At 48.1% G+C, this 104,198-nt stretch overlaps 4 protein-coding genes and 1 long non-coding RNA gene across 19 annotated transcripts; 3 read left to right on the top strand and 2 right to left on the bottom strand.

Moving 5' to 3' along the window:
- The first annotated feature begins 8,967 nt into the window (after positions 1-8,967).
- On the top strand, positions 8,968-38,273 carry rfx2 (regulatory factor X, 2 (influences HLA class II expression)). Of its 5 annotated transcripts, XM_048977017.1 has the most exons (19): positions 9,048-9,178; positions 9,904-11,269; positions 25,529-25,641; positions 26,466-26,555; positions 27,141-27,223; positions 27,886-28,177; positions 29,378-29,452; positions 30,749-30,930; positions 31,036-31,155; positions 31,242-31,363; positions 31,627-31,745; positions 33,133-33,245; positions 33,608-33,759; positions 33,871-33,968; positions 34,934-35,083; positions 35,195-35,403; positions 35,800-35,953; positions 36,054-36,096; positions 36,180-38,273. In XM_048977017.1, the coding sequence occupies exons 3-19, from the start codon at positions 25,537-25,539 to the stop codon at positions 36,299-36,301; spliced, it is 2,229 nt and encodes a 742-aa protein (XP_048832974.1). In that variant the 5' UTR covers positions 9,048-9,178; positions 9,904-11,269; positions 25,529-25,536; the 3' UTR covers positions 36,302-38,273. The 5 variants fall into 5 exon arrangements, with proteins under 5 accessions (XP_048832970.1, XP_048832971.1, XP_048832974.1 ...); XM_048977013.1 differs by lacking the exon at positions 9,904-11,269 and having other exon boundaries at positions 8,968-9,178; XM_048977015.1 differs by having other exon boundaries at positions 9,115-11,269.
- fcho1 (FCH and mu domain containing endocytic adaptor 1) lies at positions 38,271-71,706 on the bottom strand. Of its 4 annotated transcripts, XM_048977004.1 has the most exons (28): positions 71,578-71,706; positions 66,904-66,981; positions 66,197-66,256; positions 60,966-61,057; positions 55,947-56,021; positions 55,471-55,612; positions 54,672-54,824; positions 54,122-54,226; positions 52,305-52,403; positions 51,477-51,573; positions 50,250-50,367; positions 49,844-49,868; positions 48,828-48,882; positions 47,593-47,774; positions 47,433-47,457; positions 47,100-47,156; positions 46,744-46,795; positions 46,525-46,586; positions 45,229-46,173; positions 44,507-44,613; positions 44,046-44,172; positions 43,695-43,830; positions 43,434-43,589; positions 43,215-43,347; positions 42,706-42,905; positions 42,546-42,610; positions 41,973-42,140; positions 38,271-38,717 (listed from the first exon to the last, which is right to left on the bottom strand). In XM_048977004.1, the coding sequence occupies exons 3-28, from the start codon at positions 66,221-66,223 to the stop codon at positions 38,689-38,691; spliced, it is 3,432 nt and encodes a 1,143-aa protein (XP_048832961.1). In that variant the 5' UTR covers positions 66,224-66,256; positions 66,904-66,981; positions 71,578-71,706; the 3' UTR covers positions 38,271-38,688. The 4 variants fall into 4 exon arrangements, with proteins under 4 accessions (XP_048832961.1, XP_048832960.1, XP_048832963.1 ...); XM_048977003.1 differs by lacking the exon at positions 38,271-38,717 and having other exon boundaries at positions 41,869-42,140; XM_048977006.1 differs by lacking the exons at positions 38,271-38,717; positions 60,966-61,057; positions 66,197-66,256; positions 66,904-66,981; positions 71,578-71,706 and adding an exon at positions 56,239-56,366 and having other exon boundaries at positions 41,869-42,140.
- On the top strand, positions 39,159-57,680 carry LOC125709030 (uncharacterized). Of its 6 annotated transcripts, none has more exons than XR_007382580.1 (5): positions 39,159-39,367; positions 39,822-39,898; positions 52,211-53,603; positions 53,838-54,088; positions 54,664-57,680. It is a non-coding gene; the product is annotated as an uncharacterized LOC125709030 (long non-coding RNA). The 6 variants fall into 6 exon arrangements; XR_007382581.1 differs by having other exon boundaries at positions 52,211-52,791; positions 52,902-54,088; XR_007382579.1 differs by having other exon boundaries at positions 52,211-52,319; positions 52,643-54,088.
- Positions 71,707-73,163: 1,457 nt separating the features above from the next.
- znf692 (zinc finger protein 692) lies at positions 73,164-79,866 on the bottom strand. Of its 3 annotated transcripts, none has more exons than XM_048977406.1 (12): positions 79,606-79,866; positions 78,501-78,684; positions 77,996-78,027; positions 77,180-77,797; positions 76,728-76,803; positions 76,553-76,624; positions 76,370-76,474; positions 76,161-76,220; positions 75,456-75,534; positions 75,158-75,272; positions 74,713-74,812; positions 73,164-74,475 (listed from the first exon to the last, which is right to left on the bottom strand). In XM_048977406.1, the coding sequence occupies exons 2-12, from the start codon at positions 78,662-78,664 to the stop codon at positions 74,175-74,177; spliced, it is 1,722 nt and encodes a 573-aa protein (XP_048833363.1). In that variant the 5' UTR covers positions 78,665-78,684; positions 79,606-79,866; the 3' UTR covers positions 73,164-74,174. The 3 variants fall into 3 exon arrangements, with proteins under 3 accessions (XP_048833363.1, XP_048833360.1, XP_048833361.1); XM_048977403.1 differs by having other exon boundaries at positions 76,710-76,803; XM_048977404.1 differs by lacking the exon at positions 79,606-79,866 and adding an exon at positions 79,489-79,561 and having other exon boundaries at positions 76,710-76,803.
- Positions 79,867-82,029: 2,163 nt separating this feature from the next.
- On the top strand, positions 82,030-90,195 carry lpxn (leupaxin). The gene is made up of 9 exons (XM_048977431.1): positions 82,030-82,414; positions 84,042-84,151; positions 84,264-84,325; positions 84,768-84,867; positions 85,425-85,712; positions 86,121-86,294; positions 88,575-88,656; positions 88,770-88,918; positions 89,662-90,195. Exons 1-9 carry the CDS (start codon positions 82,402-82,404, stop codon positions 89,926-89,928), a joined length of 1,245 nt encoding a protein of 414 aa, XP_048833388.1. The 5' UTR covers positions 82,030-82,401; the 3' UTR covers positions 89,929-90,195.
- Positions 90,196-104,198: the final 14,003 nt, after the last annotated feature.

Genomic DNA, 104,198 nt, shown 5'->3' on the forward strand with positions numbered 1-104,198 from the left:
CGTCTCCCATGAGGATGTCGCGCAGCCCTAGCATCAGCACATCCTGACCAATGCGGATGCTGAGAGGTTACTACAGGACAAAACCGAGCTGCTCATTCCCGTGTCGGATCATCGACTACAATGCTGTCTTAATTGAATAAAACAAAGGCTAGCAGTTATCTACCCATCACATGACCTAATACATAACCCTGATACTTCATGTTATATTTTATTTTATAATCAGTTCCAGCAAGATGTACATAATCAGTACTATTGCATGAACTACATTATTTTAGGCAGAGTTGTCTGGATAAGTGACTGGGAATGGGATTGCGCTGTGGCATACTAGTTGAGTCCTTATGTTTAATTTTTCATTAAGGGATTGAACCTGAATTTCAGGTGAATAACCAGCTATACGAACAAGTGAATACTAGTTGCTTGCAATACTAGTGTCTGCTAAATAGGAATTTTTAAATTGCAGATGTCTGCAGTAATCAGTAGCACTGATGCCTCACACCTCCAGGGTTGGGGGTTGAATGCTCTAGCCACTGTATGAGTTTGCATATTCTCTCCCTGTTGAGTGGGTCTCCACTGGGTGGCAAGGCTTCTTCCAGTAGTCCAGAGACATGCAGTCAGATTGGCTGGTTTCCCTAAACTGCATGCATTGCGTACGGCCTGGAATTTTTGGCTGTCCGGCTGTGGTTGTATCTGCCTGTCGGACAAGTGTGTGCAGCACAGAAAGGTACAGTAAGTATCCATTTACGCCGTTTTGCCCGACTGAGTATGTTGAATTGCTGTCGCCGCTAATTTGTGAAGTTTTTCTCTCTGAGGGATGTACGTCATCCGTTACCTCTAGTCATGCCAGTGTCTTCCAGCGCAAGTCTCCACAATTGATGGGCACTCATTATTTGCCGGCCTTGACCGACGCTAGCCTTTTGCAATTGGCTTGGTGTTTTCTAAGCTTATGTGTGTGTGGAGTCTCTTCCTTGTGCTCTTTGATGCCTGGGATGGGATCCAGGCCCCTCCCAGGCAAAATGATGTATGCATGGATAGATAAAGCTTAGTTGATGATCTATAAGGATTCCTTTTAGATTTACATCCGTTACTCCTTAAACTCCTCCATGCGCAATTGTCTAGTCAAATCAAGTCTTTACTCAGTGTCCTTTACTCAGTGTTCTTTACTCAGTGTTTGTAATCTGCTTTGTACATTTTTTGAGCAACAGTCACAGATGTAAATGAATGAAAGTTATGTTTATATTGCGTTTTTTTTCTCACACCCAAAATGCTTTGCAGAACCAATGGGGAACCACTTCTACCACCATAAAGGTCACAAGGACCACCACTGTGAACCACCCACCTGGATGCACCAGGATGCTCACCGCACAGTAGCTGAGATGGTGAAGGGGCAGGAGAGAGTTCACCAGTTAGATATTGGGGATGATTAGGATGGTTTTTGTTTATGGGAAATCTTTCATACCAAACATCTGTAGTGGTCCAAAGTGAGTCTCCACAGTGGTTTGAAATAACAGAAACATTTTCAATGAAATAATAATATACATTCTTTCTGTTTCTTCTCAAATTACTGAACTACAACCAAATTAACGGAAGGATTTGAAAAATCATGCATGCAAAAATAAAGTAAAAAAAGCACCATTAAATATAAATATTTATAAACGACTGATATTTTTGCGATATTCGTTGTTTATTTTGGCCAATGTCGTCAGTGTTCTCAAGCACAGCATAATCTACAGTGATATTTTTGCATTTCATGACGAACAAGGCTATTTCAAAATATACGATCTGCAAAAAAGGATTACGACAGGACACGCCTAGATGAATGTACTACCGTGATTCGTCTAAAATAATAATAATAATAATTAAAAAAAACAAAAACGAAAAATCCTCTTAAATCCTCTGTCATCAGTTAGCCCTATGTGATGGTGCATGTAATATGACTAACATTATTATTCGTAACACCCATAGGGATTACTAGAAACAGTGCATTGCGTAAATGGCACGTTGTTTTCTCACAACAGAACCTCCGCAAGATATGGACACGTCAGTCCCCAGGGAAGCGTGGTGCTGCACCATGGCGTGATACGCCAGAGCATCTCCCCACCTCGGTCACACTACGCTGTACGAGGCGGGGCGCTTCTGCCTGACTGCATGGTCTAACTTCGGCATGATCAGTGTTTATTATTAAATCCATGTACTGGATACGCGTTTGGAAAGCGGATGGATGGTTGGCTGGCGTGAAACAATACGAGGTACTTTTCAAAGGAGGAAAAGCCAGCTCACGATACTTCTGAAGATATTACCTACTCGTTTTGAACCACTAGTAGTAACAATAGAGATGGCGCCTTATGAATTTGGCGTAAACAATTTTAATAACTCTATTAAAAGCGTCTCTTTTCTGTCTGTTTCATTTTATGTTTGCTATACGGTCGGGCGATTTTGTGATGCAGCTCAGGCTATGGGTCAAGCCAGCACCTGTCATCTTAAGAGTCAGAATTCTATCTACTGACCCTTGAGTTTTCATTGAGCAAAGAATAACCATCAGTATGTAAAAGGATTTAATTGTCCCGACTTTTCTAGTCTATTAGCAATACTGAATAACACTGTTTTAACATAAATGTAAAGGCCAAATGTAACTGCATGTATTATGTGGAGTAATGCTCCTTATATTTCTTCACTTCCGCACATTGACAAATAATGGCAGAAAATACAATCCTAGAAGAACTAGAATGTGTCAGATTCCTATAATTACTGATGACACAATGGTTTCACTTGATGTTACATTTTTATAAATAGCCAGATAACCTGTAAACAGAGAAAACAGTGAGTTTTCGCTTGATGCTGCAAATTAAACCAATTAACTCACATCTCCCTAGAAAACCAGCATTCTGTACATGAAGGGTTGTGGACCGTTTTATCAAAATGGATGAACGGTTCCTACCTGAAACACAAAAAAGCACTCCAGGAGAATTTCCAAAGCTTTACCGCAGACGGTCCACGCCAGTCAGTGTGTTTGGATAATTATGGTGGAGTCTGACTTTATCTTGATCGTCTCCTTTCTAGCTTGGGACAGAACAGTCGCCTTGTCATTCATCTTAAATACACAAGCAGGAGTGATAGGAGTAGGGCGCCATGACACCGACCTCAAAGGTCATTTCAACTCATTTTTATAACACTGATTAAACGAATTTAGGTGGATGCAGACTCACTGCTGACAGAAAGCAGGCTTAAGTACATCTATACTAAAGCCTAGAGAGCAAACAGGCATTTATTATATCCGTTTCAACATTACGTGGGTCTACACAACAACATAACAGGCGTCTTCTCACCGAAGTCCAGGAACCTACAGGCTCATTTATATATTAAAAGAAATGTTTGCATCTTCTTGCTGGAGAGGAAATGTTCGTACAAAGACTCGATGTTCGTACGAACAATAAAAGTCAGATTTATAAAACCTTGCGAAAACTGTGATACAGCTTGTACAGATTACAAATCCCACAAATCCTAGGCCTGTGCATCCAGGCTTAAGAGAACGCCCCATTCCCAGTCACTAATTACCCTAAACTGGCAATGCAAATTAGCCACGTATATAAATGCACATATACTACGTTTGTAACAATGGAGCCACAAACAAAATGAAAAAAGGAATTTCTCAGAATACGAAGTGCAAAATTTATCGTTTATAGTATACTGCGGTCAGCTCAACAATGACAGAGAAAAACTATTTGAGGGATTATGGGCTGGGATGTCCCTGATCTCTCAGCTAGTTCCCGTTGGTTTGTTCCTGTCGCCGAAAATCCAAGTGTTATCAGTACTTAAATATGGATGGGAGCAGCATGATTGTGTAATGCAGGTCGGGTGTAAGCCAATTCATCACACACTTCCCTCAGAATCGCTCTTGGCAGATTGGCCACAAATCATCATAGGAAGAACAATCATTGTGATCTCATAAGTAGTGGCTCCCGTAGTATGTGTCTGTGCTAACTTTTACTAACAAAGCTAAATGTGCCACGATGATGCTGCTTGTTACATGCTTAGACACGGGCTTTTTTGTACATTTTCATATGTTTTTAGACAGGTGTTGGTACCTATTTTGATTTTTCAGTATGCGCACCTCTAACTTAGATTCTACGCAATAAATATATCGGTATATATAAAGTCTTTCATTAAAAAGTAACACGACGCTAAGTGTTAGGCCTAGTTGGATATCAGATATAATAAAACACATTTCTGCATCTATTAGCACGTATTTCACCAAGCACTAATACTAACTGTACATGCAACTTAGAGCCACATTTCTATCTGAACTCTAGATGTCGCTTTGTCTGTTTCCGCCAAAACGTTCTGCTCTGGACCATTCGGAACGTCTTCAGGATATGTTCTATTTATGTTATTTCTTTAGAAATCCCAGAATCTCCTTATCAATGTTTGTACGAATGCCTTTATAAACGAGCCCCCTAGTTTCTGGTTCCGAGTTCCTGGGCGTTCTCGACCGGGAACTATTGTAGTTCCTGGTGAGTCTCGTGTGTCACTTTCCCACCACATAATGGGAACCTTTATGTCAAATAAACATGGGAAATGGAAAAATCACAAAAGTTTTTTATTTATTTTTTTATTTACCTTTATTTAACCAGGCAAGAAAGATTAAGAACATGTTTCTTATTTACAACTGTGGCCTGGAAAGTTGATCTTAACATGTAATTTCATTCGAAACTACACCACCGCCCCAAACCAATGCAGGATGAGCAAGTCTTGTTAGTTATTTCATAGTCAGGCCTGTTGGGGGATGGATCACAATCAAAACGGGACACATCCTTTTATTTGCATTTTATTAATATGACCTTTCCAAGCAGAAATATGGAGACGCACGCATATAAGGAATACATTCTGTTACTTTAATTTCACATTAAACATACAATTCAAGTACAATCACTGGCCACTTCATTGAGTATCCCTGGACAGCACCTGGTGGGATTCCATTTTGAGAAGCCTTTCTGCCCACCACTATCGTACTGAGCCGTTACTTTTGCACTTCCAACCTTCCTGTCACCTTCACAAGTCCTTTGTGAAATTCTCCTTTGACCTCGTTCATGTTTTTGTTTACTGCTCTGCAAACTCTTGTCGTTATAGCATGTGAAAATCCCACTTACACCACATTTATAACCACTTAGATTATGTGTCTCAGCCATTTTCAGCACATTTTGATGTTTAACCTTTTTAGACTAATTTGTAACAAAACTAGTATTGTTCTATGTGTGTAGAGAGTATAGTATATTTTTTGTATACCTTATATTTATTTACTTTGTTTACCACGTGCCTATTTGTTACATGTCTTTCTCTCGTCTGCACTGGAAAAAAACTGGAGCCACGTCATCTCGTCTCTCTATGTACCTGTACAGTATATAGCAGAGATGACAATAAAGTTTACTTTGACTTAGATAGATGTGTATGATAGAATAATTAGGCTACTATTGTTACCGTACTTAAGACTTTTATTGTCATTAAAATGTTTAATTGGTGGGTGTTATCTATAATACCATTTCATAAAATATTTATTATTCGGTATTACATTTACAACATTTGTAAAATCAATCTCTTGACCCAGCCCGCGTCATATGTATATTCAGTTGCAGGTACGTGATTGGCCGCTTCACGTCAACGAGCAGACCTACGTAATAAAATGGCCACTCTACAAAAGGAAACGTGTTTTATGTAGCTACGGTATTTGACATGTGACTAATTTATTCGGCAAAAGATTCAACATTGTCTTCAATGTTTGGCAGCGGATTTCTATTATTGTCCGTCCACGGTATGCTAAGCTTACTATTAATCGGCCCATATATTCACCACTCCCAGATTAGAACAGATGTTGGGTTTACTCAGTAACTTGACCGGATTTAACGTTTCTAAGTATATTACTACTTCTTGTACACGTGGACAAGAATGATGCAATCGTGAATTCTGCTTTTATGGTCTTACCATATAGATGTACTGCCACCCAGTGGTACATTTTTTAAGTACAATTATCATCAGGAATTTCATTTAAGCTCAAAATTCATTTCCATTATATTGCTATTAAGCAGTGTTTATTACTTAAGTGATTTCAGTGATTTGCACAGTTCAAAATGTGTCATAATTTATTTGATCGTCTTAATATGTTTTAATACGTTTTAAACTAGGCCTATGTTAATAGACACAACAAATTGACGTGTTTTTAAAGGATACGGTCCTTCGTTCTGTGTTTATTCCAGTCTGTGTGTTTACCATTGTAACGGAATATTCCTGATTCATTTCAGTATTCTGCTCCATTGAAACTGCCCATGCATTGGAGTAGAAGCAGCTTTTAAAGTTATATTTTTGCAGCAAATCCACTATGCCAGGGTTGCCCAACTCCAGTCCTGGATGGATAGTGTGCAACACAGTGTGTAGATTTCCCTGCTCAGACATAGCCACTAAACCTGGTAATTAACTGATTGAGATGTATTCCAGCAGGGAAATCTGTGTTGGATTCTAGTGCTCCTGGACCGGAATCGGGTAACCCTGTACTAGACTGATGCAGTGGTGGTAATTTGGGGCTATTTCAACCCCTCGTCATCTTAGACGTCATCTTGGGACTGTAACTTTCAGGTACAAGTTAATTAACTAAGGACTGTAATACCATGAGCCCACCTTTAATGTGGCATGTCTGGGCAGTCCCCATTCTCCACGGTTACTGGTGTCCGCTGTGAACTTTTTCAATTACAGATATTTTATTGTTGGCATTGTGGAGTGCAGTTATTGAGAGCCATAACTGCCCAGATATTGAAAAACGTTCTGATTGACATAGTATATATTCATCGTCTATGCAATCATTCAGAGCTGGATCTTCTCAAATCTGTAGCTGGTTGTTTTTGACGTGACATGAACTAACACTAGTCCTCCGCCACATCATGTAATTGCCCAGTCCGCAGCCTGACAAATCGGCAATGATGACACTTCCGCATAGCAACGCCTGTAAATATAGTAACAAACGTCGCTAACGCTCGCTGTTGCTCTCTGGCATGTACGGTGAACTTGTTATCTCCCATTCAGTTTATTACATACTTTGCTGCATAGCCCATTAATTGTAAGCGACCGGGTTATTTAAAAAGGATGTTTATACAATGTTCCGTATACATTGAAACGTATATTAGCGACAGTCTTATTTAGCTAACATGGTATTTCAAATGTCTAGAAGCCAAAATCAGAATCCGTATATCGTTGTTTGGAAGTGATCTTCTACTAAAGATAGTTTAGTTTGCTGCCTGCTTTTTTTAGTGGAAAATAAACTTATTTAATGTGGATAATGAAATTCGGTATTATGCAGATAGAGTGTACTGTTTCACCTTTCTTCAGCAAATCGAAACTGACAAACGTTACAGGATAAACATGTCAGACACAAAACAGTATTTGTTACATCTTTCACACGTGAAAAGAATTTTCGTTTCTTTTTTGCGTAAATCTGGGTTCGATCTTTCGGGGGAACTTTTCTGCCGCTTTCCCCCGTTGGTATCCAAGGAAATGGAACATGTTATCTTCAGGTGTGAAAAAGTAATTGCGTGCCCCAGTTAATCCAGCCTACATAAATTATTAATTGGGATGATCTTTTTTAGTAGACTAAATACAGTCATACCTGAATTGAGCCTGTCCTGCTTAAAATAAAATAAAAAAAAAATCAGGTTTCATATGAACACAAGTCAGTACATGGGAAATAGAGGCAAATCATCCCACAATGAATAAAAAGTTCCTGTAGGTTTGCTGAAATAAATTATTGACAGCTATCAGTCTGGGAAGGCTTACAATGCCATTTGTAAGGTTCGTGGCTCCACCGAATCACAGTAAGACCTGTATAGTCTGTATCTGGAGAAAGACGGGACAATAGGAAAACTGTTTGGTAATCACACTTCTGCCAAAATCTCTCCAAAAACAAGGCATACAATCATCCAGAGAGTCACAAAGAGCATCTGTAGGCCATTCTTGTTTTGGCTGAGGCTGTAATCCATGAATTCCGGTATTATTAAGATGCATGGTGATGATAGTGTCATGATCTGGAGAAACTTTTCCCGTATCAGAAGATTAATGAATCGCCATTATTGAAGGAGCTGTGAATACATACAAGAAAATCCTACAAGAGAATATCACACAGTTGGGTCCTCCAGCGAAAACATCTGACTCCTTAGCAAGAGTACATTGGAATATGTGGTTTTCGGCGGGCTTAGTGAAAGTCCAAATGTAAACTCCACTGATATATTTAAAAGGGCTAAAATACACTAATGTCACTGACAGTTTTGAACCATAGAGTGTAGAATTACACCTCAGAGCTGTGAGAAAATGATCAACAATTGTAGGAGTATTGCGTGTTGCATATCTTGCCATTTGATTCTTTACCAAATAAAATCATGTTTTTTTGGGATTCCCTTTCTGGTAATATCTATAAATATATACTGTTGACCATAAGCAGGCATACAGAAATTAACGTGGTTTTTCACAATGTTATGATTGTTAAGATAATTACCTTTATCCGAAGTTATGTACTTAACCTACAATCTTTGTAGTAGTCATGCCGTTGAATGTTTTCAGAAACAATGTGTATTGAAGATGTTAACGGTCCAATCGATGTCCTGGTAGCACTTTTCATTACAAATTTCTTTTTAAATAAAAACTTCACATAAATATCTGCAAAAACTGATAATCATGGAAGACATTACAATCAGACTTGGCACTGGTACACATCTTTAGGTAGGCTTGTTATTTATTAGATCAGCAGCTTTTGATATTTGCGCTGTAAACAAATGTATTGATAAATTGAGTTTTATACATGGGGGAGGACTTCCCACTCAATAATGAAAATCAAATGGTTACCACGCCAGACTACTTGTCGTTTGTGGAAGTTTGGAGACAGAGAAGAGGTAGGGCGGAGTCTAACTTAGCCTTCCCTCCTCCTATGTGTGTGTGTTTTTTTGATGACGTATGCAGAAGAGGATAGCAACAGTTGCTTCGAGACCCCCGCGCGCCATAGTGACTGTAGTCGTGGAGACAGTTACTTACCAACGGGAGCAACACGCAGCAACAGCAGCAGCAGCAGCAACGGGAAACGAGAAAGCGTGTGAGAGAGAAAGGGAGAAAGAGAGAGCTCAGCCAGATCAGAACTATACACAAGTCGAAGGTGAATATACTAATATATGTATTTACTGGCTAGCTAGTTAAAACGAATTTGTTTTCACTTATCAGTGATACCGAGAGGACGGACGTGTGTTTTTTCTTTCTTCTATATTCCCCAGTTCCCTCTTCATGCCCTCAGTAAACGTCGCTAGCTAGTTGGGTGGCCAGTGAGCGTACTAGTCAACACACGAAGAAACAAGCCAGGAGTCTGTTTATTAATTTAGCTTCCTACCTGGTAACCCGAACACTATCTTTGTCTAAACGGGCAGCAAGTTAATAGCCGAGTAACTTTAAAAAGAGCCGCCCGGCTGATGGTGTGAGGAGGGGAGAGCGGCCGCCTGTTAGTGCCGCGGCTGGCCGGGCAGTCGGGCGCCGCCAACGCGGCCCAATTCCGGGGCTTGGTTCGTCTCCGGGCTGTCGGTGAGCTCCGTGAACGGCGTGTTTCTCTACCAGTTGTATCGGGGCACAATTTGTGTTGATTATTTTGTACTTTGTTCATGGCGACACATAAGTGGAAACGTGTATCTCCGACTAAAAGTGTGTGGGGGGGGTCTCCGGTTAGCGGACACTTGTTGAATGTAGTCAGGCGGAAAATGGGCTGAACTGAAACTTTTTATAAACTTGTCATGTCTGACAGTTCATGCTCAGCTCGCCGATTTCTTCGGCAGTGCTTATTAATGTTGGTTTTTAGGGTCAGAAGTTAGCTAAAACCTTTTTAATCCTGTTTAGGTGATCGGCGTGACTCGAGGTAACATCCCGTCGTAAGTTTCTTCCCGTTGGCTCCGTCGATATTTCACGCAGCTCTCCCTGATTTCGGGACCCGTAGCTGATAATGTTACCCCAAAATTAAAAATGTTAAAGTTCGCCTTTCTGGTCGGCGGGGTGGCTGCCAGTGACGCATTTTGTTGACATGCGCCGACCGTGTCCGCCTGTCCGATCTTTACCAAGGTATTGCGGAGCTGCTTAAGATAGCTGTCAAAACTACAGCTAAAATCACGTCATTGTGTTTTAAAAACACGGTGCAATGGCAGAATATTTTTCCGTGTATGCGATCTACAAACGAGGCGTTTATTTGCCATATTTATGCTTAGCTATTTAAAACAATGATGGCAGTTGTGACTAGACACTTGTTGCTTGGTGCCAACTGAAACTTACCATCGTTTGATTAACGTTGCTCATTTCTTAGTCGATGTGTTACTCTGATTTTACTGCAGCTTGCTTTCACGATTGCTCATTTTCGAGTATTCAAATTGCCATGTATTGTGTGTTCAAAGATAGCATACACAGGGCTGGGAGATGTAATAAATTCAGAATTCCATTGTTAAGATATGTGTTTCTATTCGCCATCCCTTCCCCTTTGCCTTTGTAGCACGAAATGAATATTTACCGCTCCCCAATTAAGATGTCATTCAGCATGCGGACATTGTTCAATGAAAGCTTTTTTTGTCGTTGAAGATGCGTGTTTGATCTTTTAATCAAAGCTCGGTTTTAATAGAAGACGGACCAAGAAAGGCTGTAAGGACCATCCCTTGCTGCAGTAATCGAGACAAATATGACCATGAACACCTCTTTGGAATGTTTTCTCTTTTTTCTTGTTCTTAGTATACAGGCATAATATTTTAATCAGAGAGGAGAAAGTTTGTGGCCTTTTGGTGGTTTTTGCGTGTTATTTATTTATGTCCTTTATTTTTTATTGTAAACTTGCTAATATTTAAGGTGTTTAAGTTACCTTTTATTGTTCGTATATATGCCATAGTGTACGACTAATTTCATCAGTTATTTTCTGCATGATAACTGACGCACGGTGATGGTATTTAAGAAGAAAAGGAAGTTTTTTGGTTTAGTTCTTTGCATGGTGGAGAGAGTAACTGATTGCCCTTGGGGGATAAGTGCTCCGCTGGGTCTGATATGAAGTTGAATAGAAGACTACGATGCCTCCTGTTGCTTGCCTGAATTGCAGATGCCTGTTGGGCTTGTCCTTTGAGGTTGGCGTCTGTGCTTTGGCGATAAGGTAATACTCACAAGCAGAGCCAAAGACAGAATGAGCTTCAGAATATCAACATGGATCTACTCGGTGTTTGAAACTATGCTATAGGTGGGTTTTCATTTTTCTCGTATACTTCTTCTTCTCCATACTTTGTTTGAGCTCAGAAGATATTATAGCTAGCTGGTTTGGTGCCAATATTTAGTCTTTCGCTCGATTTTCCTCCTCTTTTTGATTGTTTTATATAACGAGGGGCTTATCAGTAAAGATGGCTTTATTTTAGTGTAAACTGAAGATTGTAGTGTGGCTAATTATGACGGGGCATTACAACTGCTCGCAAGATCTGTGACGCTGTATATTTGTCTAATTACTCATTGTGATTCCATGTGAGAATGGCTTGATTAGGGCTGGTCGTTGGCCGAGGGTGCACAGGGCAGGCTAGTCGCAGCTTCCTATGTCATGCCGTGCGACTCGCCTTCACATTCTGGTTCCACCAGTTCGGAGGAGGCACTGCGGTGCGCGTTCGTTAATGAGCGCTACGCACAGTGACGCCGCATATTGTGGGAGTCGACTGTAATCTTGCTTGCGGCTGCTGCCGATTTTCTCTCTCTGGCAGCTTTTCCAGGTTTCTAAAAGCTGTGGCATTAACAGGGATAATTGGCATGATCGTGGCGTGGGTGATGTACCAATGGCTCTTTCCCTTTTTGTTTCATAATACAGGGCTTTGGTTCTCATATTAGAACCAATGGTAGATGTCATACCGAGGCTTTAGTATATGCGTTTCAGTGCTTGTGGGAGACTGTGCCTGTATATAATTGACTCCTGAGTTCTCAAGCATACAGTTTTGTTCCTGTTACACTCCCCCATGCCTTTTGCTTCACCTAATGATCACACATCTGAGGATGCTGTCAGATGGTTCTTGGTGGAGCTAGAAACCCTCAACTCTACCTGAGTTTTAGTCCTGTGTTATTGACTTTTTTCCCTGTTGGCTTAACTAGATTATTTTATCTTCTTTTGGAAATTTAACACCAGTAAATAATCCATGAACCAAAGTACCAGTTTTACCTTGTACTTATCCTGGGTCTTTATGCTGAAATGACCTTCTGGGATTTAAGAGGGTTTTAATAGTCTCTTTTTTCATAAAATGTAACATTGTCCATCTACTTCAGCTCAGTGACATACTCTGCCTTTGTGTTCATCTTTTTATTCAAAGCAGCTGTCGCAAGTGTGATGGGGTCATTTTTCTGTTATAAGTGTAACTCTTATACATACTTTACAGAATGACAGGCTGAAGTGCGTTTTAATGATACGACCCAGGTGTTTATTGCCGTATTTCTATCTGAATTGCAAGTCCTAGCTTTGCCCCATGGCTGGATTTATTGTAACAGGCTCTTCAGTATTAATGGAGTCACTGCTTGCTTAAAAATGTACATTTGCTGACTGTGAACAGCTCCATTAAGTCACCCCTTGGTGGAGATGGCAGCGGACAGCTGGTCAGGCGGCATGGCTGTTTCGCTGGTGATGAACTCAGTCGCTACATGCCTGAAATGAGTGAATCAGTACTTCGGTGACATTATTTTGCCAGACCTGTGTACGACAAACTTAGTTTAAACATAGTTTAATTCCTTTTACCCTAAAAAGTCCCCATAAAGTGTTAACATATAACTCTTTCCCATGCATTTTTTATTTGACAGAGCATCTAGTTACATGCATGTGTGCAATTTCAGTTTCTAATTTGGTTGCACATGAACAACAAAGAAAATAAAGGAATGGTAATGAATCTCTAAGCACCAATCAGAGCACGCAGCTGTTTTGTGTACATGGCAACCCAGTACACAAATACACCCAAAGTAATGAAAAAAAGGGGGAGAGTCTTTTTCTTTTAAAGTTGCTGTTTTTTAAACAGGTCTCTTGCGGAATTGTGGTAGGTGCATATTTCTGAACTTGCATAGACAGGTCACTGGAATAGGTGCTTCAGTGAGGGGGAACAACTGGTACAGGCCGGTTTGACTCCTTATACTTGATCGCATGTCCCCACCTTTTGCACTCGGCGCTTGTTTGGGTGGGAGACAATGGCAGTATCCTCTTGTATACCTGAGTACAGGTAGTGGGCCCAGACGGGAGAAGTGGAGCTTGTGATTAATCATCCCAAGAAGGAATGGATACCTACTGTTAGTTAAGCCACCCCCCCAACCATACTTACAGTCCACATTGAGAAGCAGGGATATGACGACACAGCACTCTGCCGTCAGATACTGTGCTGAATTGTGGCTCACCTCTTCCCATTGGTTCTGTGGCAAACGTCAGCATGTCGTCACACCCTGTGACAGAGACCTCTTACTAACTTTTAGGGCAGTGTTTCCCAACCTGCTCCTCTGGAAGCCCAGTCGGTCCACACTTTTGCTCCCGCCCAGCTCCCTGCCAGATAGTCCACAATTTTGCTCTCTCCCTACTGACAGCTGGGAGGGAGCAAAAAAAGTGGACTGTCTCGGAGTCCCCGAGGACCGGGTTGGGAACTACGGCTTTACACATTTTTTTGGGACTTCAGCGAAAGAACGTCGACTACGGGGGGGGCGTATGCAGGCATTATAGTGTCTGATGCAGAGGACACAGGATTACAGTGGGTTAAAAAAAGATTCATGCCCTAAAGTCACCACTGCCCTTGGGGAATGGGTGGGAAAAACCCAACGTGCTTTGCTTTGGTGTGTTCACCGGCACCCCCCCCTTTCCCGTGCATGCTTGGTTCTGATGCACAGAGTAGTGTGAGGCTGGCGTCCAAGCCAGTCTGTACTGCAGAGATGTTTTTTACACTTTTTAAAAAAAATAATTCATAGGTCGGTGAATCCATTTTTAAAAATGAATCATTTGGCCCATTTTCTTCGATTAATCGTCATTCGTCACACAAAACATTAAAACTTATGATAATAAATATTTGCACATCCAATCCCCAAATGATGTACAGATTATTCATTTCCAATAAAAATACTACCTGCAAGCAAGTACAAGTTGAATTTCAATACTTTTTCAAAAAGGCTAAGTGAGCAGATGGCACTAAGACGACGGAGGGTATTGTATTATAAGTAGGGCTGTGAAATTATTATTTTTTTTATCATACACCTGCAGGTTAATTTCATGTTGTGATTTTGTAGTCTTTATTTTCAGTATAGAAATGCATTTATTCTAAACTGAACTCTCAATATAAAGGCAAAAATAAGTTATGCCTGTATTAGTGTTGCATGGGTCAAAAAAAGCAGCTTCGATATAAAGGAGTTTCACTTCCCTACGTCCACCAATGTTGCTCTCAAGACAAAAGGTGGATGTTCAGAAACAAAAAAAACCTAATTGTAAATTTAAAACCAAATGAACTAAGTAACCACATTTCCTCGTCTTTCCCCTTCATCAGCTTCCAGTGAGAGGCTACCTGCATGTTTTGATTTTTAGCTGTGAATTCTGGGATTCCAGGCAAAGTCACAACCAGTACCCTGGTGTTGTTTACAGCTGGGAAGGAATACTATACGTCTCTCTAAAATCTTTGATCATACTATTTTCCCATTTGAATGTCAAAATACTGCATGTGTTAACACAATCTAAGAAATAAAGCATTAACACGTTAACTTGTCAGTGATTGTCAGCGATTTATCGTCACACTGTAAGGTACACGAGTGAAGCATTTGTCAGTTTTAGCGTCTCCTCACCAGTTATAAGGACCTTCAACCTTCTCCCTACCTTTACAGTAGCAGAAAATGGAAACGGTGGTGTGCTTTTTAATACACATAAACTGTTCTGAATGGATGTGTGTTTGTAATCAGTGACCTTGTTAGATTATTTACCTTCTGGCCCAGATCCTATCTAAGAGCAGCTAACATATGCAACCCTGATAAGCCCTGATCCGCTGGGATGGAGTGTGCTTGAAACTGCAAGTGTACTTTGTGGCTACTGCCTCAGTAAAGGTCTTCATGGACACCTGCTTTCCCTGGGGATGTATAGAGGGCAGTTGGTCCTGAGTGGAAAATGCCCCACTGTGTTTCACCAACTAACATCCAGTGCCACAAACTTTGCGTTTCCGTGCAGAACAAAAGAACAGATGATGTCTTGGTAACACTGGCAGTCACTGCCTTGGGATTACGGTTGTAGTAGTGGCTCAAGCAATTACTATCATTGCCCTAAGATGAAAGGATGGTGTCTTGCTGCTCTGAAGTAAGAGAGATTTATTCATTTATCTGGGTTTTTTTTCTCCAAAATTCTTATTTTGCACTAATAATAACCCTGCAACCGAGCATTTAGTCAGCTGGCCTTCATTAATTAATCGTGCCTTTTGTTACTCTAAATGAACAGAGCCCTGGCATAAATTTCAGGCCCAGCAGACTATCACGTCTGAAAAGAGGTAGGGGGGCCTGGATTTATATTTCTTTGTTCTAGGGTTCTCTTAGCCATTTTGCAACCTTTTAAAATGAGAAATGTATGTATTGTTTTTTTGTTTGCTTGTATATGGAGTGTGTTGATAAGGGTCCTTCACGATCCATGTGGGCCTTCAGAGAGCGATAAGTAAAATTGGTGTTTTGGGTTTGTACATTTGTTCCTGACAAGCCATCTCAGCTCTGGGGGGAAGAAAAACATTAACGGCAAATGGCTGTACAGTTCTACAGCAGCAAGCTGGAACCTGCGTTAATATGACATGTTCTGCTCGTAGCCGCACACATTTTTCCTGCTGCTCCTGGCTGTCCTCATTGCCACGGGCATTCCTTACATTCCACCTGGTTTGTATTGTAGCTACAGAACTGCTAATTAAATTTCCTGCTGCAAACAGCCGACAGGGCATTGCCATTTACATTACAATGGCTGTTTTTCCCCTCCCTCTCCTTTGGCCATTCTTCTGGGGACAGTAAAAACAGAAAGAGGCCCCTCCCCCCCAAGCCCTCTGAACACTGACACATAAAACATACTCGTATGTGTTTTTCCTCCACTGAACGAAAAGCACACTTTTAAAAAGGGTTTTTTAGACTGGTTGTAATTTGTTGATATCTCCCATAAGAAAATTAGCTGCTCACATCTTAAGCTCTCTTCACAGAAATGTTACTGGGTTAACAGAGGCAGCTTATAGTCTTGTTGTACCCGCCTAATGACTTGCCGTTTTTCTCTATGGCCTCCTCGATTAGGTCATTTAGGTTTTAACTCATTGAGGCATCGCTCTTTGTGTTTCTGTCCTTACTAGGTTTCTCTTGGAGCTCAGTGTCAAATGTTTTTATCTGAGATCAGATGAGCAGCCATGTAAGATAAAAGCAGAATGATTAAAAAAACTGTGTATATAAAAATGACTTGCTGGGTTCATATATTTCTAAACATTTATAAAATATTGATTTTATAGAAGGTACTATGTAAGACAGCAGTATATAATGAATGACAATGGCATGTAACTTCCAAAGCTCTGATTAGATCCTATCTATATTTCTAAGGGCCTGAAACTTTGTAAACATGCTGCTCTGAATGAGTTGCTGACTGCTGTTTTGATCCGCTCAGCGCATGCTTCGTCACATGGATATTCCCTCTCGGAGTGTCTCACAGCACGGTGTCATATGAGAGAGTCTTCCGGTCCAGGTGGACGGCACTGGTGGCCTGGACCACTCCCAAGTGTCACATGCACGCTGGTGTTCCTTTTCAAGTTGACTCGACTGCAAGTAATTTCCAGCTGTCCCTTCCGCTCGTATAGCCGTTTTGGTGCAGGCCTTTTCACCCAGTTTATTTCCAGCTCGGGTGCTTCTGTGAGCTGGGTACTTTGCCAGGCCGTGGGTTTTTGTTAGCAAACTCTGGGCGTTCCGTGCTTTGCAGGTAAGCTAGAGACACTTGGAGTTGCGTCTCAGTGCTGGGTGAGGGAATGAAACTCTTGGCGTTCACACTTAACCATGCAGTGTATGTGCAGTCACGGAGAGCGACACGGGCTTTCCTGAGTTTGTTATGGTTGTCAGCTTCCCACCTGATGTTTCGCAGTGCGGTTAGTACAAGGTCCTCCTGGAAGCTGAGTTGCAGTGGTGCACACTTCTGTCTGTTTAATAGCTGGGTGTGGTGGTTTCATGCCTGCGTGCCTGTCACACACTTCCAAGGTTCATCATCGTATTCACCAAAGCAGAGCACCACCCCTCTCTTGCTGTGGCTGTCTGCTGTTTGACATGTAGCAAAGAAAAACACTTTATTTATTTTTTTGACCGAGATTAGCACAAGGCAGCAGGCACGATGTCTGGTGGTTGGGGCTCAAGAAACCAGCGTCCGTAGCACATGCCAGGTTCCTGAAGGTCCAGAACGAATTCTAGAGCCGGCGAATGGTGCTTGAATGCCGGCTCAGGGCCACCGTCAGTTCGATGACATCGTCGGTTCGGCTGCCTGTTGTCCTCTCGCTGATGGTGTGTACTCTCTTGACACTTGCTAATGTTTTAAGCAATCTGTGGGTCTTTTCATGCTCAGCCACACTATAAGATTTACAGCATGATCAGTTTCCCAGATGAGAAGCCCTCAGGATGTGGCCAAACTCCATTAAAAAGTATTGCCCTGCTTTTCGTAGCACCGTTCAGGTTTAAGTTCCTGACATTCCTAATGATTATTTCCATCCTGTTATGTCTGTTCTTATTGTGGCTTGAGTGCTCGGTCATTCTACAGGATGGGCTGACATCGCCCTGAGCTGACTGGCTCTTTTTCTTCAGTATATTAAGGTGTGTGTTTCTTTCTCATCTTTGCCCTTAAAGTTTTCCTTAACAATCGTAGCACTCACCTTCTCACTTACTGGTCACAGTTACTCCCATGTCTGCTTTTTTTGCTTTGTCACCCGATCCAAGCCCTCTAGCCTGACACTGATGCCTACGACATGAAGACCCCCTCCTTCTGCTCAACCTCGGTATATGAAATTCCAGGATCTGTAGCTTTCCCGCTGAGGCTTTATTTGGGGGGCAGGTGGGCACACTGCAGTGGGAACTGGTCACACCTGTTTGGGGCACAACGGTTAATCTGCATTTCACTCGCTTGTCTGAAATAATACTAGCGGAAGAGCATGAAAGATGACAGGGTCACATCTTTGTTTTGCCGACTCGCTGCCAAGCAGAATAAGCCTTTCTGAGAGGGAGCTGGGTGGATTGTGGTGTTTGTATGATCCCCCACTGGTTTGCACTGCCTGTGAGATTCAGAGGTAGGATGCTGCACGAGTGACGTTTCCCAATCCTCAGATGTGGCTTGAAAGGGATAAGATACCATTTGTTCCTTAGCGGCTTGACAGTTTGGAAAAGCTCACTAGCCGTCTGATATCCAGAAGACTGGATTTCTTTATTACACAGGCCTGTCGAGCCCACTGTGAAAGATGCCAGCTGTATCGCTACAAGGCAGGTGATCCTCAATGTTTATAAGTAGTCGGACGCAAATGCAGTAATACATACCTGCTGCCGCTGAAGACTTATCTTTGCTTACATACACAGCCTCGTACAAGCAGGTTTTGCAAGACCTTTGCTTCCCTGGTGGGTTGTGCGTCGCTTCTCTGAGTCAGATATTCACTTATAACCTACACTGATTTTGTTATGAGTAGCAGGGTTCTGTTTTCTTATCTTTACACTCTTCATATTGAAAGAACAAAGGTAGCGAGGTGTTGTGTGGAAGATGGCTGCCCCGCGTCTTCATTTCAGAGCATTTATACTCTGTCATTGTTTGCTGTGCGTTGTGAGTCATGCCCGAATGACCATCAGGCATCGTCACTCCTTGACATTGATCTGGAATGAATGCAGATTTATTTATTCGAATAATAAGAAATTCTCGAGCAACGACCTTCAGTTTCACTGCAGATTATACTCTATTTTAAGGCCAGAGGAGAGTAATGGTGGTGTTTTATGTTTTTCTTAATCTTCAATAATTTTGAGCATGTTTGGTGTGAGAATTCAAGAGGATCAGATAGACCTGAAATCCCCCCCCCCAGTGTACTGATATTGAGAGCGCTGTAGATGATGCAGACACTTGATTTTCTCCTTGGTGTTTCTACCTAAAGGGGCGGCATGGTGGTGCAGTGGTTAGCACTCTCGCCTCACACCTCTGGGACCTGGGTTCGAGTCTCCGCCTGGGTCACATGTGTGCGGAGTTTGCATGTTCTCCTCATGTCGTCGTGGGGTTTCCTCCGGGTACTCCGGTTTCCCCCCACAGTCCAAAAACATGCTGAGGCTAATTGGAGTTGCTAAATTGCCCATAGGTGTGCATGTGTGAGTGAATGGTGTGTGAGTGTGCCCTGCGATGGGCTGGACCCCCCATCCTGGGTTGTTCCCTACCTCGTGCCAATTGCTTCCGGGATAGGCTCCGTACCCCCCGCGACCCAGAAGGATAAGTGGTTTGGAAAATGGATGGATGGATGTTTCTACCTAAATACCCCTTCCCTTAATACCAGATGTTGTCATTTTGGATGTTCAGAATCACTCAAGGATTCTTCCCTGTCTGCTGTAATGCTGTCCCACTTAGGGCTTTTGTGAAGTATTCATTTCAGTTATGTTTATTTAACACTTGTAGGGGTGATAATAAAATGCATTGCGTTTCATTAGTTAGGCAGCATCCTTGAGCCGTAGTGCTTAATCTGGTCCCAGAGGTGCTCGCAGTAATCGCACATGGTTGTTACAGGGAGCTTTCTTTGCATTGAGATGTCTCACTTATGATTTATTACTCTGAGATCCTATTTGATCATTCAAAATCGTTGTTTTATCTTGTGTTTTCCCTGTTACACAGTTGCTTTTGTCGTTATCCAATTCAATCCTGTATATATTCATTCCGTTTCCATTATGTTTGTCCAATTAAGTGTCGTGGTAGCACTTCACCAAAAACGTGTAAATTAAATATGTACGGTACTCTAATAGTTGGTATCCATTCTGTAATTATTTTGAATCCGTTCTGTGTTCTAATAGCCACAGCATGTCACTGAGTCACTGCTGGCTTTTCTCCTCCTCACTTGAAAGGATTAAATTATGTGCAGCCACCTGATATGATGGGCGATCTCTCGTTCTGTACAATAGCCCATTCAGGGTCTGTCCGACTGCTACCAATTAGAAAATACTTTTAGCCATTGTTTGTTTGTGGTGGTCTGCCTGCCCTGTAAATGCAGTGTGTATTAATAAACATATTGCACGTGTACTATTTTGCAGCATGCTCAGTTTTCAAAACAAACTCTCAGTTAGAGTTTATACTTTTTATATTTAGAGTGTAAGAAGGTGTTTTCCATAAACAGATGGATGAAATGTTTCCCTGTTTGAATTCTGTAGAGAAGTTCTCTCAGCAGTTTGGGTTTTGCAGCTTTCAGGAAGACCACTGTATATTTTAACACCTTTCACTTTTACTTTCCAAAAGCAAACTGTGTGTTTAAACTCGTTTCAGTTTTGTTTTGCAAAGGCAAAAAGTAGGTTGGGGTCCAGTGAATTGACTTCAAACAAGACATATCCTGTTTAATAATACAGAGCATTTAACTCTGTTTATTTATAAACAGGTTTTTAATATGAGTTTGCCTTTTGTGGTCTTGTAGAGGAATAATAGCATCCGGGAATTTGATTGGAATTCCCTTGCAGTCAGTTATGTGAGGCTAATAACAAGACAGGCCATGGTGTGGTTTTTATTATGGAGCCTTCATGCAGAATTTTGTGCCAAATGCAGACAATTTATCTAGTGAGAGCATTGCTGTAAACTGTCTTAACACTAATGAATACACCACTTTTCTTTCATGTGAATAGTTCATCCTCTCTACCTTTTAGTAAATCAACAAGAAATACCATAAGCGTGCCCAGAAGCTGTCAGTTGCATAGTGAGCAGTGTTTTGTGGGAATCAGTATTCAAAACAATTATGATTTTGGTAATAAGTCACACCAGAGTGGTGTACTTGGACACTAGTTGTGAATCGATATGTTGGTTACATGAGAATGGGATGCAAGTCTGTCGTACGTGACCTCCTCACCTGGTGGGTGGAGATCTATAAGGAGATGCAGTGAGTCATTAGCTTTGAGGACTTACCTGTTTTCATGCGTCATCTTCAGGCCTGGGGAAGTAATCATGACCAAAATGCGGCCTGACGTGCGATAGGTCGACTCAGCTGTCATTTATGAAATGTTGTCCCTCCCTCTCAATGTCATTTTGTATTATTCGCCACACTGCCACCTTGTTTTGAGAAGTGATATAATCAATGTGAACCTCACCCTCTTGTCTAGAGATGAACTGACTGTGAAAAGCAGTGAAGGGTCAAGGAATCTCCTGGTCTGCAACAGAGATGCCCCAGTTCAGCAGTGTTGCTCCAGTTTGTCATTTTCAGCGTTTGACTTTTCAGGATGTGCCGTGGGTGAAGGTCTGCTTGTAGGGGATGGGTGGTGGGGGGCGGTCTCCATGGGAACAGTGTCCTCATTCGCTCTTAGTTCATGTGCTCCTATTGGGGGCCACTGGTCGTGGGCCATGGCCAGAAGGATGGAGGGGGGATAAGTCTGGGGTCTCATGCAAAGGAGCCACCTCTGAGCATCCTCCCCCTACCAGCCCTTCAGGCTCGTGTTCCATTGACACCCTTAGGAATAACTTTGTTTCGGTAGCAAATGACATACATATGTAAGACCTGAAGAGCAGGTTTCACGTGGATTTTTCATGTGCTGCCTTTGTTTACTTTGAGGCTGATTCTGCAGTTACATATATGCACATTTCAGTTTGTTGATAGACGGGGGATCAAAGCAAAGGCCAGGAAACCTCTGGCAGATAGACAGTCACACGTGCTTTTCTGGTCTCGGAGCTCCTGTGCGTCCGTAAGGAGGCTGTAAGTGAATATTCATAACAATGATCCTGGTGGAAGAAAGCAGAGGAGGAAAGTGGGCCGTGGGTGTCTGCAGTGCAGAACAAAGCGGGACGCTTCTCCTTCTCCATGCTAGCTTTCAGTTCTCTGTCTGGAGTGTTGGGAGGCTGGCCTGTTAGCAACCGTGGCTAACAAGTGTAAATATGAGCCACGCATAGGGTGACCCCACATGAGTCTCACTCTCGCACGGTCCTGTAAATATACCTTTCCAATGGAATTCTTAGCTAAGGGGTTGTTATTGTGACAACTTGTTTTTGGAAATGATCTGATTTATGTTTTTTTTTCTGTGATTACAAAATGGGTTGAGTAATTGCAACAGAGTAATTTAAGTAATTTATCTGTGTTACGGAAGGTTTTTGCCTCTGCTTACAATTTTTTTTATGTTATTTGTTCCTTGGAAGTCACTATAATTTCTTTTGCCTTTTTCTTTAATTAGTTGATTAAAATGTTTTTAAAGGACAAAACTATTTAATCTGCCGTGGCTTGTCAGAACTAGTCTCTGTGGCAGAGAAACTAAATCCTCTCCCCTTGTCCTGTTCATGGTGCCTGAAAGTAATGGCTCACATATTTATTGTAAGTTTCTGGCTAATTTGAGATAGAGGGATCAGTTGGGGGATGGCATTGTTTGGTTTGGGAAGTATTCTGTTGGTCGCCTGGCAACAGGCTCCTGGAAACGGGAGTGGACGGTGTTGCCCCTGGAAACCGCTGTTGCTCTGCAAACAATGTGGGCCAGTGCAAACAAGAGCCAAGATTGTGGGCTCCTGCTTTTAATTGAACATCTGTATGTGTTTTTCTCTGATTGAATGCTCCGCAAATCAGATAAGCTAGTGACTGATGTATTACACCGTGCCCAAACTTTTCTGCAAAATAACAGGCATGGTTTTGTATTAAATTAATAGAGGCTTAAAATCAAGTTTCCCGGGTTTCTTTTGCTCTCGCTCCGAGATTTTCAGCTGTGACAGTTAAATTGCAGTAAATGGATCTACAGCTGTAGTGATATTCACTGCTGCGGCAGTCATTCCACATTCTCGTGTTCTGCGTAAGTGTCCCCCTTTGTTTCCCTTTGTTTGAGCGTCTCTGTCGTCATTCTGTGAAGCTTGGAGATGGAGAAAGTTTGCTGAGGAAGCCAGAAAACTGAAGTTTTGCAGCACAGCCCCATTCGGCTTCGGCCGGGGTACTGCAGGACCCCCGCGGCCTGTGGCCTTTGTGTGCCTCACAGCGGCTGGTGGGGAATTTTGTGTGGCTTTTAACCTTCACCGGGGCCTCTGGTTGGCAGGGGAGAACGCCTGCCCACGGTCCCTGCACTCAGTGCTACCCCTTGCCCCCCGAGTCCAGCGCTGTCTGTCAGCTTCACTCCATTGATGGCATTTTGGGCCTGATATGTTTCATTGAAATTCCCTTTGTGTTTCTGAGAGTTCCCAGGTCTAAGTAAAGAGGCTGATTTCTAACGGGCCATGTTTAGCTCCAGGACGTAAGAGTCTGGCTCATTCCTCTCCTCTGTGAGTAAATGTTGCCACTGGGGAAACCAGTCCAAAGATAACTGGAGAGATTGTCAAGCACATATTTATAACTGAGTGGACGCTGTGGTCAAATTCCTTTCTTTTAAAAGAGCAGGAAACTTGAACCCTGCTTTTTTTTCTCGTTCTATCTAAGAAAGGTATGAAAGTCATCAGGCTGTAGTGTTGAAAGAGCTTTGATTTAATATGGCACATCTGGATTTGACCAGCTGTTTTGCTGATGTTGTGGGCAGACTGATGGGTGTTGTGTCTCTTTTGGACCCCCCCTCTAGGGGCGGGTGTATTGACTGAGAAACAGGGGTGCTACCGTGGTTACCGTGGAGCATAGGGTCTTTGTGCTGTCATTCCCTCTGGGTACCATCTGATAGTGTGGATGACAGCTGAGATGCTTCTGGAATAAGGTGTGCACACGTGCCCATCAGCATTTTGTTGTTGTTGTGGCTGTATGAATATTTTTCTACAAAATGCAAAATGTTGAATTTGCACATAGAGGCGTACAAAGGCACGTGTATGTCCGTGCACGCGCAAAATGGTTTGGTAACCGTGTGCTGGAGAGGTAACCACCTCAGTCACCTTGGTGTTTTTGAGTTCCTGCACCATCCTTAACACCGATTACTCACCTTGCGTTCCTTTGCCAATCCAGTCTGTTGTCCCGGCAACCAGAGAGGTGGCACACCCATTGCCAGAGTGGCTGTATATCTGATGGCGTGAAAATGAGATTTCGAAATCTTTATGCTTCCCTGTAAAATGAGGAAGTATTATTTTTGCTCGACAAATAGGAGGAGTTTTTTTTTTTTCTTACAATGCTTTATAGAATGTCATTAAATTTGAACACAATAATAAAAAAACATTCTCATGATTTCATGAACCAGTAAATTTCCTTTCCTGGGAGTTAAAATGAATTATCCCAAGGTTTAAAGCCTGGTATGGTATGTAATATCGTTGCATGCATTATGATGTTACATTGGAGTATTATGACTAATCAACTTCCCGTCACCTAAACTGTAGTCTTGCACAGATCTTGCATGTGACAGATGGCGTAATGAAGTCTCTCGTCTGTGTTTGCTGACTGATTAGGGGTCGCACGCTCCATTCGTAGATGTGCTCCCTCTAAGTTTTCCTCCTTTCTCTCCCTCTTTCTCCTTGTCGTTTTCCCTTCTCTCTCCTTCTCTCCATCTCTCCCCCTCTTTTGCTCCCTCTATTCTCAAGTTACTTTGCATGAGCTTCAAAAGAAAATAGAAAGGGGGTGCAGGGGGTATTTGGGAGGGCAGGGTCGGGGGTGGTTGCCATGGATTCCTCACCATAGCAACCGACCAACATTTACAAAGCATTCAGGAATTTCCTCATATCAGCTGGATTATTGAAACCCCCAAAGGACATCTCTCATTTGAAACAAATGCAGGAAACCTTCCGGAGCAAGGCGGGGGCCCGAGTCCCCGCTGCCTGTAGAGATTTTTGTTTTGAGGGAGAAGCAGTGGTTTCTTGGGTTTCCCTCTGCTTCACCCTGCTTTGACGCTTATTTCCCACTGCGCTTCTCTCTTTGTGCTGAGCTATTGTTCACTTTCTTGCCCGTCACATGGTTTGTGTCCTTTACATTTTTGGGAACCGCTTAAGGTTTCTGAGCCTTACTGTTTGTTGCTTAGCCACTCGGTGCGGCTCCCCTTCCCGTTTATCGGCAGCATTCAGCCCGTCGCCGTGGAGGTCTCTCTGCTGTCGTGATTTGGAGTGGGCCTCATGGATTAGAGCCGTGTGGAAACTCATCTGGGTCTGCCGGCTTCCTGTTCCCTAGGTGGATGGCCACCCTGTCCGGTTATGTGGATGTAATGCTGTAGCTTAATAAGTAGAGTATCGCACACGGGTCGTAGGTTCCAATCCCAGGCGACACACACAAATTGTAACCCTTCCCTCTTCTGTTAATCGCATGTAGTGATTGCTCTTCTTGTTCCTGTGGTGGTTCCCGGGGCTTGGTGGATTTGTGTTTCGTGTGGCCTCCCACCTCCTCAACTGGCTCACTGTGCCCTCTGCCCACAGGCTTCAGTATGCAGAGCTCGGAGGGAGGGTCCGACTCGGCGTCCAGCGGACCCCTGCGCACGTCCACCTCGGCCCAGGCCCCCGTGGTGCAGGCCGTGCCGGCTTCGCAACAGGTACCTCTGAGTGAAATTGGTCGTTTGAGCTTCGGGACGTTTGTAACCCTGCTCTTATGTCCCTCCGCCGATATAATGAAGGTGTTTGTTCCATAGCTTAGAATGTAGCATGATCACACAGGGAACCCGCCTGCCTCGACTCAAAGGAGATTTACAGAGGTTTACCGTCTGCCCGCAGAAGCTCCCTCTACAGGTCGCTCGGGTACCTGCAGGTCACTGTTTACCATCAGCGAGTTAGCGCGGACTCTCCAGTGTGAGCCCCTGTGACCTGTGTGCACAGACAGTGATGAGTTTGCAGTGAGAGAGGTGCAGTGATTTCTTTTACCGCTTGCTTGCCCATAGCTGTGTTGTCATAGCAGGGGCCATGTGCAGCTACCGCCTACCCTGCCACCCCCCCACACAAATCTTAGAAATTGTTCAGCTTTTACAGATGGTGGTTTTGGAATCAGGATTTTGCGAGGGAGCCAAAAGGCAGCTTTTGTGTTTCACTGTTAATGTTTCTGGTAGTGCATCATATTTAGCCTTGACAGCTGAGCCCTCCTGAGCAAAGCCAGCTCTGCCCTACTTAGTGTAGCCCTGTGATCTATGTGGCTGTACCTTCGCAGATCCCGAGCTTCTGACGTAAACCAGGCACTATATAGCCTGCGTTGTGGCTGCTTAGGGGGTACTCGTGAAAATGTCCGACACCCCCTCCAACACACTTTCGGGCTTGCAAAGCTTTTAAACACCTATGTAGTAAGGGAGGTAAGGGGCACCTAAAGGGGAAATGTTAGTACTCCGGGGGAATGTGTGCTGATGTGAAGGGGCTTCCCGTCTCCCCTCAGAGGGTGCTGGTGCAGGCCGCGGGCTCGGCCCAGAAGAGCACCTCCACACAGCCACTGCCGGTGCCCAGGGTGCAGCAGGTCCCTCAGCCGGTAGGCACGCCACGCCTCACCACACCCAGATCACCAGCAGGAAGCTGACCATGCCCACGTTTGTCTTTACGCAAGATTCCTCTGAATCCGTTTGAACAAAGCCGCTCAGGGGAGAGTAAAGCTAGTTGTCACACGTAGATGCTCCTGTACAATGCAGGTGAATCTTTTGGAGAGATGTAGGAGGTGGGTGGAGAAGGTCATGTGACTTTACGCTTTACAGATAATAGATTGTAAGGATCTCCTAAGCGAATGAATGAATGAAAATGGTTTGACAATAAGTGTTCAGTGGCAAAACAGACACAGTACATTTGGCCAGGATTGCCCAAGCAAATCTCTATTTGATCTTAGGGAAAGATGTTCATTTGCTAATTCGGGTATTACTTGCATGGTAACACCCTGGGAAATGGCTCGCAATTAGACCAAAAGCAAACTGTCTCTGTGCAGCACCTTGCGGGATATTTATAACTGGTTGGCTTTAACTTGACTTCCCCGTCCTACAAATTTCTGAATCTGCTCCTTAAAGTCCCCATTTCGGATGCCTGCCATGTGACGCTCCCCCCCCCCCCCCCCCACCCCCACCCGAAGGTGCAGCAGCAGGTCCAGCATGTGTACCAGTCCCAGATCCAGTACGTGGATGGCAGCGAGGCAGTGTACACCAATGGAACCATGTAAGCCACTGGCTGAGAGCTGTTGTGGAGGGGGGGGGGGCGGGGAGGGGATGCATACCCTGGGGGAGCGTGTACTTAGAATGCCCCCCGAAAAAAAGAAAAAAGAAAAGCATGTTAGCTTGAGTGTTTTCCTTTCCCGACCACAGGTGGCTCCCCTGCCACTGGCGTGATATAAATAAATAACTCCATAAAATGGTAATTGAAGTCGACAAGGCAGAATTCTTCTGTCAGTATTATTTCTTATCTGCCTTTCGGTCGCCTTTTCATTGCCGTGTCACTAATTGGCTTGTAATTAAAAGTTAATTAAACAGATGTGCACAAGGTTAGAGTGATATAACAGATTTAAAGCCCGTCCAATAGGAATAATTGGGAAACGCCTATCGGCTCTGTTTGGCTGAGGACTGCAAGCGAAGGCAGGATTATCCCTGTCAGTTATTCCATCAGACTGGATTCTTTCCTTTTTTGTGCTTTCTTTGGCCTATTGCAGTATGTAATACTATGTAACATTGTATTGCAGTATGTAACTGTATGTTTATTAGTGTGCTGCTCCGTCTGTTAAGGACCCTTCTCACTTCACATTGCTGAGCCAGTGGGCTCTGCGTAGTGTGCGATGATGGAAAAAAACACTGCTCCCGAAATACCTGCAATTTCCCCCCACTCAGTCGCGCAGCCTATTCCTACAACACCGACGGGCAGCTGTACGGCCAGTCCAGCGGAGGGGCCTACTTCGACACACAGGCGGGGGCCGGTACGCCAGTCACGGCTGTTGTGTCGTCCGCCGGCGGCAGTGGAGGCGGGGGCGGCGGGCCCCCCCACGGCATGGTGGGCATCGCGATGGATGTGGGCGGCAGTCAGATTATCTCCAGCGGGGGCAGCGCCTACCTCATCCACGGGAGCGGCATGGAGGGCAGCCGGCACCACGTCTCCCACTCCGCCCGAGCCTCGTCTGCCATGGTACGCCCCGACGGGAGGCTCTGGGGCCTCCGGGACCCCGCAGCTGGTGCCGAGAGGCAGCCGCGACCGTCACACTGCCCCTGGTGGTGTGTTTGAGCATCTGCTTCTCTGTGGGTCAGGATGTCCCTGAGGATGGGGCGAGTCGTGTGAGCTAGCGGTGGTGCGCTTGGCGAGCATGAGGACACCCACAGGCTCCGGGGCTTCATAGAGCTGTGTGATGTCAGCTCAGGTTATCAAGCCAGACATGCTGGAAATGAGCAGAACGCCACTGCAGGCTTTGATGTTATTGAACATGTATCATATTATTCAGTATTATCATTAGCTCCTGTCCAGCTGAGTAATTAGTATCCAGCACAATAATGTACCCAGAATCCTCTGCTTACGATCAGAGAGCTTGCTCCACACAGCTCTGTGGGTGACAGGTAGAGGGCGCTACGGATACGATGCCTGGTGGTGTCCTCGTCTGCCTGACCTGCCTCGCCTCTCCCACCTCATGCCGTCGCAGCGTGTGGCGCTCACGAGCGCCCTGGAGCCTTGGGAGCTGGGGGGCCTGTTTCTTCCGCTTGCATCTATCCTGCCCCCTTAACCACATGGATACTTCCTCAGCACATTACACCCTCCCTGTCACCTGGTTGGGGCTGTAGGATTCAAAGCAACCGCACGGGGCTGAAATCTGGGCACATGCTGGAAACGATGTCTGCCAACGATAACCAGGAAGGACATTGGCATTGCAGCATGGTGCCGGCTGGGGGGGGGGGGGTGGGGTTATATGCGATGTGCTTCCTTATTACTCTGGGGATTTTTTTTTTTCTTTTCACTGTTTCCTCCCCCACCCCCTTTGTCAGAGGTTGCTGGGAGGGGTGATAATTTTATTGGCGGGACTGGAAATTGACAGCTTACTCCCATTGACTGCTGTGTGGCCCCATGCCCTGCTTGTAGTCCACATTTGCATACATTTCACTGTCAGACAAGGAGGGCCTTCAGTCTGCAGCTTAACCCTATGAGTCCTCTCATTTGCATGCTTTTTGTTAGCGGTAATGAATTCGGCTGCAACACTGACTCGAGTGTAATGGGAACGCAGAGATCTGGCTGCAGCTAAGTCTCATTTCCCTTCTGTTGTGTTTTGTTCTTCCTCTCCCCTTTTTCTTTCCCTCTTTTATATATCTGCATGCTTCTTCCTCTTCTTTTTTTTTTCTTTAGCTTGAAATGGCGATTGAAAACCTCCAAAAGTCTGAGGGGATAGCAACTCACAAAAGCACCCTGCTCAACAGCCATGTAAGTCAACCAGTCAACCAGGAGCGTGCTTGGAGACATGGGTCCCTTCCTCTGCTTGCCTGCCTGCCTGCTTGCCTGCCTGCTCCCCCCCCCCCCCACCGCGACCGAGCCAAACCCATCGCCTCTCGACCTTCTCAGGCCAGATCAGTCGATCCCTGATCCTCAGACTTGATCCCTGGGCCTCTGGTCTGGCTTGTGGTGCCTGTGTGGCCGTGTGTGTGCACAAAGCCTCCTGCTGCCCGCCCCGCCCTCCAGCCCCCCCGTCCGCCTGCACCCTCCAACACCCTTCTCCTCGGATAACATCCTCAGAGTTCGGTTAAGGCCAGTAGGCGTGCCGGTGCGTTCCCAGACACTCAGGAACGTGCGTGAGCGACACGGAGCCTCTTCATCTCCTTTCGCTTTCCATCTTCACACTCAGAATATAATTCATACTCCCCGCCCTTCCTTTGTGCGAGACGTTCAGACGCTATGCCGAAATCGCTTTCAGGTGAAAATCATGCGTTTGTTCATTTGCTCTGCCATCGTGGGGACGGGAGCCTGTTTAGGCCACGCTTGCACCCTCATGGTCGTAACAGAGAGTCTGTCTTCTGGGAGATTCCCCAGGATACACTGCTTTTGTCCAACAGCCCCTCCCCTTTCTGCCCCTCCCCTTTCTGCCCCTCCTCTTTCTGCCCCTCCCCTTTCTGCCCCGCCCAACAGCTGTTTAGTATCCGGCTCGTCCAAGACGGATCTCTTCGCCCTGGAGATGAGATTACATTGCTGTAGTTACGCAGACGATTATGTATCTTTCAGAGACGCACCGCCCCCCGCCCCTCCTCCCCTCCACGTGCTGCACAACTGTAACATAATTATCCATGACATCAAAGCAGCCTCTGTGGGATAATGCCTCGGTGTTTCGCTCCCCTTCCTGAGACACGTGCTGTAATGATGTCGTATCTGCATGTTGGGCCAGTAAGCTTCAGTGTAATGGATGTGACGCTCCGCCGGATTCGCTTCATTACCTGCGAGCGTGGTACGGGATGGAGCTTTGAAACTTCTCACCGCTTTTTGAAACGTGTTTGTTTGTGCCTGTCGTCTGGGCGTGGCGAGACGAAGACCCTGGGAGATTAGGAGAGCCGATGCGTCTGCATGATAATCTGCAGCGTGTCTATGACCTTTAGGGCTCTCGAGGCTCATTGTCATTGTGACGGACAGGCTCAGTGGGGCGCAGTGACGCTGCAGTCAGACCTGGCTCACTGACCCAGCGCGGTCAGCGTGCAGTCAGTGTGCCTAAATCTGCCTATGCGTCCTGCTCAGCTCCAGTGGCTGCTGGACAACTACGAGACAGCAGAGGGCGTCAGTCTGCCACGCAGCTCCCTGTACAACCACTACCTTCGGCACTGCCAGGAGCAGAAGCTGGACCCGGTGAACGCCGCCTCCTTCGGCAAGCTTATCCGCTCCGTCTTCATGGGGCTGCGCACGCGCCGCCTGGGCACCAGGTGTGAGATGGGGCCGCCGTCCGACCGGGTCAGGTTACAAAGCAGGACGCCACCACGACGCTCTTCGAATCCTTGCTCACCAGCACTGCCCTCTCTCTCCACAAGGGGGAACTCCAAGTACCATTACTACGGCATCCGCGTCAAGCCCGACTCGCCGCTCAACCGGCTACAGGAGGACTCGCAGTACATGGCCATGCGACAGCAACCCGTGCACCAGAAGCAGAGGTGCCCCCCCCCCCGTCTCGTTCTACCACGCATACCTCTGTTGGCGAAAACCTACTAATGCACTTCCCCCTTCCCCCCTCCCGCAGGTTCAAGCCGATGCAGAAGGTGGACGGCGGGGTGGATGGCCTGTCCGGGGCGGGGCAGCACCTCTCCATCACACCCGAGCAGTCAGTAGCTGCCCAGAGTCAGCATCACCAGCAGTACATCGGTAAGGGGCCAGCCGGGGTGGCCACCAGGGGGCGCAGCTCGTCCGACATCATGACCGCATATCTTACCTGTTTCCATAGCAATGACAGGGGGATTGTAGACCGGCACCCAGGTACTGTGCCTTCTGTAGTTAACTTATTTTAGCTATTAAGGCAGCTTCTGGCAGAGGGGTAGGTGATGTTTGGAAGGGGGCGGGGGAGCCGCTCGCAAGGTCTCAGCACATGGCTTCTTCACGGCTGTGTGTCTCTGTCACCGTCCCACCAGATCTGTCCCGCACGCTGCCGCCGTTCCCCACCCCCAACCTGGACTCCCACCCGCTGCCCGACTGCCTGACCATGAGCGATGTGAAGAAACTGCAGGGCCTCTACCGGGACCACTGCGAGGTACGACCAGCAGGGGGCGCTTTAAGCAGGACCCATGACTAAATTGGGGGGGGGGCTCTGAACTGCAGCCACTAAATAAACAGTAATGTGCGTTTCATTAATGACTAAGAGCAGAGGGGCAGAGGTGGTGCTGCTGTGGGGTGTTGAATGATTAGCCTACATTGTCATATTTATTGGAGCGAAACTAGAGAAGAGGAACATGTGGCTGATAATGGGCGTTACACAGAGCAAAGGAGAATGTCAGTGGTGAGCGTGTTATGGAAGGTTTCTGCGGAAGGTCGACGGCTCATGGGCCCTGGGTGCAGACCTCCGTTACACATGCATGTCCATCCCTAATAAGTCCCTAATAATGATGTGGACTGAGGTGTAGCTGTGCTGCACAGGTCATCCAGAAACAATGATGCACTTCCAGCACTAGTGATTACCGTCCCGGAGATGTTTTTGAAATCCATGATCAGATGGCCTGAATTGTGGCCTGAATTGTGACATTAAAGAAAAGCGGAGCGTGACAGCGAGTGGGCGATTGCATGGAATCGGCGATTCATCCCTCTGAACTCCGGGCTCCTCCGGCAGGCTCACAGCCAGCTTTGTGAAAACACGGGAGGGAAAATCTTGTTTTTTTTTCCCCCTTTGGATGGGAATTTTTTTTTTTTTTCCTTTTTGTTTTGGAGTCCAGTGTTTAAGCAGTTGCTGGGGGCAACAGCAAACAAGGTTGCTATGGCAATAGTTTCAGGGAGCAACAACATATCCTGAGACTGAAAGAAAATCTATTCCACAAAAACACTAGCTATAGGGGGAAGGTTCTGCTTAGCACAGTGTAAATCACAAATGTGGAACGGCGCAGTGTGCCGAGTCCTCGCCTCGTCCTGTTGGAGGCGCTCTTGTTCGGTCCCAGCTGCCCTTCTTGTCCGCTCACATACTGCCGCTTGTCCCTCCAGCACCCGACACACGTGTGTGGCTTGGTCAGGGATTCCTCACCATCAGGCTCTCCGAACACGGAGGCACTAGGGGACGAGAGGCATGTCCTCACGTGGACAGACTGCCGCCTGTCAAATGCGGGCGCATTCAGACAGTTGGTGTAGTGCGGACAGAATTTGAATTTATGCAATAAATAAGTTGCTTTTTTTTAAAACTTCCTGCATTCATACGAGTAACACTTCCACCTGCGTATCCTGGATAAGAGACCAGAGTTTTAGACGTCGAAGTTAAGAGTTTATTTTTAAAGTATTCCCAATGCTTGTGGGAGTGTAAGGAGGAAAATGTATCCATTTAACAATGTTCATTTTTAAAGGATTACCGAAGTTGCTGACAGCTGTGTAACTGAGAGCCCGGTGTTGTAATCGTTACACGAGATTAGTTCTCATTTGTTTGCTGTGGTGTCTCACAGGCCACTCTGGACGTGGTGATGAACCTGCAGTTCCACTACATTGAGAAACTCTGGCAGACCTTTTGGTATTCAACAGCGCCCTCTAGTGATGGACCCACTGCACTTCCTAATAGGTGATGAATGCATCCACTGCAATGGAGAACACCTCCAAAAGCAATTAAATTCATTTTGTTTGTGACTGTCTAGGTGGCTTTCAAAATGAACACCCCCAAACACATTCCTGTCGTATTACTACACATAAAAACGTTTAAATGTTAAAACATGTGTCACAAAATATGAATGTTTCTTGTGAACCAATGGGGCCCGACACATGGGAACGGGGTGACTGGCGGACTTATTTTTGTGTGTATTCCTACCAAAGTAATCATAAGGCATAACAACCACAGGAAGTTGTGAAATGTGGGCAGAGCTACCTTTTGAGGCCGGTCATGTGACCGAGCGCGAGCTTGCGGCTGACGGGGCCGTGTCTCCGCAGCGAGGAGGAACCCGAGGGAACCCTCTCCAGGGAGAAGCTGGTGGCCCTGTGCAAGTACGAGCCCCTCAAGCTGTGGATGCGGAGCTGTGACCACATCCTGTACCAGGCGCTGGTAGAGATCCTCATTCCCAACGTGCTGCGACCCGTCCCCAGTGAGTGCGCGACCCCACCCTCCTGCATCTGCGCTGATGTAGCCCCCCCATAGAGCCGCCCCTCTGCGTATTCTGTTTGATGGACCTTTAACCCCCCCCCCCCCCCCCCAGGCACCCTCACTCAAGCCATAAGAAACTTTGCCAAGAGTCTTGAAGGCTGGCTGACTACAGCCATGAGTGACTTCCCCCAGGACATCGTCCGCTCCAAGGTACTGCCCCGCTGTTGGCACTGTGTCCACCCCCCCCCCAAAGGAAATCGCCCGAACATGCTAGAAAAACAATAATTTGTTCAGTCATAGCTGATGTGTCTTTTGCATTCTGAGAAGAGATGATTGTCTTCCCAAAAATGCCAAAAGTTTAGTACAGTGGTGCGTGTGGTTCATGGATAATTTGGTTCACGACCAAAAATTCTGTGGAAAAAAAATGCATTGGTTCACATACAAAATTTGGTCGACGTACTGATTCTTCGACCAGATTCCTTTTTTTACACTAGTGTAGTACCGGCGGGGCGTGTATCCCAGCATGTCCTAACCTGTCCCAGCATGCCCTGCATGTCCCAGCATGCCCCGTGTGCAATTGTTAATAGAAGGACCACAACATGCACCCAACGAGCACCGAACCCAAACACACAGACGGGAAACACAAGGTTGTAAGACGCTGAACTGCAAGATGCACATGGTGGGAGATTTACTAAATACACACGAGGATCAGACCGGGTTCACACAAGACACGGGCAAACACACGCGTGACAATAGGGAAACGCAACCATTAATATTGGCAACAGTACAAGGGTTAAGGACTGTTAATAAAGAGCGTGATTTCCCCAGCAAGCAAGTCCCCATATCTCCCTGCTCCTACGATGCCTCGGTCCGCCTGTCGCCACACTATATTGTGTCTTTATAGCTTTTACTATAAAAAACTGAAAATTAATTAATTAACAAAAATGATTTGGTAGGCTTGTGAACAAATTAATTGAATTTCAATGCTTCCGTATGGGAAAAATTGCCTTGGCTCGTACAAATTGGTTCACGAGCACTTTCCGGGAACGGATTGTGTTCGTGAACCGCAGGCACCACTGTATACTCTTTGGTTACTTATGGGTGAGGGTTAGGGTTTATGCCCATAGAAATGGTCGGTTCCCGCAAAGATACAAACGTGTGTGTTTGTGTGGTAGGTTGCGGTGGTCAGCGCCTTCGCGCAGACACTGCGCAGATATACATCCCTGAACCACCTTGCGCAGGCGGCACGCGCAGTCCTACAGAACACCTCGCAGATCAACCAGATGCTCAGCGACCTCAACCGTGTGGACTTCGCCAACGTGCAGGTACCTACCGTGCCACATCCTCTTCTCGCACCCCCCCCGTCGCACCTCCCTGCCCGGCGCCCTCCTGCTGACAGCCTGCTGCATACCCCCCCCCCCCACACACACACACAGGAGCAGGCCTCGTGGGTGTGCCAGTGCAACGAGAGCGTGGTCCAGCAACTGGAACAGGACTTCAAGGTGACGCTGCAGCAACAGAGCTCCCTGGACCAGTGGGCGGCCTGGCTGGACAACGTGGTGAACCAGGTGCTGAAGCCACATGAAGGCAGCCCCAGCTTCCCCAGAGCCGCCCGACAGTTCCTGCTCAAGTGGTCTTTCTACAGGTACGTCCCCCGCAGTTCCTAGGTCTCGACTCTAGGGGGCGCCTGCTGGCCGTCGGCTCTTTGATTAGAGGATTCATCATTCGGGCTGTTAGAAAATGCTGCATCCTTTAAGAACAATCATTTTAAGAGGAATTCCCTTCTCTATTCAGGTCTCATTAAATAACCAAAAGAACTTTTGATTAATTGTTGTGCTTGTGAAAAGGAGACTGGAAAATCCATTTGGAGCATCGCTTTGGGCCGTAACACTGGACAGCGTCCTGCTGCTGACATTTCATAGATGGGCTGCACTTTCTGCACTGACTCTTGCACCCCCACTTAATGCTGAGAGCCAGCTGGCTCTGGTGGGGTGGGGGGGGGGGAGGAGTCACACTAATGACCCTCTGCGCCTCCCCGCAGCTCCATGGTGATCCGCGACCTGACCTTGCGCAGCGCTGCCAGCTTCGGCTCCTTCCACCTCATCCGTCTGCTCTACGACGAGTACATGTTCTACCTGGTGGAGCACCGCGTCGCCCTGGCGACCGGGGAGACGCCCATCGCCGTCATGGGAGAGGTGTGCGGCAAGCCGCTGCTTTACATCGTGCCGATAGTATCGTTTAGCTTGTTATACGCTCTTCCCATTCACACACACCCTGTCTGTCTTTCCTTTGTAGTTCAGTGATCTCAACTCCATGATGCCCACGCTTATGGATAAAGGTAGGCCTCCACATCCCCGACGCCCATTCGGTAGCTCGGGAGTCGCCTCGGCTCCTCCGTGACGTCGCCTATTCCCTCCACAGAGCCGCCGTACCCTGACGACATGAGCGAGATGGGAAGCGATGGCGACACTTCCCAAAGGACCGGTGAGCCCACGGTCAAGAGGGAGCGTGTGGAGATCAATCACTCTCTGCAGGAGATCTGAGCATAAAGGTGCTGGGCCAGCTGCCACAGCGCCCTCTGCAGGCCGGGAGGTCCACCAAAGGAGCAGCAGGAGCAGTGTATGAGGTCTCCATCTGGACTTTCTCTCCAAAGGGCCATCCATCTCTCAGAGAAACAAGTGCTACTATGGGATTTTGTGGGACTTTGACTGGGGGGTTGGTTCAGATTGTTACCCCCCCCCCTCCCAATTCCTCCTCTGTATTACAAATTAAACTGTGAATATAAGGACATGCCTTGTACAGTACTCACTTTCTATACAAAGTAACCTTGTATGGTTGGTTGGTGGTTTGTCTACTATAGGTTTTATTATTTTTTTTTTCCTCTTCCTGCAGTGCCTTAAATGGAAAAAGCTCCAGCCCCCTCCCACAGCTGTGCCTCTCTCCCTCCCCCACAGTCTGAATGTATCATTTCGGAGCCTGACTTGTTCTCAGGCGTAGCTGAAAATGTACCTTAATCTGTGGCCTCGGCTGTGCTGAGCAGCTCAGCGCACAGTGATGCAACCCCCCTCCCTCCCCCCCAACCAAAGGATTTTTGCTCTTCACTCGAATGTGATGTGGTCCTTTTTTCCATAAGCCGCTGATTGTACGACATCTCCTTGTGAATCGATTGTACGTGACCTATCCTGAGAATGTGAGGTCGTCGTGACCTTGCGAGTTCCCGCCGTCTTTTTTTTTTTTAAAGTTTCTCGCAGTATGTCTAACGCACGGGTGATATATATTAGGACGTCAGTGTTTCCCGCGCCGCTAACCACTCGACACTGAAACCCCTCACCATGGCGATCGCTGCTCTGAGTCTGCTACTGTCGTTCTAGCCCAGGTGACATTACTGAGGGAGGGTTAGGGTCTTCACTCCAGCTTTGAATGTTGAAAAGTGGTGCTCCATTCTCACCTCGTTTTCAAGCGCTGAAACTTCCCCTCAGACTAGTCCAGCCTCTGGCACCAGTGGCAGTAAATGTGGCCTTCATCTCCATCAGATCTAAGATGCTTATCGAAGCAACAGTTTGGTGTGGTTCTAGAAATGCCAGCCGTCGACGAGCCTCCATCTGTACGTTTCGTCTGGAAGCAGTTTGTGATGTGGGAAGACCGGTCTTAACCCTGGAACACACCAAGCCGACATACTGCCGTCGGGCTGTCCCGCTGGGCCGGTGCCGTCGGACGTGGTCAGTCCCCATCGGCGCTCTTTTGGCTGATTGAACATGGGTGTCAAAGCTAGTTTGGTGAAACGTAGCTCTCCGAATGCATTGTAAGGCATCCATCAACTCTGTGATGAAACCCAAGTTCATAATCGATGGGAGCCGATCATTCGGCGGCCATGGTCAGCGCTTGGTGTGTGGCTGGTCTTTCCCAGTGTTTGTCCAGTCTGCCTTTGACCCCAGGTAACCCTTTGGTGATCCTTTCTGTCTCTCTTTCTCTACTTCTCCCTCATTTACCATTACACCCACAGCTCTCTCTTATAGCTGTTTACCCCTTTTCTTGCTGTATATTCAGTGTATTTCAAGACATTTTATAATAAATAATATTAAAATGTCACGATGCTTCTGAAGTGATTGCTCCTTGGTAAAACAATTGAACTGCAGTGTTTGATTGCATTTTGTGATACTCTTGTTATTTGAAGACCTGTCATTTAGTTACGTCACTCCATATCTCCCCCCCCAAGGGTTAGTCATGTCCCACTATTGTTACCTGTTAAGATCCCAGTGAAGGCAGTGTCTTCTAACTTGTATGAATGTTGTGGAAAACTAGGGCTGAGGGTGCGTTAGGTTTTGTTTTTTTTTTTTTTTACTTAAAAATGTCAACTACACTTTGCATAGCCTGGAGACATGCTGTGGTCTTTAACAAAACTGCATAGTTAAGTTGTATTTTGTACCTTCTCAGAATGTCAAAAAAATGGTGTAAACAGGTTTGGTTTGTTGTTGATTAGACGGGGATCTAATAAAAAATGAATTTGTCACCTTTTGTTTTGGAAAAAGTAGCATTTATTGTAATAGACCAACTGAGTTTGCTGAGAAATCCATTACTGACCACTGGCATGGAATAACTCAGTAATTCGACCCATAGTTTTCAGTTATGCTTATCTGCAGGTAAACCTATTTACATTAATGGAAACAGCATATAACCTAATCACAAAAAAATCTGTCCCATAACTGTCTGAAGCTCTCCGCTTGTGCATTTCTTAAATGAGGGCCTGGTGAACAAGGAGCAGGACAGTACAGCATCTGCCTGCAATGGGCCCATTTCCTGCAGGACCCTCCCCCCACTGAATTTTCTGTGGCTGCATCCTCGAGGGGCGGGAGCCTCTTCAACTGCTCATCCTCCAGGCGGGACAGGAAGGGGGCCAAAGTGCTTTGTGGTGCCCGGGGATCAGTTCCGCTCAGACTGTACAGGCTGCCACGTACTTCCCTGCAGAGACACACATATACAGGCATCTGTATGCAGCTGGTGGCCTCGCCCTGGAGGGTCAGGTGGGCCCCCATAACCTATATGCCCCTAAATCTAAACAGATGTTTCTCCATTTCACTCTCAGCCATCCAGTGCCAACCGAAACACTGGCGGCCACTGCTGGATCTAATGAAATTCTGGTGGATTTCCCATTTTTCATAAAAAGATTACTGTGTACATTTGCATTAGGGGCAGACTGGTAGGTGCTCCAAGGTCCAGGCCCCACCCCAGTGATGTCGAGGGCCCCAGTACGATTGCAAATCTTCCATATATGCAAAATATTTCCAAGTGTAACCCACTTAAAGTGAGCAGGACCAAAAGTGTCATGATTCTCCGTTCCCATAGATGGCGCTGTCTTTAATTCGGTTAGTTATTTTATCGCGATTGCTGGGGTAAGTCAGTGTCCCTCTGATCGCGGTTAAAAAATAAACAAAACAAAAAAAGTTAGAGAAGCTGCTGCAGGTGAAGAGCTGGGAGGTTTATACACCAGGAGAGAAAAAAAGAAAAGCTATTTTGTTTAAAAGGCAATTTTAGTTATTGTCAATGGCAAGTGCGCCAGAAGCCTTAGTGTTGTGTTATCCAGTTTGGGTCAACTTTTGAGCGATTCTCCGGTGAGTGTAACCGAAAGGGGAAAAAAATGCTTATTCCGCACTTACATTAGTCGCTGATTAGAAGAAGCCATTTTAACAAGCTGCACTATACATTTTTTTATTATTTCTGTTATTTAAGCAATGAATTTTGTGGTGAAAAAAAATTAAAACCCAATTGGAGATATTTGTGCCGTCGATGTTAATCATCTCTGCAAGTTAAAGCACCATTCCCTTTATGAACGTGCTGTCGTTAGTGGAGTGGGACAGTATATACCAGAATGTTCCATGCTACAATTTTAAGCTATAAGGCTTATGGCTAATGGGTTTTGTTGCGGCTGCTATTGTAAAGATGTTTGCAAGTTTATGTTGGATGTCCATGAGGTAGATTAGCATATTAGCTGTGATGCCGCGTTGCCTTACATTAGTTGTATGTGTGATTAATGGTAACTATTACATTACCGATTCTGCGTACTAGAGTTGTGGAGTATCCAACTACGTCCAGGACCTGTCAGCCTACCTCCCTGTCGGCGGATACAGTTCTCCTGGACACAGGTAAGATTGATTGAGATCTCCAGTCCAATATTATTTTTTTTGGCAAACTACCCGGGTAGTACTATCATATATAGGCTTCCTAGTTAAAAGAACTCGCGCATGTACAAAGGATTGTACATACCGCAGCACTTTATTGCAGGACTGCATATTTATTATGCATTACTTATTTCATTGTTTTCACACGTGACTCATCCTTGTGGAGTGTTGTTAATAAAATTGTTACCAGGAACGGACGCTCTGCGGGTAGTGCCACCCATCCATCCCCGACCCACCGTCCCTTATAGACCTTGTTTTATAAAGCCCTGGCGGTCGACGCGACAGCAAAGACAGAAACTGTCCCGAGTGAGGTTCGAAGCTGCGATCTGCCGATCGCAAGAATGTTGACTGGACGGACGCTCTGCGGGTAGTGCCACCCATCCATCCCCGACCCACCGTCCCTTATAGACCTTGTTTTATAAAGCCCTGGCGGGCGTCGCGACAGCAAAGACAGAAACTGCACCCAGTGGGGTTCGAAGCTGCGATCTGCCGATCGCAAGAATGTTGACTGGACGGACGCTCTGCGGGTAGTGCCACCCATCCATCCCCGACCCACCGTCCCTTATAGACCTTGTTTTATAAAGCCCTGGCGGGCGTCGCGACAGCAAAGACAGAAACTGCACCCAGTGGGGTTCGAAGCTGCGATCTGCCGATCGCAAGAATGTTGACTGGACGGACGCTCTGCGGGTAGTGCCACCCATCCATCCCCGACCCACCGTCCCTTATAGACCTTGTTTTATAAAGCCCTGGCGGTCGACGCGACAGCAAAGACAGAAACTGTCCCGAGTGAGGTTCGAAGCTGCGATCTGCCGATCGCAAGAATGTTGACTGGACGGACGCTCTGCGGGTAGTGCCACCCATCCATCCCCGACCCACCGTCCCTTATAGACCTTGTTTTATAAAGCCCTGGCGGGCGTCGCGACAGCAAAGACAGAAACTGCACCCAGTGGGGTTCGAAGCTGCGATCTGCCGATCGCAAGAATGTTGACTGGACGGACGCTCTGCGGGTAGTGCCACCCATCCATCCCCGACCCACCGTCCCTTATAGACCTTGTTTTATAAAGCCCTGGCGGGCGTCGCGACAGCAAAGACAGAAACTGCACCCAGTGGGGTTCGAAGCTGCGATCTGCCGATCGCAAGAATGTTGACTGGACGGACGCTCTGCGGGTAGTGCCACCCATCCATCCCCGACCCACCGTCCCTTATAGACCTTGTTTTATAAAGCCCTGGCGGTCGACGCGACAGCAAAGACAGAAACTGTCCCGAGTGAGGTTCGAAGCTGCGATCTGCCGATCGCAAGAATGTTGACTGGACGGACGCTCTGCGGGTAGTGCCACCCATCCATCCCCTGTACCCATCCATGATGGGTACAGCATGGCATTCCAGGACCTAGTCTACAGTTGTGCTGCCACTGATTTGCATCCGTTTCCTTACTGAACTTGCTGTTAACCAACCTCCCAAAGTCGGTATAACTCTGAAGATCAGATAGACACTACTGTGCCAGCAGCCATAGCACCTGCAGATCAGGCTGCATAATCCACCGGAAGCTAAGTGGGTTTGGGCCTGGCAGGTACATGGATGGGAGACCATCTAGGAAAGCATGGTTGCAGCTGGGAAAGGCATCATGGTGGCCAGCAAGGGGAGCACATCCAGTGGTCAGGGTGGATCGCAATACCTCCAGTGCAGTGATGAGGACCCTGTGCTGTAAAAATGGTGCCGTCCTTCAGAGTAGATGTAAAGGTCATGAAAGATCGCACTAGGATTGGTACTTTGGGCTGAACTGCCCACTGTGGCCCCACCAAATCTGGCCTCCTAATCCTACCCCATCACCACCTTAGCTACTGTGGGGTGAGCGTACTGGGGCCTGTGATCACTTCCATAGAGTACTTTGGGTGTCCTGAAAAGCTCAACATAAATGAAACATACGTTCTAATTTAGAATAAGTTTGCACTGTAAATAAATGCAACATCTTCATTTACTCCTATTTTATCTGTTCTTACGGTTGACATGGGGGGGGGCTTGGCCTTACTGTCATTACCTGTCGCGAACCTCTTCTTCACCAGGGACAGACGGTATTTGCTCCCCACCAGCTCCACGTCCAGGCCGGACAGGGAGGCTCCGGAACCCACAAACTGCACCCCGAGGCTGGGAGGGGGTCCTCGTGGGGGGTCAGAACACTGCCAGCTGGCACACAGCTGACCTGGGCCTGGGGAGGAGGCAGGGAGACTGAGTAACATCCATCCAACACTAAAAGGCGAAAATTCAGCAGCAATCTCACAATGGATAAGTTAGCAGTTGTATGACTTTTGATTCCTCCCTCCCCCCCGTCATGGACAATCTGAAACACCCAGAGCTCTTATTCGGTACACTGAATGTTGCCGTCTTCCTTAGCGTGACCTAGATATGTCAGGTTTGTTTACCCGAGTCCAAGGCGAATTCATCCACACCACACAACAGACGGCTCTGCCACGCCAAATGCCGACTGAGATCGCATCTCTCGGAAAGCACGCATTAGGGAGGAGAAACATCATCCTGCACATCAAACGGAGGCAAGAGAGAGGCAGCCTCCGCAAAGACTGACGGGGAAACGGAAAACACGCAGGGGTGGTACCTTCACTGTGATTGGCGGAGGAGAAGCTGGGCAGTTTCCACAGAAGCCATCCTTCCTCAGCATTCCTGTAGGAGAACCAGCCATACGTTCCATTATTCCTTATGTTTTTCTTCACGTTTTGGTCTGTACACCCTTACCCTAGCCCTCCACCCCCCCTCACCAGGATGCGGGTGGCTGGCACTGCACGTCGCTGGCCGTAGCCTGCAGAGGCAGCAGCACCTGGATCCCGGTCAACTGGGCAGACGGTGCCACGCCAGGCCTCGGGCTGCGGTACTCTAGGGAGACGCGGGTGACCGTGCCCCCGCGCTGGCACTCCGCGGAGAGTAGGAGTGGGGCACGACAGGGGTCCTGGGACGACACCTGGGGAGGGGAGAGTGAAAAAAAAAACAAAGATCGTACTCGTGGTCTTGGCAAGGCCGGTCCTGCTAACTTGTCTCCCAAGGACGAACTTAGGCTGCAATGAATTGTGGGATTGGTCTCATTTGGCAAGGATTCTACCAAAGTATCCTTGATATCTGGAACGGAGTAAGACCAACATCTGGTCCGTACTTCTGTTCTTAGTATTGGAACTGGTCTTCGGTAAATGAAAAGTACAGTAAAGTATGCTTATTGAGAAATAAGCCGGATATTACAAGTGATATGATTTACAGACAATGTTCCCTTTCTCACCTGATACTTCACCAGGCCTACGTTGTGGTACAAGGCCTGGGGATTGAGTTCAGCCTCTCTTTGGAGATGATTACTGAGAGCCTGCATGTTGAACCAGAAATCCCTGGTGTGTTGCTCACTTCGGGATTGTTCACTGAGGAAAACGGCATGCCAGTCAAAAATCTGTAAACAGTGTACGTCACCTTGATACTAGTATGCTAAGGGTTGGCAGAGGCTTACCTGTAGAGCAGCTTCTGATTGGGTACGAGTTGGTCAATTTGTGCAAGGTTGACTAATCGAAAGCTGAGGACGGGGATGTTGGGGTTAGCAGCAAAGACGCGAACGATTCCAGCAGGGAAGGACATGGTGAAGTCGCCTGTGATCTTCACCACACAGCTAGGCGGAGACAGGAGCCAAAGGGCCGTCAAAGTCACACACCCCCACCCGTGACTCCCATTTCCAGAAAGGAGTCCCGGTTAACAGCGAGCAGTGAATACTGACCGGGTGTGCTCTCCCCCGCTGAAGTAAGCGCTGATGTACTCCGTGATGGCAGCAGCCACAGGCAAAGCATCCTGGGTCGCGAAGGAGACGGGGCTGGGGCCTCGCGACAAACCGGCTGAGGGCATCGGCAGTGCGGCTGGACGCGAGAACAAGGCTGCTTATAATGCGGGCCGGCTTCATTTAACCAGAAATGTATATGCAATGCATTTTGGGAAGGGTGAAGAACTAACCACCACGGCTAGGATTACAGGCCCTGGGATTTGGGTTTTTGTTAAAGAAAGAATCTCCCACACTGGCTAAAACTACAAGGCCTAGAATTTCGACTAGGATTAAGAATAATGAACTGCCCACCCTGGGTTGGACTGCGGGCCTGGGGATTAGGCTCTTGACATCCCCATTCACTGGGGCTGGAGGAAGAGGATGATGAGGTGTGGATGGGGTTGGGGTCAACAAGCGGAGAGGAGCACACAGACCTGGACTGGAAAAGCAGAGACGCCATTACAAACAGTTTATATTGTGTCATTAATCACTTTCAAAGTTAAATGGGAATCAATGTGACATTTTACAAAATTTTTAATTCCGAGTCAGAGTTTAGGAATGTAAGTATTTAGCAGAGACAGTATAAGAATAGCATACTTAGCAAATCTGTTTCATCCCATAGATATTTTCTTAGTGATATTATAGACTATTTTGTGTATCAGACTGTTTAAAAAGCGAAAGATAAGAATGGTTGATGGACATCGATTTCAGGTGTCGGATGTTCGCTTTACTGCATGTACAGGAGTGAAGAAGGGAAAAAAAGAGTGACGTACCATGTGACAACCACTCAGCAGGCCATTGGCCCTCTGCATTCTGGTTGGCTGCGGTGGTGCAGCCAATAGGAGCTCAGCATTTTCCCGCTGTGGATGAGGGGGCGTGTCTAAAAGAAATTGAGAGAAACAGTGGTCTGTTAACAACACACTTCAGCAATAACTTTACTATTCTAGAAGTGTAGAAATGAGTCTATTTGAACTAACTTTTCGGTCTTTATATTTTGTGTTTCTCTAGAGATTTCAACATACCTGCTTTCCAGTAAGCAGAACTTGCCATTACATTTAAAAAATAATAATTTAGTAAGACAGTTCGTGCCTAAGAGGGGGGCCAAATTCATTGAGGGGTCAACTGTACTATTAGCCAATGATGGGCTTTGATTCGCTGAATGACGGGTCCAATCAGCTATCGGTTGGGGCCTGGGCCCCTGTGGTCCCGCCCTTGTCGCTTAACCTGAAGCCTATGAGTAAAGCTGCCCACAAATGCATCTCCACAGGTTCCATCTTTGAAAGGCATTTTAATCAGAACGTCACAGAATTACTTCCCTTTATGTAAAATAGACAAAGTATCCAGCCTTTGAAGCACAAATTGACATTTGAAAATCAAACGCTGGCAGCAGGTACAGCGACAAAAGGAGTCAGTGACACTCTGTTCACAAAGCTGTAAATTCATCATCACCAGCAAGCAGATAATTAACTCCCCCCCGCCACGTTAGGCTACCTACCTTTGCTATAGCCAGAAGCAGGGTGGCAGTCAGGCCACCTGCCCAGTCTCAGGCCACTCTGCTCCTTCTCTGCAGGGACACGCGGGTCCTCCTGGGGCCCAGAATTCCTTGCGAAAGATGTTGCGCTCCTGCGCGGTCCCCTGTCTGAGGCCCGGCACCTCCGGTCCCTGTCCCGCAGCCCCCCCAGTACCCCGACAGAGGCGCCCCCACTGAAGGGATTGTGCACAGAGCCCCAGCGCATCACATCCTTTCTGGGCCGGGACCCAGAGCTGGAGGTGGAGGTGGAGGCGGCTGTTAGCCTGCTGCTACCGCTGCTACTGCTGCTGCCGCTATTCCAGGCAGTCGCCGCGGCCAAAGCCGATTGGTGCGTAGGGCTACCAATCATGGTGATGGAGAAGGGGTCCTCGGGGGAATCCAGAATAGGAAACTCCTTTGTCGTCTCCTTGTCATGTTCTCTCTGGGAGGTGGAGGGGTTTGGGAACGCTCTCGTGTCCTTCTGGGGGACAGAGGTAGAGTCCTGGCATGGCTGCACCCCCCTGGCATCTCGAGGCAGGGAGGGTGGGGGTGGGGATGCGCCCCTTTTATGTGTGCGGAGGAAGGAGTCCAGCAAAAGAGTCTGCTTACAGTTCCACTGCTGGAGATCCATCTCTGGGACACAGGGAGCGTGAGCGGAGGCGCGCTGTGGAGACCGGCGCCCCTGAGTCCGGTCGCCCACTGGCTCATCCTGCTCCGGGTGGGTCTGTCGGGATGACGGGTTGCCAAACGTGGTCAGAACGGAGTTCGGCGCTCTGTCAGGTGCAGGCTGAACCATGCTCTGCAGGGTGATGGGCCACGACGCCCATGTGTTTGGGTCTGGGGACAGCCCCAGGGGCTGATGGGAAGGAGAGTCCAGCCCTGAGTCCTCCACGTTGTCTGGGGACGAGGAGTCAGAAGAGAAGGCCGGATCTGGAAAGCAGGGCAAAGAGTCAAAGCACTACCCACAGGCCGTGTTACATGCTGCTGAAGGAGCGACCGGACAATGCACACAAGAATGATCCTGAGGGCCAGTGCATGCGGGAACGACCCTGAGGTCCTGTGCACGCGGGAATGATCCTGAAGACCTGTGCACGCGGGAATGATCCTGAGGACCTGTGCACGCGGGAATGACCCTGAGGACCTGTGCACGCGGGAATGACCCTGGGGTCCTGTGCACGCGGGAATGATCCTGAGGACCTGTGCACGCGGGAATGATCCTGAGGACCTGTGCATGCGGGAATGACCCTGAGGGCCTGTGCACGTGAGGCCTGAGCTGCATACCGGCAAACGCGGACTCCAGCGGTGGTCCGAATAGTGTCTCTGAACAGGAGCCTGCTGTCAATCTGCAGCGAAACAAGGGAAAGCTTTCGTTACCGCCATATTGCAATTGTCATGATTATCAACAAATAGTTCATATTACAGGGAACCACTACAAATGACACCAGGGTAAGCAGGGAACACCCCCTCCCCAAGTGACACACGAGGGCGGGTGCCGGTTACCTGCCGGGGTCTGGACTGGACGCCGACCTCCGCAATCCATCCTGTCCGAGCTCTATGGCAGAAAACCATCATACTCAAGCAGCACCAATCAGGACACACTACACGGTGTTTACGGAGCCCCCGCCCTCACGCGGGAAACAGGCAGCACGATACTCAAATTGCCTTTCTGCGTGCGCCATCCTGCTCCGCACATGTAGGTGAGCAGCACCCATGGAGCTGGGGGTTAAGGCCCCACAGACGTGGCTGGGACTCGAACCCATCACTAGCGCAGAGATGACACCTAATGAGCCATAATCTGTGGTCCTAGATGCAGATAAGGGCAGTCGGAGCAAAGTGGAGGGAAGGGGCCACCTCACCTCTGTGGGGGGCTCTCTCTTTCACGCCTTTCTTTTCTGCTGTGCAGCTGGTGGCCCCTGCAACACAGGTACAAGAAATAAGGATGCCGTCGTATTGGATGGATCTCACTGGGCGGCCCAGGCAGGCACAATGTGGGTTCGCGTCCAGGGATAATCCCCAGCATCATACCCTTGAACGCAGCAAGGTCCGCTTCAGTACTGCGTGGGACTTTGGTAAAAGTGACAACTAATTTTAAGTATCCCCGAGGAACGGATGCGAGGATGAGTCACTGAGGTCAATGAGACCTTCCGGGAAGATTCTGGAAGGACAGATTATGAACTAGGCAGACTTACGGAAGAGGTGCCTCCTCACTGACATCTGAAAGGTGAGGGAGAAGAGACAGTCAGTCATGGACGTCCAATACAGAACACATGGTGTAAGATAACGTCATTCTCCATTAGACCCATCCACGGCCCGGTGCCCCAAACCCCGAGTCCCCAGCAGGCTGCGCACCCCTCTGTTGGGGGGCAGCATTAGCGCCCCCACCGTGGCCCTCAGCTCCAGCTCGTGGGCCGCCGAGCTACCCCGACTCCCGCTGCTCGCCGGCCGGATCCGAATGTGGAACTTCTTCGGTTCGTCATCATCAAAATCTGAATCACTGGAGTAGAAGTTGGCCTCCCTGTCCTGGGGGCAGCGTACGAAGGGGCGACGCCTTCAGTCAAGGATCAGAACAGGACGGCATTCGGAAACAAGCTCGAAAGGAGCCTCGCAAAGGATGCTCAGCCTTAAACTTTCCGGAGCCTCAGGTATCCGTAGATTTAATCTCTCAGAATCACACCTACCGAACAGAGGGCGTTTCTCAATACCAAGAACGCAAAGATCCTACTTGTGGTCTTGGCAAGACCCTTCTTACTAAGTTGCCTCCTAAGAACAATCTTGCTCTATAAAGGCAAATCACTGTAATTCCGCATTTTATCAGAGCTCACCGACATTAAGTTTCTCAGGCTCTGTGTTACCCCATGACAAACTCTTAGACCAGCTGCGCCTGGTTTTGAATAAGTACACAGTCGATGATGGACTTTGTGCACATACGGGCCATTTTCCCCTCAGCTTCAGTCCAGCGTAGTTACTGTGTTTTGCCTTTGTCGGGCAATTTAGATCCAAACAACCAAACAGCATGAGCTGGGAGGAGGCGGGAGTGACAGGGAAAACACGCAAGAGATTACGACTCAGTTTACGCACGGACATAAACAGATTAAAGGAAACCAAAATAATTTAGACAATTATATACAGTATTTAATACCTTTCCTTTAAACAGAGAGACTGCAGGGTATTCGGACAAATACATTTTCTGGACAGTTTAAAATATTCCCCATAATCCTTTTAAAAGTATTCTTAAAAATACATGGAATGCTGTATGGACGATGTTTATGGAAAACTGGCTGTTTCGGTGATACCCGAAGGCCTCGACACCCACCAGCCACGAGGTAACAGGACAGGAAGGATCCTTGAATCCACCCCCCCGAATCTTATCGCCCTCGTTTTCCTGTTATTTAACTCAACTCGCATGTTTCTGCTAAAGCAGCACAATGTCATGTGCTCAGGCTGCAGAATCGGGGCACGGCCACAGGGAGGGGGCCGCTATCCCCTGCTGGCACCCTCTCCGCCTCGCCAACACCAGAGGCAGAATAACGTGGGGGGTGCGGCATGTGCGCGGCTCATGGCTCCTTCCTCGCGGTGAAGGATATCACCTTGACCGTCGGTCCGAATCACAAAGCCCTCCTCATCCACCTCCTGGGAATGCTGTGAGCAGACAAGATGGTGGTCAGCGGTATTTGCTCCTAACGCGGCGGAAGCAGCCACAGATAAGCCTTCCAGGCCGGTGTAATTACATACCCGGTTCAGGGCGATGGGCTACATTACATACCCGGTTCAGGGCGATGGGCTACATTACATACCCGGTTCAGGGCTATGGGCTACATTACATACCCGGTTCAGGGCTATGGGCTACATTACATACCCGGTTCAGGGCGATGGGCTACATTACATACCCGGTTCAGGGCTATGGATACATTACATACCCGGTTCAGGGCGATGGGCTACATTACATACCCGGTTCAGGGCTATGGGCTACATTACATACCCGGTTCAGGGCGATGGGCTACATTACATACCCGGTTCAGGGCTATGGGCTACATTACATACCCGGTTCAGGGCTATGGGCTACATTACATACCCGGTTCAGGGCTATGGATACATTACATGCCCGGTTCAGGGCGATGGGCTACATTACATACCCGGTTCAGGGCTATGGGCTACATTACACCCCATTTTTGAGTGGTGGGGGAAAAAAGAAATGCTGGGGGCTGTAATTATGCTTCACACCTTTTCCTGCGCAGGCGTGTGTGTGGCTTTATGCTGGTATGTGTCTGTGTGTGATGGGGGGGTGGTTATGTATATATTACATTGTGGGGAGCAACTGTCCCCACAATGATATATGTTGATGACATTGTGGGGACCATTTTTTCGGTCCCCACAAGGGGAAACTCAACTTTATAACAATCTGTGACAGCAATCAAACACTAAAAATGCCATAAGTCTTGTATTTGGTTTGGTTATTTATTGTTAGGGCTGGGTAGGGGTTAGGGTTGTCATAGTTGGGATTAGGGTTATGCCCATACAAATGAATGGACAGTTTCTACAAAGGCATGAATAGAAACATCTGTGTGTGTGTGTCTGTGTGCTTGTGCGCTGCTGTACTCACCAGAGGTTCTGTGGGAGTGGAATCCCTGTAATGAGGCACAAACACACAAAAGTAAACGGCAGTGAAACAGCAGAGACATCACTAACGTACATATAGGAGAATTTTTGCATATGACCATAGTGCATGTCAATGCATTTACATTTCATTTGCTAGATGCTTTTTCCCCCAAAGCGACACACATTTTTGAGAAATAGGGTCAGCCAGTCCCCGGGGGTATTGGGGGATAAGGGTCTTACTCAAAGATCCAGTGGTAAAAATGTTCTACAGACCTAGGGATTCGAACCAGCAACCTTCTGATCACAGAAACAGTGTCCAAACCCACTGAGCCACACACTGTCCCTTGAATACAAGCTTTGAGAAATTTTCAGCACAACTTTCAAAACCCAGCAAATTTCTGCTCACTCACGTGGTTCCAGTTTCCTTATCCCTCCTGCCCAGTCCTGGGATCCGGAAGGACTTCCCACGGGTCTTCTTACCCCCGTCGGGCGCCGCGCCGGGAACGTGCTCCTCGAACCTGGCCGAGGCTGGAGCGCATGGATAGATGAGACGCAGGGAGACACATGAGGCAAACCAGCACCAGCGCATGGACAGCGGCATGTGCAGAGTTAACGGCCGGTCTCGGAAAGCGCCGGAACACATTTGCATAAATTTGCATTGACACCTATTCTGGGTGTACAGCTGATTCAATGGACTCATTTCAGAAGGAAAATCAAAAATGGCCCCATTTACATTTCCACCCTATAAGAAACGGAATACCAAGAGTGACATCACTCTCCCCCGCCCAATGCATAACACTGTAGGCTATATTACATATTATATTATGCACCCCATACTCATATGCCACCCTATTGTCCTTCTATGTTCAGTATTGTCCTATAGTGCAATATATGTACATAGCAGATATATATTTTGTATATCCCTGTATATCTAATCTCTTTCATCTCTTTTTATACAGTTTTTTCTAGCAATAATTCTGGAGCAGTTGCAATAAGCATTTCACTGCAGGTTGTACTGTGCATGGTGATGCATGTGGCAAATAAAATTTTAATTTTGAAAGGCTGTGGAGAGAACCTCTGTATTTACTGCAACTGGTTTAATTTCATCACCAAGCTTAACGGGACTTGCTAAAAGGAAATATGTAAACCATCTTTCCATTTTCTATAACCACTGGTCCAGTAGGAGGCTGAAGCATCCATCCCAGCAGGCATGGGACAGAGAACAGAGACAGAACATGCCTCCGCAGAGATCCCCGGGTTTAGCCGGAAGACGGCAAGGCAGGTGGCACAGTCACGGCCACACCGGCAAGGTTTGGGGTCAAGTCTCATTTCTGCTCCGAGTGCTGAGTCGAAATGCCATCCCAGTGACACACGTGTCCTTCCGCAGTCCAAACCCTCCCAGTTAGACTAACCAACGGCATCTTTAACCCCCTATATTTTGTGGTTGTGTGGGTGTACCTTCGTGTGCTCACAATCAACTGCCCCCCCCCTCCACCCCATCCAGGGTGCACCTCTGCTCTGAGCCCTGAGATTCCCAGCAGAGACTCCAAGCCCCCGTAACGACCAGACCTGTCCATCTACAGAACCACGGTGATGAAGGAAGGCACCGTTTCGGGGGAAGCGGCCGGTGGACGTACTCGGCCTGTCTTTGCCGGTGCCCTTCTGCTCAGCGAACCTCTGCAGCAGCTTCTCAGTGCCGATGTTCTCCACGTTCTGCTTGAACTCCTCGTACACCTGGGCAGAGTCCAGCAGAGCATTAAAACATGTGCCGCGCAGTGCAAAAATCTTAACCAGTCAAAGGAAATGTGCTACATGCAAATCAAGAGCATCAACAAACACTAACAAGAATTTCTTCAGTTCTCCATAAAGTTAACATCATATTGGATGTCTACAAGATCACCACCAGTCATTTCACCACCAGCTCAAGTGATGAATTAATCAAATTAGTTTAATAACACAGTGAGGTTGTGATTATCCCAACAAGGCGTGCTAGTGGACAAGTAAAAAAATATATGGGGTGTTTTGGTTGCAGGAAACACTGGGGTGAGGTTTTGACATGGCTAAGCAGACATTTTCACAAACACAAAATCACAGTTTTATACCAGCATCAAGATAATTTAAGAATCGTGTCCTTTGATTACCTAAGACTTCAACACAGTACTGTACATCTCAAATATCAAACAGAGCCTTCTAATTGGTCACAAAGATGAAATTTCGAAGACCACAAAAATTCATCAGCTGCCTTGACGGTTCATTAAGCCACGTTCTGCCTCACCCAGGTGACTAACTGCGTTACAGCATTTTAAACTTTGCTGGAATCTCCCAACCTAATATTAATTCTTTATATAGGTAACCCTGTGTGTCTGTCCAGCAGAGGAAAGACAGGATGAGGAGGGAGTGAAGAGAAAGGACCAAATGCTCAGTCAGCTTGGGAGATGACTGCCAGCAGAGGAGAGCGTGCTCACCTGTCCCACCTGCACGTGCGTGTCCTCCACGGAGTGGACGTAGGACATGATTAGCTGCTTCATCTGCCGCAGATGGGTCTCCTCTATGTCCTGGAACTTCTGCTCAGACCAGGAGCACAACACATAAGTCGATTTACAAGTGTGAGGGAGGTAGAGGGGGGTGAAAGAGGCACTAGGAGGTATGGGATTGAGGGAGGTGCCAAGAGGTGAGGAAGGTGCAGGGAGATGCAGGAGGCAAGGGATTGAGGGAGACACTGGAAGGTCAGGGGGGCATCAGGAGGTCCAGAGCCCCATAGAGACGCTTGGCTTGGGGTTTGACTATTTGTATGGTGTGGCAGGTGCCTCGTTCCAGTGCAGGCAGCAGGTGCCTCGTTCCAGTGCAGGCAGCAGGTGCCTCGTTCCAGTGCAGGCAGCAGGTGCCTCGTTCCAGTGCAGGCAGCAGGTGCCTCGTTCCAGTGCAGGCAGCAGGTGCCTCGTTCCAGTGGAGGTACAAGGCTTCCGTCAGTCATCAGTTCGATTCTTGGTGCGTTTTGGTTGGAAACTAACTACACGTGGTTTTCGATCTCTTTTATTGTTCTATTGCTCTTTTCTTAAAAGGTGGATTGCTGTTCCCTCCACACTCCATCTTAGAGACAAAAAAGTCTGTATACACATAAGGGAACTCACAACTTAAGTGCAACTCGAGGTAATGGGATTGCGGCTTCTAATCATACAGAGTTTGTGCCTCAGTGCACTAACCCTCTGCAGAATCATCACACCCATGGTGCCTGGAGCAAGGCCCTTAGCCTCATGTTTCTGTTCCCCATTGACTCCCCCAAGAGACCAATAAAGTGTCTGTACACAGACACACACACATACATATTTGTGTGATTGTGACTTCATATATTAGTACACTGGTTGTATTACTTCATAAGACCCTTCCTTTCCTGTAAACATGAGGCCTTCAGTACCTCAGAAATGAGGTTAGAAGGAGAAACGTACACATCACATTTAGTTGCACATCTAGTCAGAGTTGTACAGACTGCACATTTTGTAAATACTGATCTGTACTGATTTGCATGGTTATTCACTTATAAATCTATTTTATCGTATTTCTATTTTTTATTATTTTCTTAATTTATGTCCTATGTTGTCTGTGATTGTACGCACCAGTACCACCAAGACAAATTCCTAGTACAGGCTGGTGTACCTGGCCAGTGATGTGAATTCTGTTTCTGAGCACATCATACCCTACACTTCATCAAAAAGGACATCCACACCAGCAGGTGGCAGCAGAGTGGACAGCGGTCGAACAGGCTGGTAGAGCAGGGACAGCTGAATAAATGGGTTAAACCTTGGATTTTTTTTAAATCAGTTTTAAAAAAGGGGGTTAAAGTATGAACAAGGCAACCAAATCCAAATGCCAGGTTTTTAAAAAGCCTGAAGTCAAATGAGGGCAGCTTCTCAAAGCAGCTTCTCAAAGATTTCTCAAGGTTGAAATGTGATATGAGAAGGACATCATACCTCAGGAAAGCCATCTGTCTCTGGTCTTAGGCATGAGCCTACAAGATTTATCAGACCGCCGAAGGGATAAACCAGCTGTGCAATGCCGAAAGGAAGCTTAGACTCTACTCTGATCCATCATCACCAGCGAGGATCAGTGTCTCTGGATATCAGTCTGATAAAGTGCCACTGGGATTAAAAATGAAAAGAGGCGTCTACCCGAAGCAGGAGCTGCTCCAGGAGAGCCGAGGCCAGTGAGAGCCATGCCAGAACGACCATTTGCTGCCTGGCACTAGCGGCAGGTGCATCGCTGTTAAAGAGTCCAGCACACTAACCTGTGCAGATTCGCTCATCTTCAGCTCGAAGTCACTGCCCACACGCTTGTAATTCTCCACACAAGAGGAGAAGGAAGCAGCTGCCTTCTTAGACTTCAGCTCTGCCTGGGGTGGGGGGTGGGGGGTGAGGGGGGGGGGCGGGGGTATGATGACAGAGTAAGAATACAACAAAACAGGGCGTCATTTACAATAAAGGGCTTCTTTCAGGATTTTTTAAGGTTGGGGCTTAAGAGGGGCCATAATTCATACAGAGGGGCCAACCTTATAATTAGCCAATGATATGTTTGGAATCAGTGAGTCACAGAGGGAGGGGCATTTGATGAGCGAATCAGATTTCAGCTTGGGCCATTGACCCTCTGGCTCCGCCCCTGTATACGTCCACACCTTACTGTATGTCGCTTAAAATTTTTTATTTAAAGACACTTATTTTACCTGTTTAGCTGTTATTTTACCTTCCTTTTATAAATAAATTCTTATCAGCAAAACTCTACGTCTTTAGTTCTGTCGTTCATGCGAATGTTCTGTTTTCTTTACATGCACAGGGGCGCACCTTCTCCAACTCCCTCTGGGGGGCGCCCTCGCGGAGCAGGCGCTCCACCTCCGAACGCCTGCAGAGGTGGCCGTCTCGGGCCTTGTGCAGCTGGCTGCTCTGCGTCTGCAGGGCCTGGACGGCCTCCAGCGTTCCCACCGCGGTCTCTTTCATCTGTATGGGCGACAGGCTCACCTGAGGAGGCTATACAGCAGAAGGCCTTCGCTCCCAGTCTCCACAGTGATAATAAACAGAGATGCACATCCACACACTACTGTGCAGTTACTGCTTCAGCCACTAGGGGGACATAACAATGGCAGGGTGTATTCTGGAAATAGCCAATAGGAAGATAAAAAAAAAAAAATAGAGAACAGCTATAAAAATACCAAGATGACCTTGTTGTGCATCTTTCATCTGCTGCCACTATTAGCAACTTACATACATAACAGACTCCAAATTGAGGAGCAAATTTCCAAAAGTCAGTCATCTTTTTGCCGTTTTTGAGATGACACCGCCGAAGTCAGGCTTCCTCATCGTATGTTACAGTATCGGGAAGCAAAACTCAGTCAGTCCTCACGTAATCCAACAAAGAACTTTTGTTACGTTTCCACATATCGCCGAGTCCACGATAACTTTCCGGAAAACGTGTCCCGTGCATGAAAATGTGCTCTTCAGTTGTTACGTGAGGTCATGAACTGAGGCGGAACAAATGGGCCGATGCAGCGGGCCGGAAAAGGGGGAAGACGGAAGAGAGGGATGGGGAAGAGGACCGAACGCCGGACAAATGGCGCACGCATCTGGACTGGCGGCCCGGGCTGACCTTACGGTGAACTTTGACCTGTTCCTCGCCATACTTGTTGATGTCTCGAAGGAGGTCGTTCATCTTCTTCATCAGCTCCAGGTGGCACAGTGCCAGTTTGTCCGAGGAGATGCGGAAGAGGTCCCACATTGGCGCAAAAGTCCTGGGGGGGGGGGGGGAACAGGATTAAATATTTAAAAAAGCGAGAGAAGAGAGCCATATTTAAGAAGCACCCCCCTCCCACAACGTGTAGCATCCAAACAGCCTGACAAGAAATGCTGGTACAAAACAGACTGATACGGATATGCAACCATAAACCATAAAGCCCATGCTTGCTTACAGGCTGCACAGTAAATTTCATTAGTTAGGGACAAATTTAGGTGTTTCCACCCCAAAAGACTGTTTTCACCTCCCACTCTATTTCCTGGTGAGCCAACGTGAGAAAGATGCACACTGACAGGAGATCGATGACGGTGACGCAGATGCCTCTTCCTTACCCGAGAGGACTTCCGTTGCCCGCCATCTTGGCCATCTTACTCACTGACTTGGAATATGTTTCTTCAATAGCTGCCCTATTTATAAAGGGAAGGAAACAACCAATCAGAGTGGATCTACAAACAGGGCAAAGCACTCGCTTAACTCAACGGTATTTAGACAGGAAACCCACTTTGCATGCGACAATAACCGGCCTAATCTACACGGTTTTGGCTGAACGCACGATGCTGGCCGTGTCTATGCTTTTTACGGCCCCCTTCTTCGCCATCTGTCTCTGTACCGTGATCCCTTTACCTGTCGCCAACTTCCTCATGTCACCAGCAGAGACAATGATCACACATAAAACGATTACGGAACTGAAACGGTTTCTGGCCAGGAGACCACTTCTGCTAATAAACATCCGATCACGTACTCAAGATGACACTTACCCCCCTCGTGCTTGACATCCCCCCCCCCTTAAAAAAAGGAGGAAGTGTTTTAAGCTTTATATGGAACACTTTTGTTTCGTCTGCTAATTTTACGCTTCTATTAAAAAGAGGACATACGTATGTGCTTAATAATGATCTGATTTCGGAGATGGCTATTAAAGGAAGGTGACATTTGAGGAGGTACAAATGCTTAGTAAAAACTCAAGCGCAAAATGGCGAACAAATGTAGTTAAGTTAAAAGATGCATCACGGTTCATTAATGATTAACAAACATGAGATCAGTATTTAACTTGTGTTATTCATGACTTGTTCCTTCAGTTAAAGGTTTACAGAATTAACAGATGTAGTAAATATAGTAATTACTTGAGATGCAAGATGTGTCACAATTCAGCGTGCAACTAAGACTTAATTTGTGGTTAATTGACATAAGTAATAGCATAGTACTATATTATTAGCCATCCTGCGTTGAGATATGAAAAGGCTGAGGAGGATGCTGTAGACTCCCCTGCTATCGGGGGGGAGGGGGGTATGATCTAGTTACAGCAGGCTGCAGCCCAATCATCCATCTAATTAGTGTCATTAGTCTCTCATCATGTATGTCATTGATAGGGCGCCATATTGGTGCACTGGTTAGCGCTGCTCCTATACGCCTCTGAGACCAGTTAAATAAAGATGCTTCACGTCACACCGAAGTCATGGTCGAGAAAAATGGCCGAAGGAATGTGCTGTGTATCTCAGAGCAGGCGGGTGATCGCTTATCATGGAGGGATGCGAAGAGTTCAGTTTCATAAGGACCTTCTACACCAAAGTTCATCTCGTCCATGCATGGTTTATTGTCATTAAATCTTGTGTCATGTCCAGTAACATTCATCTGTCAATTCTGGTCACTGGTCACATTAAAACAACACTGCAAGTATTTACATGTCACTGCACCTTATCTGTATTCACTGCACTGGCGACTGCATTTACTGCACCTTGTATGCGATACGATACCAGTGTTTGGACAACATCGATATCAGGTAGCATCCCCAGTGCAATAGCTCATCTATTTATGGTCTGCTGTGTTCATACGAAGTTTATGCTGTTATGTTATGTCACGTGTGATGTCTTATATACAAAATTGTTCAAATGTCAATTTTTCTTCTACAATGCACTCAAGTTACACCTCAGTTTATTTTTTTTATTAATATGTTATGTGGGAGTGGACCATTTGGATGGCAGCAAAAATTTCATTGTACTCTGTACAATGACAATAATCTAATCATAGTGCACAAGACAAAGCTATTAATAAAGCTATTGTGGACTGTATATATTATTGCATATTACTGTAACATAATGAATTGTCCATTATACTGACGTCTCACACTTCCAGCTCCATGGGGATTAAAAGATTCTGGCAGCAAGTCAACATAAAGGGTGTTGCAAAGTGGTGCGATTAATAAGAGTATTAGTAATAGAATTAGTAATTCCTAATTACAATCACACGCCCAAAGGCACCAGTAACATCACTGGATGAAAGCCAGGCTGTAGCTGGATGGCTGTGGGTCTCCACCAGTCAGTCAGTTGCAATTAACCTGTTTTAATTTGTTAATTACTTGTCAGAGACGAAATGTAGAAGTTTAATGATTTATTTTTGTCCCCGTTCACGGTAGGATCCACCAAATAGATTCTCCACACGCTGCCATGTTCATTTTATTCCAATAACACTAAAAAACAAGCAAAGTCAGAATGGAAGAGGTAAGGAGAGAAATAAATCAAAACCACAAAAGAAAAATTAAAAGCTGTAAATACACGACCCTGGTGTATAGCAGATGCTGCGTTTACATCTACCACATTGAAATGCATGGAGGCTGATTCTCACAGGATTTCTACGTCAGCAACAATACAGTAATATTTCCCACAGAACATCAACGTTTTTGCTCTGTGGACCGTCTGTGGGTCCCCGGGGACCGGATTGAGAAATACTGTCAAAATTGATTGTGTGTGTGTGTTTTGTGATGGATCAGCATCCCACCCAAGGTACATCCAACCTTATGCCAACCGGCAATAGGCTCAAGGCAACCTTACCCAGCAGCCTGAAGGTAATGATTGGACGTCATTCCTCACCTACTGGACCCGGGTCACTGCATAAGGCAGCAGAGTGAGCTGAAATAAGAGAATTCCCTACCGGCTGGCGATCAAAGGGAGATTAGTGACAAGCTCCTGGAAGAATCACTCTGCCTGCTGTCATTTTGTTAGCTGGGATTAAATACGACAAATCTAAATGGAAGTTCACCAGTCACGGAACAGGTCTGCGACGTAGGGCACGTCCGCATGGCAGTATATAACCCAATACTGCTCTCATGAAACAAAATTCTAGAATTACAATTCCGATCTTGTGAAACTTCATCTCGAAACAGGGTCACACTTCACTATGATGTCAAGCAGCTGGAATAAGCATCACAGAGTCTCCATTTCGCCATTTAGGGTTTGTCTATTTGGGCCACCAGTGGTATATGGCAAGACTGCACCATCAGCACTGAGAATTTACTTTCAGGCCGTTCCTACACTGGTGTTTTAGCAACCCAGTTGATAACTACGCAGAAAACAAAACCAGAACCAAAACTGTCCCAGCCTACCTCTGACTCATCACCATGGGAACACATGTCGAGGTCAGATGCAAGACCAAATGGCAGGGTGTGACAGACTGATTAATTTTTAACAACTTAAAAATCTGCAGCTAATCAACCCCCCCCCCCCACCCCAACCACCACTACCAAGGAGAACGATGTGTGCTCTTGAGTTAGTCATAACTCCACCTTCAAACACCTTCAGCTGCTGTAAGCAAACCCCAAACACCAAAGTTGGATGCTGTATTCCAGTGTCACCGTTTAAATCCCCCTTTCAGGTTTCAGCGTGATTCTTCCAGTAACTTGTCGTCACTAAGTTCTCATGTGGCACCTCTCGCTCTAGTCTTGCGCCAATCTCGAGCTTAAAACTCGATGGTAAATAAGAACTTCCTTTAACCTGGGGAGGGAAGAAAACCCCAAAGGGAGCAGGCAGACTGAAGGTCATCAAGGTTGCAGCCCTCAGAAAAAGGTTTAACATTTTTGACTCGCTGATCGAAGTCCTGCTGCCGCTGCAAGGGTGGAACCTGTTCGTCGACTAAGCTGATCGGCTTCTCCTGGCGACCAGCATAATTAAATTCAGCTTAGAGGGATGGCGACTTCAGCCCCACTGGTGACACTGAACTCTTCACCTGACGCCGTGGGTTAAGCACCCACTGGAGTGCCCGGCGTCCGTGTCTGCGCTGGACAGCCTTCCTGAGACTACGGGCAGCGAGCTCAAAAAGACAGGGTGCAGTGCATGCTGGGATGGTCCCAAACCACAGAACAGGGACCCCTTTGTGCGTGTGGCTGCACACCTCTCCTTCGTACGGCTTGGCACGATGCCGCCCCCTCGGCAGGCTCAGATGCAACGTGACAGCAAGGGATAGGATGCAAGACAGGGACGGGGGGGGGGGAAGTAGTGTAAAATAAGCCAATCACCTTCAAGATCTTAAATGTTTTGCCACTTTAAGAGCTTGTCTTGCACTGAAGGCACTGTACCATGAGCAAGTAAAGGATCTTTATCAGACAAGAAAGGTCAGGAGGAAGGTGGACATGAAGAAAAGCCCCCCCCAGCCCTCAAGGAACCTGAACTATAAACTATGACGGCAGAATATTCCCTGGGAAATCACTGGCATGGCCATCGGGGAATATAATTCACCGAGTGTCCTATTACTGTAATAAAAAGGTACTTTTCTGCATTACTAACCACAATGACCTGCATATAAAAGTTTCACAGCGCTATATAAAATTAATTTCCATGACGTGTAGTAAGTGAAGTACAGCATGGAATCTCTTTCAGGCCGACCAGCCAGCTAGCATCCTCAAATTTGCTGTTTACTGTTCTCCGGATTCAGGTCCACTGTGTGGACAGCTCCTTCCTTTTCCTAGCGAGGTGCGTTCTCATTGCGCTCACTGCGTTCTCGTTGCGCTCACCACAGTGGCGAAAGCGTTCCGAGTGACGGAGGATTCCAGTGAGTGATCAGTGCTCACCTGCATTTTATCAGTAACAGAAACTCAGGCAGAAACCAAAAAGCTACAGTATCTTCCCTTAACGCAAACAGCAGTATTTAAACACCGATGCCACTGATCTTGATCTGGTTTTTCCCACTGGCCTGCAATGCATGATGGGTAAGTGCAGGCTTTGGCGATGGCAGCAGAAACTGACCCGCTAACAAGCAAGAAACACCAGTATACATGAAATCACATCGAACAGCACAGCTCCCGCTACATTTCAGCAGCACTTCAGTGTCAACACAGCGATTCTTTCAGGAACCTGTCAACGGACTGAATTTTAATTATCAAAAGACAAGGTCGTTCACCACTCTTGATGTGTCACACTGTTAATAATGAAAGGAGCAAATGCGGAAAGATGAAATGAGAGGGGACAGTCACTGGGTCACGCCCACCAGAGGCAGGTCCGACTCCTGCTCGGGTGACAGGCGTGTCCCTCGCAGCCGCCTCTCCCATGCGCAGCTCGCAGTCACCCCCCCCCCCCCCCCCTTACCTCTCCCGCACAAAGTCGGCCAGCTCCTTGGTGGCCAACTGTCCGTGCTTCATGTTGTGGTACAGCACGTCGAAACCGGCATTCTTCTCGCCCTGCAAGCACATGACACGTCACCGTTGGGGGGGATTAAGGAACCAGCTCCGCAGGGGATCGGGGGGGTGGGGGGGGCTGGCATCCACATGGAAATCACCTTCCCCAGGTATTCTGGAACTTTCCGTCTACTTGCCAAATGAACAGTTCCGGCTGCCTATTATAACCATTACAATAAAATCAGTCTGTTACAATATAACAATCTAATCTGTACTCCAGCTGGCAGTGAATCACATGACAAATTGGAATCGTTTGCTGGAAAGTACTTTTACTTACAAAGAATTAGCTTTGGAGTGTTGAGCGAAACAAGCAAGGACAAATCAAGACGATTATATTTATAATTTAACACAAATTAAATTTTATGAAAATGAACAAATAAATTAACATAAAATATATTCGACTTGTTCTAATTTTTTTTTCTTTTCCAGGTTTAAGGTTTTTTTTTTCCAGGTGTGTTTAAAAAATAAAACAAAATAAAAAAAAATTAAAAAAAAAAAATTAACTCTGCTGGTCATGCAGCACCCTACCACTTTGGGATGCCCCGGTTTAGTGCACCCCCTCCAAAACACCCCATTCTTTATGAGAGCTGACAGTTCAGGGGAGTCCGTGGGTAGTTTAGTCAGTTAGCAGCAGTACTCAGAGGACATCAAACAGCACTGCCTCCGGGGCTCACGCGGTCTCGGGCGATGAACTCACACTCAAGGCTTCCTCGGTTTTAAAACAGCTGCAGGAACACCCCACCCCCACACAAGCTGGCAGGAGCAGCGTGTCGCTCAGCAGGTTAAATTACTGCGCCCGTGACCGGAAGGTCACTGGTTCAAATCCCTGGGTCAGCAGAATGATGTCACCTTTGGGCCCTTAATCCACAGTTGCTCTAGGGGTTTGACCCAATTTTCTCAATTGCATGTCACCATTATCTGCACATTCAGACAGAACTCTCTCATTACAAGTCAAGACATGGGGGCAGCACTGTGGCTAAACAGCACTACCTCACACTTCACAGGGCTGGGGGTTCAAACCTCCACCTCCACTCTGACAATGTTCCCCCCATGTCACACTGGTTTCCTCCCACAGTTGAAAGGCTGTGGCGTACGAGTGTGTGTACGTACGTGCCCTGTGACGGACTCGTGTCCTGTCGCGTGTGCCTGCCCCAGCATCGGGGTCCGTGCGGCCAGGGATAAGCATCAAGCTCCCCCCCCCCCTGCAAATGTGTCCAGGATAAGGGGTTAAAAGATGGATGGATGGATGTGCTGGCATTAGTGGTAAAACTATTTTTGTGCAGCTACAATGCTCCGTCATCAGCCGCGGCTACACGCTACACGCGGGGCAGCACAGCTGCCTCCCCGTGGGGACATCAGGGGAGAAGGTGACACTGACACGCCTTTCAGAGGCCTCAGAACAGAACGCAAAGCTAGAGATTTCAGGCTGAGCAACGACTGGACTGCGGGACCCATGAGGGGGCCTCTCTGCCCCCCCCCCAGGAGAATGAAAGACCATCTCATGAGCTCAGCATTTAAAAAAAAAAAAAAAAAAAACTGCTCACTGCTACACAGGGGGGCGGAAGGGGAGCCCACAAGCCACCCCTGACGTCTATAAATACCCGCCGGAGCGAGACAGTGTTTCCCAGGTGGGAGAGGAACGTCAGAAAGGCTTCGCAGCACAGACACGCACACGTGGAGAGCCGGATGCCTACAATGTGCACCTTACGCAACACGTGGCCTGAACGGAGAGCACTGAACACATCCCAGCACATCTGTGCGCCGAGGAACAGAGCAAAGCGGAGTGAAAACCCCGTTTACGTCGGCCCACTGCGGTCGTACAGCGTCTCACGGCGCTATTCCTGCTCATTTTCCACTTTATCGTTGCCACCTCATTCACCATCGGGTTAATTCCTGTGTCAGGCTGCGAGATGAGCCCTCTGTGGGCTTCTGGGAGATTATGTTCAACCCAGGAGGGAGCATGATGAACCGGGGGCAGAAGAGGCGGTTACTGCTTGTTGGAGAAGTTGGGGCGGACAAATAGCCAGTTGGGAAGAAACAGACGCTGGTGTGTGTGGGACAGGAGAGCTCCAGCGCATCCATGGGCAACACGGCAGCGGCACACCGACAGCACAGGTCAGCACAGGTCAAAGTGCTCAGGACAGCCGACTGCTGGCACATTCCTGTGGTGACGACATACTCACACGCACTAACATTGAAGGGCAGGAAGGGGCTGGGACGAATGCCCCCCCCCACCCCACCCCAAAAAGCCCAAAGTAACCGTTTCACGCCCTCAGCCAGATTACCAAGCGGCAGAGACAGATTACCGCTGTAGCCGGCGCTATCGTAAAAGTGCGATTTGCACATTTACCCTCCCCGATCGTGTGGGTCACAGCTCGCCTCCGCCACTGTGTTTTCTAGTGAATTCCGACGCCCCCCCCATTCATTGGGCCTATTTGCATGAGAATGAGGTCTGCAGCCAGCAGGGGGTGCTCCGGGAAAGGCCCCCGCCTGCCAGGTCGGCCTGCTCAGCCACCAGCTGTAAGGGACGCTGATAGGACTGGGGGGAGGGGAACGGGGGGGGGGGGGGGGGGGGGGAGGGCGCACTTGATGTTGGCCTGCATTAATCTCCCCGTCTATGGCCTGGTGTGGGCTGCTGGGAGCTTCATGAAACTGGGCCGCCCACGCCTGCATTTACTTAATTATTTAATAATCAAGGTTCACTGTGAATTCACCGCCATTCTGGGTGACCCAGTTTAAAGCCAAGAGGACACTACCAGACTGTGCAGCTAGGGGGCAGGAGAGGGAGCAGCTCTGAGCTGAATACCGCCCCCAATGGAGATCAGGGTCTCAGCACCACACTGTAGACCGACTACCGAAAGACCCGCCCCCCGGAGGAGGTGCTGCACCGGGGCGGGGGGCACAGAATTGAAGGATTTATGGTGAGGACACAATAGGATCCATAACTCATAAGGAGGGGACAACATTAATATCGGCAAATGATATGCTTTGAATTGGTGAATGACAGGAGTGGGCAACTCTACAAACCAATTGGATTTCAGCTGGGGCCAGTGTAGCTATGGTCCCGCCCCTTTATACGGTCCAGGTTAAGGCAAACAGGATGGAGATAACTGCAGGAGGAAACAGAGGAACCCTGACAGGGCCAAAAGAACAAGCAGAACCAGCATGCATTGTTCAGCCTGCACCCCACCATGTAGACGGGAACAACATACAGGCTGACTGATCTCAACCCTGGACGGACCGATCCACCAATGACCTCTCTGAATTCAAATGACAGACAGAGATGGCATCCTATAATAGATAAGCTGACAGCGGTGGGCGGGGACCTGGAACCAGGCGCCAATGAAAGGCCACAGCACACCTGCGCTTTCAGAGAGACCATGCCGATTGACACCCAGGCAGGCTGCCGGTGCAGGCATGTGGATCACCTGGGTACGGGGGGGTAAAGTGAGTAGAGGGGGGCTCCCTTCAGCACCACACACACACACACACACACCCTGGAGTGGACTCTCAACTCCGAACTAAAGATATATTCCAACATTTAGATCAGATCTGGACCCGTAGCATGGATACTGACAGAATATGCTGGAAACACGGGGTTCACCTGCACAGTCACGCAGCGGATGAGCTAGAAATTAAGGGTTTGTTCCCAGAATGCCATGCTGCAAGCAGCGACGCGCTCAGAACGGGCCCCCCGACGCAGTGACGCAAATTACCTTGCCGGCAAGCATCCCAATAGGCGACTGTAAGCAGGCTGTATTGTAAGCCGTCAAAAGCAGAGGAAGGATTAGCATTCGGATCAGGTCTCAGGGGCCGGGCCCCCGCAGGCCCATAATCCCCCATAGAGCCGCAATTAATTACCGCGCGTGTAATTCCCTAACACAGCCCGGCATCTGTCGGCCGGTTCTCCGCCACAAAGGGACAGTCCGCGGCGGGATCACACTTGGGTCTGCTTACCATGTGGTCAAAGCTAGACCCCCCCCCGATCCATAAGGGAGTCACAAAGAGGACGCCCATCCACACCCAAGGGGGGGCCAGGACTGCCCAGGTGTAGTGACTTGGGGGGGGGCAATCGACCTGGATGTCGACTGAACCGCAGCAGGTGGCCCTTGTTTGACCCCTGGCTCCCTGAGCGCCGCATTCCTATGCTTCTTGGGGAGGGGGCCGGCTTTGTGCACAGACACACACAATGATACCCATGGGGCAGACGGAGGCTGGACCCTGCTCCCACAATGGCACAGCCAGCTCCCCCTCCCCCAGCCCCACCCAGCCCCAGCACAACAGGACGTCCAAGGGCTCCAGACCTCACAGAGGTTCATTCAGCAAACCAGCTTGTACCCCCCAGCACTAAGGAGCAGACTGATGCAACAAAAGGTCAACAGGATGTCAACCAAGCCCCAACTGTTCATACAGATACGGTGTGTTTCTCAATACGTGTTCTTGACCGTACTTGTGTTCTCCGTGCTCCATTTACATCATCTTCCATTGAAGGTTCCAATACTAAAGAACAGAAAGTACAGAAGACGGTAAAAATCCCCAGATGTCGTTCTTGTCACATCCAAAATATCAAGGATACATCAGTAACTAGAATGAGACCCAATCCCATGATTCATAGTGTCCCAAGTTAGCAAGACCAACCCAAACATCTCAGCAGGCCCATGACGAGCAAGAGAACTTGGCCCAATTTAAATTTAAACAAGAACAAATGTTTGATCGTATTCAGTGCTGAAACTGCCCCCCCACCCCCACCCCACCAACGGGCTCCTGCCCCCAAACTCTGCAGCAAGTCGGCGAGTTAAGTAGGACACACCTGAAATAGCACATGCAGGTGTGGGGAGGCTCTAGGAGAGAGAGGCTGATAAATGGGAGGTACTACTCATGTCGGGGGGGGGGGGGGGGGGCAAACTGAGCTGCCGAAACCGCCCCCTCTGTGCAAGGGAGCGGAGCGAGAGACTCGAGCGAAGTGAAACCATCCGGACCATTTCCCCTTTCGCTCTGCTAACAGGGTGGTGCAGGCGGCCTTGCTGGTCGGAAGGAAGAGAGAGAGAGCAGCCAGCTGACAAGTCAGCATCGGGGAAATGGGGAGGGGGCCCCGTCAGCATGAGGCCCGAGTGACGTGCACACACAAGCAGGCCCACCTACCCAGAAGCTGTTCTTGAAGAACGCCATCTTGGTCCTGTTCTCCTTGGCCTCTACAGCAATCTGAGAGCGGGAGAATGAAGAGCGAGTGTTGAGGGTCTGCCAGTAATGGGGCGTGACACCACAGTGCCCACGGTGTAGGGTATTGGGTCTCCAGGGCAGGGCGGGATGAGGGGGGTGTGGTGGGGTGCTGCAGGGCCAGGGTTTGTAGGACAGCGTTCAGCCAGAGTTCCCTCCCACCTTCAAGGGAATTTCACATCAAGAACTGAGAAGCTGATAAACACATGAGAGAAGCAGCTTTCTGGGGGAATTCGCACGCAGGCAGAAAGATGCCGGGCAATAGCTGCACAGGAGAAGCAGAACAGATGCTTGACTGAAGGTGAAGTGGGTGACGCTGGCGGGAGGCAGCAGGGACAGCACCCACGTCGTCAGTGAGGAGCAACGTGTGTGTGTGTGGGTGTAAAGAGGGATCCAGGCCTCAGTGGGGACCGAAGCAGAAGGCAGTGCCTGTCACCAATCCCTGACTAAAGAGAGAACTACACAGCGAGGGCAGAGAAGGAAAAAAACCAAAACAGCAGAGTGGCTTACGGTGGTACTCATCTTCTGACGGAGCGTAGAAAGTAAAAAACAAATGAAAACAAAAGGATATGATGTATTGAAAGACAGACAGACCTCTCACAACACAAGAGAATGAATTTCCCCACACTCACCTAGGGACAATCACGCTCTGGAAGCTCTCCGGACCCAGAGCCCTGGCGTACCAGCGTCTGCACTCTGCCACACCGCTCCTGAGACGTGGAGAAGGACAGGGTCACTCGGATTGCCACGGAAACCGGTCACTGGCAGAGAGACGGACACACCTGTTTTAAACTTCTTTAAAACTGAGACCTCGCATGATCACCGACACGCGGCAGAGGAGGAACCAGGTGCCGAGGCCTGGGTGATGAGGCAGCGCTGTTTAACATCCAGGGGGAAGGCCCAGATCACATGACCGGCGACGGGTTTGACGCGGGAACAGCCCACAGCTCGGTCTCTGCCTCAGCTGAAGGGGATTACCGCCGACACCGAATACGACACGCGGCACTTCGAACATCCCCCTCATCATAAGACACTGCAAATCGAAACAAACGGCAGCTTGTCATGGCCGACTTACAGATGCAGGTAATGGGTGCATCTGAGGATCCGGCACTGGATGGGAGATGCAACGTAGAGCATCTGCGGAAGTCCGCGGGGAAGGCAGCGGACGGCTAGCCACATATAGCGTTTAATAACTTTTTACACACTGGTGATGACGTAAAAACAAGGCCAGGCAACGTCATTCAAATAAAAATTTGCTTACAGTAACCCTTATAGAACGCGATGTGGATCGGCACATGCACACCGCCGCGGTACTTTAAGTCTGCAGCCTAAGCTGTCAGACGGCGCCGATCCATATAGAACAGAACGGCAATTAACTCCACGGCGACTTTTCTGGGTCAGCACTGGAGGTGGCGACGGAACGCGGAAAGAGATTGGGTCTCCAGGTACCGCGTTCCACCTTGATGATACATCAGAGAATCTTGCACTCGAGTTCCGAAGCTCCACGTAGCAGGACACCTAGCCAGGAATCCACGGGCTTCCGGAAACCAGGTCAGACGGAGCTAAAAATGGCCCACAGAGTTCGCTCGCCTAGAGAGGGACCATCAGAACGTGTCGGCAACGGTACAGGTTGCGCGCGTCACCGTGAACAGTCAGCGACACAACGGTAGGATTTGGTAGCCGGTAGCTGACCTGCCTAACAGACAAAGATGCACAGGGTCGGACCAAAGGGACGGTGAAGAGCAGGAGCGCAGCAAGACAGAAGATTAGACTGACAACAAAACAATAATGGAAATATAACAGGAAGAAAGAAGCCTGCAATACTTCAGCAGATCGCAGACCCGCCAGTTTCTTGCTCCACTTCACCAACCCCCAAGATAGGCGTGTCCCAGAACACCTTGCAGCGAACACAACCACCCTACCTGTACGTTGCTATAAACCCTCTGGATATAAAGACCCCCCTACCCCAATCTCACAGGAAATTACATCACACTAGGAGATCCAAACACAAGCGATGATTTGACTTCCCTATTGAGATTATCCCTGTGGTCGGCAGGCGGTGGACTGTGGGAGCCCGCAAATGCAAAACAAGCCCAGGAGTAGAGGGTCCAGACACACAGACCACGCGCAGTGGAACACCAAGGACACAAATGAACACTTTATTCACCGAAAACCCGACTGCCTTAACCACACACACACACACACACACACACACACACACACACACACACACGGAACATCAGGAAATCAAAGTTAAGCTTCACAATGCAAATGATCTTGATTTCAATATATAACTTTCATTCTGGGGATAATTCAACAACAAATTAAAGCCTAAAACTTCTCTTTTCACGGTTAGTAAATCACTAAGAAAATCCTTTGACCACTCATGTTCAACAAATCTATTATTTAAATAAACAGAGCTAAGCTCTTGATTTTATTGCAATAATGCATCGTTATTGAAAGTAGGGCACCTCCTGCTCGATATTTTTTGCAATAAATGTCACATATCTGCACTTTGTCTGGAGTTTTCGCACCGTTTCTATCTAGTTTATGCAAAATTTCTCAAGATCAATATAGATCAAGTGAAACTTCGCATTTACATTCTACATTCTAACCCTGTTTTACACAAACAGAATCATCAACCACATTTGGTCAAAACTCCATGAAACTGACCCATCTGGGGTGTGAAAGAGTGACGATTAACACCCAGTGCTCAGCTGAGCGCGTTCCTGTCACTGTGCCGCTGGTCCCGCTACGTCAGGCCCAGTGTATCAAGACCGAGAGGCAGGGATGACATCCCATGCCGGCGCAATGAATTTGGAGAAAACTGGGCAATTAAAAACAAAATGACATGCAATCCCAGCACAGCTATATCTCCGGTGTCATCCAGGGGGCTACCCGCCGGATTCTCCACCCAGGGGGCTACCCGCCGGATTCTCCACCCAGGGGGCTACCCGCCGGATTCTCCACCCCTTTTGGTCCACCATTTACGCTTCATTGTTGTAAAGAATCTAACAAATTAAAAAAATGGTTGCAGTTAGATGTTGATCATTGATGACTACGCTTCTTTTTGGCCACCCCCCCCCAGGGGAGCACAGCATCTCACACCTTCAGTGCAGCTGCACCAACACTGCAGAACCGCGACTGTAGCCCCAAAATCGGAGACTACGCTGAAACACACCCAAACTGGTTCTAAATAAAACAGTGGAGCTCACGCCTCCACTCCGCCCTGCAGGACGGCCCCGGCCAATCCCATCTGCCGCAGGACCCGGGGGCGGGGGAGGTGGGGGGGGATCTGGTGAGGCCAGCCCCACCTGCCAGCTCCTTCCTGGCCAACAAGAAGGGTAAACCATCCGGCTGTGTGCCACAGAGAAACATGACAGCCATGACAGTCACAGCCACGAGGGGCGGGGGATCGTCACGTTAAGGTTATTAAAAGTCCAGACTGGATGCCACCCTCAACGGTGTTTCCCTGCTATAACTCCAAGGGAAATGTTAGAGCAGTTCTAGTCATTTTCATGTGGTGCTTTACACATGGGAGGAAGCAGGTTGCCAAGTCAGAGTCACCAGCAGAACAGGCCGTGCGAACCGGGGGGGGGGGGGGGGCATCAAATCATGTCCACTCACCCGTTTGCTAAGCTTTTATTGATAGAATTTGACCAAGCCATTAAATTATTCACGGGTTATATTTTTCTGATTTTTAATATCTACATTCTTAATGATGCCGCAACAGTTAACCCCCATGCCTGTTACACGTAAAACATGCAACCATCACACATTCTCTTCTCCGTTTCCCCACATAAACGTCCCACCACCTGCAACACTGTTGGCAGAGAAATAGAAACCCAGGTTTATAATAACGGGGGGGGCACCAAAGACAACACCTCAAGAGGGGGCCCACATTGTCCACCCGCAGACTCCTCGGAACGCCGGCGTGGGGCAGAAACGCACTCTGTCCTGCAGTGCCATTCGAAGGGCTTGACCACGCCGTAGCTGGCAGGAAGCGGACAGCCGCTGCACTGTGATCATGTTTAAAAACAGACTTCCCGGCTTATATTAAAACACCACAGGAGCTTCCGCTGAAGTGCATGCAGTCCTATTATAGCATTTCAGTGCATAGCTTTGCATTATCCAATTTCTTTTCTATATCTTAATTTCCTTTTATTGGCCAGTTCCAATGTCAGAGAGAAACACATAGACCTGAGGCCCAACAAAACATCAATTAAATATTTGTTCGGTACAAAAACAGCGTGGCGGATGCTTTGGGAATAGTTCTTGAATGTAGGGGTCACATAAGAAGTTAAACAAACACACACGCACAAGCGCACTAATTCCCCGTTTACTCCTAAAACAGGCATCTGGAGTAAAGCAATTCGAAAAGCAATTAAACCCTCCTGCTTTCATTAACACTTCTAAAGCGATGCCAATAAAGATCGACTAAGTCTGGTTTACTTGGGCCTTACAGTAATATAAAGGGACTCGGTGCAGCATTAACGCCGCCTTCATTCATTCATTGGCCGTGATGAAGGTTCTACGTTCCACGTCAATGAGAACCTCCGGAGTTTGAAGCGGCTCCTAATGCGGCGTCAGACCCACGGCAGCCGGCATTATTTAACCCCAAGCGGAGGAGTTTCTGCAACTAACCTGCCTTGGAGTGCAGGTTTTTTTTCCTGTATGACAAGTAAATGCAAACCTAGCGGCGTAACTGCAGCACCCCGCACAGGGCACAGGGGTTCAACTGTACGGCAGGCAAAAATAGTTTAACATCCATTTGCTCACTTTGATATCCGGCCTAGAATCTGAAACATCTTAGTAGGCGTCTGTGGCAACAAACAGATTAAGACCAGATAAGCTCAAATGAGACAAAAAACGGGGGATCTCCCGACATTCGTGCGCATACGACCAGTCAAGGATGCATTTTCAATATCCTACCTAGCGCTTCTCTTACCATCTCAGTCGGGACATCACAGAAATCCCCAGCCATAAAACAATGAAACAGTGGGATAATTCAAATGCAATCACAATACACCACGATCAAAAGCACGTGTTCACTCCAAGCCACATTACGCTCAGTCGCGAAAGAGAGGGAAAATGCTGACGATCATTCAGCAGGTTGCATTTCCATTAACGGATTAAAAACTTTAACGGAATCGTCGCACTGCTCCAGCTATCGCGCTGACTAATAACTGCACAAAAAACGATCCCCAGCCCCATCGCGACCAGTACCGGCACCAGCGTCGCTTTTTGCAAACTTGGCTCGGATTGGAACTCTACAAACGGCCAGAAAACGAAAGGATGTAGTTCACCTGCGCATATTTCCATACAAGGCGGAGCAGTGAGGTATCCGAGCTCGTCCACCTGTCCCGTCTCCCGGCCGCGATACGTATAAAGCGGCGCGCTTCGCTCTTTCATCTGCTTGGGAATGTTACGGGGCCCCGTGTAGCCACGCCCACGCCGCTCCTCATTGGATGGATCTGAAGCCATCGGTGCGCTCAGTATTCAAAACCAGGTCCGGTCTGGATTATCAGTTCGACTAGTAAGAATAGCCGATGCGGTCTAATTACAGTCTTTTAAAACTTGGATCATGAATTTTTATTACTGCTTTACGGGTTTTTTAAGGAATGTAATTATCTCAAAATAACAGCATCCCCTCTGGCGATGCATGACGACATTGCGACTTATTTCAGAATCTGTGCATCTCAAAACTGGTAAAGATATTTAAAAATATAACTCAGAATATAACTCAGAAATGTACACCAAATCCCAGAATTCACCTGTGAGAACAGCGATGATCCAATAAAACCAACGGACACCCAGCATACATACAGGAACCCCTAGACTGGGAATGAGGGGCAGTTTCATCCCTTAAGACTTACTGATAGGGTTCTTGTCGAAGGTGCACTGAAGCCAAATATTCAAAGATTCATGCACCAGCTCTTTCCTTTCATTCTTCCTTAGGCATTGTGTTTCATCACTGATTCAACATCATTTGGAAAGATAAAATCAGACCAGCGAGAAGGAATTTAACGTGCTTTCTATTTTACCTGTGCTCAATGCGATGCCCAGCAATGATATACTCTCTGCAATTCACATTAATGTCGCAACAAAAGATTTTTTAAACGTTTATCGGAAAATACAGTTTATATTTAAATTAAAGAATGTATATGTTCAGAGGACAGCAGCCTGAAGATCTGCTTCTGTTACCGACCAAAATCACTTTCCTCGATACCATCAGTGCAGACTGTTTGTATCTCATCACTGAAAGGAAGGGGTGGGGGGGGTGCAATTGGTCAGTCTCTTCTTGTGCAACTTATTAGCATGCAGGTCGAGGTCTCAGAAATCCTCCAACATCTACATGGCAGAGACCTGTAACCTTATAATGCGTTTCCCGCTGCAGCCAATCCCGGTTTTTTTTTTTTTTTAAAGAAAAGATTTATCTAGTAAGAGGACTGTGCTCTGAGTAAAGCAAGACAATGAAACTATTAAAAGCAGAGGCGGATCAACTTATCCGGCGGTACTTAGAAAGTGTACTCGCCCCTCTCTTTTTCAGACTCACAGCCGTATAGACCAAGCCGGGGCAGCTGCCAGTGAATGACTAGAAGGCAGCTGAATTAGTCCATTTAACTCCACCTGAAATAGTCCCACATGTCCTCTTTGCGACTGTAATGACACCATTGTGCACGCCAGTCGATGGTATCCGCTTTGCTACGGAGCCAAACGCTTTCCAGAATCAAATTAATTGCCATCTTCCCTAGCTGTCAAAAGACCTGACCGATGAACTAGCTAGATTCAGCCTTGTGGAAAGTTCCGCTGCGAAGGGTACTGCTGTCTTTTTCCTAACTCTGATCTTGCAGACCCACGAGTTGATGGAAATCAAGCCCAAAACAGCCAATGGTATAAATCTGAGGTCTTTATTAAGACAAAAAAAAGTTCGACATCCACCAAACAGACGAACAGCTTTTTTGTTAAAAAAAAAAAAAGATCTAGTTCTGGCCTGTTACCAATATTCAGCTTTCATTTGATGGCAAGGAATCACAACAACACTGACGATACAAAAATAATGGAGGATGCTGGGGAAATTTTACACCCAAGACGACCTCTAAAAAATGCATTTTTGTGCATGGATCCTAACAGTTACAAAAAATGGTAAAATGTATCTAAAATAAGATTAAAATGTTCCAAAAGGTTGTTCCATAAAGTCTTAAAATGTCAAAATCTACATTTCCTTTGCTTTAGGAGCTTGGCACAGTGTAAACAAACACCTGCAAATCTGGACCAATCAGGAGGAAGCTTTTCCTGACGCTCCCTTCACTGACTGGCAACAGACAACGACGGGGAGACCTGCATCACCCCATCCTCTCCAAAAACACGCCGCAAAAACAGTACTCTAAACAGTCAAAAAAAGTCCAGGTAAAAGCCTATATGTTTTACTCAACTGTTTGTCCAAAGGAACACATTCTGGAGGGCAGTCTCCTGTATGGTGTCTATCAGGCTGTAGTGCAAGAGGAATTTTAAATCGAAACACATGACCAGAGGAACACAGGGCACATCATTTGAGCAGGGTCTCCCAATTCCGGTTCTGGATGGCCGGTCTGTCACAGTTTGCAAGTTTCCCTGCTCAAGCACACCTACTAAGCCTGGAAATTAGCTGGTGAGCTGAATTGGGTGTGTTCTGAGCTGGGAAATCTGCAAACTGACAGGAATGGGACAGTCCTGTTTTTGAGTTGTCAGTTTACCGTAACAATCATAATACCCACCACAAGAGGGCACAAGTGTACTAATCATAGGAGAGACAAGGGGCGACGGCACATTATCAGTCAGATCACGGCATGTGGGTTGATTCGTGGATTCGTTTACAATGGCACAGTGTATCACATACTACAAAGGCATCTATCTATGAGACTCAGACTGCAGACAAGGACTGGCCATCACTGTCGCTTGTCGGGGAGGGGAGGTCCCTGCCTTTGGGCGTACCTGACTCCCCAGGGGAGTCCAGCACTGGTTCTATGTGGTCGGTGCCCACAGGGGGGGCAGGGGACTGGTCGGGGTGACTCTTGTTCCGGTGTGCAGTCACATTGTCCCTCTTCTCAAATCGTCGGCCGCAGATCTCGCAGGGGAACTGGTACCCACTCTCGGCGTTGTGCTTGCGCATGTGCCAGTTCAGGGAGGCCTTCTGGCGGCAGGTGAAGCCACAGACCTCACACCTGGGGGCAGGAGATGCCGCAGCACTGAGATGCCGGGCAGGGAGTCAGCCATGCACATCCTGCATTACTTTAAATCAGCGCTAACTGTTAGAGTCGCTAACCATTAGCATTGCTATCCGTCGGTGGCGCTAATGATCAAGCATGGTTCTGCGTCCTTAATGCTTCCACGAGCCCCCACGCACACCAGGCAGGCGCCCTATGCAGCGCCTGCGCCAACGTCGGCAACATGCAACTCACTGCAGCGGCTTCTCGCCAGTGTGGATCCTGCGGTGGATGATCAGGTTGCTGCTGGTCCGGAAGGCGCGGGCACAGAACTCACAGATGTAGTCCCGCCGGTCTCCCCGTAGCAAACGGCACACAGCGCTGTTACCGTCCACACCCTCGGCTCTCACTACAAACTCACTCAACTTTAAGGCACAACTTCAGAGCTGCAGATAAAGTTTTTTTTTAATATCATCGTTACATGCAGCCCTAACTTGCGTGTTACATATACTGAAGAAATTAAATGCATGAATAAGTCTGGAAAAATTGCAGCTGCTAAAATCGAAGAATAAGGATGGACTTTGTCGGCAGTTATCCCGAAGCTGGCTTGCGGTTCTTTGTTGCCACGGTAACGCACTAATGGGATGCATGCCGTTTGCTGCTGCACTGAAATGGAGGCGGTGGGCGGTGGGTTACTCACTGCTGTGCAGCTTCTCATGCTCCTTCAGGTGCTTCTTGAAGTTGAAGGACTTTCCACAGGCTGGGTGGGAGCAGGTGAACGTCTTCTGCTGGAAGTGCTGGTACTTCATGTGATGCTGCGGAACCAGAGGGGCGGGGTTAGCACACAGAGGGGCGGGGTTAGCACACCGAGGGGCGGGGTTAGCACACCGAGGGGCGGGGTTAGCAGACAGAGGGGCAGGGTTAGCAGACAGATGGGCGGGGTTAGCGCGCTGCGCCAAAGAGGCGCCTGTCGGCGAGGCCGCCGGTGTCCGACTCACATTGAGGTACTGGCGAGTGGAGAAGATCTTGTCGCAGCCATTGACCTCACAGGGCAAAATGTCCCTGGGTGTCGCCTTCCTGGAATCCAGGACAGCGGCTAAAGTTATAGGTGCTCTTAAAAATGCCCCCCACCCGCCAACCATGTGGGCACACAGAGAAGCAACTGAACACACGTCAGCTATCAGATGTTCTGTATAATCACAACGGCAGCCTACAGAAGATCAACAATATGCGCGGCATCATCTCAGGCAGAAGGTGCGGGCGGTGAATTTGGCAAGAGGCAGAAGGAAGAGAAGGTCCACGAGGAGACAGAATTGCGGGCATTACAGAAAGAGTAATAGTATGTTCTTACAATTTTCCTATAATGTGCATACAGTTATTTTTTTAGGGTAATGGTTTGAGCAGTGCATCTCCCCATACTACAATTTACTTTAGGTTTAGTCCACTATCGTTTTTGTTTTGCGAATAGTAATAATGTGTTCTAAGGTGAGAGCGATGTAGTCGATCTTTGCCCAAGAGTCCCTGCAGCTATGAGGACAAACTGCAATTCTGAACACCAAGCGGCACTTAGCCTACGACACCAAGACACGTCACGACACGTTACGGCACGGTACAAATAACTGAAATGGGAATCTCTTTCCGCGAACGTCACAATAAAACACAACGATCCGTTTGGCAGTTTCAGATAATGAGAACGTTCTAACCTTTTTCTTTTGCCAGCAATCTGAGAAATGTCATCGCCGGTTATCCCTCTCGCTGTGTTCCTAAGGAGATACATGAGATGACAAGAGATGATTAGCATTTTGGCTACTGATGGAACATCTCCGTCTGGCTTGTTTGTCCACATCCACTTACTTTATTCAGATACATTCAAAACAGCGAACATTTTCCTCAAGGTACAATAAGCTGGCACCTGTTGTCCCTGGTGACTAGTCTCAAATTCGATTTTTCCGTTGAGGGCTGAATCATTGTCTTCCGTCTCCCTCTTGTGGTACGTCTTGATATGGCAGCTGGCTCACTGAAGGGGAAGCAATTAATCGACACCAAGAAACACAAACTGGTATTTATTATCGCACACAGGAAGTTAGAAAAATACTTTTCCACGCCGTAGCTGAAGTGCTTCAGCTTGGCACCGTCCACATCTTTCTCTTCACTGTCAATGGGCTTCCTAAAACAGAAAGTGGGAACATAAAGCAGTGAATCTGAGAAAAAAAACATTAAACAAACAAAACACATATATGACAAACACTTACTTAAGAAGACCAGTGTACCATGTTTCCTGTGTTTGTACAGATCCTGTTGGCGGGACGTTTTGTCCGGTCTCTGAGTCTGACACTGGTGATGACCCTGTCCCAGGAAAATGCACAGAATTATCATTCCATTCCATTCCATTCCATCCATCCATCGTCTGGAACCAATCACAACAAGCGCAAGACGCAGTGCATGCCAGTCCGTCAGAGGGCATGGACACACGCACACACACACACACACACACACACACACACACAGCGTCATGGGCATTTTGGAGACACCAGCTAGATTAACTGCATCTCTTTCGACTGTGGGATGAGTTTCTGTAGGAAACTCGTGTGACACAGAGCAAACTCCGCCCCCCGCCCCCCGAGTCACCGGGGCACCCAGTAATGTTATACATTACATTCTAGTGTATGAGGAATAAGCACTGAGAAATGGAGGAGACTAAACACAGAAAAGACAGACAGACCTGTTCTGCGCTCCTCTGTTCCTGTGGTTCCATCACCATCCTCCGGCCGGTTCTCCGCTTCTCTCGTTTCCTCGATGCTGCCATCCTCAGTGCCTCTGGTTTTCCCCCCAGTGGCTTCCCCCTCGGCCGAGGTTTCCCTGCTGGCTCCTTTAACTTCCCTGTTCTGCAGCTCTGTGGACCTGCTCAGGCCTGCGGGGGGGTCAACACCCCCACTTCCCTCTCCTGCTTCCTCACTGGCGTTCCCAGACGGACACCACGAGAAGACGTGTCCCCCCCGGCAGGTGCAGCTCAGGACGACCCCTGTCCGTGACTCTGTTTCTGCCTGCTCCTCCTCCTTCGCCAGGCAGGAGGAACATCCCCCTTCTCCATGTCCGGCTGACCCTTGAGCACCAAGTTCAGCCTCTCCAGCTCCCCTACACCTCTTCACAGCCCATCTCTCTTCATCTGGCGGTTTATCTTCTTCCTGTCCCCCACAGGTGTCCTCATCTGCGGTGCCCCGGCAGAGCGTGGGCGGGAAAGGACACTGCTGTCCATGTCGATGTACCAGGAGCACCAGGCCCTGCAGCATCTCTGCCGACGTTACTATGGTTGCCGTTCTCTGCTCGATGCTCATGCCACCTGAAAGAAAAGTGCCAAAGCAGACTCACCTAAACACCGCTTGCTGTGAACCATGTGGAACAGCACAAAAATCTGGATCAGCAGCACGGATCAGCAGCACGGATCAGCAGCACGGATCAGCAGCACGGATCAGCAACACGGTGTCAAAGTGCAATTAAAAAGCAAAACACCAAATAGTATGAATGTGAGCTCATTTACCTGAGCACTTGATGCAGACCTTGGAGAAATAGCTAAGGGAGAGAAAGCAGGTTATTACTAAAGAGCAAAACCTGTAACTGAGGCGAAACTTATTTCAACTCAAAACGGAAACTTACGGTTCATCTACTGTTTTGCAACCAAGGATGTGGTTCCAAATAAAACTCGGCGATTGTGCAACTAGCAAAAAACATTATTAAACTGTGAAAAAAATCCCAGTTTCCCACAACTTCCTCATTTCTTATTGTAATCTGTGAGACACACATCAGTAAGGTCATACTACAGTCTAAGATCTACGGATTTTATACAAACATTCTACTTGCCAATTTAGCAGACTTCCTTTTAAAAGCATATGAGCGAGTTATGAAACTGAGCCCAGGTGCCAGATTCTGTACTTTTAAACATTTTTAAAGAAGTGATAATACTTTTGTATAATATTTTGTGTAGTATATTTGTAAGTCACTTTGGACATGCGGCAGACTGCCTGGAATAGGCCAGGTAGTGTTACCTCTCAAGCAGGTACTGAGCCAGTTCCGAGTGCAGGGCGAAGCCCAGTCTGTCCTTCAGCTGTCCCCAGCTTTGCAGGCACCCCCCCAGGCGCACCCGCGACTTGCTCCGCCGAGCGTCCAGCTCTCTCCGGCGCTGGCGGCGCAGCGCGTCCCGGGACGACATGACCGCAGTTCAGCTGTCCTCTAAACAAGCACCGGGAAGGTTTGTAAAGATCTAATCTCCATCCTTTCATTTTCCATAGTCACTTACTCCATACCAATCATCTTTAAAACTGGAAAGGTTAAATGACATAAATTATTATATAGTCCAAAGTAGCGCTTCAATATTTTTCAATTAGTTCGTTGCTATTACAAAAACGTCTGATAAGTCATTAATGAATTTTGATTAGGTAACTTTAGCAGCTAATCGGCCTGAAAACGTGAAATGCATATCTTAGTCTTATATCTTAGTTCATCCATCCATCCATCCATTTTCTGTAACCACTTATCCTATTCAATGTCGCGGGGTGGGTCCGGAGCCTATCCTGGAGGCTACGGACGCACGGTAGAGAACAACCCAGGATGGGGCTCCAACCCATCATCGTACATGTCTCTTATGGGAAAAATTGAACGTCCGTCTCACCCAGGTGTAAAGAAGTAAGCGTTTTCATTATGAGGAGGTTTTATGACAACAGTCTACGGATGCATCCCTTCAGGGTTGCGAACCCATGCCGGGACGCACGGCGTACGGAAGGGCACCCTTAGGAAGGAACAGGGACACTGCGCAAGGAGCGCAACTCAGTCACAAACGCGACTTGATCATCTGTTTGAATCCGTTTGTAAATAATGATCCCTGAATTTGATAGTTAAATCAACAACTCATATTTAAATCAAAACTTTGAAATAATTCTATCCTGCATGTTTCAGTCACGTCTGACTGACAATGTACAGCTGGTTATAGAAAGGTGCATGCATATAGCATACGGGCACATGAATATAAATTCCGACCTTTGTAAATAAATCCTTATATCCGTTGGACACTGTAGTTGTTCTGTATATGTATTTCAGCAGAACTTAAAAACGTACAGGATACTGTAACATGACACGTACATTAACTGACTTTACCTTGTTGATTACTAGCGGGTCCCACCCGCATAACCCGGTTGCCCTTTTAAGATCGGTGGCTGAACTGAAATACGTGCAAATCCTGGAAATCCGTGTTCAGGACAATTTTCCGATAGCAAAGGACATTCAGGGTGCCTCGAAAAGAAGAAGAAAATCGTTCCGATATATTTAACCTATAATCAACTGTTGATTAATGCGTTAAATGATGGAAAAACCATTTCATGAAGCCCTACACAGGAACTAAGGCATGACAGGAAGTGAAAAGGGTTTTGCTTTTTACCAAGCGCTTCCTCGTCGTAAAGCCTTATGGGAAATGTAGTTTCTTTTTATTTGAAGGAATGACGAGACGTGCAGCGCGTAAAAGTCGCTTACATTTACGTGATTGAAGTGTAGATGCTGACGTGCGCCAGAACGTAATATAATATATACTGTACACTCATTTTAAAATAAACATTCTCAGATATTTTATCCAGATATTTCCAGTAGCACTTGTATTTTATAAAGGGTTTAAAAGAAAAAAAATCTTTTTTTCCAGTCTCCATACTGTACTCCAGATTTTTACTTCGGGTTTAAAGAAACTATATATATATATATATATATATATATATATATATATATATATATATATATATATATATATATGTACACACACACATACACACACACACACATACACACAGATACACATTATATTGCCAAAAGTATTGGGACACCTGCCTTTACACACACATGAGTTTTAATAACATCCCATTCTTAATATATAGGCTTTTATATGGAGTTGGCCCACCCTCTGCAGCTATAACAGCTTCAGCTCCTCTGGGAAGGCTGTCCACAAGGTTTAGGAGTGTGTTGATGGGACTTTTTGACCATTCTTCCATATAGAGCATTTGTGAGGTCAGGCACTGATGTTGGACAGGAAGGCCTGGCTTTCAGTCTCCGCACTGATTCATCCCAAAGGTGTTCTGTCGGCTTGAGGTCAGGGCTCTGTGCAGGCCAGTCAAGTTCCTCCACACCAGACTTACTCATCCATGTCCTTATGGACCTTGCTTTGTGCACTGGTGTGCAGTCATGTTGGAACAGGAAGGGGCCATCCCCAATCTGTTCCCACAAAGCTAGGAGCATGAATTTGTCCAAAATGGCTTAGAATGCTGCAGCATTAAGAGTTCCTTTCACTGGAACTAAGGGGCCAAGCCCAACCCCTAAAAAAACAACCCCACACCATAATCCCCCTTCCACCAAACTTTACACTTGGCACAATGCAGTCAGCCAAGTACTGCTCTCCTACTTGGCTGACTGTGAAAACCCAGACTCATCCATCTGATTGCCAGACAGAGAACCGTGATTCATCATTCCAGAGAAGACATCTCCACTGCTCTAGAGTGCAGTGGCAGTGTGCTTTACACCACTGCATTTGGCGCTTTGCATTGCACTTGGTGATGTAAGGCTTGGATGCAGCTGCTTGGCCATGGACATCCATCCCATGAAGTTCTCTATGCACTGTTCTTGAGGTAATCTGAAGGCCACACAAAGATTGGAGGTATGTAGCTATTGACTCTGAAGACCGTTGGCGACTTCTCCACACTTTGCGCCCCAGCATGCGTTGTCCCCGCTCTGTGATCTTATGTGACCTACCACTTCATGGCTGAGTTACTGTTGTTCCCAATTGCTTCCACTTTGTTATAATACTACTAACAATTGACTGTGGAATATTTAGTAGCGAGGAAATTTCTCAAACGGACTTATTGCACAGGTGGCGTCCTATCACGGTACCATGCTTGAATTCACTGAGCTCCTTAAATATGTGTGTGTGTGTGTGTATGGTGGCTGAAGCACTTACAGGACTGGAAGGGGGGCTTTTGATAACGGATGTTATATTAGGTTTGTTAGCAATATGGACACACTGTGGTGACCCCAGAACATCTCCTGCATGAAGATCCTGAAGCACAGGTGCTTGATGTGAAATGACCTAGAGCGGCGCTTCCCAATCCGGTCCTTCGGAGACCCCCAGACAGTCCATGTTTTTGCTCCTACTGGGAGCTGGAAGGGAGCAAAAACATGGATCATCTGTGGGTCCCTGAGGGTCGGGTTGGGAAACGCTGCTGTACTGAAATATGGGTATAGATAAATGAAGCAGGGGGCAGTTTGGTGATCAGTACTGTTGCTTCACACCTCTGGAACCAGGGTTCAAGTCTCCACCTTGGACTCGTGTATATGGAGTTTGTCTGCTTCCTCCAGGTGGTCTTGTTTCCCCCCCCCATAGTCCAAAAACACGCTGATTTTAATCGAAGTTACCAAACTGTCCACAGGTGTGAATGACGTGTGCCTTGCAATTGGTTGCCCCCCATCCTGCATTATTTCCTGCCTTGTGCCTGTAACTTCTAAGATGGACTCTGCATAGGACAAGCAGGTACAGCAAAAGGATGGGTGGGTAAAGAGGAAATAAAAGAATCATTTTAAGGTTTGTTTGTGCCTGGAAGAGAAGGACATAAGGCAGAGGACATCCTGGCTGAGATGGCAGTCGGTCACAGGGCACACCCACAAAAGGGGGCATCGAGAGAGACAAATTCAACCAGCCACATGAGCTTGAAGATTGGAAGGTGACCTGTACAAACAGGGCTAGAACATTCACAGCCTGAATGTTTAAATTTTCAAAGGAAGTTGTACTTTCGGTTTGATGTGAGATTACTGCCATCGTCACAGTAACTGTCAGCAAATCAGTTTCTAGACTTGCAAACACATCATCAAGGCTGAAGCGCATTTCTTTCTAAAAGTCAGCGAGACAGCGAGGTGGCAAAGATGGATGAGCTTGGTGAGTTTCTTCAAATGTCTCCTTTTAACAAATCATTTTATATAAATAAAAAAAAACATCTAGGTTCATTTGTCTTTTCAGCTTGCAGACAGGTTACAGTATTGTTTAAAGACAGTTACCGTTTTTATGTAATGCCCTTTTCACTGCTGCTATGTGGTAAATGCAGTGATGCAGTGTAAAACACTATGAGAAGCTTGGTGTAAAAATAATCTTTATAGATACATTAACCGTGATATCAGTTTACCGTTATCAGTAAATTGTTACAGAATCGGCAGCTCTAAGCTGTCTTTGAGTAATGGAAGGCATTTAGTCATCTGTGTCAGAATCTCACTTCTGCTGCATGAGCCGTGGCTACGGGTTGTTTCCTCAGGAAGCAAAAATAAACCAGAACAGAGTTTTACAGAGCAGGCACCTTGCAGTGAAAACGGAAAGGAGGGGGGGGGTGTCTTAGGTGATGTATGTGCTGCAGACTGAGTACGATCAAAAGTGAGCAGGGTGGCATTCCAGTACCTTTCCAGCATGCAGACCCAGCTATACAGCACAGGGTAAATTCATTCTAATCCTGCGTGGAAAATCTATGCTTGTACTGGAAGCAGTAACCATGGACTGTCAGTCTGACCACCAAGAATGGAGGAATCAGCAAACACGTCAGCCAGCAAAAACTCCGCTATGACTCAAGTATATAAAGAAATACATTTGTTTGTTTGTTGGTATTTTTTAACCAGGGAGACCTTCAGAGGTTGAAAGTTTAGGTCTAGAAAGTACAAATCCAGACCAGGATTTTGTTTTAACCAATCAGTTGAGTAATCTGTGACTCTTTACGCTTCACTGGTTGGGTGAAACAAAATCCTGGTCTGGATTTGTACTTTCTGGACCTGAACTTTTCACCTCTGGAGACCGCTTTTATAAAATGACCCTGGCCAGAACAGTGGTGTGATAGCAGAAAACATAAACATACAATAAAACAAATTTAAATATTAAAACAGTGCATTTAAAAACAATGACATGAACTTAATTCAGGTCTTAAAACCCTTATCAACATAAACTTAAACGCATCCAATGTGAGGTTTTGGATTCGTTTGGGGCATATTCAATGCAACCAAATCAGCAAACATACAACTGGCCTCGGCAAACGTGATGGGAACTTTGGGAACTAGCAGACGCAAACGATCGCTGGAGCCCAGGGAGTTAGTACCAACATTGGGCACATTGGGAATGTTCAGGTAGACAGTTAAATAAGGAGGCAAGGAACCAATCATGCCTTAAAATAGACAAAGAAGTTGCCTATGCAACCGACTTGATTAATAATGAGAGCACGGTGCACCTGCAGAATGGGGGCCTTGCAATAGACACAGCGAGGAGAGAAGAGGTTCCTGTAGTCCTTCTGGCAATAGGCCCCCCCTCCCTCTCGATGGGTCAGAAAACACAGCTAATGGTACATCACTACTGCACAGGATGTCCCTCTAGTCCAGTGCCCTATTTGGAAAGTAGAACCTGAACCTAAGCCGTGGTTTCAAATAAAGAACAGAGAACAAGTTTCTTCATTATTGGTTATTAACCATGATGCGTGTTTATGAATAATCGTGTATGTAAAATGTCATTCGGAGCACTGGGTACAATTTCACAGATTTCCTTCTGGAGGAACTGGCGCAGACGACTTCCCATGATGCAGATGCTGTTCCTCAGGCTAATGTGGGAGTAACTGGGACAGGCGAAGCAACCAGTAAGCCTGGGCAGGTAAACCGAGATCACGCTATTCGGTGCTGCATTCAGGGGGGAGATGGTGCTTCATTTGGGACGATCGAGTAGATGCTAGTGGACAGAACCCTCTGTGTGTCCTTATCTGCAGATCACTCCGGTGTACTCCACCAAGCTGCCAGCCAGGGATACATCCAGCGTCCACGTCTACAGGTACGGAATCTACAGCTGGGGGGGAATCTCACCCATGCAGTGCCCGGTGTGGAGGCAGCTTTGTGGGATGGTCTCTCAATCAGCCAATAGCAGTGGGTCTCCAGGACCGGAGTTAAGAATCACTGCTTTGTTAATGGCCTATTGAGGGGTCATCCTAAAAACCCACCCCCACATCAGCCCTCCATGTGTCAGATTCCCCAGCCCTGTTTGGGGGGGGTTTCTGTTTTCCGGGCCCTTCCTCTTCTCCCACCTCCCGGTATCTCCACCCCCCCATATTCACAGACTTCACCCCCAACTCTCTGACCAAACATCGGCTCATTCAGCATTCGTTTCAACCACTGCCGAATTTCAGCTTCACCAAGACCTTAACTTCAGCTCACCCCCCCTATTTCATCCTTAACTGACCTCCTACTGTCTTCTGCACCTTCCCCCTGTATGCCAGCCAAATCCCAGACCCGGTGGAGACCACGCTGTTGAGTCCCAGCTCGGCCACAAGGGAACTGGACTCCATTATGCAGCACCTTCTGGGCCTGGAACAAGGGGTGATGTTTATATTTTTATTAGTGGTTCAATCAATTAAAAATAATTAAGCCAGTTAATCAGAATAACACACCATGATTAATCATAATCACAAGTTTAAAATGATAGTATTTGCTTGTATTTTTTGGAAGATGAAACAAATACATGTGTTGTCTTGGAACAAGGAAATGCATGACAAACCAGTAAGAGGAATCACATGTTTTTTTAATAACATCTTGGTTTTGATAACTGAAACCGTTCAGTTGTATGGTTCCAAATTCTGCGGCCTCATTGGATATTAGCGCTTGGATTTTCAGCCTTTGCTCGACTGGCCAACAGAGGGAGCTCTTAGCTCCAGCTTTCCTTAGGTTAACAATTAAACGCCTGTTTCGGGGCATCGGACTTAATTTGCAGTATGTGTGTCCGTCGTTCCGGGTTTCTTAGTAAAGCCTGAATTACAGTCATCCATCGTTTAATTATGTTGCCCTACAGCTGCAGCCAGGAAATGGCTTATGTTTGCAAACAGGGTTTGCATTCCGTCCCAGGCTGGAAAGATTTCTCGGCTCTTTCTTGTCCGTAGCTCTGCGATTCTCCCACAACCTCGGCACCATCCCCGCTCATTCCAAAATCGGGACAGGAGGGGGAGAAGAAGGAGAGGAAGGAGGTGGATGAGGGACAAGCGAAGGGAGGAAAGGACAGTGCATTGGGCACCTGTGACAATGCGTCCAAGGAGGAGGTCAAACCCAGCAAAGCTGCTGCCTCCATAGATGATCTCCTAGGCAGTCTGGCTTCCGACATGGAGAAGATGGGAGTGCAGACCTCAGCCAAGGGCCATTGTGCCTCCTGTGGGAAGTGCATTGTGGGAAAGGTGCACCACTATTACTGTCCAGAACTTTGATACTTTGTTGTCAATATCTATCAAATGTGGTTTTGGTTTAGTTCCAAACCGTAAATACAGGAGAACATCACAAGACACATAGGAGAAACACTTTGCAGTACAATATATGCAAAACCTAGCAAACACAGCAGAAATAACAATTGCACAGAAAAGACAGTTCAGACATCTTAAGATGACAGATTAAAATGATAAATTGCCTTGGTAACATTTACAATGCAGCATATGTACAGGATACGAATGTGAAAGGAGAGATTGTATGATTTTGGTCATTATTCACAAAGAATGATTACTTCTTCTCTTTCCTTATATTGAAACTTGTCTGTAATCTGTCTATCTTCAATTTGCCCCCACGCTCTGCTGCCCCCTGCTGTCCTGCAGTTCATCACGGCCCTGGGGCAGGTGTGGCACCCGGAGCACTTTGTCTGCCTGATCTGTAGGGTGGAGCTGGGCACCACCGGCTATTTCGAGAGGGAGGGGGAGGCCTATTGCCAGAAGGACTACCAGAACCTCTTCTCTCCTCGCTGTGGCTATTGCAAGGCTCCCATTCTGCAGGTGCACCTTGCTTTCATTATTAATCAAGTCGGTTACTTAGCAACGTTTATCCAGAATTCTCCACAATTACATAGTACAATGTCTCCCAAACCAGTCCCCGGGGTCCCCTAGACAGTTCACATTTTGGCTCCCTCTTAGCTCCCAGCATATCTGTACCAGGTATCTAATGAAGCGTCATGAACCATTTTCTGTATTTTCTGACCCCACTATAAGGTGCTCTTGGTGGGGCGTGCTTCATGCCCTATTTTTAACAGAGAGCACCATCTAGTGGTGACAGAAAAATACAGCAAATGGTTCATGAAGCTTCATTTGGCCATCACGGGATTTCAGCGTTCTTAATTGTGTGGGAGCTGGGAAGGAGCAAAAACGTGGACTGTCAGGGGGCCCCCCCAAGGGCTGCATTGTGAAGCACTGATATAGTATAATGTAAGTCCTTTACAGCAGCTTTTTGGTTAAAAATATGTTTGCTTAATACTTTGCAGCTTTCCGGCCTGTATGATTCACCCCGTCTACATTCAGTCTCATAACTATGTTACATACTTATTTTATATTTTCTTAATTTGTATAATTTCACAAAAATTAGACATATACTGAACTAATTTAAAACACATTTCTTATGAAATCAGTTGAACTCACTGGAGTGCAGTTTGGGGAAACATGACACATTTTTACAAATATGTGTGGAGAGGAAGCCTTAATTAAAGAAAGCAGAAGCCATTTTCCAAGCCCAAGACGGTGAACAAACACCCCCCCCCCCCATTTAAAGAGAAGATGACTGCATTCTTCCTCTGCGACATGTTACAGAGAGGCTCAAAGTCCTCGCACAGGCATTTTAATCTGTAACTCGGGCATTTAATTAAAAATAAATGTAAAATAATTAATAACACAAAACCAAGACTCCACATATGGGCTTGAATGGAAATTTTGTTTTGCGTTTCCTTCTTAAGTATGCATGGTGCAAATCCAGAGCCGCCTGGGCAGGCAGCTGTGCTGGACTTTGTTTGCCTTAATTTAACGCTTTGAATGTGGTTACAAACCAGTGTTCTTCAACACAATCCAAATGGCAGGAACTATTTGAAATTTAATTTATCAAAAATTACATCCATCTTTTATTATTGTTAGGTTTGTGGCAGATGTTTTAACTCACCCGTCTCTTATTCTGAAAAGTCTTGCAGAGGACTGGAGCCTGTCCTAGGCGGCGCAGGGCTGGGGTACACCCAGGACAGCATGCCAGGCCATCACAGGGCTGGGGTACACCCAGGACAGCATGCCAGGCCATCACAGGGCACGGGGCTGGGGTACACCCAAGACAGCATGCCAGGCCATCACAGGGCACGGGGCTGGGGTACACCCAGGACAGCATGCCAGGCCATCACAGGGCTGGGGTTCACCCAGGACAGCATGCCAGGCCATCACAGGGCGCACACACACACACACACACACACACACACACACACACACACACACAATGGGCAATTTAGAGACACCAGTTAGACCGGCTACATTTCTTTGGATTGTGGGAGGAAGCTGGAGAGGCAGGATACACAACCCAAACATTGATTTATGTTTATGTGTAGAATCTATGCCGTTGGTACAGCATCGTAGATATAGAGTCACCGCACAGCCTGTGCCGTAGCCTGACACGCACCTCCCAGTAAATATCCGGCTTACCACTGGAGGTGTGACACCCACTGTGCACCATGTCTAGGGTTGCCACACGTCCAGGTTTCCCCAGACATGCCCTCTCTTTGGGGCAGACGTCTGGGCGTCTGGATGTTAAGAAAATCCTGAGTTTGTCCGGGTTTAGCACTGCAACCCGCATGACCCAGTGCTGCAGGTTACAGTGCAGTACCAAGTGAAGGAAAAGGCACCAGTTTCAATGTACGGCAGCCGATCAGTATCGTCACGCAGCGTTTGCACGTTTACTTTAAAACATAAACGATATGGGCATCCCTATATGTTTTCGGAAGTGACATCACTTAAACATTTATATTTGTGACATTCTGTGAGTGACATTTTTGTCCCATTTGTGCCACCTCTGATTTAAATAGATTACAGATCTACAAAATAACTGTTGTGGGTGACATGCAGGTGCTGCGGTTAACACTGTTGGCTCACACCTCTTGGCCCAGGGTTTGAGTCTCCGCCATTGTTCTGTGCGTGTGGAGGTTGTTCTCCCTGCGTTTGCCCTTCCTAGACCTTGAGTTTATAGCATTTCCTTCACCACTCTGTGCCCTGCTGCTTTGATAACTTTTCAGTACGACCCCAATCTCTCCCCAGAACATCCTGACAGCCATGAACCAATCCTGGCACCCTGAGCACTTCTTCTGCGCTGAATGTGGAACGGTGTTTGGTTCTGAGGGTAAGTCCCAGAAGGAACCTGGTGTAGCTTTGATGCTGAGGGCCCTGTATCCTGTATTCATCGCCATGTTTCAAAATAAAAGTCCCCCTGCTCACAGTCTGCTGCTGTTGCAGGGTACATGGAGCGTGAGGGCAAGCCTTACTGCAGCAAAGACTTTTACCGTCTCTTCGCGCCCAAATGCTCTGGCTGCGGAGAGCCAGTGCAGGAGAACTACCTGTCTGCGGCCAACGGGACCTGGCACCCGCAGTGCTTCGTCTGTGCTGTATGTCGCCCTTCTGCCCGGACCGGCGTGAGGGCCATCTGTACCATATGTGTGCCACAAACAGGCCATCCTTACACACAAAGCCAGGGGGCGCTCATGAGCAGCGTTCGTTGTCCTTATGAAGGGGTGTTGCATTGGTAATAGGTATAATTATGGATTGGAGGGTTTTTCCTGGAGGACAGACTGTAAGATCTGTCACAGAAACAAAGCGTCACCACATTCTAGATGCAAAGCGGATTATTTTAACCTTACCCCGCCCCCCCCACAAAACATGCCCCCTCCCCATTCTTCTCTCCTCCTTATCCCACCATACCTCCTCCTGTTCTAGCATCAACATAGACAGTCACAATAGACTCGGAGCAGTTACCGCGGACAGGGGCACTGAAAATAGGGGGGATAAGTGGGAGGCGTCCTCCCCCCCTTTCCCAAAAAATAAGTAAACAAATCGAGAGCGCGCCCCTTATCTTTCATTATGAATCTATACGCCAATTTGCTTCACATGCAGAGCCCATGGACGAAACGTATACCTAATGAACGTTGTAGTTCTGTATCTATCAGACATTTCATCATACGGATCTGTTATGTTGTTTTTTGTGATACTATACTCTAAACACTGTATTATTCAAAAATTGTTTTAGAATCTTTCGTACACAGCATCCATTACAATGTGACTATGGCATGAGTATTTGCGATGACTGTTGCGATAAGCAATGTGCCCTGAAATTGCCCCCCCCCCCCCTCAGGACTGCCTGACCCCCTTTTCGGATGGCTGCTTCATGGAGCTGGACGGCCGCCCCCTCTGCATGCTGCACTATCACTCGCGGCAGGGCACGCTGTGCGGAGGCTGCGGCGCCCCCATTTCAGGCCGCTGCATCGCTGCACTCGACCGCAAGTTCCACCCGGAGCACTTCGTCTGCGCCTTCTGCCTGCGGCAGCTCGCCCAGGGGGTGTTCAAAGAGCAGGCAGGCAAACCGTACTGTGCCACCTGCCACAGCAAACTGTTTCTTTGATGGTGATGGAGACAGCACCCCCTGGTGGTCAGTCACATGATCACAATGTTCCCTGCTCACAGCTCAGCTAGCGCATGCATGGTGCAGGCAGTCAGCCATGACAGGGCCTCATCTTCAGGTGCTCCTCAATTCACCGAATGTTCGCCGCCTAGCTAGAAGTTACATGCGTTACAGATTCTGCTGCAGTCCCGATGACGCCTTGTGTCAAGCTTTAAATCTTCACTTCTATTTTTGTTACTTTTTCTGGTGAATAAAAAGGAGCCGTGGCATGTTGTGTGGATGGTCCTTTGGAACGAGGCTCGTAATTATCACAGACGGTGCAATGAATGCACCCTGTCTAACAGCACGAGAAACCGGGCTGCGGTTAAAAAGAAGCGTGAAAAGAATCTCTCACCTCACCCTCCTTTGAGACTCACGCAATCACAGCTGAGAGTGAAGCTCTGCAGGATCAGAGCCTATGGAGCATTTCAGGGAGGTTAAAGGTCAAGCTCAAGGGTCCAACAGCACGATCATTCTGGATTTGAACTAGCAACCTTCTGATCTCGCCTAACCCACGGAGCCACACGCCTCCTGTAGTCGGGGTTCTGAGTAGCAGAGGCTGCAGACGCCCTGCTGTTACCGCATATGTGCACAGGGTCTGTAAACCCCCAGAATGTTGCGCTTGCCAGCACAAACACCTTCGGGTGAGTGGGGTGGCTGAAGCAGGGTCCCTGCTGCCTCAGATTTCGCTGCGCCCCAGATCCTCTGTTTATTGTAGACGTGCGCCAGGCCCTGTCCGGCCAGCTCGCACCCACTCAATGTTTTCTCTCCTGCTTCCTCAATCCCACCCCCCAGATCCCCATCTTCCCCGTCCGATCTGGCTGAGCAGCACTTCTGTTCAAGTCTGCCCCCCCCACTCCCATCACTACACTTAGTTTCTCTTTTTTTATGTCCTGCACTGCCCCACCATCTCCGTCCCCCTCTGTGAGACCTGTAGTACAAGTGGGCTAGCTAGTGTGTGTGTGTGTGTGTGTGTGTGTGTTGGGGGTCAGGGGGGACCATGAAGACTGCGAAAGTGAGAGGAGAGCAGGGGGCTGTTTGGGTTATCGGGACCCGGGAATAAATCATCTTGTCAGCGCTGCATTCAGAGCCCCCCCTCCCTGCCACCGGTCTTGCCTGTTCCCTAACTTGATGCAGGTCCATGACGCAGCCCCTTACAGTGCAGTACTGTGGGCTTTATTGCCCAGCTCTCATGAAGGTGGGGTCCCGTGCAAGGCAGTGCAGGCTGGGGCTCAGCTGAAACAAATCACGCCCCCCCACCCGTCACGCCGCCCGCAGAGGTCACCCCCAGATTACTCTCATTAGGTGATTAAGTTTACGGCTTTGGGGGGAATCACTCGGATTCAGGCTTAATCTTGACATTGAACCCCCCCCATGAAGTTGCTGAACTTATGGGTCTTCCTATAAAATCCAGAAACTGATGTGATGGGAGAAAGAGGTTATTGAGAGGAAGAGGATGGTTATTATGAGGAAGGGGGTGGTTATTACGAGGAAGAGGATGGTTATTGAGAGGAAGAGGATGGTTATTATGAGGAAGGGGATGGTTATTACGAGGAAGAGGATGGTTATTGAGAGGAAGAGGGTGGTTATTATGAGGAAGAGGGTGGTTATTATGAGGAAGAGGATAGCGCAAACAGACTCAGGATGATGGAGAGATGGAGGAGAGAGTGAGGGAGAGGGGGAGGGAGAGGGGGAGGGGAGTGCTGGGTAATGGGAGAGCATCTGTGGCCATTCAGAGGGCCGATGAACCGCAGCCAAGCACACGGACTCCTGGGCCTTAACTCAGGTGACATTTACTGCGCTGTAACAGGCTAATGGGAACCAGGGGGGCCAACCCTGTGTGTGTGTGTGTGGAGGGGGGGGGGACATAACCCCATCATGACACTGAAACCCAATCCCACTCTGGGGCTTGTTGGCGACCCCCCGCTCACCTCTGAGGGACTCAGGGACGGCTCCGTGATCATGGCGAAAGTCACTTAGCGGTCAGCAGGGCCTCTCGCTGTGCCTTGGGGGCCCGACACCATGGCAAGATGTTACAGGCAGTTACAGCAACGTGACAAAGCCATCAATTACAGCCACCTCTCCTGGCGGGGTGCTGGGGAGAGCAGCTCCTGGATAATGACACACACACATGTGCGCACACACACAGCCAAATGTAAAACGCAGAAAAGAGGTGGCAAAGCCATTACCAGATGTCAGCGGGTCTCCCCTAAAACACATACACACTCGTGCACAGATAGAAGCCACAGAGAGCTGTGAACCACCCTCGTGCTTATGTGTGTGTGCTAAGCCAAGCGTCATGCATATGTGTAAGCAGGGCTGTGCAAGTGACTCACGTTCAGGGGAGTGACACACTGCAGGCCAGGGAGGGAGGAGCATGACAGAGTAGGGCAGAAAGGCAGAATCACAGCCCTGACTTCACGGAAAGCGCTGCCACCAATTGGCTGCAAATTAACCAGTAAATAACGGGCTTGTTTACCGATGACAGCTTGGGGGGCTTCCCTGCGCAATTCTGACGGCTCTTGCCCATAACCGAAAGCGAGAAAAGTTTGGAGTCCGTGCAGTGCCTTATTTCAACATGCCCCTCAGAAGATGCCACCCTGGGCGATTGCCCATCTCGCCCTTTGCCAGGATCCACACAGAAGCAATTTAGAGGCAGAGGAGAGGGTGGAGTGAAATAATATGAGGAAGAGAACCTGAGACAGCCAATGACGTTTGCAGAGGTGCTACACTAGATCTTCTAGCTATAAAGCAACAGAGCCTCCTTTGAGGGCAGAGCAGGGAGTGAAGGGCCGGGTGGCTGTGCGGGGCAGGTGCGGGTTTGAGGGACAAGCCCAGCGTGGGACGGCCTCCGGCTGTGGTGCTTGTGAACATTCAAGCAACAAGTGGGGGGCTGTTGAAGAAAATATTCCAGAGATGATCTCCAGGGGAAATCTCAAAATATGCATCCAAGGGGAAATGAGGAGCCAGCATAATTACAGGTGCAAAGCAGAGCAGGTCTCGCTCACTGTTCAGCTCAGTGCACGCGAGTTCAGAGGGCACATATATACCTGCTCAATGATCCTCTGTATCGAACCAGCAAATCGAGGAGCAAGTTTCCAAAAATCACTCAGTGCATTTTTTGTTGTTTTTTGAGGTGAGACCACCAATCGGGTTCACTCATCATGTGTTACAGTTTTGGGAACCACAACTCACTCATCCCTGTTGTAATCCAACAAAGAACTTTCGTTAACTTTAGAAAAATTCACCAGGTCCACAGGAATCTTCTCGAAAACGTTTTTTGCAATTTTGCTCTTCACATCTCTGCATGCTGAAAAATTCAGCCGCTCCATGTTCTCCACCTGCAGAACATCACACATTCATGACGACAGTGTGGCGAGAGCGATTTCAGAAGGACCTCTGCGTCTGTCGAGTCCAGAGAAGAACCTCCACATGCACGGTGCCTTTAGCCCCCCCCCCAGGTACCAATGTCCTCTTTAAGCAGGAGAGGAAAATGGCAACTTCAGCACACATCTAATTACCCCTCACTAATACACACGATGACTTTGAGGACAGAAATTAATTTGTTTTCCCCCGCTGCTCGCTGAGAATGTTCCTTTTCCTTCTCTGTTTTCTTTGGCAGAGTGCTGGCAGCGTCCAGGTATCACGGCGGATTAATGACCACGGTCTCCACACTCCAAGACTTCCTGTTGTCCTTGGCAAAGTGCTCCCTGCCCCCCCCTCCCCATCCCCCTCCCCATTAGCTCACCAGCGCTCTCATTCCGATAGAAAACGCGGCAAATGTCTTCCCTTCCCACACCGGCTCTGTGCTACAGATTATCCTACATTATGTTTGCTCCTGCCTGCCTGTTTATGTTCACCTTGTACCTTCAGTGTTAATCACATTGTACTTGTGCCTGGTGTCGCGCCTGGAGGCTCCACAGATGATGGCAAAGAGGTGAGGCTTCTCGGGAAGGAAGTGTCTGTCCATCGGCAGGCAGCTGGCTCCCGTTACCCGAGATCCTGCTTTGATGGACCTTAAAATGCACCACAAACGCATTTGTAAGGAAAGCAGAAAGGCGGGCGACTCTGCTCAGGGTTAGAGTTGAGGGGTTGGTGGTTGTGTCAGAGGAGGCCTCTTGTAAGTTCCCTCCAAGAGGTTCTCCAAAGAACCCCCCCCCCCCCCCCCCAATGTAATCCTCCCTCTCACACTGTCCCGCTCCACAGGCCGTCCTCTCAGACCCACTCTACCCTACCCTACTCATCTGGCAGCATTGTTGTGCACTGTCTGCAGACGGGGTGGGGTATGGGGGGGGGGGGGTGATTTAGGATTAGACAGGTAACCTCTGAGAGTAGGGGCGAACTGGTCGCCCTATACACCAGGGGTCGGTGGAGGGTTTGTGGTTTGTTGGGGGTGGGGGGGATAGCACTGAGTTATAGTGGTCTGAAATCCCTGGGAGGGCGGGGCTCCTAGATTTGTGTCCATGTGAGTTTGGTTTAGAAAACAATCCCCCTCCCCAATGAAATGAGAAAGGCCTGTAAGCCGTTTCATTGGCTACAGCGCGGCTCTTCTCAGGGAGGCTGACAGGCGTCTGACCTTCCAACGGCCTGGCAGGTTCGTCTTGCATCATCCAGATGAAAAGGACGCCGGTGTTTTGTAAGACATCCATCATTCTCATCCGGCAGGAACCCAACACCGTGGAACTGGGCTCTGAGCCACGAGGGTCTGCGTGGAGCAAAGGGTTTCTCCCGTCCCGGCCGGGGACAAGGTGCGAGAGCAGCACCGTGCTTGGTGGTGAAACGTGGGCGTGAGAGAGACGAGGAGACGAATCCGGTACGCTCCGCTTCATCCCGGTCCAGACCTGCTCAACATTATCTTTTATGTATTTTGGATCAAGGTTTGTACAAAATCATGATTTGAAGCTTGTGTCTGTTTGGATGCCTTTCTGTGAATAAACATGCAGACTGTTCTACATGCCCTCCTGTGTGTGAATCTGTCCATATCTGTGCTCACCTGTTTAAACATGCATTTGTGTTGTTTCAAGCGATGGCCTTTCGTGTACATCTATCAATTTGTACTTATGCATGTGCGTTTCCTGTACGTGTATTTGAACATATCCCTACATGTGTCTGAGGAGATATCGAACATGGGGGTAGCTTTGGGGATGAATCGGGATTCGGGATCTGAAGTGTGTTCATTTGTACAGGCTCTGTGGGCCGAGAGAGGGCTGCACGCTTCAGAAGACCCTACATTCTTCAGTGACCCAATTGCCATGATCGGGCTGGGACACTGCAGCCAGAGAGGTTCCTATTCTGTGTGTAAGTCACGGTGGGGAGCAGCGGAAATATCAGCTGAGTAAGTCTGACAAAAAGCGACAGGGTAATTGCTCGCATAGCAATCTAATTTAATCCGAGTCGACGGGGTATATAAAACGTTACAAGATTTGTAATGTAAGGAGTGTTTCGTCGCCTGCAACATCCAATAGAGAACACACACAAAAAAACGTGCGTTTGTGCAGGACCAGCAGCAACAGAGAAGCGACAGCTCACTGCAAACTCACTGTAAGCTCCCAGCAAACGCAGCGCCAGCGGCAGCAGGAACTCGGGGATTACTGCAATTTTTTATCTCCGTCCTTTTTTCGTGTTGGATGAGGATTGGCGGCTGGGGGCTGCAATGTTTTCCGCCACACAGAACAGAAGAGGGGAAAAAAAATCCCTGAAGCAGCTTTTAGGGTTTATTCCTCAAATTACGGACGCTGCGGATCATTTAGTGTTTCCATCCAGGAATCTGAAAATAAGCGCATACGTATGCATGTACAATAATATGATAATGCCGCCAAATGAGAACCACGTGCATACAAATAACTCCTTTTCCCCTATGCCAAGTTCACAGATGTGCGCTTTCTCACACAAACACGAGTCCGCACACGGACGGCGAGAACGCGCACACTCGGAACGCAAAAAGACGAAAAAGGTGTGGATCTCACACCACAAAAACTGAAAATGCTTTTAGCATGAAGCACAATAAGACCTTAAATCACGGACTTCAACCCCATCCAGAAAACAACTAAACGACGTAATAAACGAAATAAATACAGACATCTTGTATGTCTACAGTTCTGTGTTTCAGGGAGCACGGTCATCTGGAAGACATGACAGCACTTGTTAAATCAAATTATTAATGAAACGTTAAGCGACTAAACGTTTTGCTTTGTCGGGAAGTGGCGCTTTGAGATGCCGTCTGCCAGTAAAGGGCAGATCGGATGAGAAGCAAAGATTTTCTGATGCTGATGTGAGGCCGTTTTTCTGCTTAGCCATGCCCAGATCTAAAAAAAACTCATTCCTTTAACAGATTTGCAGTTTTTGTTTTAACTTGTTAATTACAGGACCGGGAAGTGGGTGTTGTGGTAGGGCTGGGACCGCAGCCCTGTTCTCAGCTTGCTGTGCTAATATGATAGAAATGAAACTTCCCATCATCTAATATATTAGTCCAATATCTCGACATTTCCAGAATGTAAAAGGGTACAAACAAGTTTGTTAATAAATGCACATAAATGCAAAGCAATCTGTCCCTTTTAGCCATTAATATAAGTACTAATTTGTAACCTCGGATAAAATCTAGGACTAAAATGTTTCTTGATTTGTTGCTAAACAATCATTATACAAGTAAGAAGTCTTGCGGCATACGGAGAGACATTAATATGAACATAAATCGGATTCCTAAGCAAACAATAATAATTACTCGGCTCGTGCAGATTGACAAGAACTGACAGGCACAGGAAACGAGTGGCTGACCCAGCTGTGTGAGTTCGAGCCACAAGGGGGCGATGTCTGTTAGCGAGACTGATACGGCATAGCAAGCCGTTCTGCTCGCAGGCGGACCGAAAAGCTGTTGTGAGATCGCTGATACAGTATGCAGGCTGGAGATCGGCGATATGGCCGATGCCATCGCTGGGGGGTGTCTGTAGCAGGGCACCGCCAGTCGCCGGCTCTCTGATCGTCCCGGTGGGGGCTGCCGTAGCGCTACCTGCACGGCCGACTGGCGGCTCCCATCTGAGCCCCCGCTTTTATCGGCGCCGATGGGTCGTGCTTGCATGCCTGCCACTCAGCCGAGACCCATTTACACGCCAGGAGTCGCAGATAAAGACCGCGCCGCGCCGCCGGCTCTCACATGTCGGCGGTAAGCGTGTAGCAGCCACAGAAACGTTTTCCAGATTGGATCACTGACGGGGGGGGGCGGCGTGTTCATCCGCTCCGCAAGCCGCCGCCGTTAGGATATCGCGCACCTGGACAGGCGGTGGGTGTCACGTTACGCGTCAGAGTAACACTGGAAGAGCAGCTCCGAGCGCGGGAATCAGGCCCTGGCTGGGGGGGGGTCGGACACAGGAGAACGGCGGAAACTTTATCCCGCTTCTTTCCCCTCTTTCTGCCTCTCATGAGGCCTGTCGCTGGGTATTTACTGGTGGAGTCTTAGCCCCCCCTCCCCACTCATGTTAAAACATGACATGTTTTAACCCCCCAGCTGCACAACGGCACACTGCTAGGGGTCGGATACAGGTTATGCAAAGGCTGCAGATGCCTGTGCTTTAGGTTGCCCCCTGGTGGACGGTGCAGTTAGGACACCACCACCTGCAAGCGTTACTAACGTCAGGAGTGACGTCTGACTGTGTGTGTGTGTGTGGTGGGGGGATAGATAACCTGTATAATTACCACAAGCCCATCTTGCACACATATGACAGAATACTCAGTGTGTGTCTGCCGGATTTATATGGTTCTGGTCAGGCCAGTAAGCATAAGTAGGAGAGGCAGGGAGTAGGTTTTCAGATCAGAGCGCAAATCCCTATGCGTGCTCAGGACCAGAGGAAGGAGCAGAGAATGACGTGTACTCCATTTCTGGAAACTTCTCCCATCGTGTGTGCATGCATAAGTGTCCTTCTTATTCGGCCACCTCGCTGTTTTGCCAGTCTAGTTTTTGGGCATTTCTTGGAAGCAGCCGATCTGCGTCGGCTCCCAGGACAGGCCCCGTCGACAGACTTCCAGGGCCGAGTCACTCATGACGGCGGCTGGACGACTGGGGGGTGGGAGGGCATGCAGTGACGCTGGGGTCAAGCAAGCAGAACCGGCCAGACGAGCCAGGATTACGGCTGGAGTTCCAGGAGACGGAGCAAAACAAGCAGGCCAACACCAAGCCGAACCACCAGGTCCGCCGGGCGCCATCTGGGGCCGACGTGGGCCGCACCAGGCGTGCGACGCCCACGAACACTGGAGGAAAACTTTAAACAAAATAGGAGGAGAAATTCGTTCCAAGCTGGAGCGGCCGTTGACAGAGGTTGAGAAGATAAAAGAAGAGATAAAGAGAGAGATGAAGTGGTAGAAAACTTCTCCACCGTGATCAGAGCCACCAGAAGTCACTAGTTGAATATTTTCCTCCGTCTCCCACGGCCCCGTGGCACCCCTGTCGTTTATCTAGCTCTAATGAATCACTGAAATCTGAGACAGCCTATCAGGACGCCCCCCAGCCCACGTTATCGCTCACGGCTGCCTAAGCTAACAAATTTACCCTCTTGCGCTCACCTCGCTGCGGGTGGCGTGAGCCAAGGGAGGGGGCGTGCTGACAAGCGTGGGGGCACGAAGCGGTACCCTACGGGGGGGGGGCAAGGAATAAGTAGAACACAGCACCAGGCTGTTGGCTCACGGCTGGGACTGAAAACTGCACTCGCGTCTACGCCTTTGTGGACTTTGGCTCGCACACCTGAGGGGATTCGGGATTGCAAGAGCTTAGCGATGATAGCGCAAGCTAGTCACATGACCCGAAATGCAGCCCTTTGATAGGCTGGAATTACAGTTACAGTTCAGAGGTTACTTATGTAAACATGATTTGGATGCATATGCAATATTGTATATAAACTGTTTCCCTCACCCGTAGCGACACACACACTTGTCCACAGGCGGGGGCGGCGCTGAAAAACCAAGCCGACCCAGGAGCCGTTGTGCCTTGTATAAATGTCAGGTAAATGCTGGATAAACCGGGTAAACACAGTTAAGGTTTCACTCCTGCAGAAAGACCTGCCAACCTCACGCAGTCAGCAGCTGCCAGAAGACAAGACAGCCTTTGTTTCCACGCGTGGCCCCCCTGAACTCGTCCCCGTGCGAGGACTGGCCCCCTGGAAGAGTGTAGGAGTGCAAATAAACTGTGCAACAGAAGTGTCTATGTGGCACTTTTCTCAGGCCTGTGTGCCGCAGTGTGATTCACCATCGCATCCCTAAGCCTGTCAGGTCTTCTCAAAGGCCTTAGATCCAAAAGTCCCCCCTCCACTACCCAGCAGGCAGGAGGCTACATCACGCTAACATGCACGACGCATCAAAGCGCGTAAAGCAGACAGAGCATGCGGTCGGCCTTCTAAACGACACCAGACAACCTGACTTTCGTTCTCATTCGCCGAGAGCCACGGCTGACAGCACAGCAGGGGCAAACCCCACCCAAACCACCAGCTCTAGGTCCTCTGCCCCCCTGACCTCACCTCAGTTTCACTGAGTGTTTGCGCTGCCAAGAGGCTGATTTAAGAAACCAAAAGTGAGAAAAAAAAAAACACAAAAAAATTGAAAAAGGGAGACTTGTTGGGAAAACATTGCGGAGATCTCGCGTGTGCCTATGCAGGAAGGGCGTGTTTACACAGGCAGGTACTGACACACTGCCAAGCTGAAAGAGGGACTGCAGTGCAGGCAGGCCGAGCGTGCCCACTGTGGGGGCTGCAGTGCAGGCAGGCCGAGCGTGCCCACTGTGGGGGCTGCAGTGCAGGCAGGCCGAGCGTGCCCACTGTGGGCGCTGCAGTGCAGGCAGGCCGAGCGTGCCCACTGTGGGGACTGCAGGTCACCTTACAGCCCTGGATACCCAGCATGCAATGCGTGCCAACTCACCACACCTCACCCCAACTCTACAGTCCACAGGATGAACCCCTCAAGGGCTGAACCACCAGCAGTCTGTAAATCCTGCTGTGTCTGGGCCCGTTCTTCTCGTGCGATAACTGACAGCACATGTAACGTCACTCACCAAAAACAACAAGATGTCCTTCGGATTTTCCCCACGATCCTGTTTGAATTTCCAGGCCAACTTAAATAGTATCTTTAGCTTTTCCAAAGCCCGTCTTTGCCTGTATATTTGCATCAACACGTATAACACATGAAATACAACAATTTAATAGAATTTAAAAATTAGATGTACATAATAATCGAAGAGCAAATTTCCAAAGCTCACTCAGTCCCTTTTACTGTTTTGAGATGTTTTACTGTTTTACTGTAATGACAAAGTCAGGCTTCCTCACTGGGAACTAAAACTGACTCGTTCCTCATGTGATCCAACACAGAAATTGTGTTTCATTTCCAAAACGTACTTATCCATAGAAAATTTCTTGTCCCATGCACTGAATGAGTTTTGGAAATTTGCTCTTCAATTATATACCAATGAAACTAATGCTAATCAAACAGTATAACTAAGTTCTGTCTTATATTCAGAGCATTTGCGTTTTTACGTGCTTGGTCAGGGATAGCATAAAACCTCAGAACTGCTCCAACCCGGATAAAGGGTTCTCTGATCCGCAAGAACGGAATCACGAGTGTTGCATTCACACACACATGCCCCATCTCTTTAGTGACACCTTCCAGATGAAGGCATGAGCAGAATGTGAGGGGGGGGGTCATTGCCACCAGGAAGCACCAACCACAGGCAGCTGGACGTCCTGGCAGAATGTGGGCCCCGCTTGGGAGAAGGTGGAGGCCCGGGTTTACAGAAGGCCACCATGGAGTCCTGGGCACAGGACAGAGTCCCCCCCCCTCAGGAAAAAAGGCTATTACCTCGTGGGGAGACATTGTGTGAAAAAAGCTGGTGAATGTGCTTAATGCCCTGTTAAATAACTAACAAGCATAGCATGAGAAACATCCATCCATCCATCTGTCTATAACTGCTTGTGTGGTGATTGCATAGTCAAATTCAGGCTGTCCTTTCACTTTAAGTGCACTTGTTAACTGCTCTTATGAAACAGCAGTATTTAATGTCCCTTGTAGGAAGAACGCCTTGAATTTTCTCTGCTGTTATAATTGCTAGAGGAAGTTACTTTGCTGTGTCAAAGATACATTTTCTTGCCAATAGAGGTACTGAACATACTGTAAGGGTGTCTGTCTGTCCATCTCTCCCTTTGCCTGAAGCCCTTAGACAAACACTGCCGAAATTCCTCAAATGAGGGAAGGCCTCACTCCCAAGTCACACTGCAGTGCTCATCCATTACGGGGCCTGTCGCCTTGCTCAGCATCCCCCACCCCCGCCACTCTGATCTGCGCTCTGATGGGGGGGGGGGGGGGCAGCCCATGTTCTGCTCCCTGCTCCTGGATATCAGGGACGCTCTGTGCAGCCAAGCCTGTAATAACAATGTGGCAGCCCTAGCAGAACAGCCCCCCCCAGCCTACCCCTTACTCCTTTCTCATTCTTCTCTTTCTTTTTCTCCCTCCTCCTGAATCCGTCACTTAGAGGACAGTCATGCGAGAGACGCCGGCAGGTTAAAAGGACGGAAGGAAAGCGAGTCGAGCCCAGAACAATGAGCGATCCTGCCTGCCGCCGAGGGGGCGTCTCCAACGGAACGTCTCCAACGGAACGCCAATGCTTTCCTGACTCCCCCCCCACCCCAAATGACGGCTGTCCCCCCCCCTCCGGCGCTGTCTGTTACCCCCCGCCATCCCAGGAAATCCGGAAAGGGAAACCGCAACAATATTTTGCCCGAGACTCTGAGTCAATATTATTCCGTGTTTAAAGTACAGGAAGAGAGGAGGACTGAAAGCGGAGCCGTGGACTAGGGGCCGGGGGCCGGGGGCCGGGGGCTGGGGGCTGGGGGCCGGGACGCTGGGCAGGCTGAGACAGCACGTCGCGAGACAGCGAAATGCAAGGTCTGACTTCTGGGCTCCATTAGACAGCAAGCCGGCCGCTCCCCCTCTCTGTGGGGGTGCATACCTCTTCTGCATGGGTTCAGACATAGATCCCCCCCCCGGCTTGTTTTCACGTCTCTTGAAATGTCACCTTGTTTCTCCAGCCCGATCCGCCCCAACTTATTTGTGCTGCATATCTGTGCCGACACTGGCCAGCAGGGGGCGGCCTTCGCAAAAACAAAGGGCTTTTGAACGTTTAACTGCCACAGCAATCTGAGAGCCTCTCTCGCTGCCGGCTGAGCCGTGCGGTCTGTCTGAAGTGAAGGCAGTTTAGGACAGCGGACGCCATGGGTGCACATCGCGGCCTGGCGAGCTGGCCATCTGTGCAGTCACACGTGTGGTTCCCTATTAGAACCATCAAAAAATGTACTTATATTAAGTCTTAAACAATTTAAGACTTCCTTGATCTCCATCTTTCAGTTTATGCAGTACAAATGCATCTGGGCGGGGGGGGGGGGGGGCTACTTCAGGCAGCGGAGAGCACAAGGCGGAGGAAACACCCCCAACGGGATGCCAGTCCATCGGAGGGCACACACACGCAAAGAATTAATATGAACATGCGGACAGGGGAAGTCATTCCACAAAAATGTCCGCCGCAAGATCTCAGCGTGTGATCGGAGGCGTCTGCTGCCTGCAGCACTCGCATGCAAAGCGGGCCCCAAGCGGGATTGGGGGGCCCCAAAGGGCCAGGCTCCAGTGAACATGATGCCATGCAGCGGAATCCCAATCGATGGTTACTCTGCTAGCCTGATTACTTTGCTTCTTGCCTGTGCACTTAATCATTGGCTTGGTTTCACTCACTGTTTTCTTGGACCTCCCCAACCCAATCTCATGTTTCAGATGCAGTCACCCTGGGAAACAGGAAGAGGAGGCCCCTGATTAGGGTGGGGGGGTTTCATCTGGTACTGTGGGATCACTTTAGCAATGTGCTGCGACAGACTCGCAGATGGACAGACCCAGACTCGCGCACACAGACTCGCAGATGGACAGACCCAGACTCGCGCACACAGACTCGCAGATGGACAGACCCAGACTCGCGCACACAGACTCGCAGATGGACAGACCCAGACTCGCGCACACAGACTCGCAGATGGACAGACCCAGACTCGCGCACACAGACTCGCAGATGGACAGACCCAGACTCGCGCACACAGACTCGCAGATGGACAGACCCAGACTCGCGCACACAGACTCGCAGACAGACAGACAAAGACTCGTGCACACATGCCCTGAGATGGATGATACAAACTGATACAAATGAACATTGTGTAATTAGCTCCTCCCAATTGCACAGCTGGTGAACTTTTGCCCCAACGGTGCAACCTGAGCACCAGCACTCTGCACATCATCATAAGGGCTGGACAGCGAGTTCACCCTTCTATCGGAGCAGGCTGGCTCACATTACCCAGAATGCTTTGTGTGTGTATGGGGTACAGCAGAACAGCCCTTCACCACACTCCCTCTCTCTACCACTCCCTGTTTTTCTCATTCTTTCTCAGACTGCCTTCCTTCCACTTTCTCCCTCTCTCCACTATCACCTGTTCTCAGACTCCCTTCCTCCATCTCTCCTTCTCCCTCCCTCTCACACTCTCTCCCCCATTCCCTCCCTCCTTCCTTCTCTCTCTCACATTCCCCCATCCTTCAATCCTTTTTTCACATTCCCTCCCTCCCTTGCTCCCTCTCTTTTCCCTCCATCCCTCACTCTCACATTCCCTCCCTCCATCCCTTGCTCCCTCTCTCTCATTCCCTGTCCCTTGCTCCTTCTCTCTCTCTCTCTCTCTCTCTCTCTCTCTCACACACACACACACACTCCCTCCCTCCCTCCTGCTCTTTTTCCTCACATTCCCTCCCTTCATCCCTTGCTCCCTCTCTCACATTCCCTCTGTCCCTTGCTCTCTTTCTCTAATATTCCCTCCCTCCCTTACTCCTTTTCTCTTTCTATCACATTCCCTCCCTATCTTGCTCCTTCTCTCTCTCTAACATTCCCTCCCTCCCTTGCTTCTTTTCTCTTTCTCTCACATTCCCTCACTCTCTCCCTCTCTCACACACATCCCCAGACATCCATTCCAGCTCGAAGTGTTTTCTGTGGTCTGCATACAGTACATTAACTTTTAAGTCTGTCCTACCCCAGCCTTACACAGGCATTGTGAGTCCTGGCCCCAGCCCAGGGGTGTCCTTCAGCGGCTCATGAGTTCCTCCTCCTGCCCGTCGGGAGGGCGGGACCTTATGGTGGGGGGTGTCGTCTGAGCAGGTGAGCTGGCCCATACTGACACCATCTC

This window comes from Brienomyrus brachyistius, chromosome 15, assembly GCF_023856365.1.
Source record: "Brienomyrus brachyistius isolate T26 chromosome 15, BBRACH_0.4, whole genome shotgun sequence".
NCBI classification, from domain to species: domain Eukaryota; kingdom Metazoa; phylum Chordata; class Actinopteri; order Osteoglossiformes; family Mormyridae; genus Brienomyrus; species Brienomyrus brachyistius.

What these genes read in the sequence shown, in the direction of transcription:
- fcho1 (XM_048977003.1), bottom strand. Translation starts at nt 66,223, where the DNA reads ATGGCGTTCTTCAAGAACAGCTTCTGG. An exon ending in GCTGGAGTCCGCGTTTGCCG is followed by an intron (nt 46,174 to 46,524) that starts GTATGCAGCTCA and finishes CCTGCTTTCCAG; the next exon opens with ATCCGGCCTTCTCTTCTGAC. An exon ending in TGCTTCTGGCTATAGCAAAG is followed by an intron (nt 44,614 to 45,228) that starts GTAGGTAGCCTA and finishes AATTTCTTTTAG; the next exon opens with ACACGCCCCCTCATCCACAG.
- rfx2 (XM_048977013.1), top strand. Translation starts at nt 8,983, where the DNA reads ATGCAGAAGAGGATAGCAACAGTTGCTTCGAGACCCCCGCGCGCCATA. An exon ending in CTCAAGTGGTCTTTCTACAG is followed by an intron (nt 35,404 to 35,799) that starts GTACGTCCCCCG and finishes GCCTCCCCGCAG; the next exon opens with CTCCATGGTGATCCGCGACC. An exon ending in GCCCACGCTTATGGATAAAG is followed by an intron (nt 36,097 to 36,179) that starts GTAGGCCTCCAC and finishes TTCCCTCCACAG; the next exon opens with AGCCGCCGTACCCTGACGAC.
- znf692 (XM_048977403.1), bottom strand. Translation starts at nt 78,664, where the DNA reads ATGTCGTCCCGGGACGCGCTGCGCCGCCAGCGCCGGAGAGAGCTGGAC. An exon ending in TTCAGCTACGGCGTGGAAAA is followed by an intron (nt 76,475 to 76,552) that starts GTATTTTTCTAA and finishes CTTCCCCTTCAG; the next exon opens with TGAGCCAGCTGCCATATCAA. An exon ending in CCACTCGCCAGTACCTCAAT is followed by an intron (nt 75,273 to 75,455) that starts GTGAGTCGGACA and finishes CTGGTTCCGCAG; the next exon opens with CATCACATGAAGTACCAGCA.
- lpxn (XM_048977431.1), top strand. An exon ending in CAACCAGTAAGCCTGGGCAG is followed by an intron (nt 84,152 to 84,263) that starts GTAAACCGAGAT and finishes CCTTATCTGCAG; the next exon opens with ATCACTCCGGTGTACTCCAC. An exon ending in GCAAGGCTCCCATTCTGCAG is followed by an intron (nt 86,295 to 88,574) that starts GTGCACCTTGCT and finishes ATCTCTCCCCAG; the next exon opens with AACATCCTGACAGCCATGAA.